This window comes from Oryzias latipes, chromosome 12 (assembly GCF_053564925.1).
Source record: "Oryzias latipes strain Hd-rR chromosome 12, Olatipes_Hd-rR_3.1".
NCBI lineage: Eukaryota > Metazoa > Chordata > Actinopteri > Beloniformes > Adrianichthyidae > Oryzias > Oryzias latipes.
This window is the reverse complement of record NC_136248.1, coordinates 25,131,634-25,253,529: the sequence shown is the minus strand read 5'-3', so window position 1 is coordinate 25,253,529 and position 121,896 is coordinate 25,131,634. Positions and strand designations below refer to the sequence as shown.

General features: G+C 39.5%; 1 protein-coding gene and 1 long non-coding RNA gene across 7 annotated transcripts; one reads left to right on the top strand and one right to left on the bottom strand.

Annotated features, from left to right (window-relative positions):
- The first annotated feature begins 3,486 nt into the window (after positions 1 to 3,486).
- On the top strand, positions 3,487 to 96,056 carry LOC110016045 (uncharacterized). 2 transcript variants are annotated; one of them, XR_013659521.1, is made up of 4 exons: positions 3,487 to 3,650; positions 72,305 to 72,447; positions 94,185 to 94,335; positions 94,822 to 95,118. It is a non-coding gene; the product is annotated as an uncharacterized LOC110016045 (long non-coding RNA). The 2 variants fall into 2 exon arrangements; XR_013659520.1 differs by having other exon boundaries at positions 3,508 to 3,650; positions 94,860 to 96,056.
- ntng2b (netrin g2b) lies at positions 18,773 to 99,565 on the bottom strand. Of its 5 annotated transcripts, XR_013659519.1 has the most exons (11): positions 40,191 to 40,394; positions 38,562 to 38,681; positions 37,396 to 37,500; positions 37,184 to 37,273; positions 36,703 to 36,798; positions 32,083 to 35,088; positions 30,802 to 30,900; positions 30,188 to 30,262; positions 27,097 to 27,264; positions 21,017 to 21,151; positions 19,703 to 20,056 (listed from the first exon to the last, which is right to left on the bottom strand). XR_013659519.1 is itself a non-coding variant. In XM_023960394.2 (10 exons), the coding sequence occupies exons 1-10, from the start codon at positions 38,722 to 38,724 to the stop codon at positions 19,833 to 19,835; spliced, it is 4,113 nt and encodes a 1,370-aa protein (XP_023816162.1). In that variant the 5' UTR covers positions 38,725 to 38,844; the 3' UTR covers positions 18,773 to 19,832. The 5 variants fall into 5 exon arrangements, 2 of the variants coding, with proteins under 2 accessions (XP_023816162.1, XP_011479845.1); XR_002874241.2 differs by lacking the exon at positions 30,188 to 30,262 and having other exon boundaries at positions 18,773 to 20,056; XR_002874243.2 differs by lacking the exon at positions 30,188 to 30,262 and having other exon boundaries at positions 18,773 to 20,056; positions 38,610 to 38,681.
- Between the last annotated feature and the right edge of the window lie 22,331 nt (positions 99,566 to 121,896).

The following is a 121,896-nucleotide window of genomic DNA, read 5'->3' as shown; positions in this document are numbered from 1 at the left end:
ACTGAGCCAAAATGTAGGCAGTGCATTATGAAGTGAAATATTTTTCCTAACTGTTGTTTTTCTATGGTATTTGTGCTTTAAAAAGTTTATTTTACAAAAGCACTTTAAATTGCTTTTGTGTGAAAGACAGGTCCCTGTGTTCCCAATGCATTTCACAAGTTTTAACAGTTATAAAGAAATGTATTAACAAATGTATGTTATTTTTCTGTAAAACTGTTTGATTTCTAATTGAAGCACCACTTGCATACTTGCAAATGCACCCACGTTATCACACTCCCACCTCCATGCCTCATTTTCAAATTTAACCAATATTCATAAAAGGATGATTACTACAACAGAGCTGAAACATTGCCAATCTTTAGTTGAAAGTTTGCATACATTTTCCATATTAGCTTCATACACTCTCCCCGTCACGTTGGCAGATTATATGGGCTGGATTATAAAATCTGCACATGCTGAGCCACATAGTTCCCAATGTTAAGGAGGGATTACATATTTATGAAAACGAAGCCAAAGACAAAAGGCTTCCCTAAATTGTTTACCTGATCCGAAACTTGAGAGTTAAAGAGCAGATGAACAGGATCTGCTGAGCCTTCTCTTGTGTTCACATCAAGGGTAAGACAGAAAAACAAATGACGCTGCTTCCTGTTGACTTCAAACTGCTGTGATCTGGCAGAGAAAACATAAGTCACGTGCTCCAACACAACCTCATCCTCGGTGGCAGCAGCACAGGGTATGATAGCATGGCAGACCTGGTCACAGATGGCACACTTAGGAGCCCCAGAGGCTGCCTGCTGGCATTACACACACATTACACAAGAAACTCTGTTTCCGCCTCGAACACACTGACCAAACACCTTCGCCAGGCTCCCCTGTGAAAGCATTGCTCTGCACTCTGGGTATTTTGGCAGTTTTTATTATTCTTTGTACAAAATTGATGAGTTGTTGGATAAGAAAATAGATGTGAAGTCTAAAAAAAGGATCCAAAACACTAACAGGCTGGAAATGGTGGAAATGTTTGTAGAGGACTCACAAACCTGCATTTTTAAAACAGTTTGTAATTTAAATGGAGAACTGAAAACTGTAGAACATCTAAAGATGTCGATAGCATGTTTGTGTGCCAGATAATTGCACTCTCTTGTGTCAGTTGTGAGCTCCTCTTCTTGGGTCTGTCGGGACCTACCCAGGAGGCGCACTCTGTCTTTCTCTTTCTATTCTGACCTTATTGACTCCATCTCTTTCTCTTTCTTGTGATAAAGTGCTTTTGGCAGATCTCATTAAAGCCAGACATTACATCTAAAAGAGGCTTAAAGCAAATCTCCCAAAGGACTGGCATCTCTTCATCAACATAGAAGTTCCTGAATCAATCAGAGATTTTTTAAGCCCCTTCTGTTTCTTGTCCTGAGAGCTGGAAGACTCCTCCAGTTCCAATGTGTGCAACTTAAAATCAGTAGCGGTTTTAGGCACGGGCAAGACGGGCAATTGTCCAGGGCGCAAATTTAAAAGGGGGGGTGCCATCCCTGTGCCTGGAAGAAAAAAAGATTCCGCCACTACCTGTCTGTCTTTATTTATATTTGTGCTCAAAAAGTTAAGTCTTACAGGTTTTGAAGGCTTAAAAGTTTAGCTTTAGTGTGTTCAGTAAATGTTTATCTTGTTCGGCCCACAACCTAAAGCGTGTTTTGGATTTAGGCCCCCTGCGCGACTGAGTTTGACACCCCTGTAATATGGGTAGATACAATTCATGCATTTTTTGTGTAAAATTGTCAAATTTTTCTGTATGCGGGGGGGTTACTCGCCCGGGGAGTGAGTTAGTGTAGAACCGCCACTGCTTAAAATGATATGAGCTCACCGAAGACAAGCAAACTAAAAGAGAGCCAAAGAAAGTCATTTTGATTGTCTTTTTAAAGACAAGATTTATCAAGATTTTTAAGATAAACATCTTACTGAAATGTTACAATGAACGTAGTCTGAAGGTAGAAATCTTTGCTTGGTCTATTTCCAAGGATGGATCTACAACAATTAATTATAAAAGTAATGTATAAAGATTAATGTAAGGGAATTGTGAGCAATTCTTTACTCATGACATGTCCAGTATTGCAACAGACTTACTGCCCAAAAATGTAATCATTCTAGGCAATGAGACAGTTAGGCATTTTAAGATGGGAAAAATAAAATCTATATTCTGTCTCTGGTTGGTCAATTTAGGCTTAAAAAATTCAATAATTAATATAGCTATAAATGAGCTATATTTCCTATTAGGCCAATAGAACCAATCACTGATTCGGATGAAAATTGTGTTTTTGGTGTTTTTAACATAATCTTGTAGCATTTTTCTCATGAAGGAGGACAAATATAAAGAAAACTAATCCTAAAATTGGATTTATGAGTATTTCTTTATTGAAATAGAAGTGAATCAGGAGCATCCACTTGCAGACAAATGGATCAATGAACAATACGTCCTAATTTTCCTCGTATGGCTCAAAACTGTTCGGCTGAATTGCTCGCCATTTTTATTGCACTGCTAATGTTAGATTGGAGCTTTAAACACACGGGTGATGGGAAGTAGGGTGGTCTTGCTCCATGCCAGCTGTCCTGCCCACCATTCAGAGATGAATATCTAACGACAGAGGTTATTTGTTTTTGGGTAAACATGGAATAATCATAATTAGAAGACCAATTGGGAATACTTTTTAAAATAGATCAAAAGATGAACGGAGTGGGGTTTTAGCTTTAGGACTTTAGTCACCCCTGGACTAAATTAGAAATTAATTGAGGTATATTTGTCACTTTGGATGTTTTGGTTTTACCTCTACAGGCATAAAAAAATGCTTTAAAAGTAACGCAACTCGTGCATTACATCACAATTATGAGAGAGTAATATTGTAAGGTCTGAACAATGTAAACAAGTAATCTGTTTTATTATGGTTTGGAAGTATCTTGCACAACACTGCTCTGCTGTCCCCTAAAACAACCTCATTTAGATTTGTTCCATGTTTGTTCTGGAGGGAATTCTGACTCCCTGATGTCAGGCAATCTCAGACTGTGATAAAACAAGAAGGTCACGAAGGGCTCACAACAACAGATAGCAGGATGACTTTCTAAATTTTCACCTGGTGAAACACAAAAGTGTGTCTCCTTTGCTTAATAGAAAGAGTCACTTATTTGAAAACTTATTGAGTTTTGAGTATTGAGTAATCATTTCCTTGTGGAAGTCCTTCATGCAAGCCCAACTCCACCCAATTCACTACCTATTTCTGCCATTGGTCATCATTTCCATGTCTACCAACAGCATCCAGACTCTGGTATCCCTTTAGCTTATGGTCTAAAGCTTGTTGGACCACATTCTAGAGCAGAGTTTGGCCAACCTTGGTCCTCAAGAGCCACAACCCTGCCTGTATTCCAGTTTTCCCTACTGCTGATTAGCTAAGATTGAACACACCTGATTTAGAAGGTTAGAATCAAAAGCCCAAGGAGACCTGGAAAAATAAGCAGGGTTGTGGCTTGTGACTGAGGCACTTCTCAGATCAAAATACTCCCCCCCCCCCCCAAAAAAAAAATGCTTTTTATTTTCTATATATAAAAAAATTCTACTTTTCATTTCTTTGGGATCTCACCTGGTTGAATTAGCCAGGAGTCTGCTGAAAAAGCTGGTGAGTGTTGCTTCTGTGTTAGTAATAGGCAATGCATGATTCTGTGTAAAATCTGGGTGATAAGTGCTTGTGCTGCTTTTAAAATGATTTCATGGTAAAGGATGAAAAATTGCTGTTATTTAGAGCAAAAGTGCTGTTTGAAATAATGCTTCGGCAGGTGTTCTTACATATCTGGACGAAGAAACCACCTCACAGCACACGGCTACTTTCATGGTTTCTTATTCTGCAAAGATCTTACCATTTTTATGGAAATATGCTTGGAAGCTGGAAAGTTTCACCTGTGACTACAAAAGATTTTTTAATTTCCCCTGTGTTTGCAAATTTATTTTGGGTATATCTGCAAGGAAAATTGATGGTTGTTCTGGTTAAAGTAACTGCAAAGAGAAGACCTGGTTCATCTATAAGATTGGATTTAGGCCTAGCGCTTAGAGGATGCCTGAATTTGAAAAGGCGCGTATGAACAAAAATATTTGTTCATCAATACATCAGAAAGCAGCCAGGAATTTGTCATACATTTTTTTTTGCAGCAACACATTAAAGGAAGAATGGAATTTATATTGCATAATATCAAAATATGTTTATAAACAAACTGTTCCAAGTTTTTCAGTTTTTACGCCCTTCCTGATGCACAGGGCATTGGGAGACCCAGACTTGGGTCTATTGTGGCTACCTAGTTAGGCAGTAGCAGCAAAGGGTGTTGCCCAAGGCCCCACACTGGATGAATGTAAAGTTTGAACCCCGACTTCCCATGTGCCAGTCCTGCATTTACCCAAAATTTTGTTACAAGTTGAGTTAAAAGCGTTCAGTATTTACGGTTTGCTCTCTTTTCCATCCTTGTGTCACTTTTGCTGCTTCTGGCCTCCAAGAAAACTGCTTTCAGGCTAAAGACTGTGTTTTTAAAACCATCAGACCATGATAAATTTAATATTTGATGTGTTTTTTTTTTTGTTTTTTTTTAAACCAGTTTTTGTTGTAATTTTAGACAAAGTACTTCAATGTGATATTATTATTATTATTATTATTATTATTATTAATCTTTTGGAAAAGCCATTGGTGTTAGATTACCTGCATCTGAGGATTGGTTGATGATCCGTCCCCTCGTTATTGACATTTTTTTTTCTACAAATAAGTGTCCAGCCTGCAGATGGGTGCAGCATGGACTGTCATTTCCAAAAAACACACCAGATTCATCAATGACGTGAATGTAAAAATATTCACGGCAACTGTTATTTTATCATAAAATCCATGATAAAGGTAAGACTCCTTTGGTGTACTTTATTTAAAAGTTATTATTTTTCTTTTTTTTTTTTTCAAATTTTGTTTTTTGGCCAGAATAAAAAGAATTCTAATGTCAGGGTCCACAGTGCAGCTAAAATAAATAGTGTCATTCTCTTTGATGCTTGACTGTATTGAAGATCTTTGACAAGGTCCTCATTATATATCACATTGTTGTGATTGAAAAAGTGTGTTTATTATTGGCGCTCTCTAAAAGGATTATTGACATTGTGTCCCGCTCTTTTTGTAACCACTAACTGCTTGTTACTAAGAGGTGAAGTGGCCTCTAGAGCCCACTGAACAGAAGCATTGCCTTAGTGGGAACATGAGCTCTCAGCTTGGTGAAGCTGAAAGTGTACGATCTGTTGAATTGCACAGCTGGTAGGAGTGTAAATCAACCTGATTCAGAACCGGTGGATGTCATCAATCTGTTTAACAGATTCAGAACTCAGTGGGGCTAATAAATGTGTTTATATTCAATGACGTTAGAGCTTTTTTATTTTTTTTTTTAAAGTGAGACTGGATTTGCTTTAAAGTTCACAAAAGCTAGAAAATATTTCAAACATAAAACATGGTTGTGGGTGACACATAAAACAGCAGCAGAAAGATTTGCCTTTATCTTGACATTCTGTGTGTCTTTTCCAGATGTTTTGCTATTAAAAGTAACAGAGTAAGAATATGAAAATTCTAAAACTGTAATGATTCAAAAATTAATGCAACTTTAAAAAAAATCTTAAAATAAATGTATGCTTTTGAGTCAGGGTTTCTCTAAAATTCCTGATTGTCTTAAAAGGACTGGCAGTTTGTTTCTATATTTGTTCTATATAAATTAAAAGAAAATAAAGTTGAAGTTTTAGTAAATTTTAATAGATCCGTTTTTCTTTTGTTATAAAGTTGAGTAATTTTTTTTTTTAAATGTAATGGCAAATGTTCAAACTCGGTTGAATTACAAAAAACATTCAAATTACCTAATTTTAATTACTTTAATTTATTTTATTTGTGATTAACAGATGTCAGCCATGCACCTGTTTTCACAACATGAATTTTTTTTGTTTTGTTTATATTCCCGTCAGAATTTTAGAGCTTCATCCTGATTATCCCTGAAATGTGCTTATGTTTGCAGCATCAATGATCTTTTGCTCTGTTCTGCATGACTTTGAAAACCATCACTTGATTTAAATTCTGTTTCGTGGCTATTCCAGTCTGTTTTGCCACATTGCTACTCCACCAGAAACGGCAGTGACTCAGTTCATGTAAATTCAGTTGCACTGATATGCAAACTAGTCATTATTCTTAAAACAAGACCAACTACCGTCCTATTTTCTTCTGTGCTTCTTGTTACATTTAAAAAGTTTGTCCTACTCTTAAACATCTTCATTTGGCTCTTGAAGGCATCTTGACATTCTAAAAAAGATCTGAAAAATTTACCAACAGAAGAGTGAGGCATAAAAGCCAATCCTTTTAATGACACAGCTTCTGTGCGACATTGTTTTTTAAAAATGCAACGATGTCTGAGTGAGAGTGGGAAGAAGGTTCCCTTTAAACCCTTGTAGGGTTTTGAAACCTTATGTGAATTAGACGTTTCTGAGTTCCACTTGCATCAAGCTTTACATTCATGCGATGCTTCATGAATAAATGTTTGAAAACACAGAAGAAACAAGCCAAGCTGTTGTCTACTGAGGAAACTGTCTGTCCGGTATTTCAGCACTTTGTCAAATACCCCCAATGTTTAGAGCCTGTGACGTACGCAGCAGATGGGGGTCCAACCAGATGATCCACGTAGAGCTTCTTGGGAGATATGAAATGCCTTGACAAAAAAGACGACTTGTCCTCTTGCATGGCGGCATGTATGAGATGTGTCTGGATGAGTATGAACCCGACTTTAAAGTGAGTTGTAAACCAGGCTGGATTCTACTGTTTCTGCATCTGTCTGTAATTTACTAAACTGGAGTTTAAGGTGAAGGGGTGGCTTCTTATTCCAGACTGGGGTGAAGAAAAACAGAAATTGACAAACGACATGTCTTCTTACTCCATTTTCAAAAAGAGGAAGGCTTTAAGATGTAATATACAGCTGAATGGGAAAGGACAAAGAACCAAAGACCAGGTTTTAAAACCTCCAACCCTCCATTCATTGTTTTCCAGTGTCAGATCAGATTATTTCCACTGTTAATGGACTTGTGGTGAAGTTGCACACAAAAACAAGTATGTGAAAACGATGTGCAAAATGAAAATGTTCAGGACATTTGGATTTTAACTGTTATGGGACTTCGTTTTTTCAGAGGAACTGATGAATTAAGGAAGCAGGATGGCAAAGCACAGATGGTGGATTATGATTTGCAGAAGAGTTGATGGGTGGTGGGGACAGCTGTTTAGAGCATGGATGTTGGTCCAGATGACATGTGGAGACATGAAATGTCTAGAAACTAGGGAGATGATCTTTTAACTTGATTCTCTCTTTAAAGAATATATTCAAATATTCAAGAAAATGTATAAAGAAACTCTTATTTCGGGATATGAAGATAAGAGGATTTAAGGATCAACAGGTGTTTGAATAATTCCAAATCCATGTGTGAACTTGACTGTGGTGAAATTATCAAAGCTCTTTTAATTAAAACCACTGAGTATTATATTGTAATGTGCAATAATGATTACTGAAATGTTTAAATCACAATCAATAAGCCATTGATTTTGTTTACTTGATCTGCAATGTGTAGCAATAATTACTAGTTTAATGTTATCATGTGTTCTAATGATAATCAATTATTACATATCGGTACCGTTACTGTTTACTGAAATCATGAATGACTGTTTTCTGAAGATCATCAATAATTTCTAGGCACTGGATTTTGTTACTTGAAGAGAATCTATCTGATCAGAACCGGATTTAAAACAATGGAAAACTATCAAATGAATGAACTCAGTAGGGGTGGGATTATATAAGCTTGCTTCTTCCCACTCCTTTTCAAGCAATAAATCAAACTCTACTTATACCTCAGTTAATGATCACTGTATTTAATTAAGCACAAATGATTTAAGTGAATTTTTTTTTTGTTTTCTGTCTTTTTAATCTATGCATTTCATCATTTCTGTAATGAGTTTGATAAATATGTGTAAATTCTTTATTGCTTTGACTGCAATGTTTGAAATAACTCTATAAAAATAAAAAAAAATAAAAAAATCAAGACCCACTTGGGTAAAAATCCTGATTTAGTATTTTTCATGGAGGACATAAAGGAAATTAAGTTTAAAATTGCATTTCTGAGTATTTCCTTATTCAAATTCATTGTGAATGAGGAGCAGATTTAAAAAAAAAAAAGTATCTGTAACATAGAGACCACAATTGCTCCACTCCATTCTGATGCATCCACTTTTAGATGACTAGATCCGTCTTTGGTTCATCGTCTGAGCTGCCATCTGGCTCAAAACTGTGTGGCTGGATGGCTCCAATATTGCTTGTTATTTTTGTTCAGGGTGTTTGATTTGCGGAGTTAAAATTAAAGAATTTTTAAGAACACTTAAAACTTAATTTAAGATTGTATGTACAAATAGGATGAAACAAACAGCCAGACTGGTGTTTCTTGCTCTACACATGCGATTTGATACCCATTGTGTCGAGTAATTCCCATCTTCAATCCTTCTCTCCATGAATTTGCACTTTCCCATTTTTCTCACACTAACGAGCATCAGTTTATTGGATATTTGAGATTAAAAGATTTAACATTAGGTCAAATATATGAGAAAAAAATTTAAGACTCATTTACCAGAATTTAAGACAACTTAAAAAAGGCCCATTTTAGTGCATTTAAGACTTTAAGGATAAGGACCCCCCCTGTTGTTAAGGGTGTGAGGGACTGTAAACTAGCAGGAAAGTGGTGGCAGTTCTACACTAACTTAATCCCTGGGCGAGACCCCCACCAAGTGAAAAATACACAGATTTGAGGATAAAAAGATGAAAATTCATCCATATAAATTACATTTGGTGGAGATTAGTGGACACATTTTGATTGTATAATTTCCTCACGATGGCTCGGGTGGTTCACAGGTGAGGCACTGGCTTACCTGTCCCTCCTGATCACACGTTCCTGCTGAGACGTGTTTCAATAAGGATCCACCGAACTGATCACAAACCCGCCCAGATTATATTCACTCACCCAAAGCCATTTTTGTCTGCAAATATGTAGAATCAAAACCATCCAGTTGGGCAGGAAAATGCCCATTCTGACAACACTAAATAAAGTAAGCCTACAATATTATATAGTAGATTCTCCCCCATCGTCCAACTTTTGCAGCGGGGCTGCTCCACACAAATGGTCCCGCCCACAGCATAATGAACCACTGTTGCTCTGCATAACCTGTCCTGGAAAACACCAATTTTTGACATTTGGCCAAGAACGGTCATAAGTCAGACCACTCTGATGAACTTTTAAACCTTTTTCAAAGCGTTTCTAGTGGGATTTTGAGTGAGATGTTAACATCAACACAAATTTAAAAAGGATGCAAAAGTAAACTTTTAGAGTACTACTGGTGCAATGTTTGGTTTGGGAGGACGTTACACTAAAGACAGGAAGCAGTTGCTCCTGGTCTTTGTGGATTTGGAGAAAGCTCTTGATAGGGTGCCAGCAGAGGAAATCTAGTAATGCATGAGGAAGCATGTGTTGGTACAGCAAGACATTTATATAGACTGTGAGACAGTTGTGAGATGTCTATTGGAGTGACAGATGGGTTCAGGGTGTGGGTGGGATTACATCTGGGATCTACTCTAAGCCCCTCTTTGTTTGTAATGGTGATGGACAGGTTGACATATACGTTTGGGCAGCAGCCTCTATGGGCTCTGGTGTTCACATACGACACTGATCTGTGGAGAGTAGGGAGCAGATGGAGGAGAACCTGGAGAGGTGGAGGTATACTCTGGAGAGGAAAAGACTGAAAGTCAACAGGGCAGGACAGGTGGATTGCTGAAAATGCAAGAAGGGAAAAGTGCACAAGTTTAAATCCCAGTGAACGTGCATCTGAATCTAGAGCAGAGAAGGTGGAGGTCTCAGTTCTTGTTGACACAATAGTTTAGTTTAGTTTATTTTTCCAAAATGTGTCACAAATAAAAGATCACCTCACAATACAGGATGTGGAAAAAAATGGACACCCCCGAAGCAGATGCTTATTATTAGGGGTCCAGCATTTTAGTCAAGCGTAAAAGAATAACAAAGTCATAAAAGCTGTAGTGATGTTTATTATAAAAATTGGAATGCTGACATGGAATGGAACAGTCTTTAGTGGGTTTTATCTTATAATTGGTTCTGTTCAAATATAATTGAAACAAAGTTTTCCAAAAAAAATGCATTTTTAGTCATTACAGTTCACCCTGTCACTAGGAATTCATTAGGCTTTTTCAGAAAATGTAGGTCTCAAACTCTCGACAGAAAACATATCCATTGGTGTAAAAGATGCAAAACAGAGGCAAAGCCAAATGAAATAAATCAACTTTTTAAAGTATTACTCCAGTCATCTTTATATTTATTTTCAAAGCGTTCCCAGTGCTCTTATAATTATGATGATGCTGATTTTAGCTAATGTAAAAAAACAACGGTATTTTCTAGGACATAGTTTCTGCAGAGCGGCAGTACTTCATTAGAAATGAGCCTCTGAGTTGTGGTTGGTGCGGAGTAAGCCCGCTATCATTTCTCATCATACCTTTTCTTTACACTCTTTTCTGCTATCTTACAGCTCCTCACAACACCACAAAAATCTTGATTAACCAAGATTTTAATAGTGAAATACTCAGAAATGCAATTTTAATCTTGATTTTCTTAACACATGTCCTCCATCATGAGATCAAGATAAGATAAGATAAAGATACTTTATTGATCCCAGCTTGGGAAATTCAGTTGTTGCAGCGTCCGCGTTGGGCTCAAGATACAAAAATGCACACAATAGATGACAGAGAACCAGAACAATCAATCGGAAAGAAACATCAGTGAATTAGAACAGTCGTATTGCATGCCACATCAGGAGAGAGAAAATAGACGGACCATAAATGACTTGATCTATTGCACATGGATGACAAGTTATAGAGTCCAATGGAGTGAGGTATGAAAGATCTCCTGAAGCGGTTGGTGTGACAGTGAAGCTGCATTAGCCTGTTGATGCTATAGGAAGATTTTAAAAGCACCAAAAACAGGATTTCCACCTTGAGCAGGCCTTTAAAGAGTTTAAAAAATGACAACACGCATCACATGATCAAAATAAGCCTTATACACATTTGTACTGTATTATGTATCTGCAGTGTGAGTATACGCCACACTCCAATCTGTATCAATCATTAATACCCACTCCATGTTTAACATGCAAAAAATGTTTGTTTTCTTTCAGTACTTCTCACTGGTTCTGGTAAATCACCTGTCCGTCCTGGGGGAGGATCCCTCCTTCATGTGGGCACCCCTGAGGTTTCTTCGTTTTTCCGGAATCCGGTTTTTTGGGAGTTTTTCCTTACCGCGAAGGGGGGTCTAAGGGCAGGGATGCCAGTATAGCTTAGTCAGTTTGTTAGTTCATTTTAGTATTTTACTATTGCACTCTTTGTATTCACGATCCTTTTGAGTTCATGTTTCTCTTCGAAGCCCATCGAGACGACTGTTGTTGTGATTTTGGGCTATACAAATAAAATTGAATTGAATTGAATTGGTGCACATACTCTGCTACTGTGTTCCAAAAAAAAAGTAAATGCATAAAAATCAAACTGTAAGCATGAGAACACTTAACATTTGCACAGCTGAATTGGTGAGAATCTTTATGTTGGGATAAAAAGACATACAAATTTAGATTGTGTGCAGTAGTGTAGTGCAGCATAAGAACAAATAACGGGGTGATAATTTAAATGAAATTATCTGTTTTGCTTTTATTTTGCCTTCAGCTGGGAGTGTGCCTACAGAAGAGGAAGCTGTTTCAGCTCTTTTTTCTGGGTGTTTTTGGACAGTAGAATAATATCCAAAATTCTCCAGTAAGGCTCAAAAATGCTTTTTGACAGGTCTAAACACTTTAAAAAGCTACAAATTTGATGGTTTGGTCACACTACAATAGACATTGAAACAAAAAAATGTCTGAGTAAAAAATGTAAAAACAGGTAAGTAGTTAAATTTAGAAAGTTGACGTAGGGCAACTTACAATCCAGTGTGTTAATTTGAGCCTGTATGTGTGGTCCCATAGAGAGAGTGCTTTGTTGAGTGTCGCATGTTCCCAGAGTGTTGCCATAATGGAGCCAGTTATTCTTTGGAGAGTTTAAACTTTTTCCCTGTTGATTTGGTGCATATGAACTGTAGTGAATCGACACATTCATTACTCTGGGTAAAAATGGAGTGCCTGCCGTCTTTGTTGTTGAGTTTTGCATAATTTTCTGTCTTGGATTTTGGCTGGAATGTTAAATCTTAAGGCCCGTACACACCGGGACGAATTTCGCGCGCGATTTTCGCCGACGTTTAACGCCTCGTGACTAAACAAAGGGCACCAATGAGAGTGTGCACACCGACACGTCAAAAAAAAAAACGCCTCGGGTTTGTTTTGTTTTGTTTTTGACGCGTCGCGTCGAAATCTATTCGACCAATGAGAACGGCGCTTTTGCACACGTGTCTGGAGCCTCTGAAGTTACAGTAAAACACAACTTGGGGGCGCTCAAACACAAAACTGCCTTGCTGAGCACACATACCAGCGAAGAAGAGAGACGCCGAGTTGCATCTACCGAGATGCGAAGAAATAATGACGGACAATCTAAAATATCCCCGAACCAAGCACCAGTTGGAGCAACTGGTGCTTGAAATATTCATGTTTTCTTTGTATGATTCTGACAAGCGCGTAAATACTCGCTCTCTTCTTCTGAGTGAAAAGCGACTTTAAGAAGCGTAAAGTTGCGCAGTGCCACCTTGTGTACAGGAGTATTTATGTTTTACAGTAAGCGCCATCTAATGTCAGGGAATGAAATTGCATGTTCGCTTGGCTCATCGTCAGCGAAAATCGCCTGTGCGAACACAAAAAACGTGGCGAAAAACGCCTGGCGAATATTCGTCCCGGTGTGTACGGGCCTTTAGACAATCGGAATGTAATTAGCTTATTTTTTTATGTATTGCAAATGCTAGCCACATTTGCACAAACTGGCTTTGATGCAGGCAATCACAAATGCTGCAGATATGCAAATTAGATCATTTGCTGCTGAGATTTCAGTCTGCTTACAATACTCTGCACATTCACATGTGTTAATGCATGAACTGCTTCACAGTAGTTATTCAAAAAGCTGCAGAAGCACCCAAATACTTCCAGTCAAAGAAAAAGGAGAAATGTCCTCATAATTTCCACCTGGACTGGATCAAGTAAACAAGGAAGAGCGTTTCTTTAGGAAAACCCAGCGATGCACAACTATCTCTGTTTGATACAAATAGGACATAGTGACAGATTGTTTGATAATGTAAGTCTGCAAATGTAGTAAAACTCCACCTGTGGAACCTATTGAGTCAATAATAACCGCCACAAGAAACATGAGGTGCTCTGCCAAGCTTCTTCCGGAGGGACTGTGTGAGGCTGGGGCCGGCTCTCGTCTACATGCATTTTCAATATGTAATGATATATCAGCAGGTTCCGTTAACACTCTGAGAAACAGACAGCCACGGCACAGAAATCCGTTTATACGCAGGAGAAGGGAAAACCTGACAAAATATGACTGGCAGAGGTCCCCTGGTGCAACACTGCCATATCTGAACGTGATGAAGGACGTTTGAAAATTTTAGGGCAAGTAGATATAGAAGCCGCGTGGACGCCTGTGAAACCCACAAATGATTCAAAAAGAATGCGGTTGCACAGCTGGGAAACAGTCCCAAGGCGACAAGGACAAATGGAAATATTTTACTAAAGTCTGGGTCTCATGCCGACACCTGCAGGTGGAAAAAGACAAACTTTAGTCCATGCAGCCCAGACCCAACATCAGCAGCAGCTGCTTTGTGCATCCTCTTTTAAAACCTGAGATGTTGAGCGCTCATATGATAGGTGCTTTGCAACTCATGGCTAAATTAAAATTGTACTTCAGATCCTCCTCCATGCAGGTCACTGTATGGAGTACTGTTCAGGTACTTCCAGTGTTGATGTTGAAGACAATAAGAACCAAAAAATAAAGCACTTTTAAATTCTCTTATGAATACAAAATGAATGGCTTTATTCTTATTTAATTAAAGATGGTACAGATTATCACGCACCTTCTCCCCAGATTGGATTACCGTCATGAAATGGTGCTGTCAGCTGTATTATAGTTTATTGAAGACTTTTATTTATTTTGCAATGCGAATACAAAATGATTTTTTTATGCAGAGAAGATATTTCTTTAAGTAAAGGTGGAACTAGACAGAAAATATCTGCTGAAATGCTTGTACTTCAAAAGCATGCAACCATGAAAGCTAAGCAGCAGAAATGCATATGTTAATGACAACAAAAGTAAAAATGTACCTTTGAACATAATTTATGAGTGGTAGACCTTTTTCCCTAGTTTTCCTTGGAAAATCATGGTGCGTCATCAGAATTTCTCAGAAGCATACATGTGTTAGTGCATATGTACTCTCGGTGTGATTCCAGATTTCCAAGTCTTTTTACTTTCTTATAACAGCCCCATTTCCCATTTCACAAAGTGATTTCCTCATTTGCTGTTTTTGTAAAGGAAGTCATTTAAAAAATGATTGGGAGTAAACCTCATAGTATAACACTATAACATATTTGTAAAACATTGCCACCCATTGTATTGCAGCTGCTGCATATTTGCAATAAATAGCATTTTGTTGGTAATTTGAAAAAAAACTACAAAGAAATAAACAGTCTTAGTTGCTAATACGTGTATTATAACGCGTTCTTACGTATAGTGTAATGACCTCAGGATCAGCTGTGGAAGCTTCAGCCACAACTTATGAATGAAATGCACCATATTTGTGCAGCTAGTCATGGCATCAAATGGATATATTTTTATTGCTATTGATTTTTAAACAATGCACTAGTTTTCTTTCTTTGTTACTGTTATTTTTTCTGGGCAGGCTGGCTGTAGCTCTTTCCAGCAGAACCTCACCCACTCACCTGTGGTTTTTCCATGGAGTGGTGCACAGGTCCCTGCATGCCGTGCGCTTGTTTGGTAGCATTTATAGCATCTTTAGTATTGGTGGGTTTGTGTCTTTTCTTTTAGCATTTTTGTTGCTTTATTCTTGCTGAGCAGAGTGCACTGAGAACTGTGGATTTTATTTTTGTGTGTATTTTGCTCTTCTCTAGTTTAGGTTCTTTAGGTTTTGTTTATCCCTCTTGCGCTGGGAAAGAAAATTTCCACACCATCCTTTCTAGTTGACAAGAGGGTGGTCTTCTGCTGTTGCCGCTCATCTTCTGAGGAACGGGTTTAGCATGACTTCTTGTCCAGAAAACTACTGCTCTGTCTTTTCTGGATTATTCCATCTACCCTTAGTGAGTAATGTTCTGTATGTTAGTTTTATTTTTTGTGTTACAAAGTGGTAAAGCCCATATCCTGGACCTTTTGAGAGAATGTGTTAAAGTTTGAGTCATATGAAAGAAAAGGACTGACACTCGTCATCAGTGGTTGGACTGAGGGGTTTCAATTCAATTGTGTTTATTTGGTAATTGTATCATACTGGTAATTGTATAAGAACACGAAATCAGTCATAAAATATACAGTCATATATATAAATATATATATGAGAAATAGAAAATGTCTTACTTCCTATTCCAATGAAATGAAGTAAATACAGTCGCCATTTTTCTCTTAATTATGGATGCTGCCATGTTGGAGCCGGACAACATCGGTAAGCAGTGACTGGTCCAAATTGGTCTGAGTCATTGTTTCTATGACAACCACTCTTGCCAATCAGACGTGAACTTGTTGAAATATAGTGCTTACTGTTGGAGGCTGTACGCTTTATCTTTGACTATGAAAGTCTTCCCTGTTACTTGCCTGGTTACTGTTTCAAACACGGCAGCTGTTTTTAGGCTTCTGATTAGTTTTCCCCATGTATATATGGATCAACCTGGTTTTAGATAAAGCTGCAAGATCCCAGTTAGATGCCCTGCTTCTCAAATAGATTTTAGTCTTGAGTTTTTTTCCCCCTTTAATTCCTCAATTAGTTTCGTTTTCTCAAAAGATTTAAAATTCTCTTCTGTGCCCTTTTTAAACTTTGACATTTCAGTCTTCCAATTGAATCCCACGTCTGACACCAACTTTCCAAACAGCCAGGAAATAAACTGGATATCACTGTCTGACAAAGTCCATCCATCTGTACCAATTAGATTATCGGACAATTATTTATATATATATATTTTTTTTCTTGGAGATTCAGTTTTCACATAATTTTACACACAGTATAGCTGCAACATAATACCAGCTCAGAAAGAATGGAGAGAGGCTCAATCCTGCTATTTCTTCATGGCTTAGTCTGGCTTTTATCTTGGGTTGGGATGTGATGCAGCTTTGTGTCTCTAGCTTTTTTGCTACGACTGACTCAGCAGTAAAGCATCTCTGTAAAATGATGCCTTGAAGGGCTTTTTTTTGCTGCAGACAACATGCCTGGAGGAGCTTACAAGAGGTGATGAGTGCAAGATTAGTCTGGCATTAGTGTTTTGGGCCCTTGTGTATCTCAATAGCGTATATTATGAGGAAAAATTGCTTTACATCAATACATGCTCAGAAAAAGATTGCATTCTTTGTTCACTGCAAAGCTTTGTGACTTCACATGTTTATATTTTCCCAACAAGACTAAAAATTTTAAAGACTCACTCTGATAAGGGTTGATTTTCGTATTTTTTAACACGTCTTGTGGCATTTTTCTGTTGATAAGGACATAAAGAATAGAAGGATTAAAATTGCAATTCTGAATATTTCTTTATTCAAATGGTTGTGAATCAGGAGCAGACGAAAAAAATGACTATTTGTTACAAAGAAAAAATGCTGGACAGGCCTCAAGCTCCCTCTGCTCTGCTCCTCTCTGATGCATACACTTGTAAACGACTAGATTCCTGTACGTCTTCGTATATCTCGTCCGAGCTGGCACCTGCCTAAGAACTGCATGGCTGGACAGTTCTAATATTTCTCCTCATTTTTATTTTTGCTGTTAGGTTTTGGGTTTGAGCTAGTGTGAGTGCCTGAAAACGTAAAGCTTTCACCAATGTGTGTGTGTGCGTGTGTGTGTGTAGGGGGGGGGGGGGTGCTCCATAACAACGGTCCCACCCACAACTAATAATTTCTAATGAACTCCTGCCGAGCCACAGAAACTGTCCTAGAAAACGATAGTTTTTTTTTTTTAATTTAGGCTAAAAATTTCATTATCATAATTAAGGCTACTTGGATTATTGGTTATTTAAGAATAAAATTGATCAGGATTATGTGTAGATAAAAAAATCTTTAGGAAGTTTTCAAGTCAGTCACACCCATTTCCGTGTAAAATAATAAAAAATAAATATACTTCGTCTGGATCCAAAGACCTCTTCAATTTCTGCTGAAATATTGTGTATTTATGACAACTATAAGCACGTTTTACAGACCCAATCATCTTTATTTCAAATTTAAATTGAAGTTGCACAAACTGTAGGGATGTGGCCCTGAGATTGACAAGTGATGATCAAATCCATTTCCTGCTTTCACAATGCACGTGTGATGCGATTGAGAACGCTTCATAAACGCAACTTCAACCAGTGGTGTTCACACCAGACAAGCAGGACGCAGCAGGGAGGGAGCTTCTTCTTTTGTTTTTTGGTTTTTACTGTTTACTAGCGAATGTCCACCACCAACAGTGGAATGAGGGTTGATGTGAAATGTTGAAGTGGTGCAAATCTTGCTCCAGGCTTTTCCTTTCACAGCTCTTTTCCGATTAACGAAAGACTATGTGTCTAATAATTCCAGCCGGGCAGCAAAGGTGCCATTATCAGTTTCTCCTTTGTGATCACACTTACAATGGTTGACACTTTCGTGTTTTGGAAAAGGAGACGACTCACACGTCACTACTAAATCAGAGTCCCTGACTGGTCACTGTTTAGCGTTGTCGCGTTTTAATAGCTAAAAATTTCAGGTTGAACTTCCAGCGTGCAATCAATGATCGATTTGATCGATTTGTATGGGCGATTTGTACGCAGAACCTGCGACCAGACTTAAAAACATTTGTAGTGATGCGTGAGTGCAAGAGTTTTGGACTCGGAAGCCCGAAATTCAGGTTGAACTTACTTTACGCAGACTTTTCATTGAAAGTGGTCGATTAAACGGGAGTCAACACCACAAGTGTGAACGCAGCTTTAGATCCAGAGCAGCTTCACTTAGGTGTGTGTTCCAACAGCCTGTTTGTCCTACAAATTTGCCTGATTTTTAGGAGGAGGTTCATTGGTGTCAAATCTAGTCAAGATGGAAATGATCAGAAGGGATTTTTATGTTGTCTCCTCCAAACTATGAAATGATTTGCATCGAAATTTGTCCCAATTACAATTTTTAGTCCTTTTTTTTTTTTTTTTTAATCCTTGGTTTTTCACGTGGAATGAGGGATTTTTTTCTGTTCTTTTCCATCTTTCACTCCAATTTTTATTATGCTATTATTAAAGGTGTTGCAGCTTATATTTATTGCTGTTGTAACTTTATCCAGTGATTTCTGTCGACTGTTTATTGTTGTTTTATTTTATTTTCTCAAAATCTTAAAACTAAATTAGATAGGCTTTTCAGAGCAATCTGTTAAAATGAGGAAAAAAACATTTTTGGAGTAAGAAAAAAAAGATATATAAGCATTCATAGCTTTTTTTTCCCCTCTTTAAAAATGCTTGAGACGTAGGTGAATGATAACAAACAAGCAAAAAGGCAAATAACAGTCATATTTACTGTAAGCTTTACACTTGGTGTAATAAAAATGCACATTTGAAATAGTTTTTTTTGTAGTTGTTTTTTATAATTTATTGTAACTTCAAACAAAAATAATTTCTACAAAAAATATTCAAATAAAGTCATATAATATTAATACGTGGTTCATAGTTCCCTCTTTTCTTTAGACTTCTGATTAATTGAAACCTGTTAAACTCTGCTTTCCTGAATACTGCGTGAAGTTTAAATCTCCTTAAGTGTGGCAACAATCACTCATTCCTACAAACAACCATAACAGTGACTAAATTACTTTTTTTTGTTAAGAATTCATAATCCCCTGGATAGTATATATGTATAGTCTCAGCAACTGCTAGTGGGCACATTTAAATACAATGATTTAAGGTATAATAAAAAAAAACAATGCAGCAGAAATAGAGTAAATTTCAAATCAAGTCTCATTTCTGAGAGAAAACAAAAATGAAACCTGCTTAATATGATGTAGGCTTCAGCAGCAGAATCAAACAAGCACCCCCTAACCCATCTGTCAATTCATCTTGTCTCGTCCTCACGCTGAGCCTGACCAGCACACGAGGGCCGTCAGTCTGACAGAGGTGACATCCCCAACCCAAACAAGAAAAAGGAAAGAAAACGTCCTCGTGGTTACAACAGCCATTCCCTTTGAAGTGAGACAGTAGTGAGTTTGAGTGTTTATACTTTTTGGTTTGATGCAGATTGCTCCTGCTGAGGAATAAAGGGAACAGTGGTTGGCATGACTTTTTTTTTTTTTTCCTTCCTCTTTGACTGCATCTCTTTTTCTCTGAGGTTGCTCCTGCTTGTCTTTCTCACACCTGAGCACACGCTCAGTGATATATAACAGTCCTGCGTGGTGCATGTTTGCAAAAGAGGATGGGGCTAGGTAGTGTTTTTTGTGGGTGCTTATAAGAGTGCTGTTGTGTGCGTTTACTGAGGTCCATGTCTTGATTGGCTTTCACAACTTTTGGGCCAATTGTTGCCTCGTACTCGTGTGCACACTCCATCGTCAGAACGGCGGTTATCGTGGCTCAGTGGGGTGCTAACGTGGCCAACATGTGAGTTAGCAGAGAGCAGAGCAGCAGTGTGACTGTGCAGATGTGCGGCGAAGAGGCGCCATTGCAGTCCTTCCCCGCCTCACAGCGGGACTGTTGGCACAGTACCCCTTTGAACTCTGGAGGACACATACACTTCTGGTTCTGGAAGCACGTTCCTCCATTCTGGCACAGGAGCATCTCTTCATCGCAAACGTTGGCTGCAAACAAAAGATGGAAGAGAAAGAAGGGGGGGGAAGTTGAGCAAAAGGATTTGTAGAGGTAAACAGGATTGCAGTGAGTAGTTTGAAACCAAGAGTGCTCAGCAAAGTGACAGCTTGACAGGTGATAGAAGGATGGGGAAAGATGTGTGGCAAACAAAAAGACAGGTAGGAGGAGATAAAAAGAGGGGATGTTAGAACAAAATGTAATGGGAAGCAGATGCAGCAGGAAGGGGAGGGTGGTAATTCAGGGCACAAAGAACAAAGAAGAAAAGATAGCAAGAGGAAACCAAGAGGTGAGATAAAATTCTCCACTCGGTCTCCTCTGGGACATGAACACATAACACCTGCCTTTTTTGTTTTTGCAGCCCTTTTCTCAGTTTTTCTTGAGCCTGCAATTTCTAAGGGTCAAGTCAAAATTGTATCAAACCCAGCAGAAAATACATAGAACGTGTCTTTTTTTTCTTTTCTTTTTTTTTTTAAAGCAGTGATGGGAAGAACAAGTGGCATCATTAGAAGAAGCTCTGAGGCAGCAGCACTTCTCAAGACTCTTGACCTCAAAAACAAAAAGATCCGACTTCTGTTGAGAAGAAAATCTTCTTTTTCTTACATTGTGGTAAAAAAATAAACTGCATCAAACAAAAAAACATGTATTTTTTTTATTTTTTATTTTTTTTAGGATTCAAAGTAACAATCAAATGTGACTTGTTATGAGACTCATAAAGGATGCATTTGGGGCTGAGGCCTCTGACTAGTACATAGCAGAGGTTGGGGTTTCTTCCTATGGTGTGACAGTCATTAATTAAGAGAGCAGCTGATGCTGCTAATGAGCTACATGATCTATTCCCCCAAACATTTTCAGCGGCACAAGTCAAACAGGCAGCGCACCTGGAAAAGGTCCTGACAGGCTGCAACGTAATCTTGACCTGAAACTGGTTAAATCTGTGACCTTAAACTCACGGTAACAGCCTTGTTTCCAGTAGTATCCTGGCAGGCAGTCTTCACATTTGGCCCCTGTGGCTCCCTCTTTGCACTGGCAGAAGCCCGTGTCGTTACACCGGTCATGAACAGCGCCCATTTGGTTGCAGTTGCACTCTGAAGGGAGCGGAAAAATAATAAAAGGCTTGATTATTTTTTCAGTGTACTTTTTAATTGTTATTTGAGGTTCTCCAAATCTGATGGGACCTCTGCTTAATGGTGGGTCTTTAGCTGCCTAGATTCTGAGGTGTCATTTAAAATGGAGACGGAAAAACACCCTGCTGTCTTGTCGGTGTGATGTTCCTGTCCTTTTTTTTTTTTTTTTTTTTTTTTATGTCACAACATTATCAGTTGTGAAAAGTGGACATGTGCCTCAAAAGCGTGGAAAGTGTTGGTAAAGCAAATGTTCCTCCCACTTGTTAGTTTATTAACATTTCAAGCAGAGCTGTCCTTCAATTTCTGATAGTTGAGTCTTTTTCAGAGACATGTTCATGATAATCCTGAAAGCCGTTCTGTGTTTCATGTCTGTTTTGCTGTGATTACATTTCCAGAGGTTTAATTGTCTGCAACTCTCCACCTCTGCATACAAACTATGGCTGGTTAATTAGAACTTTGCATAACATTTTTATACCAGTGCACAATTGGTGGAGCTTCTATTATATCCAGACATTTTGCACAGGGTTAGTCCCTTTTTTTTTGTCCATTTATGCATTTAATTTTAGATGTTGTCTCAAGCTTGTATGCATAATTTGGAGATAATGCAATAAATCTAATGCTTTCTGGGTTGCAAAGTATTGTAGATGTGGTTTTATTTTGCATTTTGGAATTGATTTTCCACTTTGTCTGCAGAGCATTCATGCAAAAGCCGTCTTAAGGTTTACTCGAGGTTACATTTGCAGTTCTTCAATACAATCAACCAGCATGTGTTTTCTGGTAACTGCAGCTGTCTTCCAGCCTGGAGGAGGCCTTTCCATCTACGTAGAGAAAGCAGGGTAACAGATGTCCTTTTTACAAAAGACAGTATGGCACGTCTCAGATGTTGGGTACAGAAATGCAGGTCTGTCTTATCTCATGCTATTTGAAAGTAGTGGCAGGGGAGAGCATTGAAAAATCTGAATGAGATTCACTGTTCTCTTTTTATGCTAAATATTTTAGCACTGAGCTAAAATCTAGAGCAAAGAACTCCTTAAACATTTCAAATTTAAGCTGGAAGTCAAAGCATTTTAAAAAAAAGAATTATAATAATAATGGAACACAGCGACTTTATTTATTTTGCCATTCATCCATTTTCTAAACCCGTTTTGTCCCTTTCAGGGCCATGGGGCCAACCAGAGCCTAATCCAGCCAATCATGGCTGGATTAGGGAGGCAGGGGACACCCTGGACAGGTCACCAGTCTATCACAGGGCCACAATCACACACCCATACACACTCGCATTTACACCTTGGGACAATTCAGACAATTCAGTAACCAATAAAATCTACGGAGCATGTTTTTGGATTTGCAATGATTTGAATAAAGAAATATTCATAAATGCAATTTGAAGATTAATGTTCTTAACATATGTCTTCCTCCATCATGAGAAAAATGCTGCAATAAAGTAAAAAATGAACACCATTTCATTGAAGTGGGTCTTTAATGACATTAATTAAATGGGTTCTAAAATGTGCCAATGGTGCTTTCACACCTTACCCCTCTTAGTTGTTCATGCCACACCTGAAACCACACAGTCTGCACTCATGTAGTTTCTGTTGGTTTGCCTCAGTTTCTCAACCATTCAAGTGATTCACTCTGACTCACTGTCTGTCACCAAGTCTGGCCTCTCCCCTTGGTTTTTTGAACTATGTGTTGGATACTTGCCCTGTTGGATGAGTGTTGTTTTGACCCCTGCTGCGTTTGTTGGATCAGGATTTGAACTTTAATTCTAAGTATTCACCCCTGAACTGTAGCTACCCGCACTTCACCGACATCTTTGGCTCTTCCCACCATCCATCATTAACCAAGTGTTCTGTTTTGACTCAGACACTGCTGTGCCTCCAGTGAAGCCTAGTAACCTGCCGCCTGCTGTTCCTGGAAGGAGTCCACCTGAATCACTAACAAACCTTTCACAGCTCTAACTTGACACCGACACTAATCTATCAAGCAAAAGAAATCTTCAATTGCAACTTCAGGGTGAAATAAGATATAAAAAGATGAGTTGAATAAAAATGTTCTCTCAAGTTGCCATTTATAAAAACAAGTGTTTGGCACAGAGGCTAGAAAAAATGAAACTATGCTTGTAAGTACATCTTTCCAATAACTTCCATATTTAAAAAAAAATTATAAAATATTAAGGCCATGTCACACAGCCACTACATAAATTTTGCGCATATTGCACAGATGGAAATCAGTCATACACGAATAAAGATGGAAAAAGTGATTTGTGAATCTTTATGTGAAATTTTCACCAATGTATCACAAAAGAACCAAGTTAAACCATGACTGCAGTAAGAATGAACCACGCAAAGAACAAGTAAATTAGAACATGAACTGCAGGATCATTGCACCGTTTATGTGCAATTCTTTAGTCATTTGTGCATAATTTTAACATATGTGTGCAGTATACATTGGTGGCACATGCCTGAAAAGCCAGTTAGACATATGTCCACATAGGTGGATAATTTGTGGAAGGCCACAAATTTGCGCATCTCGCAAAACTCATGCACAATTGCTTAAGATTTATGCGCTGCTTGATCATAAACACTGTGAAATACGCATAAACTACATAAATCTTAACCGGCCAAAAATTTTTGAACAGCTCAAAACTAAATTTAGGTAAAGAGCTGTTGGGCGAAACCCTAAACAGACATCTGCGCACATCCAGTGTCTAACGTTTATGAATTACGTATAGCTCGCATGTATCATGAAACGCAGAAATTTCATACTTGGAAATTGCGCAAAATGTGCCTAGCTTCGCCATTTCTCCAAACTTGAGACATGATTTTCACCTGTTGACCAAATACAAATGGGTGAAATGTTTAGATTTGTGTATTTTATCTTAAGATTAATTCATTTTATACTGGAGAAACGCTTGTGCCTTTGGGCGTCGGGGGGGCCCCTGTAGGGGGGCTTTCTCTGCGCCTGGCTGGGTGGGTGGGTGGTCCCCCCACCCCCGGGCTGCCTGGGTCCCGATGCCCTGGGGGCTCCTGGCCTGGGGGTCTCTCCTCCCCTCTCCTGGTTCTGGCTGGTCTGGCTGGGTAGGATCTGGTTCCCCTTAGGAACATGCGATTCACTTCGGCAGCATGCATGTATCTCCACCCCCACGTGCACACTGCCACACTGCTCCCTGTCTGCTTCATCCCTCCTCCTAACCTACAGTGTATTGATGGACAGATATTTTCCGCTCATCTTCGTTTCAGAATTTCACCTTTGATGTAACATTTATCTTTCCAGCAGATCTGGTATAATTGTTACAGCTTAAAATAATAACTTATACTTGTATCCCCCACTTTCTCACCTCTCTTCCTTTTACTCTCTTCCACCCCCTCCCCTCACATTCTGCCCCTCTCCCTCCCCACACACACTAAAAAAAACAAAAAAAAAAACAAAAAAAAAAACGCATTGTTAAAAATACCAATATATTATTATTGTGATAAATATTTTATGAATAATTTTACCTTCCATTAAACCTAAAGTGAGTGCTCACTTCATGTTTAAAACCTTAAATCTGCAAGTAAATAGCATCCCAATTCAGTTCACTAACAGTCAGGGGCAAATTAGTATTGAACAAAACCCACAAAGCTGCATTTTTGTTTGTCAGTAAAAATGAAATTTCATTCATGACTTGGTATAATTCTTGCACGTGTTTTTGCATCAAACAAGATCAGATTTTAAATTCAAATGCATTTTAAAATATTTATACATGAAAACTGGCACAAAGCTGGGAGACCCAGATTAAAGTAATTACAGCAGTGCTGTCAAAAATCCTGCTTGTGGGTCATTTCCATTAGTTTGTTGTTTCTGTGTGACCCACTGTGAGAGACTATGCGAGAATGCAAATCTGTGGAAACTGTTTCTCTTTTTTTTTCTAAAATATTTCTGCCCAAGAGATTCTTGATTGAGCCGATTCTTGTTGTCACACTCTGTGTGCCAGTGAGCTGGCAGATGAGCTCGCAGGGCCTTATTTGTGCTGACTCCAAGGCCTTGCCCTGTGTGTGCCCTGACCGTTGCAAGTTTACCCTCCAGCCCCCTGCAGTCCACCTACAGATGGATCCAATCAACACCAGATTTTATCTCCACAGCTATGCGGACAGAGTGACCTCTGATCAGAATGTATTCTCTGCAGCAAAAAAACAGATTAAAAGTGGAGTTTTAATAAATACTTTTTTTGGCTGTTTCTGTCAGAAAATCTATAAAAATGAACGCTTTTGTTTCTGAGCCTCAAACAATGGATTTGGTTGGTGTTAAAAGAGCCTGCCTTCTGCTTTAAGGTTGCTGGAGGACATTCTCATCACTGTGCAGTGTAGAACTTATTTGGATTTAAATAGATAATGTTGTTCATGCTGCTTCAGGGTAGCAGAACAACCCCTCTAAAAACTTTTTATGTTCCTCCACACATCACTGTGGTTGCAGAAGGCCAATTTGAGGCAGAAGAAACCTAATTTGAACCGGTTGACCTTGTAGAGCCGTCTCATCTTTGGTCAAATGTCCTGAGAAGAAACAGCTTACATACTGTACGTGACTGTACACAGACACTGATGAATCATCAGGTTCACCTGCAGATTGTAGTTTTATTTTATATTAAAAAAAGGCTATATATGTTTTTCCTTGCTATTGCTCTTTCTGTGGAGTCAAATTCCTTTATAGCACTAAACATAAACAAGCATGATCTCACGAAGTAGTAAAATCATCCAACATACAACAGCATTTACAGAGTCTGATCCTTTTCTGTACCACATTTCAACTTTGAGACCATTTTTTTAACATTTGTTTGATAGATTTGAATAAACTTTTTAGGTTGCAGTCTTTTGGATCAAAAGCACTTATGGCTTCACATCATATCATATTAAAGACAAGATAAAAGGTTTTTGTTTTAACATTATCAGCAGGTTTATTAAAATAGATTATTTAAAAAAATGCAGCCATAAACTGAAAAACAAACACCGGGACAAAGTAAATGTATCAATTCACGTTGACTCCATTTCACCTGCTGTTTTTTGAAAGTTTGAAAGAAGAAAGATGTTTAGATGCTAATTATTTACACAAACTTTTAAAGTGATCTATTAAGAAGTTGTTTTAACTCTAAATAAAAAAATCAAAATAAAAAAAGGGGAGATTTGTGAAAAAAAAAGGGAAAAAAAAGAGCTATGTAATTGTTTCACTGGTTCTGCTTCATATTTTCTTTTAAACAGATGTGAATTCCTCTTTTGGAAACAATATTTATTGTCCATGTTCAGTTACCAGTAAATTTAAGAAAAATCTAATTTTCAAATTGATCTTCCTTTACAAGATACAGTATAAATTATAATATGCTTTTTTTTATCTGTAAAACTACCGTAGAAAACCAATTGATCATTGTTTCAGGCATAAATATAACCATTTTAATAAAAGCCAATTCCACAAACGTTCAGCTTGGAATACTGTTTACCCCAAAAACTTGTTTTACAATGCAAATGTATAAAATAAATTGATTGCAAATCAAACTGACTTTATTTTCAAAATCTATGCAAAAGGACGACACAAAATAATCCTTTTTTTTATGTTTTGCTTCATTTGGCTCCTATAATCTTCCTAGTACTAGCCAACTTGCACAAATCTTTTAAATGTTGAATGCAGGACTGGGAATGAGTCTTAACAAAAGGATTTTCAGATAAAATGGAGAGGAGATGTCATTTTTTTGGAATTGTTTTTGTTTATGCGTCAAACTCTCTGATCTTCCTCTGATAACTTTAATTCAAAACGGAGTCAGTTTAAAAGTAACTACATCCTCTCATTGTCCACTTCTTAGCCAGCCGCACATCATATTCAAACTCCACCACAGCAGCCCCCCATCACACGCCCTCACTGTCTCCCAGCAGACTGACCGTTGCAGACGTTCTCATCATCCAGTTCGGCAGAGGCGTTGCGGAAGTATCCCAGCCTGCAGTGTTGGCAGTTCTGGCCTCTGGTGTTGTGCTTGCAGCTGACGCACGTGACGATGTTCAGGTAGTCGATGTAGCTGCAGCGGTTGGAGTGGCCGTAGCACTCACAGTCTGCAACAGAAGAGGCGGACTTGGGTTTAGCTGTGACGTGAGGGCAGTGATTTTATGTTGACCTAAACATTTAGAGGATGAAAAATAGACGGGAGGTTTATTGGATTTGTAGAATAATTGGATGACAGCAAGGAGAGATGAATAATCCGCACTGAGAGATATGTCTGCTTTAGTTTTAGATCTCAGTTTAAAGAATGGATGGGTGCCTGTGTGTTTTATGAGGCACCTCTATCACTCAATATTGGCTCAATAAAGACAGGCCAATCCCTCCCCATTACTACACTCACAGCTTTGCTGAGTCTGCTCTGCTGGGCTGCAATGATTACTGATGGGAATTCCACTGTCCTGAGTATGCGTTTGTGTGGGTGTGTGTGCACCTGTCTGAGGGTATGGACGTGCCATCAGAGGGCATGTTAATTGTGTCTGGGAATTTAATTATATCACAAGACGAGTAGATATAAGGGATTTAGAGGGGAGTGGTACGACAAGTGGGCGTTTCAAGTCTTTACCTGAAACTGTGACACAAGTCTGACCCCTTTTTAACCTGGTAGAGCACTGACTCCTGAGAGCTAAGGGCAGAATGTTCCTCATAATACTCCAATAAAATTCACTCAAAATTGATGATGTGTCTCTGTAGGCACTTTGAAGTCTCATTCCAACAACCTTTTTTATGTATTGCAAACTTGTTCCCAGTGGTCTTTTAATTATGATTTTTCTTTGGCCAAAATCAAAACCCTGTGTCGTTCTCTAGGTCATTGTTTCTGCAGAGCAGCAGGAGTTCATCAGGAATTCACCTGGGTTGAGGCCAAGACTGTTGGCATGGAGGGAAGCCTCTGGTAATATCCCATCATCACTTTAACACTTTCCCACTACCTTACAGCCCCTCACACCCAAGCTAACATTAGCGGTGCAGCAAAAATGGCGAGCGATATCGGAACTATGCAGCCAAACAGTTTTGAGCCAAATGTTAGGTCAGACAAGAAAAAGAAAAAAACCCTGTAAATTTATCTGTCTGCAGGTGGATGCATCAGAATGGAGCAGAGCTGAAAGACTTTGGCCTGACCATTTATGTTTCTGAGTCACAACTGAGAGCTTTTTTCTAATGGCACTCAGAAATGCAGTTTTAACCCTAAATCACTTTTTATGTGTTCTTCATCATGAGAAAAATGCTATGATAACATGTTAGAAACACAGATTTCATCTTAGTGGGACTTTAAACAGATGTTTGTTTGTTTTAAAAGTAGATTACGCATTTATGGACAAAATGAGTCAATTTGTATTGCTAAATTAGGTGCAAAAATGAAGATGAGATAAAAGGAAGGAAACGTAATACAGCCTGTCTTGTGTCATACCACATTGTTGCATGCAGCAAAACAAACTCATAAAACAAAAACTGTCTGTTTGATAAGAATATTTGAATTTTATTCTTAAAATTGTGCTTCATAAAGGTTTGGAGCAAATGTTGATAATCTTAAATAATACATTTATATGAAATAAAACATTCAGTTTCACAGTCTGTAGTGTCATTATGAAATTTTGTTGATCTATATTACAAACTATTAAAGTTATAATGAATGTAATGAAAAATGTTAGAAAAAAAATTTCAGTTTAGAAATCAAGCTTAACTTATATGGACAAATCTATACATTTTTTCCCCTTCATAAACGTGTTTTTCATTTTTTTGTGAAAGACCTATTTCAATGAAAATTGTGTTTTTGGTGTTTTTAACATGTTCTTGTAACATGATCTAATGGGTACTTTTTTTTTTAACTCTTTCAATTATAGCTTTGAAACCGTCAATTAGTCATAACCTCAATTAGTCTACAGGGAGCAGATGCTTCAGACCACAGCAACAAACTTAGGTTTTAGAGGGTGTAAAAGCTTACTTTGGCTTCTGCAAATTTCCAATCTTGTATTTATATTTTTTTAAAGTTGTGGTGCCAAATGCTTCCTAAGCTAAGACAAGAACCTGGATCGTATACCTTCAAACCTAACCTAAAGAGAGGAGGGGGAAAAATGAAGCAGTGAATGAGACCTCCGTTTAATTTTCCACCAAAGAGAGAAGCAAAAGCTTGGTATTGGGTCTTGCCGGATGTGCGCTGTGCACCGAGAGGTGGAGGGGCGTTGCTCTATTATTTTTGGCAGAGGCTTGTTCCTAATTAAGGTTTTATTAAGCTTTAAAAGTTGACTGCAGTAGTTTGCTGCAAGGAATCACTGTCCTCTAAAGAGGCGTTTACCAGGCATGTTTATGCAAATACACATTTAAATGCACATTAAAAAGTCGGAGTTTAGCTTTTTAATCAGCCATCACATTATTATTTTATTATTGTTTGGTTGATGATGCCAGCTGAAATATTCATGAGCTGGTTTAAAGGAAACTGGTGAGAGGAGCACCATAAAGTGCCTTTCTCAGCACTGAGGGAACCATGGCAGCAGTGGGGAGTGTGTGTGTGTGTGTGTGCATGAGGGTTTTGGAGGGGGGACTACCTAATTAAATATAAATGGCCAATTACTTCACAGACTAGAAAGGCAATAGTACATTGTTTCACAAATTAGCATTAAAAATCAAGCTGCTGCTTATTGGCATTCATCAGCAGTGAATTATTTTTGCTAAAAGATGCTTTTCTTGGGGGACAGAGGAACCGTTTTCTGTCAAGACGATATTCTTCCAAGTGTGTACTTTCTTAGTCCTGATTATAACAGAAAAATGTCAGCATGGGTGAGAAGATCTAAAGTGAACTTGAAAGTGCAGATTCTTACCTTAGTAGTGCAACACAACCATGCAGGGAAAGAGTGAGCAAAATAAAAAAAATGATGATAATGAAAGGAATTTCTCCACAGTTTATAATTAGTTGTATAAAAAATAATTCCGATAATAATTAAGCTAGAGACTGCTCCTGGTTCTGAAATGTAGATCTCTTACCTTTGAAATCATCGTATATGATTCCAAACAACTGTTTGGCTTGGGGCTCTCCTGAGATCAACAGTTGCAGAAGCCCTTAAGGGTTAAAGGATTCTTGGTTTAGATTTTTTTATTCACATCATTCACAGGCTTCAGCCTCCTACAGCTCTTTACAGTTTCACAGCTGGAGCCAACACTGCCTAAGGGTCACTGTCGGTGCTACAGAGGGGCTAATGAAAGGGGATCCCACTACGTTTTGTCTAAGAGCAGGAGCTTGCTTTGTTCTATGAAGCGGAAAAATCCAAGTGTTTCATAACTGATTGGACAAAAATATATGTGCCAAGTATTTCAGGCCAAATATTATTCTGCAGATCTCTGTCTCTGTATATATAAGTGGAGTCTGTGATTGGCAGTTGAGGGTATTTTTTCTTAGAGATTTCCTTAATTTAATTTTTAAAATCGTGTTCAAAAGAGTAAGTGGAATTGGAATATGATATGAGATTATTTTGACAAAATAAAACCAAAGAAAATTCTAAGAGACACAGAGACTACCAACTGTCAGCCTGAATCTTGGTATTTTTGAGCAACCAGTTACAAATCACTGGAAGATTGAATCGTTCGCTCTCAAGCTCTACCTTTCTTTTTGTCTTTTTCTGTCTCCTCTTCCTCTTTACCAGAAGTGTGCTTTGTGGTCCCGTGACCTCCTCTTTCGCGCCCTGATCTTTCATGGTGCGCTACAAACGAGCCGCAAGACAGAAATCAATTTGTATTTATGCAGCACGGGTTACCATTGGGTCTTTAACAACAGTGGAGACCACACAGACTACCAACAAGTTGACAGCTTGCACAGATCAGTGAAAAACCTTTTCTGTCCTGTGTCGTTTTTGTGGTATTACTGCACAACATATCTATAATTTGTGATCTATCAAGTTATGGGAATATCCATGCCTTATTGATTTGAAGATAATGTTAATCTTTATTTCAAGGATGTTGCAGCATGAAACTTGTATTCATGATCACGCTTCTGATCTCTAATTTTGTGTTTTAGCATAAATAACTATATTAAATAAAATACTTAAGATGGTATAAAGTTTAATATTAGCTTCTTTGCATGCTCCTTATGCAAGTGGGAAACTACCCTAATTATTATCAACATCAGAAACAATTGTATATCTAAATATAGTTTAACTCTCTACAAGTGAGAGTCAAAGTTTGATTTAACTGAGTAATTTTAATTTAAAACTTTTGATATAAAAAGTGGTGGCTGACCTTACTGTACTCTATGCCTTTACTGTTGTTACAAGCTTTACAAAATAACTTAAAAATGTACATTTTTATTTCATAAAAGCAGGAAAAAAGTAGAAGAATACAGGGACTTTCTTTGCCTAATTTGCACTCAAAAAAAATTAAAGACCAGATTATGACATGGGGAATCAAATACCAGCACAAATTAAATCAAAGTATCTACCAGTCCAGATTAGATTTCTTTGAACCAATCTAATTTACAACAATGGATCGAATTTACAAGTGCAAATTGAATTTTAAGTGCAACTCCTGAACTCTTAACTGAAAGCCTAATGGACAAGCTCATTTTTTCAAACCTTTTGTATTTCTAGTTCTATTGTACTCTGTGGGAGAGGGGTTTTGGGCCTTGACAACCAATTTTTAAAAAACATGGAAACTCATAACTGCCAGGTCAACCAAAATACCAATACAGTACAGTAATTTTGTACTTGAGGAAATGTGTTTTTAAGTTCAAAAATTGATTTGTGTTCAATAAACTGTCTTGTTAATCATTTTAATGTTGTATATAATTTAAGATTTAGCGCATACTGCATTAGAATAAAAATACATTTCTAAAAATGACAGTCACTGATTGCCACTAGTTCTTTCTTGTTTTAGTGTTGCTCTTTTACCTTCACTTTCCAGCTGGTGGTGAAACGATGGCCTATAGGTCCGATGCACGTGTTGATATCCATGAAGGTTATGTGGCCGATGCGAGTTATGAGCTCCTTGTGGTCTATGAGCCCCTTGCTGGTGGTGCTGGCTATGCGTTTCATGGGGTTCAGGGGTCTGATGTGAACTACCATGGTCATGTCTACCAGTCTCATGCAAGTTATGACTTGCATGCAAACTTCCATGATGGGTCTTATGTACGCTATGACTCCCATGGGGAGTCTCTTGTGCGCTATGACTCCCATGAAGAGTCTCATGTGTGCTATGACTCCCATGGGGAGTCTCTTGTGTGCTGTGACTCCCATGAGGCGTCTCATGTGAGCTATGACTCCCATGAGGAGTCTCATGTGCGCCATGACTTCCATGAGGCGTCTCATGTGCGCCATGACTTCCATGAGGCGTCTCATGTGCGCCATGACTTCCATGAGGCGTCTCATGTGCGCCATGACTTCCATGAGGCGTCTCATGTGCGCTATGACTGCCATGAGGAGTCTCATGTGTGCTATGACTGCCATGAGGAGTCTCATGTGTGCTATGACTGCCATGAGGAGTCTCATGTGCGCTATGACTGCCATGAGGAGTCTCATGTGCGCTATGACTGCCATGAGGAGTTTCATGTGCGCTATGACTGCCATGAGGCGGCTCATGTGCGCTATGACTGCCATGAGGCGGCTCATGTGCGCTATGACTGCCATGAGGCGGCTCATGTGCGCTATGACTGCCATGAGGAGTTTCATGTGCGCTATGACTGCCATGAGGAGTTTCATGTGCGCTATGACTGCCATGAGGCGGCTCATGTGCGCTATGACTGCCATGAGGCGGCTCATGTGCGCTATGACTGCCATGAGGAGTTTCATGTGCGCTATGACTGCCATGAGGAGTCTCATGTGCGCTATAACTCCCATGAGGCGGCTCATGTGCGCTATGACTACCATGAAGAGTCTCATGTTCGCTACGACTGCCATGAGGAGTCTCATGTGCGCTATGACTCCCATGAGGACTCTCATGTGCGCTATGACTCCCATGAGGCGGATCATGTGCGCTACGACTACCATGAAAAGTCTCATGTGAGCTACGACTCCCATGAGGAGTCTCATGTGAGCTAAGACTCCCATGAGGAGTTTCATGTGCGCTATGACTCCCATGAGGAGTCTCATGTGCGCTATGACTCCCATGAGGAGTCTCATGTGCACTATGACTCCCATGAGGAGTCTCATGTGCGCTATGACTCCCATGAGGAGTCTCATGTGCGCTATGACTCCCATGAGCAGGCTCATGTGCGCTATGACTGCCATGAGGAGGCTCATGTGCGCTATGACTTCCATGAGGTGTTTCATGTGCGCTATGACTTCTGTGAGGTGTTTCATGTGCGCTAATGCTCCCGTGAGGGGTCTCATGTGCGCTGTGACTCCCATGGGAAGTCTCATGTGCGCTAATGCTCCCGTGAGGGGTCTCTTGTGATCTATGACTCCCATGAGAAGTCTCTTGTGAGCTATGACTTCCAGGAGGAGTCTCTTGTGAGCTATGACTTCCATTAGGTGTTTCATGTGCGCTGTGACTCCCATGGGAAGTCTCATGTGCGCTAATGCTCCCGTGAGGGGTCTCATGTGCGCTGTGACTCCCATGAGGAGTCTCATGTGCGCTGTGACTCCCATGAGGAGTCTCATGTGCGCTGTGACTGCCATGAATAGTCTCATGTGCGCTGTGACTGCCATGAGGAGTCTCATGTGTGCTGTGACTGCCATGAGGAGTCTCATGTGTGCTGTGACTGCCATGAGGAGTCTCAAGTGTGTTGTGACTCCCATGAGGAGTCTCATGTGCGCTGTGACTGCCATGATGAGTCTCATGTGCGCTGTGACTGCCATAAGGAGTCTCGTGTGCGCTGTGACTGCCATAAGGAGTCTCGTGTGCGCTGTGACTGCCATGAGGAGGCTCATGTGAGCTGTGACTGCCATGAGGAGTCTCATGTGTGTTGTGACTCCCATGAGGAGTCTCATGTGCGCTGTGACTGCCATGAGGAGTCTCATGTGCGCTGTGACTGCCATGGGGAGTCTCATGTGTGCTGTGACCACCATGGGGAATCTCATGTGCGCTATGACCACCATGGGGAATCTCACGTTCGCTATGACCGCCATGGGGAGTCTCATGTTCGCTATGACTGCCATGGGGAGTCTCATGTTCGCTACGACTGCCATGGGGAGTCTCATGTTCGCTATGACTGCCATGGGGAGTCTCATGTTCGCTATGACTGCCATGGGGAGTCTCATGTTCGCTATGACTGCCATGGGGAGTCTCATGGGAGGTATGACTTCCATGAGGAGTCTCATGTGGGCCATGACTGCCATGAGGAGACCCATGTCCACCAGCTTCATGTGAGCTATGACTTCCACGAGGAGTCCCATGTCCAGCAATATCATGTGAGCTATGACTTCCATGAGGAGACCCATGACCGCTACTGGTATCATGTGAGCTATGACTTCCAAGAGGAGTCCCATGTCCACCAGTATCATGTGAGCTATGACTGCCATGAGGAGACCCATGCCCACTACTGGTATCATGTGAGCTATGACTTTCATGAGGAGTCTCATGTCCAACAGTGTCATGTGAGCTATGACTTTCATGAGGAGTCCCATATCCACCAGTATCATGTGAACCAGGACTTCCATGAGGAGACCCATGCCCACTACTGGTATCATGTGAGCTATGACTTTCATGAAGAGTCTCATGTCCACCAGCTTCATGTGGCCTAGGACTTCCATAAAAAGTCTCAAGTCCACTACTCGTTTTATGTGAGACATGACTCCCATGAGGAGAACCATGTCCGCCACTGGAATCATGTGAGCTAAGACTTCTATGAGACATTTCATGTCCACTACTGGTTTCATGTGAGTTAGGACCTCCATGGGAATTATGGGCATTAGCAGAGCTATGGGTCCCAGGTGGTTGTTCAACAAATGAATGGCGGTCTGAGGCATCAGAGTTGTCAGAAGCAAACACACAAAAAGAAGAAATAAATGTTATAAATGTTACACTAAGCTGTGCTAGCACTAGCTATAAACTAGGCACTGCTTATTATGGTCTCTATTTGCACATCTATTTCCTGTTGATGTTTCATGGCCATAAATTACAATGTTCTTTATATTTATTGATATCTGATGAGGCTTGATTGAGATATTGTGATTTTATTAGAAAACCTAACCTTTTTGACCATTTTCATCCACTTTATGGTTCAGTGTGAAGCCAGCCTCTAAATGTTATACAAGGGGCCTTCATTAGCTTTGCACATATCTCTCTCTTGTAGCTGGCCTGGATTTGTTATAACAATGTCACCTAATACATGGCAGAACATGCTTTTCTATTCACTCATAGTAAAGTGAAGTGATGTCAGACTGATGCTAATAAAGGCCTCAGTCTGTTTCTGTCAACAACATGGACCTCCAGTCTGTCACTGAATGGTGCATAAAGTCAATTGCTAAACTCTTCAATACCGGAGTTGTTGCCAGTGACATCAAATAACATCACTCTTAGAACTGCCATGATTCTTTGGATGTTAACCAATTAATGTAATTCCAACTAGTTCTGTCGCCAAAAAAAAAAAATCATTCATTAGCCGATGTATTGGCAGAAAGATGTTATTTATTTTTTTGCACCAGAATCAGCTGGTTTATATTTATTGTAAACCTGCTTTTCTCAGTTTTAGAATGCATTGGCATTACATTACTTGCCTAAACAGTTGACAGTACATTATTTCAAAGAATGTCAACACTGGAGCAAAAGCTCTGGTGTTTAAAAGAGCCTTTATGAGGTGGCATTTAATTAGGTTTCTCTAGTAGAAAAAAATCCAAAAATATAAGCACTACTTTCCCCTTTCACTTTGTTTGTTTGAACTTGTTTTAGTAAATGCATGGGACACATGATTGACCTTTTAAGTGAGAAGCAAAGAGCTATAGTTTCGAAAGGCTCAAACCGCAGAAGACTACAACTCACTGCTGCAAACGGAACCATAAAGATTTTAGAATTATGGCTCATTTTAGGAAGATCCCTTTGCTCTCGGCTTCCTCCTGCACAATGTTTAGATGATGTTCTTGTTTTGTGGTCATGACTGTCATGCTGTCTGTATTTCCCAGATTTGTTGTGGTCTGAAAAGCCATAACAACTGCACTTTAGTGAACCATAAAAAGATGAAGGAAACTCACAATTTATGATTCCTCTCTTTTGAAATTCTCAAAGCACATCTTAGCCCAGAAATTTTGATCTATGCTGCTAATACTTTCTGTAATGAATGTGTACAAATATAAATTTAAAAAACTGCAGTTTAATCATGGATGGAAACGTTTTCTTTCTAGAAAGAAATTTGTCCCAGGTCTCTTTTCCTTCCCCGTGTGTCTATATGTTGAGATAAGGTTGCCGTTTCATTTCATGGCCATGAGCATCGTGTGTGTTTCTCTACAAACATTGCAATCGCTGCTCAAAGGGAGAGGGAAAATACATAGTCACTGGTTTTCAAAGTTGTATGTTTCCTCTATTATCTATTATGTTGTCTTAAAGATCTATGGACTACCACTAAGCATTAAACATACCTCCTTTGTCGTAATGCTCTTCTTGTGTTTTCTCCCCATGTTGAACTGACAAGGTTGTGTGAGGGTTGTGTGAGTATCCCTCAAACATGTGGGAAGCTGTCATACCACAGTGTCAAAGTCAAAGCAAGAAAGCATACATGCATCTCTGTCATTTGTCTTTCTTAGGCTGTATTCAGACTGGACACATTTGGTTCGCTTAAAGTGAATCAGAGTTTGTTTCCCCCGATGATGCGGAACAAATTTCTCATGCTTTGGTCCTGTGTGTGACCAAAGGTGGCAAACATGCTTTTGTTTACCACCTTTGGTTCGTAACAGAATAGTCTGCTTGAAAGCAGTCTCAATACAGACTAAGGGCAAGGTTCAAGACTTGATCCGGATGAAATGACTTTCCCAGTCTGAATACACTCTGATTAACTAGTGCTCATTTTTATGACGTACGGTTATCTACTAGAAGCTACTACATTGCATATACACCAAATACCTGAATGTTCAGCCTTTGAATGTTCTTCTTTGTGTTGAGGTGCGGTTGTTCTGTGGCCAACAGTGTTATGCCCTTCAAACGTGTGGGAGTCTTTCAAACCACAAGTATTAGCAAAGCAAGCATGAATATAAAGACATCCTATTTATTTGAGTTTACTTGGAGCTAACTGCAAAAAAAAAAACTATTGCCCCTACAAATGGAAAAAAATATACCTTTCTTGTCAGCTTTGCTTCCTGTGTGCTCCTCCTCTTTGCTCGCTGTGGTTGTGGTTTTGTGGCCATGAGTCTCATGTGTGTGACCCTCAAGCATGTGGGAAACTGTCGAACCACAGTTAATAAATGAAACAAGCATATTCAGAAATTAATCCTTCCCTCTACAATGATAAGAAATGATAAATTAAATGCTAAAATATAGTTATTATGAACATTTACAGAAGCTGAATTGCTGTTGTAAATTATTTTAGCAAAGTAAGTCAGTTTAGATCTGATCTTCAGATCCTGGTCTGTAGATCAAGATTTTTAGAGTTTTGAATCTCTGCAAAATTTAGAGGTAAAACCTTCAACGCTTTGAGACTTTAGCCCAACCCTTTTGAAAAATTCTACATGTGTCAGTAATAACGATGAACCACAAGCAACTTGTTGCCTCATAGTGCAATTCTACCCCCTCCAAAAAATAAATGTGTGCAAATATAATTGATGAGGTTTAACATCAAATACAAAAGAGGTTTATACAAATACACCTCGTGTGTCCAAAGATTCATACCCCCCCCCCCCCCCCATTAAAATGACAGTCTGTTCAACGCAAGTAAGCATGAGCTCTCATCTGTTTGCTCTGCTGCTGGATTGGACAAGATAAAAACAAAATTTTCAGACTCAAGCTAAACGTAACTCGTGTTGTTTCTGAGAAATGTTTTTGTTTTCATATTTAATTTTCTTCATAAAACTTTTTAAAATGGGGCTCCATAGTTTCCTCTACTACAATCATGTAAAAGAAAATGTTTAAAGTACCAGTAATTAACTTTTAGTACAGTCAGTGTATAAGCAGTGACCCTTAACAGGATTTATGTGCAAAAATACCCCAAAAAAATCCACATGTATTTAAAGTAATAATTTTACAACATCAACAAATACATGTCCACAATTTTTATTCCCGTTAAAAAAAATGTTAAGTGTTAGCAAATCCTCATATATATGTGAAACAGTGATACACACCCCTTTTTAGACATTAAAACATTGCAAGAGAAATTTAAAGACATTTTTATTATTTTTGGGTGCAGTTTTTGAAAATTATATTTGTGTGTGTATGTGACTTGTGATGAATGTTAATGACAGCAAACTAACTACAGCTATCTTTGAGTGCAACAATAAATGAAGAATACCGGTTTGCATCGCTGATCGGTTTTCATGTCCCTCCTCCTCCTCCTCACCTTGTTCCCCATCCTGCGAGGAAGCTGTTGCTTTGTGGCCATCAGCTCCATGCTCCTCAGCACTGTGGGGGCCTGACGCACCAACGATATTATTAACAAACAAAAAGTGTGGCATTTTTGTTTGTGGCTTTGAGGGCAAAAACTGTTCTCATGTGCGCCTGCTCGTCCTGCTCAGTTGATTGCAGCAAGACAAGTTTCATCAATGTGTCCTTTTTGGATCTAAAATAATTAAATGTTAATGCAACACAATGTATTTTTTTTCTGTTTCTGGCAACCTGCAAGATATGTTGTCTCTGAATCCTGAATACTCGATAAAAATGAAATTCCTGTATTGTACAATTAAATTGATGATTTCCTAAACCGTTTGCATTCTAGATTGTGGAACTGAATGCCAAACACTTCATTTATGCTGTCTCAGCACAGCAAAGCTTGTCGTCCTACGTTAATGAGCTTATTTGTTTGTAATTACATTAGGTTTTTAGTCATTAGGAACGCAGTGCCAGCATGCCGCGTCCCGATAACTGTAGCAAATGATTAAAGCTGAACAATCTCAGATGGCGAGCAAGGATGTCTCTATACAAGCAGCTCCTGAGTTAAGCAGAGGAGTGGGGCCAATCAACCTCACATCTTCTTCATTGGAACATATATTGCCGACTTTAACGATGCAACTGGACGAAAACGTGATTACATTAATGCCAACTTTCATTTTGCAGATTTTTTCCAGCAGCGGAGAGAGGAAACGTGAAAGCGATAATCAAGTGTGACAGCGTACAGTACATGGACATTATGACTTAATAGGACTGATGGGGTACCGCTTTATTTTATAGAAGCGATTATCTTTTGTGAAATTTTAAGGACATTTATATTGAGATACTAATAGAAAATATTTTAAAGCATCCACACTTGACTTATTCCAATGCACCTTTAATCTGTTTATTTGTTTAGCCAGTCATGTTTGCTGTATTGATTGCATTGGTGTGAAAAGCACAATATAAAGACATTTCTATATGATCTAGCTGACCAGCATGGTACAAACAGTGAACATCTTTCAATACAAGTTCCATGTTACAATTATTAACAGTGACTTTGCTCGCTTTTTATGGTGACTTATTCCTCCGAGTTTAATATATATATTTTTTCGTGATGTGGTCAGAAATGCCTCTGTATGTGACAACTATTTAAAAATAAATCTTGTGACAGCTCTGATGTATCTTGACATTTTAGTTTTGCTGTGATTGTTGCAATGAAAAACCAAAACATACTATGAGCTCCCTATATTCAGATCCAAATGGCTTGTTCTTTTTCCTCTTTGTTTGGTAGATGTGAAACTGACAATTCTAGCACCGACCAAATAAGAAAGTGTGGTCTTTTTAAATCTCACAAAGATAAAATCAAGTGTGACAACATTTTTTTTTTCATCTGCGATTTTAAGATTAATTTTTTCAATATATCTGCCATCATCAAAAAAAAGCCACAAGAACATGATAAAAGCACAATTTTCATTGGAGTAGGCCTTTAAGATAAATCTACTTCACTATTACTATGAACTACAGGTAGTTATGGCCACTACAAAGGAGATACCTTTGCTTTCAGGTTTTCCTTCTGGGTGCAGCGGCTCCTCCTCCGCATACGCCTCCACATGTGCAGATGAAGTTATGGGTTTGTGGCTGTAAGACTCATGCACATGTTTCTCAGCCTTTCTGCGGTCTGACACAATGCCATTTACACAAAAAGCATAAACAGGAGGGTGGATTTTATTTGCCCTTTTCACAGGAGCCCTAGCAATAAATAAGCAGCGGGCTGTTTATTTTTATTTTTTTTTACTTTTTACTGGAACCTGCTGTCTCTTTTTCATTTCTAACCCATCAGCTTCAGTGACTGTCTAAAACGAATGTATGATGATGTCGCTGGTGCCAGAATTGGGATTTGTTGTGCAGAGATCAATATGTATAGATTTCAGTTTTATGGTGATGCTTTTCTCTGCAAGCTGTCAAGACCCGAAATAAAAGATTATGTTGTGCGTTTTGCTTAAGCAAAAGTAGAATGCACAACACAAATCTCTCATATCTTCAGCAAATACCTGTCATCTCAGATGCTTTTACATTTTGCTCCTGTCCCTGTCTGCTAGCAGGAGCTTCCAGGAGTCTCCCGCAAAGACTTGTGGGAAACTGAGATGCCACAGTCACAATTAACATAACAAGAACAGACATCTCTTGGGGTATTTTACAAGCTTTTCCTCAGCTGCCTGAACAATAAGAACTTTATAATTAGTCTGAAACGGCAAGTGTGTATAGATTGTTGATAGTGTGCCTTCTCCTCTTCTGTGATTCAATTTTTCTTTTTTCTCTGTCAGATAGGGGCTTTCCAAACCAAGTAAATCTTGCCCATGGGTTGACTAATGTACATTGAGAAATAGTGTTCAGTCTGCTGACAGTCTTCAACACAACAGAAATTCCAATTACGCTGCATTTTTAATTGCTTCCTTTCTTTGTCCTTTCTCTCTTCTGTGCATTCCCTTCTCCCACAGGCCTCCGTGCTATTCCCAGAATACCTCTCTTCAATATTTTAGTGCACAAGTGAGGAAGAAAAACGAGTTTACAGATCAAGCTTCCTTCTTAGTCTACCCCTTTACTGCTAAATAAGCACAATTCAATAAGCTGAAATTGTCCTTGCAAATCCGATTGAAAGTGCAGACAACCAATCACGTGAAGTGACCACACCGTGCACCTCATCAAGGGACTAATGATCACCAGATTGCTGGAGAATATACAAAGCCCTGTTTCCATCTGCGTTTCCCCTGGAGGTGGTTTATACAAGTGATGTACATCTTTTCTTCAGAGAGGGGCATCCTGGGAGTATCCCGCTCCCCTGCAGTGCATCCCCCTTCAGGCTATCTCCCGCCCAATTTCTTCACTTCACCCCTTTCCCATGGCCTGGCTCCGATGAGACAGGACAGCTGTTCTCACAACGGTTTCACACATGTGGCATCATGCCATCATAACATCTCGTCAGGGCAACCCCTGCCTATGCAAGTGTCCTCCTCTGGCCTCGCTAGGCCCCACACACAGAAACTGGTAGAGTCCTGGTGACAAAGCAGGATACTAAATCGCAGTTGTTTTAAAAAGCCGCTTCTGCACAGCAGTGAGCGTAAATGCACTTAATCTCAGTATCCCATGCTGCCTTGAGGGGGTGGAGCAGTTCTTTGTATTAATCTCAATCAGACCGACCCAAACAACCTGACATGAGATGCTGGCAGCTGGAGCACCCAGGGTTCCTGCGTACAGAGAGAAGGCTGCATGAGAGTTTGCAGGGCTTTGTACGGAATGACAGTGATGGAGTTCTTCCTCTGCCCCCTTGCTGGCAGGTTGACAACGCGCCAAAATGCAGCAGAATTTCACCTCAAAAGCCACGTGATGATTATATTTATATCTTGACACCTTATGCAATAATCCAGGAAACATAGTAAGTTGTGATCTGCCGCAGTAAGTTGAGGTTAAGTCTGACTTTGCCCCGATTCTGTCGGTTTTGTCTCCAGTGATACTCCTTAGATCCTCTGTATGTCTCCGAACAATGCGAAGTTATTGCCACAGACAAATCAGACTTTCACAAGTTCCAGAACTCCATAACGTTGCACTATTCTTCCTGAACATCTCCCGGTGACAGAAAGTGAATGCCTAAACCAATATAAAATCCCATAAAATCTTGTGGGATCGTGGGTCAGTGGATGAAGGGTGGACTCGTGTATGATTGCATCCATGTTATGATGATATACAACAGACTGATGTGGGGATTCCTCTGTGTTTGAATGGGATGCATATGAAGGCTCAGCTTCTACACGAGAGAAACTCGGGGGAACTTGATGCTTCTCTGGAGCAGAGGATGGCAAAGGAGGAAGAACCTCTGTTCTATCAGGAATGGTGTCAGGTTCCACCGTGGGTGTGAGTGGAGGCTCAGAGAAAGAGCTGGTGGGGAAGACATGGCGTGTTTGTGGGGCTGAGCTTTCTCCTGGTGGAGCTCTGCTGTCTGTTGCATCGGTTGCATGAGGACAGAGAATGTAAATGCAATGAGGAATGGGGGAGATGAGACGTTAGCATAAGAGATGCTGCCTCAGATTGTTTATCAGGAGAAAGCCTTTTTATTTTTCTTCCTCAAATGTGCACATAAAGACTCACAAGCATGCACATCGACAACAACACACAGAAAGTGAGAATGCACAATGAAAGTGTGATTTCTCACTGCTGAGATAGGCTCAACTCAAAAGCTGTTCTTTAACCCTGTCAGTGCCGGAGGCGCTGCTCTGTCTGCAGATCAAGGTGACAGTCAAGAGTTCAACAAATGATAACAAGTTCAAATGAACTCATTTGCTTTTGAATCTATATACTGCATAATCCCAAATAATATTTACAAATTCTAATTGAAGACATTTTGAATTTTTGCAGCAATTTTTAGATATTTGCTGCTTGATGGATATAGCTATGATTACATAGATGCATTGATACTTTCAATATTTATCTAAATGATTTCTTAATGTAGGACTTATTACATCATTCTTTAACATAGGTGTTGTTCTAATTCAGCAATATAGTTTCGCTAGTTTTTCTCATTTGACTCATCCCCAGCAAACACAGCTATGCTTGCATCATGTGGTGGTTTAACCCCCCAATGCAATCACCTACTGCTGAACATCCAGTTTTTACTGGCTTTGGTATGACCCCCACTGTGGCTTTGAACCCATGACCTCCACTTCTAGACTGTAAGGCATGGTTTAAACTAAAACATAACACTTTGTTACTTTGGCAGGAAAAATGCTTTAAAAATAAAGTTTGACAAAAGTTTGGCATGTTTTATATGCACGTGTGTAAATATATATATCTATATCTATTTATATATCTATAGATATAGATATCTATATCTATATATAGATATCTATATCTATATAGATCTATAGATGTAGCTATAGATATAGATATCAATAGCTATAGATATATAAAAAAAAGAAGAGTACAAAGGTCCTTTGTACTCTTCTTTTTTTCCCTGATTATGTAAGTAGATGTAGGATTACAGAAAGAGAATAGAAAATTTGTATTCACCAAATCTATTAACAAATGTAGAAAAAGTACAATCACTCATTCAAGTCACAAAAGGCATAATTTTACAGAATGTATTTTTTTTAGACTTAAAAAAAAGTATAATTCACGTTTAAATAAAAGTATTTATTCCAGTCAACTGTGCCTCTCCTCTGTCATAAAACGCTGGAACAATAAAAGCTGATCCATGCCATAATCCTCTAATATGCACCCGTCTGTGCAAATGGAATCACTAACTGTCCCATGACACACACTCCTTCGCACACACACTCTGCGTTAGCTGTTTGTCTATGTACTTTCATATTTTGGACATGTTCCACACATGTGCATTTGCATTTAATGAGGTGATTTGTCGGTTTTGTTAATGTGCCCCAGAAAAGTATAACAATAATAGTTAATGTCACCTGTCAGTCTTAGCATTCCCATCATTTATTACTAGTGAGGTGGACACTGATTTAGCTGAGGCTTAATGGAGCCATTGTAATTCAGGATGGGTTAACATGCAAGAACAACTAATAGACAGCATGGATGTTTTTAATATGTCCCACCATTTTCCAGGCATGATTCAATCTTTTTCTAAGCAAGGTCCGCCTCACTTTTGATTAAAAACAAGGGTTTGAGCAGAGAGCACATTAGCATTCTGTGTTTCTGCTTAAATTCAGTCTCCTCTGCCGCTATGAGGTGGGGCCTGAAGGGGGGTCATGCAGGGTTAGTTTTAGGATTTGATTTCTCCAACCTTTCCTTTGTCATTCTTGCTGACGCCTATCTGTCCCGCTGACCAATGGGCTGCAGCCTCAGTGGATCAGACCCGCTTGCCAATAGAGCGCTAATCCTCATCTGAGCATGCTCACTGACTTAACTGGGGCAGGGCTGGGACGAAGGATGCAGCTACTATATGTCCGATGCTAAAGTCCTTTACGTGTTTGTTGATGCGTTTGCTTTTAACACTTTAACAATTTCAAAAATCGATTTATGAAACTCATATTTCTGACTCACATTGATGAACACAATTAACACATCAATAATACAACTATATTTTATTTAAATAACATTAGTAACTGCTTCGAACACGTCTTAAAAACAAACCCGTGCGTCATTGTTTAGTATAAATATTATGTGTGTCAGAGAATACAAACAGTGGTGTTCACCCTGTGAGGAGAGATCTAAGACCTGGATCCCCATGAGGAGAAGGAGAGGATGAAGATGATTTATGGCTTACACTGAAGTGCACCATATGTCCACCATAAATCTTAACATACACACAGGCACACACATACATGTACAGCTGGGGTTTGCGCACATTAGGGTCAGGTTAAAGCCAAAATGTAGTTCTTTAGCTGTGAAATTCAAATAAAAGCAACGATTTGACTGCAGACTGGAAAAACTCTCCTCTTTGGTTTATTTAAACAAAACAGCTTTGAAATAGTTTTTAGTGACCAAATCAATGGAGATAACTTCAGGCTAAATTTTTCAATTTTTCCTAAATATATAAAATTCATACACATTTCAGTAATGGCATCAGTTTTGTAAATGGGGCAGGATGAAATATTAGCTGCAAATTAATACTTTTGATTAGAATATGAAGTTGAAAAACAGGGTAACAATTAGTGTGTATTTATTATGCGACTAAAGAAGTTTGTTCATCTAAACATTTCATTACATCTTAAGAAATTCTGTTTCCTTCACCTGGACAGAAATGTAATTGAAGCCCTATTGTCTTTCAAAAATGAAAAAAAAATATCTAAATGTTTTTGAAGACTATTATAAGACAAACCATCTGCTGTTGGACCTTCAGTCATGTACTTTAAATCACATCTTCAAGTTATTGAGGACATGTATTTTGTTTTCCACCAATGTCAGCCAAACAACAAAACTGCTGGGCTTAGGCATAAACAAAAGCAACTAATGGATTTCCTTATAGCGGATAAGTAAATAAAAACAAGTCTGACATCACAGTGGAGCCGAAATCCCAGCTCCACCCACATTTTAAGTGCTTTCCTAGTGTAACATTTGATGGCCCCTTCTTTACCAAGATGGCAGATTTAAATATAGCATGAGGGCACACGGTGCTGCAAGGACCACTTTACTGTACATGGAAGCAGCTGACAGAAAATGTTTGCATCTTTCCTAGATTTGCTTTAAGAATTAGTCAGAACAAATAAAGTCTGGAGGTCTACGATCTTGTTCTCGAAATGGGACAAACCACATCCAACATTAATGTTGGAAATAAAAATAGGCAGGGAAACGGTCAATGTATGTCTTCAGACCTCCAGTAAGTCGCAGGATGAATTATGCATGGTTCCTACACTGACGGAAACACCCGGCCTGTCGCAGCCTATAAGTACATTCACAGACGCATGCATTTGATTTGTCACACATGTAGTAAGCCTGTGCTCCAGCAGGTCTGCCTACGACCAGCCAGCCGGAGAAGGATCGACACAATATCACACTTTATACATGTAGATGTATAAATATGTCAAGTGAAGATTGAAGAGAAAAATTTCCTGAAAAGGAAAGAAAAAGTAACTTCTCCTGTTTTTAAATATTACATCATACTTTCAAAGGATTGTTGTTGCTTATGTAAGCACCATTGAGCAGCTTTTCAATATTAAATGACTGAGACAGACTGAAGCTGTTGTCTCTATGTTCATATAATATTTAGGAGGTCAAAGTATAAAAACAAAACAGTTTATTTTTTTCTGAATCTGTTCAAATTAAAGGAGAAGGTTTGTTTTGCATTTTTATGTCTCCAGTGGGGGTTAAAGAACTTTTCAATTTTTGTAATGCTTGTTTGCTAAAAATGAAAATATAAAGAAGCTTTTTGCAAGGGCAAGAAATGTTAGGGCCCCCCAGCAGTAAAAATAAATAAATCTTTGACTCAATCTCATTATCATTGACTGATCATGAGAACTTGACTGAGTGAGTGTGGCGTCACCCTTGGAGAATGGTTTTCTTCCCGCTGAAGTCGGTTCAGTCGCCATTTTTTCAGACGTCAGTAAGCAGGTATTGGTCTAAATTGGTACGATTCGTCGTTTCTATGGCAACTGCTTAAGCCAATCAGTTTATTGGAGGTCCACACCCATTCCACTTGAAAGCGGGCCTGGGAGAATCTGTCAAACATTTTGAGTGTCCGGTATGGGAGCAAACTTCAACCACCTACTTTTATCGAGGCATTTGGTTGGACAGTTTTTAAACATGAATAACTTGCACTACAAAAAAACATAATAACAAAAAATATGGATTAGCAAGAACATGATGAAAGTAGAACAATAATGGTCATTCTGACAAATATGACTGAGTAATGACCCATTTCTCAATAGAAGTATTTAGGATTTTGGCTTCTTGGAGCAATGTTTGGAACATTCCAGTTCTCATATACAGTCAACGGCCATGTTAAATGTTACATGAACAAAATAAAGGGTTAATTTCAAAATCTTACTATTTTAAACCTTTTGTTAATGTAACACTTTCTTTTAATTTCATCACTATAATCAAAGCCGGTTTAAAAGACCCCCTTGTTCATTTTTGTACAGGCACCTGGAGATTCTAGCAATTTTCTTCCTTGTAAAACTTCATGTTGTCAATTTGTTGGAATGGAACTGGCATATACTTGTATAGCGCTTTTCTACCTTCCTCGAATGCCCAAAGTCCCTTAAAATCACAGTTCAACCATTCAAACACACACATTTACACTATTGTGGGGTTCCATGTCTTGCCCAAGGACACTTCAACACATGGGCAGGCAATTAGCAGGCAACTTGCAATCTTCCGCCCAACCGCTGCACCACGGCTGCACCAAGGCAGAATGCAGCTTTTCTAACACCTTTAGGTTAAAAATCACTGTTTAGTTTTAGTTGTGCACAAAAAATGAAAAATATTCAGAGCTCATAACATTCACACATTTTTCACGAGACTTTTCCTTGTTCGCTTTGACTTTCAAGTGTTGTTCTGAACTCTTAACTTTGTGTGGATTACACACTCACACAAAGATGTTGTAGTTGTAGTGTAGGCTTTAGTGGTATAAGCTGTCTGTTAGCGGGGATTTTTACTTTCCAGCATTTGAAAAATGCTGAGCTAAACAGCTGCTGTCGTGCTTTTTAGATACCAGAGTGTTGTCAATCATCTTTTCCAGTTCAGTCCACAAAGAAGTTACATTTCTCTGAACACCACAGCATGTTTTTCATGGATTGTTGAGGAAAAGAGTCAGAATTTTGACAGATACGATAAGAGGAATATATTGCCTGAGGCAAGTTATTATTAAAATATTCATGGAAAGAAATGTTCATTGTTTTGGGTGACCTTTGTGGAGGGACATCTTTTTTAATTCTAAAAATAATTTCTTAAGAGATTTACTTTACTAAAGAAACTGCTGATTGCAGATGTGAGTGAGATTATCTGAAAACAAAGGAACATATTTTGTGTGTAGAAGCCTAAAAACAGACAGAAAGAATAAAGTAACACTAAAAGAAGGTTTAAAGTTTACCTACTCTGGTTAGGGTTAAACATAGCTTGTGCACTTTATGGTAGCACTTCAATTGCTGGTTTTCTCAAATTTTCACCCTTAAAATCCACTCAGATCATCTTTTGATCTATTATAATCCCTCTCTCGTCTTTTAATTAACATTATGCAATTTTTAGCCAAGATCAAAATACCCATGTTGTTTTCTAGGGCATAGTTTCTGCAGCATGTCAGTAGTTCATTTGAAAATTGCTTTTGAGGGGTGGGGCAATTGGCGCCCCCTTTCACCTATTTTGTTGTTGAAAGCTCTCTGTTTACACTCTCTTTCGCTAGCTTACACACCCCAACCTAACATCGATGGCGAGCTATTTTGGAGCTATCCAGCCATACAGTTTTGATCCTGATGCCAGCTCTGATGAGGAAAACGAAGACAAACGTGGATCTATTTGTCTGCTATGGGTTGCATTAGAATCGAGAGGTAAGGAGCTTGTGGCCCACTTGTCGTATTTTCTACATAACAAAACCGTTGTTTTTGCCTAACATTTAACATCATTCTCACCATCTCTGTCAGCTTCAGCAGCAGTAAATTTCCAACATGAGGCTGCTGTCAAGGCAATTTGAAACTCACCCAAAAAATTTTGATTAACAAACTGAAGCTGTGGGAGTCTTGATCCGACCACTTAAGCCTTAATCAGCCCATTAACTGCAGTCAAAGGCATTATTTTTCCAAATAACTATACAATTCTGTTTGATTGCCAGAAGCGGGCCTCTGCAGTGCAGTCCAATTGCTGGGTTTGTCCGCGCATCGGCTCTGCACTGCTGGGCCATGTAGAGAGAAGCCCAGTGCTGTCAGGGTTGATGTTGCCACTTTACCGATCGTTTCTGTCTAACAGCTCGGAGGCTGAGAGCCTCTCCACAGAGAGAATCCCTAATCAAATTCCCTTTTATTCCTGCCTCCTCCAGCTCTTCGCCCGGAATCACACTGCATTACAACACGCGAACATATGCCCGCATCCTTCTCTGCAGCTTCTACGTGTCTTTTCCTCCCTTCTTAGTTCCTTTTTTGTTGCTCAATACACTAAACACCACCACCTCCCGTCCCTTCTTTTCTCCATCCATCACCAGCGCAGTCGTTAGTCTAAATATAAAGAGGCAGAACTGTGGAAGAATTCCTCCTGTGCAGGTTAGTGTGATGTGCTGTGATAAAAGGACATGGCGACAGAGAAACTTATTAATAATGAAGCATAGAGGGCCTAAGCTGCCACACTGAGAGAGGGGTTGTGGGGAATAGAAATGATTGACTAGAGAGCCAGCAGAACATCACATGGGAAGAGGTGGAGTTTGGGAAAGCAAAAAAATTAAAAGGGATATTTTACAAAAACAATGTGAGAATAGACGCAAATTAGGGAGCGAAAGAAAAATAGCAAACTATTTTTTTTCTGCTTTGCATATTACTTACTGGAACCGGAGGGGGAGCCAGCAATTGTACCTGAAAGAGAATAAGAAAAGAAAGAGGAGATCAGAGCTTGTTTATTTATGCATTCAATTTGCCTAAAGACTTGACTCTGCCTCATTCCTCAGACTCAGGTGGCAGAGAGAGCTGTTGAGCAAAATAAGGGCTTATTGTGGCCCACCTCTCCGCATCTCTGAGTAATGATCGGATCTGCCCCGCCTGAACCATCTTTTCCTAATTTTCCTCATTCCCAAACCCTTGTTTTCAGAGTCCCTCATCACATTTATATCTTTTAAGGGAAACACACGTTTTGCTTTTCTTGCATATTTCTCTGCATAGCATTTTAAAGCTGGCCCCGCTGGGTGTGCATAATGCAATCTGCAGAGACCGAACTTCTTCGCCAGCCTTGACCATTTTGCAAGCAATCGAGCACAAGCTGAAAACATTTTAATTTTTAAATGCCACTAATGGGATTCAGGAGTTTTTAAAAGCTGGCGGTGGGCTCTGAAGGTGAACGGCAGTGCCATTAGAAAAGAAACAACAGCATAGCGGCAGGAAAAAAAAAAAAAAAAGGTTGGTTCCAGTGTGCGCAGGTACAGGTGCATGTTTGCGTTTCTGCGTGTCTTTCTCTCCCTGTGTAGCCATATTAGTGCAAAAGGAGAGAAGTAGGGAGGGGCTGCCCTAGATTATTATTTTATCACGGCTCGCTACTGTAGCTGGCTGCACTCTCCAAAAGGATTTCCTCCCCACACATTCCCCTGCTATTACAAAGCTCTGATCCGCTCAGCCTCTTTGTCATCATCTCTCAAGTTGTCCTTTCTTCTCAGCCTGCTCCCTCGGTCCCACTTTTCATTTAGGACCTCATGATAAAAGTGTCTGCATTTGTCAGTCTGTAAAAAAAATCAATTTGGTGTCTCTGCTTGTAAATATGCCACCATTTCATACTTAATTTTAAAGAGACCGACACCGCAGGAGAAAGATGATGCGATTCTATCTGTAACTGTGTCAGCACAATCATTTTAATCCTGGGGGCAGATATACGTACAGGTGTTGGGGCTTCCTCTGGGTGGAGGCACGTAGGAACCTGCTTTCCAGGACCGAGCTTTGAAGCCTTTCCTGCATCGCTGGCAGTCCTGCCCAGTCGTGTTGTGTTCACACTGGCACTGGAGGTTCCCATCAATCAGCAGGCACTGGGAGGCGTGGAGGTTACACTTGCACCTTCAAAAGAAAGGGATGATACCGTCAACACGTGCAGAATCAAATAGTGGCGTGTGATGAGTGTGTGTCAAAAAAGCAGCAGGATTTCAATATAATCACACCTTGGTTGTTTAGGTGGTGTTAATGAGGGCAGGTATTATGGAAGGGGACTATAAAGAGACAAGGTTATAAAAAGACAAGAGCAACTACTGATTACTATCCAGAGCAAACATTGAACAAATACTGTTTTTCTTAAGACAGTATCCAATAATGTAAAGAAAACTCATCTGTAGACAGAAAAAGTACTAAAATATCTCATTTAGTTTAGTGCTGGTTTTGTTTCTGCACTCAAATCCAGCACGTGTGTGTTTGCACACCAGAAAAATTAACCAGAAATGAGGCTTTGGGAGAAATCATCTGAAACAAACACTTCTGATATGCCCCTGGGACTAGTTTCTATCTCTGGCTTGTGTTACTCTCAGTCACGTTTCTGTTTTAGATATATTCCTTTTTTAGTCTAAGAAATGACTGACGGAACCAAAATGTCCCATGTTTGTTGTGATGTTTTCTCACAGATTCAACACATGCCAGTAAATTTGAGTTTTTGTCCCATTATGTTTTTCAAGCACAGGAACTTCAAGAAGAAGACTTAAGGAAAGTGGGAAGAAACGGAATCAAAAATAGGAAAATTTGAATAAATTGAAAGGTTGTGATTGTCTGATGGTTTGGTTTTACACAAAAGAACCGTCTGGGTTAATTATTATTGTTTAAGAGAAAGAATCATGGAGCTGATAAGTCATAATGTATTAAAGTAATAATGAGTAAAGCCTTAGTCACTGTCTGTGGGTGTGTTTATGGCACACCTGAAGGCACGCAGGTGGCCTGCATTTAATGTTAAGGTTATAGACCGCTCTGGGATGTTAAATGCACTTTTTTTTATGGGCATGGTGCGGGCAGCAGGTCGCAAGGGTGAAGTAGGAAAAACGCAGTCGAGTTGTATGTATTTTTAATTTTTTGTACCCCCCAAATCCTGAGCACTGTGCAGGGAGCCAGCTAGTGGTGCTCACAACATAAGTATGCACTCCTCGTGTGCAGCTTTACTGTAATATATTAGATACATATGATGTAGCCAAATGCCAACTTTTCTGAAATTTGGCAAACAGAAGAAACTGACTGAAAAACAGCCATTCTGGCTGTTCTAGATATATGATGATTTAACCGCACCACTAAACTTTAACGCAAACTTGAACCCTTCATGCCTGACATTATTTCCAATTAGCGGGTAGATATTTTTAAATGTTTTTACTGTTCAAGTTGATGCTAAATTTAATGGAATCCTGGATTAAATGGTATATAATGGCATGAAGGGGTTAACCTTCGTTTGCACCATAACTGTTGACAGGAGCCTTTCTTTTATTAACATTATTTTTAAAACAGTCTACATTATAAACAATCATATAAGTCATATAATTCTTTAAACGCCTGTAGGATTCCTATCATGAACATTTTCTTCCTATTTTTCTTTTTTTAAGTGTTTAACGGTAGGATAACTCGTCCACCCCACGTGCAAACTGTTCCACAGTTTAGCTTCACGTTCCGAGGCACAAAAGCTTTGTTTTGAAGTTCGCACACTCAGATTCAGAATGTAGCGGTGTAAAATGTATTGCCTTTTCCCTCTCAATAAAGACACCTGGAATGTTATGTAAATGAATCAAAAGTAGGGTTAAACAAAATGTAAAAAAAAGTTTCTTTTTTTTTTTTTTTTTGAAGCTACTAAATGTATGTAGAGGGGATTGGTTTGATCCCAGTTTTGCAGATGTTGACCACAGGGTTACTTGGTTTCTGTTTGTGGGGATTTTACTTGTCCTTCAAATTAAACCTCTTGAACCCTCTCATTTGCAAACAAAACATTAACAATTAGCCCCTATGAACATTTACCATCTGCGTTTGGACCTCGGTTCAGGGTGGGACCCAGGTGGGCAAATCTAGCAGTTAAGATTCTTCCAGAAAGGAAATGAGGATCTTAAGGACACTCGGCAAGTATGACTTTAAATTACAGCCTTTTCCAGATGAGCGACTGGACTCCAATCCAGTTTGTTCCGCTGGAGTGAACAACTATCCGTCTGCATCAAATATTCAAAGAATGGCCTCTGTATTCTGCCGAGATGAATACTTCAATCTTTCCTCCCCACACTCATCCATTGCGCACTCCCTGAACTTGTCCTGAGTGAGGTAGGAAGTTTGAATCAATAAAATATATCCTTAATTATTCTTAGTTTACGTAAAACTAAAAATAACCACAAGGGGGAATTGGAAACAGTCAATTGCTAGGTTTGGAGTTGTATCCCAAGATTTCAATCCAATAAATTCCGCTAGTTTTGCTTTGATCGGCAATCGTGCTGACAGGAGCCACGGAGGGTCCATCCATCGACGGGGCCTTGTTTTCTGCCTCCACTCTGAAGGACACAAGCTGTCCACTCAGCGGAGACTGAAATTGAACATCTCTTTTTGGTGCATGGGAGAACGTGTGTCAAATGAGACAGGTGTGTGTTTCGGCTTCACGCATTTATCTGAGAGCGCCAACGACAGCCAACAAATCAGAGAAGCAGACGCGCAGTGACTAATGCCTGCACTGAATGACTGACAGTGCTGAACATATCACCACTTCTCATCCCCTGCATCTTTGCTGATACATCTTATCTGTCTTGTGTAGAACGTGGAGGAGCTGGAGTTGTAGTATAAATCAATAGTCAGGAACAGAGTAATTTTCTAGCTACATTGCTGTGCAGTTTGTGTCATGCAGGCCAAATAGATTCCTGGTACTAATAGAAATGGCCCCTGTTTTGTCAGTCATCCAGACAGCTGGCATACTGTGGACGAGCATCAAAGGCTCATGAGTTTGAAGAATGAATTTTGTTTATAAAGAAAATCTCTGTGCATTGAAATCAGCAAAATGTTATAATAAACTTCAAGGACACCTAATACTCTTAACCCATTCCTCTGACCTCTACCTTGCATCCCACAAAGACCAAGAGCACTTCCAGCTCTGCACTCCTTCCGCATGAACGATGTGCCATTCCGACTTTCCGAGTGCCGTGTCTCTTTGCTTCCCCCCTTACTGTTGACAGCTCGTTCTGGGATTTGCCCCCCCCCCCTCTCCTGATCCCACCCCACACGAATAATACATGTGCACAATCATATGTTAATGTGCAAGATGTTTGCGCTGACTGCAAAGTCATCAAAGCAGGAGGAACAACAATGAGCTACGGAAACTTAAGTTAGGACAACTGGATCAATCACAGTCTTGATGGAGGTGGTAAAGAGACGGCGGGAGGTGGGCGGTAGAAATGGGAATTATTTACAGTTGGAGGAGAGGGATGCAAATTAGAAAGTACTCACAAGGTAGGATTTTAATTAGTGGTTTAATTACATGTGAGTGCTTCTGTTTATCAACCAGTAAATACAGTTTTGGTTTCTGTGAAAGCAGTGGTGCAGTGAAGTATTTTCTTTGAATTAAGGTTCTCAATTTCCTTTAACTTTTAAAAACACTTGCGCATACGGAGACACAATTCCACCAAAGTACAGAAAGGGGCATTTATAGTGGGTACTCAGCAGAGTAAACATGTGCAATGAAACATGGATTTCTAAAGCTAAAGCCCAAAACCATATTTAAGTGACCAAATTTAATTTTGATGTGAATTTGATGTTTTGTCAAATGGAATATTCTTAGATTTATTTTTATCAAGAGAATTTTAAATGTGTTTATTTAAAACGAGGGACAATGCATGAAGAACATTGATCACCTGTAAAGATGTTTTGTTTCAGGTTATAGCATATTTTGTGAATTCCCAGTAGTTCCAAGGAAAGTCAGAACAAGTAAAAGCAAAACGGATAAAATCGATGATGTGATGAGCACTTAAAAAAAAAAAAGAAATTGCATCCAAGTTTTTTTTTTTTTTTTTATAACCCTAAGGTTGCTCAAAAACAAAAACTGTGAGCTTAACCCTTGTGCTATCCTAGGCACTTTGACATTGGGAGTGAGGTCATCTAGACCCACTAGACAGTGCTCTGAACCTTTTTTCTTCAATGATTTATGATCTTCACCATGGATTACATGAAATCTTTCCACCTTTATCCACCTTTGTCATGGTAGGGAGAACACGTCAATGTAAGGGTGGGGTCATAGGATTTGATCATTGTTGACTGACTGAATCTGTCAACCATGTTCATCTAAGACTTACTCTTGACGCAAGACATTCACCTTGGTACCATGTATGAAATAAATGTGCTACTATCGTTAAGCAGCTACTCCGGCTGCAAAATGAAAAACCCAAAGCTAACAATATTAATTTAATAAAACGTTTTTTTTTTAAAGTTTCTTAGGGGAGGAAGGAGCCATTGAGTAAACCAAAGATGAACCTTTGACTTTAAAGGAAAAGGGTAAGGGTTAGGGCTAGCTCTGCACAATATTTTGCAACCAACTGTCTAATATTAAAAAGACAATGTTAACATTTTTTGTGTATTTATCATAATTATTACATGTAGTAAATACCAGTTTTCTGACACTATCAATGTATTTGTAGTGTATATCCACCACTCCCTAAAAGTTGGTGTCTTGGTTTTAATCTCCACTTTGCTAGTGTTTAATGGGTCCTACACAAAACCTAGAGAACAAAGAATGTTTAAATCGATTGCAATATCTTGCAGAGAACGAAGATTCAATAAAATAAAGTTGCTGATTTGTGGAAACATTTAACAGACATTTAAAAATTTTCCAATGACGAAGCTAAAGAAGACAGGCAGAGTTAAGAAACTTTAGAACAGAAAATACTCCTGTGTTAAAGAGAAATCTACGATGAGTCAACATTTTAGAAAAAAAAGTATGCTTTTGCCCTAAAAGATAATCTGAGATTTTGAGTTATGAGTGTTAAATTATTTGATAAAGACATTGAGATGTTGCCTTTATTACATTTTTAAAAATCAGAAACAACTTCTAAAAATCATCCTCTTTGTTTTCATTAAATCGTTATCCTTTGTAAACAGGACATTTTCAGACTGTCTTTTTTTAAAACTACAAACTGCACTTTATTTTGAAATACAGATTTTCCTGAAATCAGAAGCTAAAAAAACACTAAATGCCAACTTCAGCTTTGTTCAGACCGGTCTGTGAAAATATTGTCCGACATTAAACTGGTCTATGGCCTAAAAAGGTCAGGGACCACTGATTTAGGGAACTCTTCAGTTTTCTTAGATTTTGAAATCATGTTTTATGTGTAGCTTTTTGTGTTTATGTTGTTGGCTGAGTGATCTCGTCACACCTGATTTTAGTTTGTAATCACCACAGCTGTTTCAGGTTTGTGGATTTCACCCTCAGTCAACATAAATCCAAAGCCTTCAGATGCTCTAAAATTTAGGTCACTTATGTTTCCACCTCGTTTTTCCAGATTTATTGATTTCAGTTTCTATTGTTATTGTGATGACCTGCAGCTGTGTTTCTACACTGCAGTGTTGGGTTGTCAAAGTGGGAATGTGTGTTTCTGGAGAACTCCAGATGCACTGTTTGTGTGATGTATGAAAAATATAAAAATACAACCTTCGACAGCAAATCTATTGGTGGTCCAACCAAACATTTGAAATGATGAAAAATACCTGAATATAGTTTTTGACTTCATGAAAAACATTTTTGCCCACGGATTGCATCTCTTATAATGGCTTAAAGTGAGTGGCACTGACTTAGTTGTATATTACGAGAAAATAATATAAAGCAGAAATTACTAGGTTTCTGTAATACAAGGTAAAGCTATTAGTGCAAGTTAATAACTTAAATATCCTTTTAGTAAAAGCAAAATGTTCTCAGTTAAAAAGAGATAAGGTATCTCTGTCCAGACTTTAACTAAATGTGTGTTTATCTGAACATTTCCCCCATTTTCTCTGTCCAACGCCATGTTGGCCCAGAGTATTTAATAGTTTGGGTCTGCCTGTTTCAGAGAGCAGAAAAGCAGCAATTAAAAAGGATAAGTAAGGAGAAAGATAAACAAACATCAAGGGGGAGTCATGTGGTGGCCGAGCCTGAAAAAGCTGCTGGAAGCAGCAGTTAATGGGGCTTTATGTGTCTCTTTACTGTAGTCGACTTGTATTTCTTTATCCCTCATAGGGGACACAGCTATCGCTCTGTCTCACTCATTTCTTTTTTTCCCTCTTTCTTTTTGCTTTCAAATGCAGTCTTTTGCGACTGACTGTCAGCATTTCACTTTTGTCCTCCTCTGAGATTTTCCACTTCATCCTACTTCTCTTCCCCTGCATCTCTCTGTTTTGGTCTTTGCAGCCATGCCCTTTTAGCTCCTTTGGTTCTGCCGTTGCACCACTGTTGACTAAGGAGTGCACTGGGAAAACTAGGTTGTGGACATGTGCTTTGGAAGAGTTGGAAGATGACAAAATGGAGAGGATCTAAATAATGCATTAAGCGACCACACTGGTTAATGAAGAATTAAGACTGTTTTAAAGCTAAGAAAGTCTGTCTTTCACAACTGGAGGAGAAACGGGATGGAGGAGGGCTACATCCATGTGCTCTAACCTATGATGACAGACTGAAATGATGCAGCTGTGACTCAGTGGGAGGTCTCCCTCCACTATTCCATGTTCAATCAGCTTTCACGGAGGAGCAGCATCTCACGTTTACAACACCCCTGGCTGCACAATCTGATGGAGACACAAAAAGAGAGTCTAATGGGGGCAGAGTGTTGTGCTTTTTCAAGAAAGTCTTATCACCTAGGAGTGACTGACACGGCATTCATTTGGAAACTATGTTCCAAATCTGTCCCTATCTAAACTGTATTTTATCTTGTTAAAGGCATAAAAAACTAAGAAGAAAACTCAACGGTTTAAGCTACGTTGACACTGCCCTCTGCAACACACATTCAAGTGGTCACTTTCAATGAAAGTATGTGTTTTTGGGTTTTTGCTTTGAAAATCTCAAGTTTATACAAACATCCCTTTGGCGGTTCTACGGACCAGATCAAATTTTGATCATCAGGGACTTGGATTAGATTGTGACATATGGATGGCATCCTCTTCAATTCAGGTTCTTGTGTGCCTGGCTGAAATTATGACACCAATGATTATATAATTTGGAATAGAGCTGTAAAAGAAAAAGCCTGAAGCAAGATTCACGAGATTTGCACCGTTTCAACATTTGACTCCAAGCCTCTTCCAACTATTGGTGGCGGACATGCGCTAATAAACAGTAGTAAAGGCAAAAGAAGCCCCTCCCTGCTTGTCCAGTGTGAACACCACTGTTAAAAAATGCGCTGATGGAGTATTCTTGAATGTGCATCACATGGCCGTTGTGTATGTAGCTTTTTAGTCACCTAAGCATTGATGAAAGATGCCCATCAAAGCATTGAACCGGAATTAAAAAAAAAAAAATCAACTTGTCCTGTCCAACAGCTGGGCAAACAGATGAGAGCTGAAGGCCTCTTGTGTTAGGCATATTTTACAAGCTTAACAATAGGGGTTATGAATCTTCTGACAAAACAGAGGTATGTCTGAATAAACCCCATTGGAATTATTGTTTTAATTCAACTAAAACTTCTTTGGTTTCAAATGTGGTTATTTTTACAAATAATAGAAGTACAACGGTATAGTTTCAAATGCTTTTCTGAGGCCAAACTCTTAACTAACTTAGGGTGTTGCATAAAAATAACCTTTTTCCACGACAGAATCAGCAGATTGATTACGTAAGCATTTCAATATTTTTGAGCGTTGCATATCGGCTGTTTTTCTCTGCTTCACATTCTACTGAAATTACGTTAATTGCGTAAACGGTTGAAGAGTTGCTGCAGTCCAAATAATTATTTAACCCCTTTTAAAATTGAATCTAACTTTATATGGTTAAAGTTAGTTTAAGTTGCAGTAAAGCCTACAGCTCCATGTGTCTTTGATGGTATGGAACAGTTGCTTTCACCCTAGGACAGTCCTGTGGACTCAGTTCAAATGAGCAATTTTCTGTCTTTTGCTTTGTGCTAATGCAGCGCTCTGTGGAGTGAACCAAGAACCTGGAGAATTCAGCAGCACAAACTGCTGTTTATTACTGTTTTCACCAGTAATAAATAGCACAAAGACAAAAACATGCTAGTTCTATCACATGCTAAAAAAGAACCTCTGTTTTCACCACACTGCTTTAACCCACCAGATATTTTTCATGATTTCATTGATTTATGCTGTGGGCATTTATTTTTTCTCTAATTGCTCCACCATTGCAGTGTTAACATTATTTTCTCACTGAAACAAACCAGCCCAGGTTGGTAAACAAGCCCCAAGTCATTTTTGTAGTTTTGTTTCTGCAGTGGGTAACAAACAAAATGCATTGATACTAACGAGAGCTTCAGGTCAGACTCTAAACCTGCACATGTGGAAATGTTCTTTTGAATACCAGCACTATCACTTCTATTAAAAAAAAATGGCAATATTTGAAGCTGTAGTTATGATCAGTCAATGGCCTCAAAAAAGGTCTCACTGCCAGACAGTGGCTGACTTAGCAGTTTTGGGGGCCCCAGGCGAGCAATAACACTGCTTTTTTATTCATTAATTAATTAATTTATTTTAAATCTTTAGGGTAAAATAGAATCCTTACTGGTCCACTTTAGGGTAACGTCGATGTCAAGAATCCCATAGAAGTATGTGTTTCCCAAGAAACACATACTTGAATGAAGGAACTAAACAGTATAGGTTGGCATCACTAAAAAAATTAAAGATTAAACAATTAAAGAAGTTACAATCTTCTTACACTCCATTTGGTTTTCCTCTCATTTTCTTCTACTTGTCTCCTTCTTGACTTCTTTTACCTTCCTTTAGAGTTTTTTTTATCCTGTTCTAAATGACAGACAAACTACATAAACAACTACATTAACTATCAAACAGAAATAGAGGACATGAAGTAAAAATGTCTAGAATGTTAACAAAAATGTTATTATTAAAACATTAGCATACGCTGAGTGAACTAAAGGGACAATCCGCCCAACTTCACATAGAATTGAGTAATTTATTGTACAATTAAACTGGAAATTTGCTAAATACAGCAATTTTTGAGGATAAAAATGATTAAAATGATTAGGATTAAATGTATTAATTGCATTTTTGGAACAGGTTAGAGTGAACACATTTATTTTACTATCAGTAGGCTTTACATCTCATGACGTCAGGTGAGGATGATAACAGGTGATGCACTGCTTCCCCTGACTGCACATTCCTGCTTGTAACTTACTATTTCAACCAGGAACTAAAAGATCCCGAACTGATCCCAAACCCGCCCACATTATGTGTATCCACCTATTGCAAATTTTGCCCAAAAGTCAGAATACAAACCACCCTATTGGGATGCAAACCGCCGATGCTGCCTTTGCTTGCTTACTTGCAAGTCTCACAAAACACATTTACATGATTGGTCGGATGCCAGTTCGGTGATTCGTTGTGTTTTTTTTATGGCAGAGTTAAATAATGATGGATGTAAAATTTACTTTAGAAAATTTTATTAGTCGTTCAGTTTGGGTTCCCTAGAGTGTTGGGGGGGGGGGGGGGGGGGGGGCAGGCGACCGCCTGGCTCTGGCTAATGGGAAGTCCGGCCATGCTGCCAGAACATCTATGAAAGATTTTCAGAAGGTGTGAAGCACAAACTTAATTTCTCCAACATTCCTCTTTACAGGATGTTGACAGAAAACCAGTTCTATTAAAAACAGTCTCCTTTAAAGCTTTTCTCCATTTAAAAAATGCTTTCACCTTTACTTTTTACTTCAGGCAGATGGCTGACCTTTACCTTGCACTGATGTTCAGTCATCCACCAGGAAGCGGATTTACATGCAGAATATTCAGAATTTCTTTCTAACCCACCAGTTTAGAAGCCAATTTTTTCATTATATTAGGGTTTAAAACTGTCAAGTATTGCCTATTTTTTTTCCATTTGAACATAAAGTAAAGCAAATGAGGGATTTTCCAGGTTTATTTATAACTTTATTTAAAAGCGCATAAACCTTAGCCACTGTCTACTAGAGGTGGGCCTGAGTCCTCCAGCCTTTTATTTCCAGGACAGCTGGAAGCAACCAAGCTCAGAATGGAAGTTGCATGAACTTGAAATCAATGAGCTGCAGCATGCCTTATTGGTTTCTGCTGATGTCTTTATCACCATGTCCCCTCCTACTTCCTCCTCTGCCTCGCCTCGTAAATTTAGAGGAGCTAATTGGACATGACTGCGTTTATGTTCCAGCTTCATAAATTCCTTTCTCTGAAGGCAGAGGATCGATTTTCCTCTAGTGCAACCTTCCGTGGCGGCACGAGCCTCTTTACACATTCCCTCTCCTCTGCACCACCTCTTTACACCACCCCCACCCATCTTTACCATTCATTTTTCTCACATGCGCTTTCACTGTCTCTCAAGACAACACAGGCAATCTATATCTGACCTGCCAATGCAGTGAAAGATGCAAGAATTATATCAAACATGTTTTCATGCAGAATTTTTCTAATCCATAAAGTTTTTCATGTAATAATGAAAGTTTGATTTTTTTTTTTTAAATTATTTCAAAGCTCGTTATGTAACATAAAAACAAAGCAAAGCTTCAAATGCCTATAAAAACTTCAATGTTCTTTTCTTGTGTTTTTACTCAAACTGTTACTCATCCTTTTTTTTTCTGCTTAGCCTTTTTGAACATTTCTGTTGATTCAGACTTTTGTCATAAAGTTACTGGGCTTGAAAACATGCGTTATAGACTATTTCCAATTAAAAGTCTTTATAGATGCACGTTTATGAGCAAAACTTTCGTATTCACACGTGACTTTGCATGTTAAGACCATTTTTGGGCTCTGCGTACAAAGATCTTGGCCATTGTGCGTTGAATGCTAAACAAGTTGAACTTTAACCAATCAGGGACTCAGATTTGGTAGTAATTTGTTGTAGCGTCCTTTTAAAAGTGACTACCACTTGAAAATTGACCATGAAGGAGAGATTAATAATTGCAATTTGTGCGTGTGACACCAAGTCTTTCATTCATCGGACTAGAGCCGTGAAAGAAACAGCCTGGAACAAGATTTGCATCGTTTTGACATTTTGGACCAAGCCTCCCCAAACTCTGGGCACATATGTTAGCATTTGGTAGCGACAGTCCAGTGTGAACACCGTATGCCAAAAGAGCATTCAAGAATGCCCGTTTAGCATATTCTTAAATGCACATCACATGCCTGGTGTGTCCATGGCATTAAAAAATCCATGTCGAGGTACTAAAAGGCCATTTAATTATGGTCCAAATATTTTCCCAACTTTTTCTATGTTTACCGGAAAAAGATTGAGATTTGTTGGTAAAGCTGTGTGAACTAGAACTCACTAATAAAACAAATACAAAAGACTCTACTGTCAAGTATTTGAAAAAATAAACTGCATCCAATGCTCCAAATTCTGAATATCCTTTTTGAATACGTATCACTGCAATCAAAAAGTTACGTGCTAAGCATTTGGACTAAATAGAAAATTAGTAGGAGATGCGCTTACACTGCTCATAAGTAAATTATAAGTTGACTATCCCCGCAGGATGCTGCACTAACCCTTGAGGGTTGGTGGTCTTTTCACCGTCTAGATTTTCTATTTATCTTCTGAAAGAACTGGCAACAAGATCATGTAGGAAAGTCAGTCTTGGTACCAAATTTAGCTTGGAATCCGACCAATAAATCATTATGATATACCTTCCTATATGATATCACATATTAATTCACAATCTAAAAAAATCAGGAAAGTTTCCTTTGAATGAATGAGCTGCGCCTTTAACTGTTAGACATGTTGACTGTAAGATGACTGCAAAAGATAGGAATGATGCATCAAGCAAAAAGACATCCTTAATTATTCATAGCAGATGAATGACCTTGATTGTCTTTGCAATCTACACCCTGTGTGTATTTGTAAAGTTTAGAAGTGCAGAGGAAAGTTGTATAACCTCCCTGGTGTGCTTTTGGGATGATTCATTATTTCAGCACAGTTTATTTATCAAAACATTTTGTGATCTGGTGCTTTACTTTGTTATATATTAAGGGCCATAGAGAAAGAGGGAGCGGGACAAAACGATGGCGTAAATAATTCACACAGCATACAGTAAATGGCTGTAGCGTGCATGCAGGCCGTTGCGTGATCTGATTGGTCGCGTTGGTCCCGTAAAGAGCAGCAGAAAAAACTCTGCTCCGCTTTGACGTGCCTGCTCTCTGAAGTATGCACTGTATGCACAGGAAAAAATGGCTAAATAATGGAGTCCGGGCACATCCTGTTCTGTTCTCCAGACCTCAGAGGAGCGTTCTCATGAGTGCAGCTGAAAGTGACAGAGCTGTATACCAGAGCAGTTCAGGTGTGGATTACAGGCCCAGCTGTGCGCTGTTTTTGTTGGCCTTTAAGTACTAGCAGGGACATTAATAAGCAGCTTTTTAGAGAGGTTTTCTCAACTTTGCTGGAGCTTTTTTTCATCTTTTTTGGGACAAAATGTGTGCAAAGTGACAACCCTAGCCCAGCTTCTAAAAAGATGGATCTTTTTGATCTTGATGGATGTGGGCAATTATTTTTCTGCAACTTTTAATCAAATATAACACTAAAATAAAAAACATATAGGATGTGACAAATAAGTACTGTCCATTGGAATTAATCAACATGACATAGTCCACAGCAGAAAACCGTCATATAGATTTTTTCAAAGAAAACGTCTCCTTATAGTGACTTGATAATCATTCCATTTGTTAATTAAACCACACCTCAAATGGTATGACTGCTAGAATTCTTTAAATGTGCTTGGACCAAAGACTATGACCCACTTTATGCCTCTTTTTTTTCTTGCAGATCTAAGAGGACATGTCACTTTTCAAACATAAGTTGAAGAGTCTTTGGGGCTGAAAGTAGGATTCATTCTTGGGGCATGCGTGGTGGTAGCTTCAAAGCCACTTAGATCTTTTCCTCTTGCCATGTTGATACAAAAATAGAATCAGTTGGAGCTGCTCAGCACTTCCATGCACGCCACTGAGCACAATCAGACTGAATGACATCTTTACTTCATCACACATTGTAGCTTATTGTTCCACCACAGTATCTTTTTTTTTCATAAAAAGATTTGATCAAAACTAATAGAAAATAATCCCTTTATTCCTGAAAAGGGCACACACTTTCACCTAATGTAATATTTAATATTTATGCACATGCAAATTCATCTCCACCTCAATCTTCACCTCTGGCTTTACTGCACCTGCTCACATTTGATTCTGCTCAAAATCTGTAAAAATACTTCCTTGGATGTTGCTGAGGTTTGGATCCATAAATCCGTGTTCAAACTGGAAATCTCATGTGAAAATTAGCACAAATTTGTCATAAATGTTTTGATATGTCACTAGACAAAATCTGATTAGGTCTAAAAAATATTTAAAAAATGCAAGTTTTTGGCTGGATTTCAGTTGTTCAGACTGTTTTCTAGCAACAGGATCAGTAGTTTGTTCCTAAACCTCTTCTTAACCCTATAATCTCAATCTGAGTGTTGAGAAAAGATGCTGTTTTTTAATTATTAAACATGCTTGTATGAGTGTATTTTAAAGATATATATAAGGCTACACTACTGATTAATTGTAGCTCGTTAAGTTACTCATCTGTTCATTTAATATCCAAGTCCTTTTTATATTAGCTTCCTCTCTTATTTGGATATCAAAGCTGTCTTTAAGTTCAAAGACTGCATCTGCTAAAGTGCACATATGGAGTTGGGTTGCATTACATCAAACTATATCAAATAGAGGCTTTTATCCAAAGCCAAAAAGGTTTCACAGATTTATAAGTTAGTAAGTTTAGTTTTGCTAAATGAAAAACTAGGTCAAGGTGAAGTCAATATGTTTGACGGACAGTCATTAGGCATGGAAAAAAAATTAAAAATATGCTCAGTTGTTTAAAGTGCACATTTTAGGACTTTCATATTTGATACATTTCTGTGACCCCTATCTCATTAGCATGATTCAAACTTTCCTTTAAAACTAATTGTAAGCCTTTGCTTTCCTATGGGGTCCAGATGACCCGATCCCATAGATCTCAAGTTATTGTTGGTATCCGTTTGAATGGAAAACTGATAACTTCAAAAATGTTTAAAAAACAACTTCACATCAGATAATTGTCTACATGCAAAATGAATCAGATTTATACATTATTACATAGCAGGATTCTTTTTTTTTTTTGGTTTTTTTTTTTTTTAGCAAAAACCCCACAACCAACAAAAGAAAAAGTGGATGATGCTTTTTTTTGTTGCTTTTTCCCCCCCTAAACACTCTTTTTTTAAAATAAGTTTTTCATCTTAAACTAACATTGTGTGAGCAAAGCCTACCACAGAGTTTCATAATTGACACTATATCTCATAAAAGAAATTGCAATTTTTTTGTGTATTTCATAAAAGGGTTTAAAAATCCCAAATACCAATTTTTTCTGTCACATTTTTTTATGTTGTTGGCTTTACAGGGTTACAAATAAAAATTCAATTCAATTCAATTAATTTCTTTTTAAATTTTTTGTTAGCGTTGCTAAAATTGTTATAAAGATTTTTTGAAGAGCTATTTAGAAATGACATTCTTCTCTTGGTTGTTAAATGGAAAGAAAAATATGACCTCTTTTTTCTGGTTTTATTTTTCATATGAGTTATTTTTAAAATTTGATATTAGTTTCATTTTCTTGCATTATTAAGTTTAACAAAATGTAGCAATTTTCCTTGATTTTCTTATGATCCACTTGCATTAAATATACAACAGAACTTGGTCCTGCAGAGTTAAAAGGTGAATCTGAGACCTTCTGGATTTATATATTTTTTTTAATGTGGCTATGTTTAGAGTTCAGGAACTACCACATAAGCAATTCCACCCCATGATACTAATGAAGAGATGCTGTACTTTGAATAAATATGCTGAAATGGGTCACCTGTGAATAGCCTCGTCCTTCAAGGTCACTGACCGCTGCGTAGGGCGACACATATTAATTTATCCAAGATATATTTTTAGTTTTATTTGGCATTTGCAGGATGGTAATTTGAATCACAGCATGCCTTTATTATTGTGTTTGCATTGCATAAAAACTGGCAAATATGTACTCTTTTAGGCACGTCCAGACTTGCTTTTTTTCCCTCCCATCCATGACCGTCCCGAGATCTGTGTAACTATGTAGAATGTTAGAGGGTAAGCTCCCTGCAGAGTCCTTACTGCGGCTGGGTGTGTTTTAATGAACACCGCAGCACCAAGTAACACCTGGGGTGACAGGAAATTGGGTGTAATGTGAGATTCAGGGACTAGCACACATCCCCATTATTGGAGGGAATGCAGGGAAAGTCATTGGAGAAGGTAGACAATAGATTTAATTAAAAAGTAATGAAGAGGCGGATATTTGGGGATGCTGTGGGATTTGTTGGGGGGTCCTTCCTGTTATCTGGTGCCCCCCCAGTGTGTTTCAGCTTCCAGGGGTTATAAGAAACTTTATTTAACTTAATTTAATCATCTGGATGAATAAAATATTTTTTTAAAGTTACTAATATGAAAAAAATTAACACTGAAATGTAATTTTTTTTGTTTAAAATAAATTTTAATTTTCTCTTTCCTTTTTTTGCTTTACAGTTGTGTTTACATATTCCAAAAATGACACAATTTGCAAAAGAAAACTTCACTATACTAGTGCGGATTTTTTTTTTTTTTACCAGCCATGTGTATTAAAGTTTAATTCCACTGAGAAAGAGGAGGGGAGGATGCCTGAGGAAGAAGAGTTGATTTGGGATCATCTAGAGGACAAGGGTTAATATAATTATCCTACTGGAACCTTGAGACTTAAAAAACATCATTAGTCATAGCAACAGAAGAGCTACCTGAGCCACGGGCCACGAGAGAGGCAAGGAGAAGGATGAAGAGAAGGTGGGGACAAGGGGAGGGAGGAAGTTTCAAAACCCATTAGTCCACTTAGCGAGACAATATGTGCAAGCACTGAAACGTAAGAGCCTTGTTTAAAAAACCATCCAATCTGTGTTTTACAGCATTCTCAATGCCTGCCCAGGAATCAGAATGCTTATTTTCTAGAGATCTTCTCAGAAATACATTTGTCATAAATACAAAACAATGCAACCTCACAATACTTTTCCAAAAAAAGGAACCCAACATAATGTTGCAGTTTTTTAAAATAATCTCAAGCTTGTGCAAATTTATAAAGTTGACAGAGCTGATGTCTTCATCTGATGCATGTTATATTCAAGATTGTGGCAGAGGAATGTACAAATGACTTACGCCTACAGTAAATTTCCTATCAAGACGGATCATTAGATCCATCAACTGTAATCTTTACTGTCATAAATCTATTAGACTATCATTTTCTTTTATTTAACTTTTATTTGTTTAGTTTTGGAAGCTTATTACTGCAATGCTACCTTTCAAAAACAGGATTTCCCTAGAGTACATTTTCATGTTTTTAGACTATTTTATATCAGATCAATGCTACATTAGTGTATTTTTTGCAAAGTTTCTTGCTAATTTTTTTTAACCTTGTTATGCTCCTGATTTAAGTAAATGTGGCATCTTTCATCATTGAATGAATTGAAAAAGCTTCAATTTACTCAGTAAAAAAGTAATATGATTTTCTTTTTGTATTCTTGATTTCTCTGTTCTTGGAAATGTTTTTTTATTACCAGGTGGCATTCCAGTTTTCGTACTCCAAAAAAAAAAAAAAGACTTACCCAGCTGCATGTATTACAAATTGTCAAATGCTCCAAACTTATTTTAGACCTGCAAGCATCTTAAAGAATGCAGCAGCACCAAAGTTCATTGTTTATTTACCACACTTTGAAATAAGACTTTTGAAGAAAACTTCTGAATTTCTGGAAAAAACTTTGGAACATTTGTAAAAATCCAAAAGTGGCTTTTTAACTTGTAATCCTTTGTGAATTTCTACCAAGCGCATTTATACTTGTACTCCGTTGAAGTTGTTGTGCACTGTTTCTCACACTTTCAGCAAGCAAAAGTAAGCTGATCACACTAACAAATGATTTTGTGAAGTTGGTCACATCAGAAATAAAATATTAAATTCTTTTCATTGTTTTTTTTTTCCAATGGAAACTACAATATATACATGTAACACTTTTTCCTAAAAATGGCAGACTTGAAACCAGCTAATGGCTACTGTTCACACCAGACACGTTGCGTCCTAAGCTTCAATGTTAAGTTAATGTACAGACGCGATCTGTGGATCCTGCAAGACCCTGAGCGGCATGGTTTGCTAGCTCCATGGACTCTTTGACAGGCTGGCAACCTGTCCAGGGTGTAACCCGCCTTCGCCCAACATTAAGCGAGACCGTCTCCGGCAACTCAGAGTGCGGAGTGAGCAAGCAAAGGAGGATCATCGAGTGAGCGAACGCCACTGCTCAGGGTCCGACAGTTGGACCCTGAGCAGCGATGCTCGCTATGCTGGCCTGTGGGTGGTTGGCTGCCCAGCAGACAAAGAGCGGGTGCCATTGTAGCAACCTCGATCTCTTCAGCTCCATGGGCTTATAATGTTTATCTCATTTTCATCAAGGCAGTAATCATAAGATCCCCAGTTTGTTTTTTTTCCCTCTTGGGCTAATGCTCAAACTGGGCCACAGACATATTAAAGTAACATTTAAAACGGCCATAACCCAGGCGCAGCTCCCTCTGCATGAGTAAGGCACGGGGAGAGACTCTGAAGGATCTGCTGAACCGACACGGCAACATGCTTGCTGGCACCTCTGTAGATCTCTCCAAAAAGTATAAACCTAAGATACTGCATCAACATGAGAGAGACATTTATGTCGGTTATGTTAAACACACAAAACATTAACATAAGCATCATCCATGTTTTTCATGATGTGCCATAAATGAAGTTTAGAAAAACATTGGTGGTTCTTCTGCAGCATGTTTAGGCGTCAAGCAGTAAATTTGTCCTGTCAAAAGCGAGGCAACAGGCGCGAATCGCGTCCGGCGTACATGCAGCATAACACTGGATTTCATAGAAGTACATCCCTTTTTTATATATAATGGAAGCTAAGGGGACATAGAGAAACTCAGAAGCCAGTTTATAGTTCAGACACTCCCTCATTGGCCTCACTTTTAACTTCATCTATAAAAGCTGTGCAGTTATGTCTGTCTTTAAAATTGACTTTCCATCTATACATTTCCTAAAGTCGGCTGTAGACCTGATTGGATCATGTGGGTTGCTGAAACATGCCTAGCTACTGTTGGGTAAAGGTAGGGCAGGAAAAAAAAACACCACACACATTCACAGTCACACCAATTTAGGGTCACCAATTAAAAAATTTTTAGTCCAGTTGGACTATGGGAGGAAACCAGAGAAAACTCCGACATGCTCTAGGAGGACATATAAACTCCATACAGAAAGAACCAGGACCTTCTCACTTTGGGGTAAGAATGCTAACCAATACACCACTGTGCAACCCAAATGTTGACTGTAGAGATGTAGATGCAACTTTTTAGATGAACACCAACAATGTGGGCATAATGGGAAAGAAATTGCCAAACTGCAAGTTATCATCTATTACAAGAATATACATGTATTCTTGTGAGTTTATCAGAGATGAACCATTTGGCAAATATAACATTATATATCTGACATCCACCGTTGATTTGTTTAGATGCGTTAAAAAAGATCCATCCCCTTCTGGCTTCTGTTGGGAAAACACTGCGGTGAAACGGAGAGTGTCTGACATCAAAAAGTGACTGATGACAGTTTGAGCCGGTGTGTTTCTCATTAACCAGCACACAAGGATTTTGCCTCTCCCTCACACTCAGACTCAAGTTGATGAGTTGTTTATCGGAAGCCATCAACATGCTTGTGATGACAGAGACGCTCCCACAGCAAATACGGCAGCATGTTTTTGATCACGCCATCCCTTTAATAATGCTATGCTAATTAATGTAGCTGACTGAGAAGCAGCCATCTTTCCAAGGACATATTCCCTCCACCTTCCAATTCCCAGCACACTTTTGAGCTTTAAAGCTGCTGTATCAAGAGGGTTTCTTCTCACGAGATTTATTCCTTATTTTATTTGTGTTTTTAAAAGGGTATTTGTGGGTGAGAGAAGAAAAAAACTGTTAAAAAATGGGGGGAAATGGGGGAAAAATATTCATCTGTAAAACAAAAGAATGAAAGGAAATCAGGCAAAATTGCTGACTTTAACTATTCTTTCAGAGGGGAAATAAACTCTGATTATCAAATCACTTACAACCATTGTGTCATAAATCATTGCATATAAGAGGGACGATGACACATTCCTCATTCCGTTTCCTCCGATTTCTGCATGCCTTTCTTTTCCGGAGAGTGCTCATGAATGATTTAAAAAGCGATCTGTTTTCTGAGCCTCAGCTGCCCCGGAGGAAGATAACATAGATGGGAGGAGTCTAAGCGAGGTGGGAGAGTCCACGCAAAGTTTTCCTGTCTTTGAGCACACATGTGGCTCGTATGTTTCATTCATGCTGTGGAAAATAAAGGCAGCAGTGCTCATAGAATAGAATAGACAGAGTTTTCAAATGCATGATCTGTGAACGGGAGAATAATATTTACAGAGCATCACACCTCACATCATTCATCACAAAATCACACACCCCAGCTAGTCCCCTGAAACTAGAAGTTAATCCATCATCTGCCTGGATCGCCCCTCTCTCCCGTTATCCAGGCTTACACCTCCAATCCACTCACCTTCCCTCTACGAAGGACAGGAAAGAAAACTTTACTGTAGTTCAAGAATAGTCTGACAGTCTGAAAGTCACCCTAAGAAGCTAATCAGGGAAGTAAAAGAGGCTGGAGGCTCCAAAGAGAGAGCAAATAGGAAGCATGTGCTCTTCAGTGGAGAGGATGGAGTAGCCAGAGGCCGCAGATATTCCTTCCTATCTGCCCTGGTATCGTCATTCATGATTCCACTACAACAATAAGCCTTTGTAAGAGAAGGATTAGCCTCTGAGAGCTGTTCAGGGCCTAATTAGTCTTTCCCTCAGGAAGCAGTGGTAACCCACAAGTACAAGATCAGGGTTACATAAGGTCACACATTTGCAAACTTGATTTAGTATGTTTGATTTATTTTTCGTTTTTTACATTTTTAATATAGAATCTTAGACAGATTTTCTTGGTAGAAGCTGTTGTTTAAAAAATAAATCAAATGTTATTTTTTTATTTTAGACGTTCTAAGCTAAATGTTTCACTGTAATGCTTTCTATTAACTATAAACACGAAGATAAAAGTCAGAGGTCAAGATAAAAAAAAGGTTTGAGGTAGAGGACTTGTTGCAAAGTCCTCCACCGCCACCCACCAAAATGACCTAATTCCAACATAGCACATTTCTTTGAGGTTTTTGTTAGTCTCCATCAGGAAATTTAAGATGTTAAACAGGCCACATGGGGGCGATATAGCAGGATAGCAGACTTCTTATTTTGGTATTAGCGTGTAAGAATTTTTGAACCTCTGAGGGAGAAACGACTTCTTTAAATATTTACCATATTTAAAAAAAAAAAATTGTCTGTCGTCCATTTGTATTTTGTTCTGGCTTTATCCTGAAGAGTCATAGGTGTTGCTGGAGCCTATCCCAGCAACTTCAGAGCAAAGGCATTGGACAGTTCACCAGTTCACTGTAAGGTTTTGGTGTTTTTTGACTAGGCAGCAGTGGATGCAGTTTATTTTTAAGTAGTAGCAAAAGTAAGTTTATGCCCCAGTCCGTGGGGTTAAAACAATGACAGCTTGTTTTAGTATTACAAAAAAAGGGATTGAAAAATAAAAATTTAACATAAAATGGAAGATCAGCTAATAAACTATGTGTTCTTGTAAACTAGTTTTTTTTTCACTTTGACTGAAAAAAGTAAAAAAAAAAAGTTCACACTGAGATAATATAAACGTAACCCTTTAACGCCTTAGTATTCACCGGCACATGGACATGGCACATGCTATTTGAATTACTGTAGATCTTTGACCGTTTTTGCAAGGAAGTTAATTCCAGCCGATTCTGCAGAATCTGTTAATTGTGTAATCAATTCACTATCTGTAAAGTGTTGCATATCAGTGCAAAAGCTGCTTGAACAAATTTTATTATACATATTTAATTTAATCTCACTTTTAAAAAGTAAGCCAATTAGAAGAAAGCCAGCACAAAGTAAGAAGTTCTGTCCACAAAGCTGCTCGTTTGAATAATAAATAACTTAAAAAAAATCAAAGGATGCATAAACCCCCCCCAGAAATAATCAGTTTGAAAAAAAAATTGACTTTTTTACATTTGTAAATACAACATAAGATGGCATGTAAAAGGAACCACTCATTGATATATGTGACAAAAGATTACATGACAAACACTGCACTATAAGAAGACTCCCTCAAATTATCAGAAAAAAAAGCTATATGAAGTAAAGATGACTAAGAGCCAGCATTAACACTGCACCACACTGGTTTTGGTAATGCCTTTTTCTTCTTCCACAGAGCAGCCCAAGATGTGAGTTATATTTGAGGGTAAACCTGGCAGGTCCACTCATGCATGGATCTCATGGGTCATGCTGCTTCTGCAGAATCAAATGGACAGGATGGAGGCCTCATTGACCCACACATTGATGTTGCCTATGTGGGTAAGTACAAGCTTTCTAAGGATTGCAGCATTATCTTTGCTGAAGTTTTCCCTGCAATCCTGCTGAGGGATCCGAGGGCTGCTTTTTTGACATTTCTTAGCACATGTGAATCACATTTGTTGGCCACTCTATATGCCAAAAAGGACATTTGGGAAAGGAAAAGGCAGGACTGTAGGTTCTGGCAGTCCATGAGAAGCTTAATTTCAATCAATTTTTCAATTTTTAGAAAAATATATTACATTTTTTGTGACACTGAGATGTTAATTCTGTCTGTAAATATTAATTCAAATTATTTATAACTTCTTAAGCTGACCATAATGCTTCTGAACAAACCCTGAATCCGATCCCATAGATCTCAAGTTATTGTTGGTATCTGTTTGAATGGAAAACTCTGTGAACTTCTAAAATGTTTAAAAACAACTTCACATCAGATCATTGTCTACATGCAAAATGAATCACATTTAGACATTATTACATAGCAGGATTCCTTTTTTTTTTTTTTTTTTTAGGAAAAACCCCACAACCAACAAAAGAACAAGTGGATGATGCTTTTTTTAAAGGCTTCTGCTTCAAATCATATTTTTATTTTTTATTATCTGATTTTTAGATAAGTTTTATAACTAAAGATCCATTTAACATGCAAGAAAGGGGTTGTGTTTGGAAAGAACCTTTTGAAATAAGTCATTCTATCTCAGCTGGTTCAAAGTCACGAAATTAGTTGCTAATGATTTAATTAAAAAAGATTTTTTCATCTTGAGTGCAGAAAGAGATGCATATGTAAACGCTCTTGTTTTAAGAGACAGTTGTCAGCTTTGTTCAGGCAGATCTGAAAACGCATCTGAGCGTGGGCGTAGTCTGGCTGTAGTAGTTTGTCAGTGAATCCTGGTGCAATGTGAACTGAAAGAAGTGAGCATCATCATAAAGATGGAAAATGTTTGTGGGCACATATTATGTGAAGTCGTGTAAATGCAAAGATTTATTGATATATGATCAGAGAAGCACACATCAAAAATGCATATGGTTTTGTGAGGAGGTTGATCAAAGTTTTGGATTGTGACCAGCTGATAGCTTTTGTTCTTTTCACCTTTAAGTCACAAAAGCAAAACCAGTTTGGTCTCCAAAAATAAATGAAAGTTAAAAGCAAACCAAACCAAATGTTAGCATCTGAATTCCCTAACCAGCACTACCAAGTCTTGGTCTACTTCAATGCCTTTATAAAATAATAAAAAAGAAAACATGTGGTTCCTTGGTTCGTATTGGCTTGGCTAAAAGCCATTTTTTGACTTTGCAGTCAATATGAGATCTTAAGCTAGGGACAATTAACCATCAATCAAAAGACCACTGTCCAGTAATAAGGTAAAAAATGTAAAAAAAAATTCAAGGTTTATAAGGATTTTTATATTGATTCACTTACTGAAAAAAAGTTTTTTTTTATAAGCTAAACTTTTGTTCTATTTTTCCCCCCCATTGTATGGAATTTTAGGGTTTCAGTTAACAACTAAAATAGTCTCAAAATGCAAATAAAAAAGCAACAAAGTTTGGGTTGGTGTAAATCCATGATAGATTATTAGCGCCAGAAAAAAAAAAGGGATTTAACGTCGTCCAGAGAAAAAACTTGTAAATTTACAACTTTAAATCTTGTAAATTAACAAAAATAATTTTTAAAGTTTTCTCTATTTTTTTGAATCATAAAATTACATGTTTTAAAGTCGTAAAGTTACAACATTTAAAGTAATACGTCTAAAACATTAAAACACACATTTACAAGAAAAAAAGCCATAAATTTAATCCATGACTTTTACAACTTTTTTTCTCATAAATCTATGACTTTAAAGTCGTAATAAAAAATGCTTGTAGGTTAGCCCTGATACTTCATCGCATGAATGAGTGTTGATTTTTTTTTTTTTTTTTTTTTTTTTTTTTTTTTTTTTTTTTTAAACTTGTCCTGTCCAACAGCTGGGCAGACAGATGAGAGCTGAGGGCCTCTTGTGTTGGACAGATTTTACTTTAACAAGAGGGGTTATTAATCTTCAGACAAACCAAAGGTATGTCTGGATAAACCCCTTTTGTAATTGAGGCCAAACTTTATTAATTTCAATCATGTCTGAAAATCTTTGGTGTTGGACCGGACGGAAAAGGAAAGAGGGGAAGAAGAGAGAGGGACGATAGAGAGAGGGGGGGTAGGGGGTGATAATAGGAGGGGAAGGGGGATAAGACCATGAAGCAGCATAAAGCAACAAGTTTACTGGTTGTTAATCATTATGGTAACGTTCAAATGTAGTACAATAAGGGCGGAGCCTGTCCACACACACACTCAAATGTTATAAACACACCTGCTAGCTGCAAAAAATGTCCACCTGTCGACATATATACAAAACAGATAGTGTTCACACGCATACTTATGCCTTAAAACCAACTAGTGTGAAATATTTCAGTCATTCAGTCATGCAAACTGTAAGTGCAAAGGTGAGCTAACGCCTGTGCTCAGGTGAGTGTTTATGTTCTTCTAAAATGGATGGTGGAACGTGGAAAGAAGGAGGGAGAGTGCCCAGCCATCCCCACCCCAAGACCCCCACCGCAGCAGCAGCGGCAGCCGGAATCCCCCCAACGCCACACGGGAACCGGCAGGGAACAACCGCCGCCCGGGCGACCAAGCCCGCCACCCAGGCCAGGGCCAGCAGGACCGCCGCAAGGCCCCCAGAGCCAGAGAGCAGGGAAGCACGGAGGGAGAGAGAGCGCCGCCCCAGCCCAACCAGGAGAGCAGCCCCCCCGCCGCGCCGGGAGAACCCAACGCAGGGCCCCACCGGAGACGGACGCCCACAGCCCCAGACGAGCACCCCACCACCACCCAGGAGTTCCGGGCATCCCCCCGCCCCAACCCCAGGTACGAGCCAGGACCCCCCAAGGGAGACCCGCTCCGCGCTCCAGGCAGCCATCCGCCCGGCCCGCGGCTGGTCCAGGGAGGAGCGGGGCAGGGGCCCGCCGCCCCCGCCCAAGAGGGGGGGAACCCCGGGGAAAAAAAGAGGGCCCACAAGGGGTGTTGTAAATATGGCCCGACCAGGCTCGGCCACAGTTGGAAATATGGCGGGGCCCAGCGCCCAGGAGCAAGGACCAGAACCCACCCCCCAGGGACACGAACACTCCCGGCTCAGATGTAATGTGAACCCCCCCGCCGCGCGGAGAGAGCACCGCCGGGCCCAGGAAGCCGGCACCCCGGGGACACGGCCGCCGTTGCAAAGGGGCCCGTACCCCCCACCAGGGAAGAGGCAGGGGACAGATGGTCCTAGGTCCCACCTTCCTTGCAAAATGTGTGTGCGTGTATGTGTGTTTGAGAGGGTGTGTGTGTGCATGTGTGTGTGTTTATGTTGGAATGTATATATTGAGGGGGGAGGGGTGTGTGTGCTAAGGGGGGTGCAGTTAAAATTGGCGGGTAGGGCACTGAGGGGACATCTCCTGATTACTCACAGTGACGTCCCCTCACCCTCCCCACCAAGGGACCCTAAATGTCTAAGGTGTGGTTAAAATTGGCGGGTAGGGTGCCAGGAGGACATCCGCTGCTTGCTGGCAGTGATGTCCAAGCACCCCCCCTACCAAGGGCCCTACATGTCTAAGGTGCAAATAAAACCGAAAGAGGGGGGGCCCACTCCATACGGCAACCATGGGAGGGGGGCCACTGCCTAGTAAACCCCCCCCCCAAGGCTCATCGCAGGCTAAGCCCCCCACCCCCTCACCCTATTATGAGGTTATATGAGGAAGGGGGTAAGTTGGGGACAGCTGGTAGACTGTCCCCCGGTGGTCAGACAGCTGCCCCCCCCCCCCCCCCCCAGCAAGGGGGGGGCGTTTTTTTTTTAAACGCCTCGTAGTGGTTCATGGGTAAAACATGTCTAGCTCTTAATACTTCGTTTTTTCATTTGGTTCAAAGTGAAACTTTTGTATCTGTGGAAAACTAAACGCTCAAGGTAATTTGCTTTTTTAAGTTTTATTATTAAAAGTTTGCAAATACAAATGTCATCATTTAACTCACCGTCTGTTCTTGATTATTTTTGTGCTGCAACCCTATGCTAATAACTACAAGAATAAGTTATGATTAGCAGGGGTTTCTAAAAAAAAAAACTGTCCGCTTTAGGATAAAAAATCATTTGAACATAAATAACAAATGGTAATTTAGTTACTTTCCTTCTTGCTAGAGAAACAAAGCTAATTTTGATGCATTGTTTGGATAACAAAGTTACAACCCTGTTGATGCAGAGTTACTTCCTTTGTAACTTCAGCTGTCTCAATAGTTAAAGTCTGCTTTGCATGTCCCTTTGTAGAGTCTCTGCTGGGTGTAACGGAAAGTTTTCAGTGCCAGTCGGTCAGGAGCACTAACACTTCTGAGCACATTAGCTCCAGTAGCGGAAGGGGGGGTGTTGAAGAGAGAATCACAGACACGCGATGGGTAAATGAGTCAAGCAGCCATGAAACAACGCAAAACATTCAGAGCGGCATTGACTTTCAGATTGTTTCCACAACGCCAAACCAGCTCTTAACTATCTTTTTCCTTATTAGAAAATATGGTTTTTATAAGAAACTGAACGCATTATGTGTTATCAGGGGCTAAGTATAGAAGTTATTCACTGTTTTTAGAAGTTTTCAATATCACAATTTTAGTGATATTATGAGTGCTCATGTGCAGAATTATTTCAAAATCTTTCGTAAAAACCAGAACAGCCTTTTAATATAACAAGATAACTGAGACAGAATGTGCAGAACTCTTTTTAACATTATTTGTCATGTCAATCAAAAGTTTAGCTTTTACATGTGGATCATCTTTTCTTTATTTTCTGGCAAACAAAGACTTGAAGATGCACTCAAACTGCTTTTCCCCCCACTTCCTGTTATTTGCTTTAAATGTTTGATAATATTTTTTTTATTAAACAGATTAAAACCTGCTTTTGCAGCATGCTTTAATGGTCAGCATTGTTTTTTTTTTTTCCTTAATGGAAAAAGCATAGACGTAATGTGGCCCGCCAGTTGCTGACTCGTGTGTCTTTGATTCAGCTAACTGACAGAGTGGAAGAGAAGCTAGGATCAGCTGGCTCCTCTCAAATACCATCATCCTCCATAAGTCAATTTAAATCAAAATGTATCAGTCGACTATGAGAGAAACTGATGCTGCAGCGATTATGAACCATGAGTGAAAAAATAAAAACAACGCAGACTTTGTCTACCTCCTCATCCTGCTCTGGCTCCTTCTCTCCCTCTTGGCCTTAATCCACTTAGTTGGCTCTTCCTGAGCTTGAAGCCTTTCCTTTATTCCATTATAAAGACCCACCGTACGACCTGCTGCTTATTTCATTAAAATGGCCCAGCCCACGACCTACCGTCTAATCCATAAGGCAGTCTACAGTCCGGCAGGGCGGCTGACAGATGGGACAGAGGAAACGGGCTTGGAGAAATGGAGGTTCAATGAATGAGGGGAACATTTGAGATGCTTTCTTATGAGTGAGGCTTCCCGGTGAATGCGATTTTGCTGATGTAAATGATGATAGAGCTGAGGCTGGAGATAGCTTTCACGTGGTCCATTGGTGATATGGAAACACTCACATCAGAAGTCAAGCCTCTTGAAGGAGGCTTAGAAGTTTGCATCAGTCACTGCTCCATCTCTTTTAGTTGGTGTTGCTACACATATAGTACAATAAGTTTTCATTGACAACTTTTAAAGACCCGCACTGATGAAAATTGCAATTTTTTGTTTGTTTTGAGCATTTTCTTGTTGCATTTTTCTCATGATGAAGCATATATATAGAGAAAACTAATTTTAAAATTGCACTTCCAAATGTGTCTTTATTCCAATCATTGTTAATCAGGAGCAGATGCAAAAATGCCACTGGAAAAAGCTTGCAGTGTGATGTACAAGTCACTACGGCAAGTTACAAGCTCCCTGCTCCACTTCATTCAGATGCATCCACTAGTAGGCGGTTAGATCCACGTGGATCTTGGTTGTCCTCGTCTGAGCTGGTATCTGGCTCAAAACTGTACGGCTGGATATCTATAATATTGCTCGCCATTTTTGTTGTACTAGTTATGTTGGATTTTGAGGGGCTGTAGGCTAGCGGGAGAGCACAAAAAAAGATGGATAATGGGAAACAGTTGCAGGCTTACTCTGTGCCAGGAGTCCCACCCACAACTCCGAGGAGAAATTCTAATGGATTACTGCCGCTCTGCAGAAACTATGCCCAAGAAAACAATCCTTTTTTTTATTTTTTATGTTGGCTACTGGGAACGCTTTTACAAAAGATCGGAAGATGATCAGAGTGAGACTTGGATATGTCTGTGCTTCTCTTCTCCTTTCTCCTTCCAAATCTTGGTTCCACCTCTGGCTGACCTCTCCTCTAAACGTCCTGTCACACTGTGCTCTAGATCCAGTTTGCGGGGCGTTTTTGTTGCATCCACAAATCTAAATTTACACCCTCAAGCTCAGCTCTGCTCTGCCAGCATTTGCACTCAGTGGTTTATCAGGTTACGTATTTATTGATAAAACAGCACTATTTATCCCAGAGGACCAGCCTTTTAGCATACCTGCAGCAGCATCATTTGGTAGGAGACTCGTCCCACAAGGATTGCATCTGCATTGGCTGCGGGGGGAAAAAAAACAAGGCTCTGTTTGGCTATCCCTGTGCAGCCTCACTTCAGATCATTATAAACAGTCAACTAATAATAATTACTTTTAACTGGGTTCAGCCAGAGTCTCAGCCGGAGGCACGAGGACACACAATACGACCAGGAAGTAACTGCAGCCCGGTTTCCATCGACAACGGCAGCGTATCTCATTACCACGACGACCTGCGGTACACTGCCACTCAGTCTTGATCACACAAAACCCATTTCAGTGTGCCGTTCCTGCTGGAGCACCAGTAGAGCGGAATATTCATTATTCAAATTTTAAGCATTGGAAATCCCAATATGTTACCAAGGCCAGACGAGGGGAGATGAAATAGCTTAGCCTTTTGTCCAGGGAACACTGACTAATCGTCTCACTCTCCAGAATCAATTTTCCAGCCGTAAGCATCAGACGCTGCTGATTGTACTGTACTGCTCAGGACCACCCCCCCCATCCCTATCACTTTATACCCCTGCTGGCTGCCCAGAATAACTTATTGATTAGTGGTAATATTACGGGAGGTGTGGGTGGCCGGGGCAGGAGACGGACTTGCCTCCGTCATCTCCACCCTGCTAAATTTGGGTTCTCTGTTACCAGATCCAGCTCTAACCAAAACTAGGTGCCACCAGAACTGAGGAAGAGATTTTTTTTAAACTTTACACATAAGACAAAAGTTGTTAGAGTTAATACCCAAAGAAAGTAGATGTTTAAAGCAAAGTGAAGTATCAGTAATTTGACTAAACCACTGGAAAAGAAACAAACACTGTTATTTCCAATTGCTAGGGGTGTAACGAGTCATTTTAATGTTAATTTTATTTATAGTTGATATTGGTCATTTTGAATAATTATTTTAACGGATCTAAATTTTATCCACAGCCTAAAATTCAACCAGTGTGACTAGAATATGAATACCTTGTGTTTTTTGAAAAATAATCAAGTAAGTAAAATATGTGTACAAACAAACAAGAATTAATGGAAAATCCATTCACATTTTAGTTTCATGAAGTTCAGCCTATTGTCGTTTTTCCACATCAAAAAAAACACAAACGGAACATTATTAAAAATGTTCAACCACCCTGTATACGTAGTCAGATGACTTTACGAAGTTCAAAGTGTTTCTAAACATTAGACTGTAATGATGGCATGATCATTTTTCGGTGCCATCACTTGTGTGTTGTCCGCTGTGATGCACTTAATCGTTTTAAAGTCATATCATCAATAACTGTTACACCCCTACAATTTGCATAGTTTTTATTCTTTTTGCTGAGTTTGATCGAAGTTTTTGCCAACTCTTGATATTCAACTGATCTCTCTCTCTGATTCAATGCTGAGGTTGAAAAGTGGCAGTGATCAATACCTGCAGGCCTGCTCTCCACGCTGCCAGAAGGCTGCTTGTGCGTGTTTGTATGTGTGCTGTGTCAGCATCCACTCAGGACTTCATCAAACAACCCCCACATCTTTTTTTTTCATGCGCACACACACACACACATATCGGTCAACGCCTGGCTCAAACAGATGCTCCCCCCCTTCGTCCAGCTAACACTCGCAAATTCATGCATTCTTCCTCCCGCTGCACGCCATTCCAACAAGGATGTTAAATACCATTCAAATGTCAGCCCGCCGTATTGATTGGAATAATAACTCTGAAAGGAAGGGGAGATGGCTCGTTGATGCTAAGCAGGTGTATGATGGCGTGAGCATCGTTCACTGTCACAAAATTGCTATGTAAGCCCCCCCCCCCCCCCCCCCCCCCCCCCCCCCCCGCTCCCCACAGAACCTGGATGAGGGGGCGGCGAGGGAGGTTATGTTGGACCACCGAGGCTGTGTGTTTCTGTCATTAATCATTGTCATCACAGGGCCGGTGACGGGCTGGGCCGGATTCATGCTCGGGGTCAGTTTGAAAGCCCTCAAATCACATAGGCTGGGTATGGGAGGTGGGCAGTCATGTTTGAATTCAGCAGAGACAGAATATTCAACTACAAGCACAAAACATGTAGATTCCAGTCGAGGATTGTCACTTTTGCTCAAATATGAATTCTTTTTTAGTATTTGAAAGTTTAGACCTCATGAAGCTTTCATTACAGCAAAATACAATTGCAGGTCCTTTATCAGTATAAATGAATCAGGAAGTGGAGGAAAGTTGGTAAAGAACATTTGTCTCCTGATCTGATTGTGTTTTACCAGAAAAATCACAAAATAAAGACAACTACTGAGTCTGTCTGTTTTAAGAAAAAATATGGATTTTAAGGTTGATATCAATGTTGTGCCAAGACTATTGTACCTCCCTTATGTTAATAGTTTTCATTCAGGAAAAAAAAGCAGAATATATAAATATATGGTTCAAATCAGGGGTCTGCAAGCTGAGGCTCCATTTATCTCTAAATTGCGGCTCTTTGGCTTTGAATTAAAATGAAAACAATTTTCATATATAATTGATTTGTTAGTTATGTTTTGTCATTTAATTTTAGATTTATAAACCGAGTTGATCTTAAATGATTAAAAATTACCTAAAATCAAGAGACACTGAGAGAATTACCTTTCTTCCAAAATGCATACGTCAGATAAGCAAAATAATTGTAAAAGGTTAGATCCACTGTTTGAGTGGTTATTTAATAGAATATGTTAAAACTCTATTCTCATCTTGTCCCTAGTTGCTGCTCAAAGGCAAAGTTCTTATAGTTTAATTGCAAATAAATCTACTACAGTGGGAATATTTTAACTGACACAATGTATTTTATTTTAGAAGAAACTTGTGTTTGAGTCTGTCGAAAGCAATATAATCAAAATATAACACTTTCATAATTCAATTATTGTAAATAATTATAAGCTACATTTTATGAATGAATGGCTTAATGGCCACAGAATTATAAATAACGTGTTCTTTTCTAAACCGTGAAGTGGCTCTTACTGGGTTTTAATCTGGGGATTTTTTGGTGTTAAAGGTTGCAGACCCCTGGAACAAATGAATATATGTTTGTTGATTTGACTGAAGAAATCACATTTTAATTCAACAGTCTACTCTGTCGTTGCATGTTTTGCCCTTTTTTTCAGCAGTTTCATTGAACTTGTCATTGTTTTGCTTGCTGCTTTTCTAAATGTGAAGTTCATCAGCGCCTGCCTCCTCACCTGGCTGGTACTTCGATGTTAGAGATGGCATAGAAGTACTTGAGAAGGTTTTCTCTCTGGACGTAGGTGCCTCCGAGGGCAGGCCTGAGCAGTCTCAGCCTCAAGTTGGTGAAGGTGAAGAAGTCCCGCAGTCCCTTCATACTTTCCATGCGGGTGTACAGGTTCTCCATGTTCTGCAGCCGAGGCCCTGCGAACACAGAGAAGCGGGCCCGCACCTCGAACTTTACGTTCTTGTCATTCTTGGAGCCGACCCAGCGAGAGTACTGCTCGGTGCAGATGACCCGTGTGATGTTGGCGGGCGAGAGGTCGCGCACTCGTTTGGGGGGCATGTTGAAAGCGTCCAAGCAGTCGTCGGCATAGAACTGATAGGGCTGCCAGGAGCGGCCATGGTCCATGGATTTATCCAGCACCATGATAGTGGGACGGCCATATTCAAAGGTGATCTGAATGTCATCTGTGAGCTCCAGGCTTTTGTTCCAGGACATGCTGATGTTCGCCAGCAGGGGCTCTGGGTGGCGTCTCCAGGTGACTGTCTGCCAGTAGGTGATCATACCATTGCGCTCGCTGTCCTGCATCAACTGAGGCGGGTGGGCAAGGTCAGGGCTAGATGCATCACACTCATCGCTGCACAAGTATGGGTTCTCCTGCAGGACACAAAAAGTCAAAAAGGTCAGCAAGATAGGAGTTTCAGGAGGCTGCAACATAACTTTAATCAAAAATGAACAATGCCACATTTCTACAATGCAAAGAAAGAGTTGTTGTGCTCATTCATTTGTTTTGATTAGTCTTTGTCAGATCACATTTGACTATGATGCACAGAAAAAAGTCTTATTTTAATTTTTTATTATTTGAAGTTGGTCTCGCAGCAGACAAAGTAATGAGTAAAGCAGGAGAAAAGAATTGGTGCTCCCATTTCCTCTCTAATTTATTCTCTGTCATTAGTTCTACTCAAATACTGCTTGATTCCAAAGATATTATTACAGGGATGTTTAAAGCTCAATTAAAAAGAAATTTCTCCCCATAACCACACTGAGTCTGAATGGCGAGCAGCTCGCATAAGCGCTACAGTGACATTAAAAGTAAACTTGCAAATCAGTACAACAGGAAGGTCAGGAGCGTCGTGCATCATCACTGTCTTTGCATGGACAGCAGAGTGCGGCTGCACTTTTAACTCCAGAGAATTGATCCTCCTCTCCGAGTGATGCCAATGCTTTCAAGCTGCTTCCCTGCTACACAACTTAGAGTCAACAGGATTATTCACATGGATCCCAGAGCTCCACAGGCTCCTTCCCATCTGATCTAAGTAATGCCTCTTAGTCTGATTGGAGACTTTTTCATGCTATCTAGAAGAAAAAAATCACCCAATCAGGTTAGCAGGTTAAAACACAAACACACACACACACACAAGCTGGATTACATTTACAATCAAGTTTTTGTTTAAATACAAAACTCATGACTTCTGGGCTACTTGTCTGACATTCCCATCACAGCAGAAGGGAAAATATTTGCACAAAGAATTCCCAGAGATCCTCAGTCATCTCTCTCGGTGCTTAATTTGCTAAATTCAGCTCTGGCACAGTTTGGATTGCAGCAGATGCACAAAACAGATTATTTATTATAATAAGTGCTGTCCTAAAGCAGTACAGTAATTAAACAAAAAAGTTATAATTTTATATTTTAAGTAAATACTTTAAGCACTAAAAGTATTTAAACTCATCAATTACATTTTTCGATTATACATCATATTCCGCACAATAAGTTGATCCGGAGTATAAGTCGCAGACGCCAAAAAATGCACAACCAAGAAGAAAAAGTCATACATAAGTTGCACTTTTGGGAGACATTTATTAAACAAAATATGGAAACAAGAGCAGACTTTTCATTTTGAAAGGCAAATCATAGTACCGGGATACAGTGTTCCCTTGCTTATTCACGTTTTAATATATGCAGTGTCACGTATTCGCAGATTTTTTTGTTTTAGTACTCCTCCGGTATATCACAAAAATTCCGTCCAAAGGAGGTGCTGCAGGAATTTCTGAAGAGATGAAGAGCACTCTGGCCAGTCGAGCAGGAGCTTGTTCCACCGATTCCTGAATCTCTGCCAACTGAAGTTTGTGCCCCTGCATGGAATAATGGCATCAGCTGATTCGGACATGTCCAGAAAATATCCTGCACGAGTTCCTGGTTTTAAGGCACAGAGAGACGCTGGTTTTGTCCGAATTTCTTCCCTACTCACTAAATAGTGCATTATTTAGTGCGTCTGCCATTTTGTAGTGCTGTCCAAATCTACAATTCCAAAATCAAGTGCCCTGGAATTTTCCAGAAGTCTCTGCGAAAAACTTGTGTGCATCGATGCTCACTGGATTGGCGAATGTCGACCACAATGCATTGCGTCTGAACAATTTTTATCTTCAGAAGACATTGGACTCATACATAGTCATCGCAAAACGCTCATACTAGTTAGATTTTAATTGTGTGAAATTGATGATGTCATATCCGCTGTTTAAAACGTAAAAAAAGTAGTGAGCATATTGTCAGAATTGCTTTTAAAATTCATGGCACTACATAGTGCCACACTATATAGTTTTTCAGTAGTTAAGGGGTTAGGGGTGGGAATTCGGACAGTGCCAGAGTGACACTCCTTATGTGCATTATAAAGTACGCTACGGTACAGTCTATTGCTCTAAATTAAAAAAGAAAATCCTACATGTTGCGCAACACTCCAAGTTTCTTAATAAATGTTTTACATTTATTCTTCAGGTGGGTTTTTGATGAAGAAGGATCGGTAACGGACATTCTTCTGTCGAGGGGGGATTCTCTGTATTTGCAGATTCTGCGTATTCGCGGGTGTCTCTACTGTAGATAACAATTATAGACTGAATATATACTCGCTTCACTACCTTAACACATTGATGCTTAATTTAGCTTCATGAAACAAGAGGAATCTAGTATAGTAGCACAACACATGAACAATTATGAAGATAAGCATAGCATAAAGGACATGCTAACAAGTCAACTAAACTCTTTCTATCACTTCAAATCACAAAATTTATTGAATTCTTCCTCCTCTGTGACACTCTATGACTATCGGTAGCAAATAGTGATACAAACTCCTAACGTGCCCTTCAGCGTTTGTTGGTATTTATTTTTAATTAAAATTTCATATAAGTCGCACTTGAGCAGAAGTCGCACCCCCAGCCAAACTGTGCAAAAACTTGGTAACAAGCTTTTATGCTCAGAACCTTTAATATCCTTTCTACCCAATTTGTTTTTATTTTATTTTATTTTATCCGGTTTTCTTTTAAGCCTAATTTATACCTTTATCCACATCAACTTAATTAGTCATTTTATTGAATTTATTATTAGTTATTTAAGTTGTAGATTTGTGTGTTGAAAAAAATGATCTTGGTTAAGAATGAACTTAATCTAGTTTTATTCCTGATTTCATTTTTTTTTACTTATTGAGACTTCAACAAAACAATTTACTTTAGTTTTTTACTTAATCATTTTTAAAATGATGTGTTTGAGTATAAGCAAAGTAATTTCTTTTTTTTTATTCTTGCACCTCTGTCATTTTTTTCCCTATTTTATTTCTTATTTTCTTTATTTATGAAGTAAAAACAACTTCCACAGGATGAGAACAAAACCAAAGAAATTCTCGCTCCAGTTAAAACGTATTGATCTAGAGGTGTTTGTTAATATTCAAATATTAAGGAAATTGAAGAGTTGCGAAATCCTCAAGCGAGGTGCAAAAACCTGCACCCCGCAGCAAGAACGAGAGGGAGTTTGTTGTAATTAAGCCTTTTGTTTTTGATTATTTATTTGTTGTCAGACTTATAAGGATTAAGCTGAAGAGCCAACTGCAAAGTCAGCAGTCTCAGAAAATGAAGAGGAAGTCACATTTATCAAGTGTCTAGTGCTGCAGTAAGCCAGAACCTTTTTTACAAGCAGCTTCCTTCAGAAGATCCTTTAAGTAGAATCAGCGAAAGACGAGGTTTCAAATTTGACTTAACGTCCGATTTCTACCCAAAATAGTGTATTTGGTGCTTTTTAACTTGTTCTTGTCGCATTTTTCTCATAATGGAGAACATATATAAAGAAAATTGAGCTCAAAATTGCATTTCTGAGTATTTCTTTATTCAAATTGTTATGAATCAGGAACAGACGAAAAATTGCAGTTGGAAAAATCTTGTAGCCAGGACGTAGAAGTTATTACGGCAAGCCGCAAGCTCCCTGCTCCACTCCATTCTGATGCATCCACTTGCAGGTAAATAGATCCATGTACGTCTTTATTTTCCTCGTCTGGAATCTGGATAAATCTGTATGGAAGGATTGCTCCGATATTGCTCGCCATTTTTGTTGACCGGAAATGACAGGTTAGGGATGTGAGGGTCTGTGAGCTAGTAGGAGAGCATAAACAAAGGGATGATGAGAAATGAGAGCAGGCTTACTCTGCACCAACAATCGTACACACAACTCTGAGGCAAATTTCTGATAAACTACTTTCGCTCTGCAGAAACTATGTCCTAGAAAGCGACAGTTTTTCTTTATGTTGGCTAAGAAGGCAATAATCATAATGAAAAGACCACTAGGAATGCTTTCAAAATACATTAAAAAAATGTAGGGTGTATGGTTCTTTTTTGTAAAATATGTTTTAATTTTAAAAATGGTATGTAAATGAACGTTTTATTACCTGGTAAACGTTTTAGTATTTTGCTTATAAAAGGATTTATCTTGTAGTCTTTGAGCTAAATTGGATTTAATTGATTTCACCAAAGTTCTATAGCTTGACTGTCAAACTCTGGGCTCTTAAAGCTTGAAAGGATGGATATGTAAAGTTTGTATTTTTATCATTGATGGTAAATACTGGTAGATGGCAGCTGGGCACTTCAATGATGCAAAGACCTGCTAATGAGCTGACCAGAGTTTCTGTTTGCAACGTGAGTTTTGCATAGAAATGAGCATCCTGGCATGCGAAGAATACAGATGAAGAAGTGACTTGTGAAGTTACTTATGGATATTTTTTTGAAACTTTTTTTTCTGCAACTAATGTGAATTTAAGCCTTCTGCAGTCGCCGTTCATTCCCGCGAAGGCTGACTGGTCAATACTCAGAAGATTTGGGTCGAGTATCACATGAAACAGCAGTTTCTTCCATGTGATGTAAGCTTTAACCTGAAGGCGAAGCTGCATAATATTGATGTACTGCGCAAGCATAGATCATATGTCAGAGCTTCTTTGCAGAAGCTCACAATTTCCCCATTCAGCAACAGCAAAACGAAGCATCCGCTCTGCCTTCTCAATGAAGTTACTGGACTGTTACGCGGCAGAAAGTGAGCAGTCACTCGCAGCAGCTCTGGTGATGTAACACCAAAAGTTACAATCCTGAAAGGCAGATACTATCAATCATCTGATTTACGGTGACAAGCGAGAGTGGGGAAACTCCAGTCATAAGCGAACGCTCAAACGGTTCTGAGGGAAGATAGGAATGAAAAAAATAAATAAATAAAGCAATATAGATGATCACTTTGCATGCAGAGACACAGCTGTGGAACTATCTTGATGCTGCAATTGCAAATAATCTCTCTCTGAAGTACATTGGAGGATTGTTTACTATCTGATAACCCTATTATCCCCGTTGCAGTGGCTCACAAAGAGATCGCTGTCAGCGCAAACACACTTAAGATGTTAATCGACATTGTTCATAAACAACCGCAAACGGACGAGGTAATTGGACTCGGATAAAGAGGTGCTGCAATGGACGTCACAGTATGAGAGGGTGCCCTGTGGAGGCCCAGCTGCTTTTCTGTGCACACTTTGACCAACTTCTGACCTTAGTCCAGACACCAACAGAAAGAAAGATTAGTAGATCGTTGTGCCGGGCTTGACTCTTGACCTACAAATCCTATTGAAAATGGCTGTACTGTCATACTACCAAGGTACAGTGCAAATTCTATATAGGTTAGCCCTTGCATACTCTACAAAAGAAAAAAGCAGTTGTTGTGTGGCTTCATGTACAAGTGTGTCCACAAAGTGGGAGAACCAGCTACACACTGCTGCTCATCGGCTGCTGACCTCTTCGAGCCCATAGGATTACCTACAGTAGAGGTAATATGTACAGTAATAGAGCTGGAAGATTTTATCCCCCATGAGAGCCTTACGCGAGGTTATGCTTAAGCCGTTTGTGTACCCTGCCCTCCTTTCTCCACTCTACCTCCACGCTTACCTGGCCCGGGTTAACTGTGCCAGGACAGACACATCCACAAACGTCTGCAGAGATGCTCTCCCTCACTACCATGCACACACAGATCCCAGCCAAATACTGCGGCAGGTGGCCCGAACTACTAAACCCTTCCAACAATTATCTCCACTGGGCTCCTGTCTCTACGACAACAGCTGCCACAGCACGCCAATGATAAGTGACTTCCTTGTTTTCAGCGGCGGGTCAAAACAAAGAGACCTTAACAGTCATTAAAAACATCTCAACTTCTGCAATTTGGCTCAGTCGCCTGCTTTAGATGCTGATTCATGTTTCTGCGTGCGCAGCATCTGCAACTGGAAAACCAAGAATGAAATGATGATGATTATGCAGAGGTTTATCAGTCTCAATATGCTTCAAAATAATAACTATATTGGTTTTTCACTATAGCTGTGATATAACTTTATGAAAGTTTGCAGTTTTGAGAGAAGTACAGAGGGAATTGTTTTTTTTTTAACATCTTACTGCAGGAAAAAACGGCAGAGGCTTTTGCTAATGTGCACTGGATAATTTCTGATGTAAACCACTGGATTCTGCAGGGTGAACATGGATGAGATAAGATGCGCTTTAACATGTTATACATTCTGTAAAAAATTTTGTGTCAATCCGTCTGGGCATTTGATTTGATAAAGCCTGATGCAGGAAGGGCACATTGATTGGAATTGCTTCTTCCGCCTTAACAATCTTCTGAAAATACCGATCCGACGGGGCAAAACAAAGTTTGAAACTCTGCTTCCACCCACTCCACCCTTCAAAAAAAAACCCTGTCCCAATCCTCAGAAAATTTGAGCTTTAATAAAATCAAAAATGAAAATCAGTTATGATGGATAGGGTATAAAGTAATTCATAAAAAAAAAATTGACAAGGGTTGCACAAAAGTTCCTTTTGGGCGTAAAGTTAGACTTTTCATCAAAGGAGGCTATGTGGAATTGCTCCTTTCTGACATCAGCCCCCAGGGCTCATTTGAAGAACTGCAAAAATTGGTACGAACCTGGTTTGGGTCCCAACTTGGAATGAAAAACTATTGTCCCGGTGATAATCAATGATGATCGGGGATTTGCTTTCTTTATTTAGCTAAATTTTGATTCTTGGAATGAGCTTTCACAAAAGCTAACCATATTCGTGCTAAAAGTTATAAAACTAATAAAATATGGAAGTGTCGGAAAAATCTGGCAAGAGTTATCAAAAAAACAACTTTTAATCTTTACATCCATGTAGTTGAGGATAAACCATAGTTTCTCATACAATGCTTACTTTTTTGAGTCTTGGTTTCCCATGGATTTTCTTTCCTTTAGAATTTTGCATTCTGGGCATGTCCCACAGGGCGGAGGCCCCGGGAAAGACCTAGGTCACGCTGGAGAAACTACGTATCTCGGCTCGCCTGGGAACATCTCGGGGTCCCCCTTGGGGAGATGGAGGAAGTGGCCTGGGCGAGGGAAGTCTGGGCATCTTTGCTTAGACTGCTCCCCCCGCAAGCCGGTCCCAAATAAGAGGAGGAAGATGGTTGGATGAAATTTTGGAGGTTTTTTTCTGCATCTGATTGGCTGTAAATCAATCACATCTGTGGTGTGTCTACTGTACAGAATGCATTCAGTTTTTTACATTTACATAAATCTGGGATTACGTTTAGATCCTTGGTTTCATTCTATAATTCTAGATTTATTTTTCTAAGGTTTGAACTTTGAGAGTTTAAACAAGAAAGAAAAGTGTGAAAATGTTTCTTTCTGAGAACATTGTATAAAGAGCGTAAATTAGCAGTTTTATAGCCTTAAAACACCTATAATCTTAGTTCACTGATTTTACAAATTGCAGGTTATTTTCATAACAAACCCCTGAGATAAATGAGGGACCACTGTAATTAAAGAGTGTCTGTTTTTGCAAACTTCAACTATACCCAACGGCAAAATGAAGTCAAGAATATTGTACTCTGAATGTATACACTAAACTGGATTTGTACATTTTTGGCTGCAAGCACACATAGATTATGCACGGTTAACATTTAAAATACAACTTTTAAAAATGTGTTTTAAAAACACACTTTAAGAAATATTTTACTTGTGTTCGTAAAAAAAGGGAATAATTCTTTATACCATATTCTGAAGAAAAAAACAAATAGTTAACATGGATTTAGTGGTTAAAGGTACTCTGAACATGCAAAATATCTTATTGTATTAGTAACTTTGTACTTTTTTTTTAAATACCTGCTTTTCTTTATTCTTTTATGCAAACATTTGCTTTACATCTTTTTTTCTTGTCACAAATGAGCCTATAAGATTAGTTAGAAACTTTCAGATAAAACGATGGCTGCTCCTCGACCTCACACTGCTTTCCCTTGTGTTTTCTATATTTTCTTCTTGCTTCCTTGTCCAACCTTTGTTGTTCCCCAGAATACTTCCATGTTCCAGCGAAGCCTCCTTTTACGCCTAATTTTTCCTTCCACATACAGAAGTTTCTTTATTATATTGCCTGCATGGGAAATAAAGGAAGGGGACAGACACTCTGAGAACACAATTTATTTTGTTTTGGAGAAACATCAAATGGAACAACCTTCCCATTAAAAAGGCCACAGAGGGGAAGAGGAAGAGATATTGCTTTTTCACTTATACCGTTAATCTTTTATTTTGTCAGAAAGGTTTCCATCATGCCGGAAATTTAATCTTTTTTTTTTTTTTTTTTTTTTTTACAATGGGTGAAGTGGCTTTAAATATGTGAGTGTAGTGTGTGTGGCCTGATGCTGTTTTCAGAAATTTTAAGAGCGGGGAAAAATAGAGAAAAGGAGCCTGGGGCAAAAGGTTTAAACATGACAGAAAATCCAAAACAGATTGTTTGATCAGAGCTTGTCTGAGAGTTAGAAAAGGACAACTGACGCAGATCTAACAGCCTCGGAGAAATAACTCGGATTCTTTCTTTTTCGTCCCAAAAAACTGCAGGTTCTGTCCTCCTCCAGACTGCTGCCAGCAATAGCTTAAAAGTGTGAGGGTGGAAAGTTGGTAAATTAGTTTAGAAATGGCTCTTAATACCAAAAAATACAAAATAAATAAATAAATAAATAAAAATATTCCCAGAAATTTGTGGCAAGGCAAGTTTATTTGTATATCACAATTCGTACAGAAAGTGATTTAAAGTGTCAAGAATTGTTAAAATGAAAATAAACCCTTTGGTTAACTGCAAAGAACATAGGCTTTGTGTGCAGAGTGGCATTCTTTCTTTCTGCAGGAAAAGTTGAGCAAAAAATTAGACATTTGCAAAAGAGCTTTTTTGGGAGCCAAACTGTGATTTTTAAAAATCTTATACTAAGTTTACACCGGGTATTTGACATGCGTTCAACCCATGGTGTTCACACTGGATGAGCAGGAAGGGGCTTCTTCTTTTTCTTTTGTTAATGTTAACTAACCCATGCCCACCACCTAAAGTTGGAAGTTGCTTGGCTACCAAATCCAAGTCCCTGATTGGTCAAAGTTCAACCTGGTTTAGCCTTCAACACGTTTAATAGCCACATTTTTTGTACGTATTGCCCGAAAAGGGTTGTAGAAACTTCTGTAGCGATGTGCGGCTGTGAGAGTTTTGAACTCCCGAAACGAGCATATACACGCCTTTTCGTAGACTTTTCATTGGAAGTGGGTGCTTGGATGCGCGTTGCCGAGGGTGGTGTGAACGTACCTTCAGTTAATCAGGTATCAGCACCAGCTTTGACCTTATTTACTGGAACTACTGGAGTATAGGCAGGGACATACAAGTGCACATTTATAACTTTATATATCCTGTCAAACATGAGAAGAAAAAAACAAAAGAGGGAATTTACCAACAGAACAGGGACTATGAAGCTCAGACTTCCCAAAATCTGAACATCGTTTAGAATGTGTTTCTTGAATGGAGGGTCCAGAGTTTGCATAAAGGCTCGCAGACACTGGAGGAAAGAACCTTGATTTAGACCTTACTACTGAAAAATAAACAAAGAAATACATTAAAAAGTAATTTAGCAGAAAATACTACAGTCATCTTTCCTCTTATTGCTTTCTGGAAATCAGGTGATTCTTTTTCAGGTGAGTCATTTCAAGCTGGGGTGCTCAAACTGTTTTACTCCTGGCATAAGTGAATCCCTCAAATGAAATTACAAACAATAGACCAAGGCTTTGCTTTAATCACACAAAGTGTTTTTCTGTTTCCTATAAAATGCCTTGCTGTGTTCAAAAACAGGAGCCTCTGCATGCAAATGTGTTTTATGTGTGCGTTTGTGTGGGTGGGTGTTGTTTATGTCTGTAAGGGCGCTGGATAAGAATTTTTTTTTTTAATGTTTACTGTGGGCAAGGGTGATTCTGCTGGAGGAGGAGAGGACAGAAACGGAGACGTCCTGCTGCTTTAAAGCAGCAGCTGAGCTCGTTCTGCTGGAGTCACGGTGGCCGGACCTCCATGGACAGGCCGCATTGTGAACTTATCGTGTATTCAGGCACAGCGTTTATGCTTCATGGAGGGAAACATCAGATGGAGGCACTGCTTTTTCCAAAGTGCCTTCCATGTGGTGAAATCAGGGAAAAGCTATTATCTTTTATTGATGTATGTTATTGAATATAAACCAATTACAAGGAAAGTGTAGCTGAGGTAGGAAGGGGAGGACTTTTGGGGATAAAACAGCCAGAAGGGCCTCTTATAATGTTCTTCTCTCTGGGTTTTATGGAGTGGACAACCAATTTTCTTAGGCAAAGCAGAATATTAAAAAACAAACAAACATATAACTTCTAGTAAATTTTTGCATTTCAGCAACTAAACTAAAAATATTTGGTTAACGAACACTTGCATATACTGAAAAAAATTTTGAGTTTGGAATTTAAAGGAAATAAAAATAATTAATTTTGTCTTTTATGAACGTAGAAACACTGAACGTGTGGAAAATGATAACACAAATACAAATCTAAAACAAAAGAGGGGAGGATAAAATTTAATACATAAAAACTTCATCCACTTTTAAAGATAAAACCAGATTCCTTTGGCTGTAATTCCTTCAGTCTCCCCCAAGGGGCGGCGCTACAGGGGAACGGGGGGGGGGGGGGGTCGTTTTATAAGATTTTTTTACGATGAAATCAACTCTTTGCTCCTTGAATGAAACTAAAGCATACTAATGCTGTGCAAGAAAGCTTTTTTTAAGCTTTTGGAGAGATTGAAAAAAAAATGTTCTGCCGTGGTTCGATGATGCTACGCACCTTAACTTATAACAACTTTAGATAAAAAAAAGTTTTGGTCCAGCAAAGACTGAGAAACAAAGTTTCAAAATTCTTTAAACAAAGCACACACAAAAAAACAACTTTCTTGAATGTACACATTTTTATCATTAAGCATTGATTGCATAGTGGATCATAAGGGCCAAAAGAGTATTACTGCCTTCCTACTAAGTAGGTGCTATTATTGTTTTATGGGATGTAATGGTCATGCAACATGCACAATCAGTGATTTATTGGAAAAATTGTCCACTTCTGCCTGTGTGAGCTCTGCAGCCAGATTCACCTGAGTAAACCATACAAATCTGCTCTCCTGTTCTGGCGCCACATAAACAGTTTTAGTTCACTTTCAACTGCATCCTAATGAGGGAGCAAGCCACACCATTACATCATTGCACACTCTTCCTCCCTTCTTTTCATCATCGCTGTTGGTCCACGTTCTCATCTGTTTCCTGTCTTCTAGCTGAACTCTTAACCAACTCACACTTTTGTTTTTAGGACAGTGGCCAGGGCTGCATGTTTCCCAGGTGGGGGCATAAAGCAGCATCCCACTGCCGAACTCTATTATCCAGTCTTCCTCAATGGTCCACTGCTGGACAGAGCAAGCATGCAGAGTCTGGCATAGCCACCACCAAACGGAGAGCATGAGGTATGGCCATAGGCCCAGTCTGAAACGCACTGATCCACACTACCAGCTGCCATCTTCCTCCCCTTCCTGTGCACTTCCCTTCCACTACAGCACAGCTCCTCTTTTCTCTCATGTCTATTTTTAGAGCTGGCTGATTCCACTTTCTAAAACTAGCAAATGTGTTAGGGAACAGGAAGGCTGCTTTTTTATTTTTCTGTTTCTTATATTTATATATTTTTTTTTATCTTCGACTGCACAGTCAGCCAGTTCATGCACACGTTTAAAGCAGCGAGCACCACTGTGAACTGTACATTCCAGCACACTGATACCCACGTTTGCATTCGGCTGCTCTCTGTTCTTTTCCCTAAGGGAGGCGCTTGACTGAAGGTTTTGGTTCAAAACAAAAAAACAAAATAAAAAATAAAGGCGCACAGGAATGCAACATTTATAAATGGGTACTGTGTGTACTACTGCGGGACTGTGGTCTGACTACTTCTTTCTGCTTAGCTAAGCTTGGATCTTCCTCATCTCTCCCTCATCATTAGCTACCCCACTCGACTACGAACTGCCTCAAACCGCTCATTCCATCACCCTCAACGCAAAGCTGCACTTGATTCCATGCACAGAAACTACAAAAAAACTACAGAGGCTCCTCACACGCCACAGAAGAGACAGTAGCATCTTCGTCAAAGTGCTGGAAGCCCATCCCGTTACGGCAGCCAACATGCCAGCCTGTTTGACTCTGTGGAAACAAAAATGCTGCATTCCCAGGAAACAGGGGAGATAAATAGAGAAGAAAAAAAATGCATCCCCGTAGAGATGAAGGGAACAAAAGCTACAGTAAGCCAGTGGAAGTACAGAAAGCTGAAGTACAGTGAGCTTCAAGAAGCCTGAAACCTGATTTCTATCAGTGTAACAACATACTGTAACACTCACTCTGTAGAAGGTAGCATCTTATGCAGTCTATGTCAAGAACCAGATGAGGAAGCGGATTTCTCAATCAAGAACCATTAGCTCTGCACACTGGATGAAGCATTAATAAATGTATTTATTGTACAGTCCTTTTTTTTAATTTTAACTTGTGCAAGCGCTGAATGTTTGAATGCAAATGCACGCCAATTAGAAAAGACACTAGCTTAGAGCTGCCAAATCTCAGGACAAGTAAAAGAAGAAGAGGAGGAGGAGGAGGAGAGGAAAAAATGCTTGTCTAAAAATAAATGATCTGTAAATCAAGGAGTTGATCTAATGGGCATAATCTCCTGCAAAGGTGTAGATGGTAACCAGATCTTTGCATGTTGGTGTGAATTCTTTGATGCTTAAATAGTCGGGTTTACCGGTAAAGATGGATCCGTTTAATTGTAACCTTTAGATCATTTTGGTTAGTTTGATGCATAGTTTTTAAGTTCTTCCATCGAGGTCACACCTGGTAACAAACTCAGTTAGTCGGAACACCAACCTACTGACTTAAAGTCCATGTTTTGAGCTGATTATTGTCAAACTAAATTTTGTTTCTTTCCTAGTCTTGTTGCGTGCTTTTGCCGTGTTCAGTTTTTTCTGCTTTCTATTACTTTTTTTTCAAATGGTTTCCACGGCAACTCCATAACATGACATCACAAACATTTAGAAAGAATAGAGCAGTCTTTTATTGTTTTCCCAGACCATATCTGAAGTAAAAAGTAGAAACACTGCATTTGGTTAGTTAAAAAAAAAGCTACTTTTGCGCAACTTTAAAAAAAATAAAAAATCTTGGACTCAGGGGTATGACGCTTTACGTGCGCAATTCTGTCATTATTGCCACCTGGCTTCAAACCAGATCAAACTTTATGTAACTGTTCTGACATAAACTGCTGTGCTTTAAAATGCAAGTTAGACAAACAGAACAGAAGTGCAAATACAGCTTTTGTTTACAGTTACATTTTACCAAGTTTTTATTTATTTATTTTATTTTAAAAAAGGTCCATTATGTACCCCTCTAAGGCGTCATTCTTTCCTTCCTGACTGAATTTTCCTCTCTAAGCTCTGAGCAAGTGCACTGTGGGGAGGACGGACTGACTGGTCATTTGCGGCTGTGGGGATTTAACTAGAGAGGAACTAGATCTTTCCACAATAATGATACTCGTCCCATGTAAAAGTGCTGACTAAGACCAGACTCCTTCCTGTCCCGCCCTCCCTCTTCCTTTTTCCCTTCTTTTCTCCTGTCTCATCAACCGTGCAGAACTCTCTGGTTCCTTGAGATGGAGCGTCGCTGGCCAACCTTTATAAGGAGGCCCATTAAGGAGTCCATCAATATTTCATCATCGCTCACTCAGAAACATAGTTGGAGAAGTTTTCAGACCGAAGCCATTAGGGGGCAGACGTCAATACGTGACGGCATAGAAACAGTCAGACAAGGATGGACAAAACTTGTCTGTCATGAGTCAAGTCCTAAGCATTTAACTTTCCTCTGCGGCCTGAGTAGAATCCTATAATTCAGATTTTATAACCTGTTTTTTTTTTTTTTTTTTAATTATTGTGCCTTCCTTAGCTGGGACAAGCCTGCAGGGGAGAGTGTTAAAAACTACTTCAGCAGAAAATTGAACAAGTTTTCCTGCAGATAAACCTTTTGTGTCCTTGGGAAAAAAAGAGATGCTCCAACATTTTATCTCAGGAAGTGTGAGGTTCTCTGGAAGCCCTTTCAAATGTAAACAACACCTCCAGACATCTGAAAGCAAGGTCGATTTATGTCAAGTCACTGCATTTATGTCATCCCTGCACGCCTTTGACCCCACTATCTGTGGTTCCTCCTTTATCAATCTTGTTGCATGGATTTTTGTGCATGGACTATAAGTCAAATATATTTTTTGCTTGTGCGTCTTTACCTGTTTTACACAAACATGTCCACAAAAAATAACGTGCAATTAAAAATAAAGTATGCAGGTGCTCTCAAAGAACTTACCAGAGTACAGAACCTCTCAGGTGGATTTCCACACGTGATTCCTGGCGGGTCTACTTTGATCCGCATGTAGTCTTTCATGGGCGCGGGACTCGGTTGGCACGCGTAATGTTCCCACACCGAGCCGTCATCCGTGCTCACCAGGGACTTGCACAGGTCGTACTGGCCAAGGGAGGACGCCAAGCAGCGCAACAGCAACAGGATCACGGCTTGGAGGAGCATGGCAGGCCGGGAATGGGGTGTATGGAGCGGGGTCCGGCACGGGGTGAGGGGGCCACGGAGGTCAGAGGAGGAGTGACGCGCATGGATCGGTGATCAGAAGAAAAAAGTGAGTATCCCTGCTACCTCCTTGAATTGAGGGGGAGGCAGAGGTAAACAGACTCCCCACTTGGTTGTTATTAATTCCCCAGATGAAAGGAGAATCCCGTAAAGTGAAGCTCGCCCTCAGTCTTCAAACAAATGTCGAGGGTCCCCGGAGAACCGACAGAGGGATACTTTCTTGTTCTTATGGCTGAATTCCTGAGACAGTCGGGCGGTGGTTGGAAAAGCGAGCACTGTTGCAGGGATTAATCTTGGAGCACACTTGGACCATGCTGATGCAGGGAGTTGGGAGGGAGATGGTAGCGCGGATCCATGCCTCAGAGAGCGGACAGCTGCAGGGGGCCAACAGTGATGGAGGGTGAGGATGAAGAAAAAAATGCTTTGTCTTCAGATAGATCCATTGATCGCTTCAGATTCACTCCTCCTTGTGGTCCTGAATCGACACAAAGATGGAAGAAAGTTGAAAAAGCGGAAGAAAGTTAGTTTAGCAAAACTTCACCGCATCCATGATGCATTTGAATAATAATAGGGTAACTGGCCGCTTTAAAGTGAGGGGAAAATCCCCACCATCCATAACACGCAGAGCCTTAATGGCATTGAATTGAATTGGAGCAGACTTTAAAGCGCTACGCTGTGAGACAACCTTGTGCGTAAAAACACGTGCTGCTGCTGTTGGGTGCCGCCTGTGCGTGCAGGAGTTATAGTTGCTCCACTGCTGCAGAGCGGGCTACAGATGTTCGAATTACACTGCAAGAAAAGTCGGTCTCTAATATTCTTCTATTAAAAGTCTATTAAATTCTCTGTGTTTTGTTTTATTAGTCTTTAAAAACCCATTCAATAATTATTTCACTTTATGTACAAAATCAAAAAGCAAAACACATAAAGTCATCTAAATAACTAAAATTGAAATCAAATCATGGATGCGCAATTCTTTTTCCAGCGTGGTTTTAGAGATTATTATACCACTTTCAATCCACAGTGACTGACTCCAGCTCCGTGGACAAACTGTCCCGCGCGGACCCGGCACACTTAGTTCACAACTGAAGTGTTCAGCGCTGTTTTCCGGCACTGACAGGGTTGCAGGGGTGTGTCACTTTCTACTGTGGTGCACCAGACCGTGCAGCTCCACTCTCACTCTGCAAACTGTCATTTACAGCCGCGCGGCGAATCCTGACAGGCGGCACTTTCTAGTGCCCGCGCGCCCCCATCGGAATTAATGGAGCCGAATGTGGAGATGCATTATCAGATAAAGACAGCACTTACTTCTTGGACGCATCGGTCAGGCCGATTGGACCGCGCACGTCCCCGTGCGTGGATACAACAATCCCCCTCCGACCATCCGGTATGGAGCATGCGTCCCCCTCTCGTGATCCTCACTGTACTCCCCTCATCAGCTTGGCCCGGCGTTTATGTTGCTGTCCAGTGGGTTACTTTTAATTTATTTTTGAAATCTGTGGACGGCCGCACGCGGTGGATCTGTGTCCTGGATCTGGTGGGGAGAGCAGGGCTGAAATCCAGCGTCAAGGAGTATCAAAAGTATAAAATATGGAGTTTTGGAAAGGCTTGTGCCCGCCCTTCGTCTTCCCCCTCTCCTACTCCTCCTCTTCCGACTTTACAAGCTCGGGTTTACCCTGGATGCTCAAGGGCAGAAAGAGAGAGGGGGGAGGCTTTATGGAAAGTATTTTCCTCCCTCCTCCCTCTGTCTATCTCTCTATCTCTTTGCCTTTCTCCCTCCTCCTCTCCCTCTCTCAGTTAATGCCGAGGCTAAATCCTTTTACAATCGCTTTCAATCACTATCTGCGCTTTCATCTGCTCCTGCCCCGCTGCCCTGCCCGGATCGGCTCGGCGCGGTGCAACTTTCTTCCCCTGCTGGCTCCCGCTCCTAAACTGCGTCCCCGTCGGGTCCGATCTGCAGCTGTTTAAAGGACCAGCGGGCAAAACGGGGATCCGCTCACTCCTCCTCCACCTGTGCTGGACATGCAGCTCTTTGGTAGAGGATGGAGTCGGAGAAGGAGAGTTCTCTAACCAGTTAATTATGCACCAAATTGCTGATAAATCTAATTAAAAAAAATTGGGTTAAGTTTGTAAAACTCCACAATTCATTCATTTATGGAGCGCTGTCCAAGGTGCTGAATCAAGAGAAATGTTAAAAAGCAGACTTTTAATTAAAAAACAACAACTTTTCTTTAAAGTATACACTAAATAACCCACCGATTTATATGTGCAGCAGCTCTCAAAACTCTCCATCAAGCTTTTTTGCTATCGTGCATCACATGTCAGCAACACCATGACATTGTTTGAACAATTTTGGAATTAAAATGTGTAGAGGTCAATTTTTCCAACTCGTGATTGTGACTGTATCTCAGAATTTCACCCAGGTAAATGTAAACAATTTTTACATTTTACACTTTTTCCATATCCCTGCAAAAATTGCCTTTTTAATTTCACATGGGAGCAGATCTGGGCACAAAAAGAAATTTATGAGCCATTAAGATTGTTTGCAAACACCTATATTACTCCACTAACTAATATTGTACATCTATAAATCCAATTGTAACTTTCTTTTAGGTCCTATTCTTGCTAAAGTTTCCAAGGCTTTTTGGGGAATTGTCACAGACTCCCTCACAGAGCTCCATAAGGTTTAACCCCACACCTGTGACATTCCTCAAACATAGGAGGTGAAGTCTGTGCATAAACTAGTATTTTTTTATTTTTTGCTGTCCTCTCTGCATCAAAGCTGTGACTTGTGACAGAGGGTGTGTGTGATCACTGCAAATGACCACACGGTGCATCAGAGCACAGATTTTCATTTGAAAACATGATGATGTGAGTTTGGTGGGGATGTGGAAGTGCTCATTTGTGCTTCGGAATAAAAGTACAGGGAAAAGCTGTTAAATTATGAATTATTTATTATGATGCATTGCTTCAGTTACTTACTAACTCTACCTCTCTTCCCTAAAAAGAGAAAAATGAAGGATACATGATTTGGATAAGAATATCATTTTTAACAAATGTTGCAGGTCACAAAAGAATTTCAAAAACAAATAAAAGGAATAAAGTTTGGCCTCGATTACAAAAGGGGTTTACTCAGACATACCTCTGGTTTGTCAGAAGATTCATAACCCCTGTTAGAAAAGAATTAAAAAAAAAACTTAAAAAAAAACGAATGTTGCAGGTAATGTCAGATTTAAATGAAATAAAATTAAATAAACCAAAAGTTATATATTTAAAAAAAAAGTACACTAAAGGAGACCAGAATATTAGCTATTTAAAAAATAGTGTTTTTTTTTAAGTTTCACAACTAAAAAAAACTAAAATAACTCCATGTCAGAGAATAGTAAATCGTTTTAAATTCAATCGTTTTAAATTCAGGAAATTCCACTTTAAGAAATCAAAAAGTCCAAATTTATCAATTGCTGAAAACAAATCTACAAAAAACAAATAAGCATAACAACCATTAGTATGACAAAAAAAAGCTGTAATGAGGAAACTGCGTGATGAAAGGAAAATGACATATTTGCATGTAGGATAGAAACAAAACAATCAGTAAAAGAAAGTAGACAGAGTCTGACAGGTAAGGTGCCTTAAAGTAAAAGATAAAATCTAATTTTGTTTTTAATTTTTATTTTCATTAATTACTTTTTAGTGAGATAGTTTATTGATGCCCCTCAATAAGATGCTGCTAAAAACAGAAAAATATCCTCTTACTGTTTGTATTCATTCTGCATTTTTTCAATTTGAAATAAGTTATATAAACTTTATTTGTAAAAATAATGACATTGTAACTCACGACAGGGCAGTACTGCCTCTGCTCATGTCTCTGAACAAAAATAAGCAAATGCTGACACAAAAGCTTTTATAATAATTGTGACATCTGATAAAGATTATTACAATTGTCATTTCTGCTTGAAAGTTATCCTTAAAAATCTGATTCAGTATGCACAATTAGCATATTTTTTGTAACATGTCATACAACTTTCACAACACTGCTTTTGAAAGACTTTAAAAGACACAATGGTTGTATCCAACAGCACTGAGACAGGAAGTAACCTAAATAGAGGAAGTGATGTAGGCACTATAGATTTTCAATAGAAAGAAGAAAAGGAAGCTCGCAGCACAAATTCCAAAAATCCTGAATGAAAATAATCAAAGACGTCCCATTAGCAGACTGAGATGTGTAAAAACCCGCGGGTGTCACACTTTTTCTAAATCATTCATCAAAACTTTATTAAAAAAGTACTTTAGAACACAATCACAGCTGAGACAATTAGCTGCATATCAAACTGTTTAAATGCTATTAAATATTTATGACATTTGTATGTCCATAATAATTAAAAATCACAAAGTAAAAATGATAAATAATTGAATTTGAAAGAGTCTCATACTTACTGTCTAAAAAACTTTAGCCTTTTGTGGTCTTTAAGCACTCCAATTCATCCATTTAAACATATTTATGTGTGTTTCTCAGTCTCAACAGCTCGTTGATGGAATCACTTGGATGTTTTTGTCCGAATCTGTTGTTCAACTGGTGCTGTACCTATAGAAAGACTTTCTAGTGACCCTTTAATCCATGGACAATGTGTTACAATCTGCTGAATTATAGCCATGCTTTCACCTTTAGTTTTACAGAGTTTTCTTAAACGTCAGTATTGTTCCCTCCAATAACAATTCTACTTCACTGGTGCTCCCCAGTTCATTTTCTTGGTCAAAATTTTGCTTCTTTGCTTATTGTGCATTAAACCAGTCAATTTACACATGAAGAGGTCTCCAAGGAAACATCAAGCAATCTTCAGTCACCTAACTATTTAACTTTGCCAGATCAGAAAGCTGATTTGTCAATTAAACAATTCAATAAACTCCTCAATCCTTAACATTCACCAAAAGGCCAGAAGCATTTTTCAAACCTCTTAAAGTGCATGAAACTTTGGAAATCACCTAAATAACACATGTCACTGTGCTGCGAACAGAGAAGCAGATGTAAGCAGTTTAGACAAAGTCATAACACTATGGAGATGACATCATTCCCATCTATGGTCACATTTAAAGGAAAGAGAGGCAGGAAGAGGAAACATAGGGAAAAACTGATGAAAAACTTGAGAAAAAATTATGAGCTGCAGATGAAACACTGGCAGTATAGAAAAGGATCGATAGCTCGTCCTTGTAGGCTTTTTTCTAAATCATCAAGATGGGATTTAACCCCCTTTTGACCTGATGAGATGTTTTAGAGAAGAGGACCCCTGCTTCCCAAACACCCACCCCCAAGGGATCAATAAAATGTTGGAAATGTAGCTATCAACATAGACTAACACAATTCTTTTGCTGAAAAAAAAGACCCCTCTGAACTTGTCAAGCAGCTTCTGAGTCAGCAATGAAGCAGAAGCTACACAGCATTCGTCGGAGGCTGGGAAAAGTTGCTCAGCAAATGTCACCTTAAATTTTAGACCCCCAAATGTCTTCAGATGTTTCCAGGACAAATTTCAAAACACTTACTGCTTTCACATTTTATCCAAAGCAGAGGTCTGGACGGATTCAGTGGGTCATCTGACCTCAAAACGTGACTTTGGCGTGATTAAGCTCCAGACGTTTATTCTCCAAAAATGGATGCGGATTACACGTGTAGGCCGGGAAGCTGATTGCGTTTGGGGCAAGCCTCTGTGTCTCTGTTTGTCTGACAAATATTATCAACCAGAAAACACATTTTTACATCTGATTTTGTTTTTGTTTTTTACACTCTTAGCAAACTCGCTTGACCGTGCATCAATAATCTGATAGAAATGTCAACCCTCAACATGATGAACGAGTAATATTGTATTTTGGAATTCAATTATGTATACTTAAATAAGAGCATCAATAACAATAGAGCAGCCTGTCCGGGCTAATAGAACTGTACACATTACGGTATGTTGCACGGCAGCATATCGTCACATTCATTTACTCCAACAATGTCAGTGATTTCAACATGGCAGCGTGTAAATATGATCCCTTTGCAAAACTCACATCATTCAGTCTTTTGTTAGCTTCAGCATTAATCTTTAAAAGCATTCACTGGTAATCTGAGGAGCTGTCCAAACAGTATGGTATCGCAAGGTGATGAAAGTCTATCCTCCTTAGTTCTGTTTTAACTTTTTCCATACCTTCCTTTTCTTTCTTTCTTTCTTTCTTTATCTCCATCCTGCCGTTTTGGCAGCGAATCGGTCTGACAGAGTGGACTAGCTGGCAGACCTTGACAAAAAAAAAAAGATATACCCTTCACTGTGGCAGCCTGCAGAGTCTGGACATGTTTCAGGACAGGCCTCATCTTTCCCCCTGTTTGCCGAAAAGATGACGCTAAAGGCAGCCTGTGTGCGTGTCACAGTGGCGCATAAATCAGTTTGGAACTCTGGAAGGCCCCCAAACAAGTAGTGCATGATCAGAAATAATTTATCCATCCATTGAATTCATGCTGCATAACTTTGTCCAGATGGCTGGGCAGTAATCTCTTTCTTCAGCTCTTGTACACATCTGTTGGTGCACACATGTTGATGTCTGCGCTGTTTTACTACAGTAATCTTTGCAAACGTTAAAGCCTTCATTCTAAATTTGATTGTTGCCTTCTAGTTGTTTATCCTATCCGCAGATTTTACCTCAACAAAATAAAAGTACTGCATCGTGGTAGTTTTGTTGAGTAAAATGTTTTTACTTTTTAAAAAAGATCGGCCCTTCACAGTGGGCCACGCTGAGTTTTACTTTTTAAAACCCTGCTGAACAAATTGCCTCCTGCTGACGGTTAGGTCAAAGGTTTAGACTAAACCAAATACCTAAAAAGAAAAGAGGATCACATTGGTAGTAGTTGAACTGGTACGGACGTATTTGTAATAAAAGCTTAGACTGACATTTGTTTCTTTCCCTGGAGCCCCACATGTGCCTTCGGACTGCAAAACATGTGTCAGTGTGAATGTGTAATGTTCTTTAAACAACCAGATGGGTCCTCCAAAGAGTGAATGGAGACATGCACATAAGCGCATACACCAATCACGGTCTCCTGGCAACTCCTAGTTAGTGGCCCTACCTTGGAAATGATGCTCTTTTCAATTAAATTGGGTTTTCATCCACAAGGGAAAGCAGCGGCCCTGAAACCGAGCTACTCATTTTCACAAAACACATCTTAACCTTTCTCCTTATACTTGTATCACCACAAAGTGCACTTTTTTCACTTTACCCTCCACTGTACAGTAGTTGGACTGTTTCCCTCCTATCATAAACATTAATAGTTCTAAATTAATCTCTTTAATGGTTTCTGTTCAAAGACGACTGTCAGGCTGCAAAAGTGGTGGAAAAAAAATGAAAGATGTGCTGCAGAGAGCAGGAATTGCACTCCGGGGGCTAACATTTTGAAGTTACAAATAAGTCACTTTGTAATGAGGGACAACAACGCTTCGTGTGTTTGCAAATCTGGGCATAAAAGCCAGCACTGTTTGCATTCATTGTGTGTATAAAAGCTCAGTGGGGTCCTCGGATGCGAATCCATGTAGAAGAGGCAGTGGGTTTGTGCGTGTTCAGGTGCTGCACAGACGTGGCCTCCTTTCTTCCCCTCAGCTGCTGCATGACTGAGCCTCCTCTCTGTCCCTGTGTGATGTGATCGATGAGATGCTCTGGAGGTGCCTTACACACACGTGCATGCATGCATGCACACTCCTTTTTCTGTTCTTCGGTGCTAGATGCGTCCAGAAGGTTAGACTCGCAGAGCCAACTTGTCCATCAGCGTCTCGCTTAAGGGATCAATCAGCCATTCACACCTCCATCCTCTTCTTTCCGCTTATCTATCACTTCAGCACCAAGGAAAGTTGCACTTACTGTTAACAGGGATGTGCATTCCTGATAAATTGCATCCACGGCGACTGACACACACTCTAACACAGTCAAACACTTAACACCACTCACCCACTCATTCATGCGTTTGGCAGATTAGTGTGTTCACTGTTCACAGACTGACTCATTCACCTCATGCAGCATCCTGTGTTCTGTGTTTAAAGCCTATTTTTTTACACATAGAAAATATAGAACCACCTGCTCGTGTCAGTCATTTATATATTGATCTTTATGTTTGTACAGTATCCAGTCAGGTTTTTAAAAAGTCAATATGTTGTTTGCCTTGTTCTTGATGTCCTTTATCTTTGTTTTGCCAGAGTTGCAGGAGGACGAGTAACTGTCTTGAGGATTCACAGACAGTGTTTTTAGTGCAAAAACAACAGAACACCTGATCATAAGCACTTAACAAAAGACAGTAATTTACAGGAGAGTTTTCTGCTGTGTTTTTCCCTGAAGAAAAATCAGATGTTTTTATTTAGCCTTTGTGTAAGCAAGATAATGTGATGAAAATGAGCAAGTTCAGGCTTATGAAACTCTCAAACCAAAAACATTTAACCCTGTGTGCATTTTCACAGAATTTTGAATGAAAAAGTTAGGATTGCATTACTAATAAATTAAATATAATACATATTTAGTGTGTTTATAAAAGACTACACATGTACAGAACAATGCCCTCTAATAGAAGCTCTTCCTGATGTACACCACCATCTTTGTTGTTTCATGCTGGACAGGGGCTTTGATGCTCAAGAGTTCCCCCCTCCTTCCACAAACTGAACACTCAGAATACACTGGAATCACAGAGAAACCCTTCATGCATTGTGAGAAGCTTTCTTGTCACAACATCAGTGTCCTATATCTCCTCCAGCATCCCCGTCTAAGGACATGGCAGGGAATCTGATTCCACAGGGTTTTCCAAAATGCTGACCCTCCAATCCGGCCCCAGTATGCTTAGTAAAAAAGATTCTTTAAAGATTCAGTTTAGGCCATAGGTCCATGGACAGTGAGAATATTTTTTATCATTTTTGTTTTAAAACAACTCAAGTATTGTTTTTCTTATTAAATGTTAAAGATTTTGCAACTGCATAATGACTTTTCAGCATAACTTTAATTAGGCTATTTGTTATTTTGCATCTCATGTAAAAAACTTCTTTTGAAGAAAAAAACTGTCTAGTCCCTTTCCCTTTCACATTGTTCCTTTTTTAAAAAAAAGATAAACATTCGTTAAAAAAGAGAAGTAGAGGAAGAAGAGAAATTGCAAGTTTCCTCTTTTGTATTAGAGGTGTGTTATTGACTAAAAACCTAGACATTTTAAATCTTTTCACATAAAGATACTCACCTGTTTTCTTAAATGTGGATAATACTATAAAGGTGTTAAGTTTTCCTAAAAAAGTAGAAAAGTAGAAACAAAGAACTTCTCGATTTCTGATGACATTTTAAAGATTTGGCAGTGCTCAAGTTTCATGAACCTTAAAACCACTTAAAATTATCTTAATGGTATTTGCCGTTATTCTGTCACAGGGGCAGAAGAAGTCTGTCAGGTTATAAACAGCATGATGTCATCCATGAGGAGGAGGTCACAGCCGCTTGTCGAGTTGATCTGGCTAAAATGACTATAGTCTCCTTTTAAAACATGGTCGCTCCTCTTTGGATGGTCTACAACCTTCATGTACTTACAAGTAATATTAATTCTGAACTTGCATATTTCTGATTTTCTTTAATTTATATTAGTCGAGATCAGATTGACTAATCCAGTTTTAACATCTTGAACTTGTATTGTATCTGCGCCTTTAATGAGGGAATTTATTGATTTCTGTTAATAGTCTCTCGAGCATGAAAATATATCATTTTTAAACTTCAGTGTAAATGCATGTAAAACCCAACCAAATTATTTGAATTATGTGCCACGTCAGAGGCAGGTTTGCAGAAAGATCAAGATCTGGTCTACTACCAGCCAGCAGCTCAACCCACTTAAACCCTTTGACTCATCATTAAATCAGCTGTAAAAGAGGGAATATGATTTATCCTGGTGCACGGCAAACAGGGCACAGTCTCTACTTCCGACTATCTTGTTGACATTGAGGGGGATAAATGCAGCTGGATCATTACCAGCTTTTTGTCTCATTGATTTGCTCATACAACCTTGCTCTCCTCTGACACGAAGCTCCTCCACCAAACTGACCCCCACTGTCACCTGTGGTTGCGACTTATTATTATTTCTGCTTGTAAAGCCACACTCAGGAAACTGCTATGTCCGATAGCTCACAATATGTCACGTTAAAAAAGTGAAAGTGCTTGAGCAAATACTGTTTCTGTTTCTATAATAGAAATAGTTTTGCAAGAGATTTACCAAAACACAGGAAGTAAATGTAATGAGATAAATGGCCAAAAGAGGTGGTCCAGTGACCTGTTGGCTGCAAGCTGAGCCAATAGAAATATGTATACATCAAAATAACTTTGAATTTGGTACCAAATTCAAAAATCCCACAAATACCTGGCTTTTCTGAAAATAAATAAACAATTGTTGGAACACAGTCTGTAAGGTCATTGTAAAGCTGAGATTCAAAGTAATTTGCTACTAATCAAAAAAGGTGGATTCCATTTACCTCTATTTTGTAGTTTAGAAGTCAGATATTAAGAATTATGAATAAGTAATGGTTTTGTTTGTGAAACACTGACTTATGTATGACTTTGATCATGAAATGTGGTCACAGAAGTCGAAAAAATAGATCAAAAGCAAGTTGTTGGCTTGTTTCTGTCGTGTAGTTGAGCCATTTTGCATAGGCCTGGATGGAGCCTGTTTTTTTTGTGGAGCACGCCCCCAGTGGCCACTTTGTGAACTACACCTTTCTACTTATGTAGTTTGAATGACCTTTGATCCAAAACATGGAGCCAGGCTCTATTTATGAGATAAATCCTGTTAAAATATTCACATAAATCCTTGCTCATTCTTACATAGCATATGGTAGACACTTTTATCTTAAGTGTTTTTTATTTTAATGTAATTTATTTCAAATTATTATTATTATTTTTAATAATTGGTGTTAAGAGAGTTAAATGTTGCTGTTACGGCTGTGGCCGTATTTGGTTTTGTTTTGTTTGTTTGTTCTGTGTTTTGTGTGAGGCGCGCACCCCGAGTTGACGGGTGCGTGTTCTGCGGGGCGTGCACCCCGAGTTGACGGGTGCGTGTTCTGCGGGGCGCGCACCCCGAGTTGACGGGTGCGTGTTCTGCGGGGCGCGCACCCCGAGTTTGACGGGTGCGTGTTCTGCGGGGCGCGCACCCCGAGTTGACGGGTGCGTGTTCTGCGGGGCGCGCACCCCGAGTTGACGGGTGCGTGTTCTGCGGGGCGCGCACCCCGAGTTGACGGGTGCGTGTTCTGCGGGGCGCGCACCCCGAGTTGACGGGTGCGTGTTCTGCAGGGCGCGCACCCCGAGTTGACGGGTGCGTGTCTTGCGGGGCGCGCACCCCGAGTTGACGGTCGCATGCCCAGAAGGGTATGCATCCTGAGTTGACGGTCGCTTGCCCAGAAGGGTATGCGTCCTGAGTTTGGCGTAACGGGATATTTGAAACCATTTGAGTTAACATAATTTGTGATTTGTTCTATGTGCAGATTTAATTGTTTGGATACTTTTGGTTAACAGTTTTTCTTTCTCTTTTTTCGGCCATAACATTGGCATTTGAAGTCTGTGACCTGTCGGCTTTGGGAACAAGAGCATTTTTAAAGAGCAGTTGTTGTCTGAGCATGAAATGCTCCAACCCTCGGGCAGACCTTGGCTGGAAGCATCAGTTGGAGGTGGTGTAGGCGACAGTGTAGGAGTGGAGGCTGCTGAGGATGTTGCCAATGCTACTAACCCCGCTCGGGCGGAGGCAGGTGCGGAGGTTCCTGCTGCCGTAGCCGGTTAAGGGGGGGCCAGACCCAACTGTATTGTTCCTGAATGGGGTTGCCACGGAGGAGCTCTACTGCCCATCCAGTGTGAGTAAACACCTTGCTCTTGATTAAGTCTCTGAAGTTGTATGGCACTTTTTGAGTGCCTTGAGGCCTGTGTGGCCTGGCCGAAAATATTTGACGTCTGTGCTTTAAGCACATTTTCAACATTTTGTGGAAAACAAAAACTGTTAACCGAACTTTAAGTTAATTTTGTTCGGTGCAACACATTTGTTTTGTTTGTTTAATTTTGAGTTAGTTCTGTGTGCCTGTGTGACTAGTTTTTGATGACTGGTCTTGACGGGTGCGTGTTCTGCGGGGCGCGCACCCCGAGTTGACGGGTGCGTGTTCTGCGGGGCGTGCACCCCGAGTTGACGGGTGCGTGTTCTGCGGGGCGCGCACCCCGAGTTGACGGGTGCGTGTCCTGCGGGGCGCGCACCCCGAGTTGACGGGTGCGTGTCTTGCGGGGCGCGCACCCCGAGTTGACGGGTGCGTGTCTTGCGGGGCGCGCACCCCGAGTTGACGGGTGCGTGTCTTGCGGGGCGCGCACCCCGAGTTGACGGGTGCGTGTCTTGCGGGGCGCGCACCCCGAGTTGACGGGTGCGTGTCCTGCGGGGCGCGCACCCCGAGTTGACGGGTGCGTGTTCTGCGGGGCGCGCACCCCGAGTTGACGGGTGCGTGTTCTGCGGGGCGCGCACCCCGAGTTGACGGGTGCGTGTTCTGCGGGGCGCGCACCCCGAGTTGACGGGTGCGTGTTCTGCAGGGCGCGCACCCCGAGTTGACGGGTGCGTGTCTTGCGGGGCGCGCACCCCGAGTTGACGGTCGCATGCCCAGAAGGGTATGCATCCTGAGTTGACGGTCGCTTGCCCAGAAGGGTATGCGTCCTGAGTTTGGCGTAACGGGATATTTGAAACCATTTGAGTTAACATAATTTGTGATTTGTTCTATGTGCAGATTTAATTGTTTGGATACTTTTGGTTAACAGTTTTTCTTTCTCTTTTTTCGGCCATAACATTGGCATTTGAAGTCTGTGACCTGTCGGCTTTGGGAACAAGAGCATTTTTAAAGAGCAGTTGTTGTCTGAGCATGAAATGCTCCAACCCTCGGGCAGACCTTGGCTGGAAGCATCAGTTGGAGGTGGTGTAGGCGACAGTGTAGGAGTGGAGGCTGCTGCGGATGTTGCCAATGCTACTAACCCCGCTCGGGCGGAGGCAGGTGCGGAGGTTCCGGCTGCCGTAGCCGGTTAAGGGGGGGCCAGACCCAACTGTATTGTTCCTGAATGGGGTTGCCACGGAGGAGCTCTACTGCCCATCCAGTGTGAGTAAACACCTTGCTCTTGATTAAGTCTCTGAAGTTGTATGGCACTTTTTGAGTGCCTTGAGGCCTGTGTGGCCTGGCCGAAAATATTTGACGTCTGTGCTTTAAGCACATTTTCAACATTTTGTGGAAAACAAAAACTGTTAACCGAACTTTAAGTTAATTTTGTTCGGTGCAACACATTTGTTTTGTTTGTTTAATTTTGAGTTAGTTCTGTGTGCCTGTGTGACTAGTTTTTGATGACTGGTCTTGACGGGTGCGTGTTCTGCGGGGCGCGCACCCCGAGTTGACGGGTGCGTGTTCTGCGGGGCGTGCACCCCGAGTTGACGGGTGCGTGTTCTGCGGGGCGCGCACCCCGAGTTGACGGGTGCGTGTTCTGCGGGGCGCGCACCCCGAGTTTGACGGGTGCGTGTCTTGCGGGGCGCGCACCCCGAGTTGACGGGTGCGTGTTCTGCGGGGCGCGCACCCCGAGTTGACGGGTGCGTGTTCTGCGGGGCGCGCACCCCGAGTTGACGGGTGCGTGTTCTGCAGGGCGCGCACCCCGAGTTGACGGGTGCGTGTCTTGCGGGGCGCGCACCCCGAGTTGACGGTCGCATGCCCAGAAGGGTATGCATCCTGAGTTGACGGTCGCTTGCCCAGAAGGGTATGCGTCCTGAGTTTTTGTGACGCATTGTGTGGCCATCTTAAGTTTGTGTTGTGCGTTAGCTTTGTGTGGTGCATTGTGTGTGGGGTCCTGAGTTTGTGTGCTTCGTCTTAAGGCCATCTTGAGTTTATGTGGTGTGCTGTGAGAGCCAGCACTTCTTTTTTTGTGTGCTCCACTTAGGGTAAAAACTTCTTTCAGGAAAGAAGTTTTATCTTGGGTAGGGGGGTGTTACGGCTGTGGCCGTATTTGGTTTTGTTTTGTTTGTTTGTTCTGTGTTTTGTGTATTATTTCTGTATCAGAGTGGGACTTCTGTGTTTTTTGTGGATCTTTGTTTGTATGTCTGTGATTATTTTCAGGTGTGGTGGAAAGGGTGTGGCCTCCCATTGGACCAGCTGGTGGAGGCAGCCTTTAAAGCCACCATTTGGACATCCAGTCGGTGGGAAGGGAGCCTTGCTGCAACAGTCTCCACTGCAGCTTGGCCCTCTTCTCCATTTTGTTTATGTCTTCGCCACTTGTTTTAGTTTGTGTTGCACTTTGTAGTTCTTTGTAGTTTGTAGTTTTGTCTGTGCCCACTCTGTTTAGTCCTTTGGTTTATGATTTTGTTTAAGTGAAGCTGTAGGGGTGAACCGCCATTTTGTTTAGTACATGTTTTCTCCTGGTTTTGTTAGGTTAGGGAGGTTAGCGTTCTGTGTTTGATTTCCCTTTTCTTTTGTTGCAGGTAAGATTACATGTTGCAGTTAGTTGGGGTTTTGTTTGTTGTTTTGGCCTGGGTTCACCCTGAAGCCTTTTAGCTTCACTTTTAGTTATTGTTGGATTGTTTATTTGTAAATAAATTGGGTTATTTTATGGAGACATTCGTTTGGTGTTTTTTGTTACAGTCAACTTCAGTAGCCAAACCTTTACTTTTTATGTTATGCCCCCCCCTAGCACCCCTAGACACAAAGGGGGCATAACAGTTGCCCTGGGCAAGATGCCTGTCTAGCATAGGATTTGAACCTTTGACCAACCCAATGAGTTAAACATGTATGACTTTATAAAACTCCTTCTTTACATGACAAAATATATATGTTTGAACAGTTAGAAATGTCTAAACTGTAAACGCTAATGGCAGACAGTTTTAAAGCAGATAGCAGGCAATCCTGAACCGCCCTCCATGACATAATTAGCATGAGCTGCACTATTTCTAGGTGACATTTTTTTTGCATAATTGAGACATTGTCACAGCTGATTGGGAGTCCATTTTCATGGCTGAAAACCACCAAGCGCAGAGCAGAACAATGACCACTGTAACCTTTCGCTGCAAAAGTGTTTTGTTTCCATCAGTCAATCAAGGATGGTCTTTGTTTATTTCTGTCCTTCCTCGGGGGTAAATAAGACCCTGCTCTGCTAGAGAGGAGTCTGGGTAATGAGGCTTGTGTCTTTGGAAGCTCCACATCTAAGAGGTCATGGGTCAGCCTCAGATACAGGGGAAATGGATATGAGGCTGGAGGATTCTATTTATATTGCAGTCTATGTCTGTATATGTTTTCCCATTAGACCATGTTATCCATGATTATGTTCATCAGTTCTGTGTCACACTGAGCAACAATTTCAACAACTAAAAGTGCCAAAAAATAACTAGCAAGAAATTAAAACAAAACCTAAAATTGGAAGTTTTATTTAAGATGTATTTTTGCTAAATTCAAACAATAAAGGATGTGTGTTGAACAAAATATTGTGTTTCTATGACAGATGTAGTTTTTGTGTTGCACAAAAACTAAATCATTACATTAAACACATATTTTACCTGGTTTGTTGATGAATATTTTCTGCAAAATAGTTTAAAAATGTTAAAATCCTCTCTTAAAATCAAAGTTTTATCTGCGTTTGTGACCTTTCACTTGTGCCTTCATTCAAGGTTCTGGCATAACATTTGAATCAAACTGAGGTCCAGAGATGTAGTCCACCAAAGTTGAGTCAGCATTGCTTTCTGTTCTAATTACTGAGTTATGCAAGGCTTGGTTTAGTCAGTAAGACTGCCTCTTATGCATCACTGATTTCCAAGCATCTGTTCTTCATTGCTAATAAGCCTCCATCCTGTCACACCTTCTCTTTTATCCAATCACTCCTGAGCTGTCAAGTTTACCTGACAAGTCTTTCCACATTCTCAGTTGTCATTGCAGATCACAGGTAAACCAACTTTCTTTCTGCTCATGGATCTTGCATCAAGTCTTTGTAAGCCTCATGCACCAGCATAGACCACTGGATGTGCAGGTTGACTCCATCTTTTTCTTCATCTCTCCTTGTTTAAATATTTGTCGTTGCTTTTTGTCTCTGTATCCTGTTGCATGGCCAAGTTTAGCCAAAACAGATCATTTGAAATAGGTTGCTTTCATTTGATTCCCAGTTAGAAATAATGATCCTCATTGGCTTTTTTTTTATTTCTTTAGTTTATTTAATTTTCATCCAACCATGTTGTTGATATAAAGATATGGCTTTTCCCTGACAACACATCCATAGAAACCATAGTGAGCTCAAATATGTTTGATCCGTAGCTCCTGAATGTAGTTATAGATTTTCTCTTTGGAATAATCTGCTGTTTTGGGGTCTGATGTGCACAGACATTCACTTTTGAGGAAAATGAGTAAACTTGTAATTTGTTTTTAAATAGATATTAATGGAAATGTCTGTGAGGGTGACCCCTGAGGACAAGTGAAGGCCGCACATTGGGTGGTGATCCTAAAAACTGTTTTGAACAGTCAGCGTTGTCACACCATTTTTTGTCATCTTGAAAAAAAAAAATTAAATAATTGTTGAGTGAATTTACATAAATAAAATTAAACTTGCAGGAAGTCCTTCCTATAAATGAAGCAAGAATCTTTTGGATTTCCAGACTAAAACACAAAATGTGGTGTGGCATGTGTACATGCCTTCAACTTGTGATCTAAGGAGTCCTGCCAAATAAACTCTACTTGGAGCTGCTTTGCTCCTAAATCATGTCCAATGGGACTTGAATTTGTACAGTGGGGGGAGCTAAAATTATTTCCTATTTTTCCATGCTGTGACCGTGCTCCATGTTTCAGGCCTTTGTCAAGCTTGCTTAACCTGCAGTTTCTTGCCACTTCTACGCATGTAGTAAAAAGAAAATTCTATTTATTTTACCAACCAACTTTTTGGCTTATTTAAAACATTTCAGAGGCTGACACCATTTACTCTCAAAAATCTGGTCAGAACCTGGTCAACACCTAATATTGCTTGCTTGGAAAGTCTGCTTCATTTTCCAGGTCCAAAAGCTTTAAGGGCCTCAAAATAATTCAGTTTTACCAAATGAATTGTGGTGAAGTTCAGTGACATTAAATGATTTAAGATCTGAATATTTTGACGATGAAAGTCATAACAAATTGCAGTGCAAATCAGAGGAAGCAAGAATCAAGAAAAAATAAGAATATTTTTGGCAAACGTGGTGCAGATAAGAAGTTTAGGCTCTTCTCCAAATATGGTGTTTACAGGACTGAGGACAGATGTTGCCAGTCAGTCAGTCAATTCTGCCAATGAGCAGCTGTTGTATCCGTGTTTCCTCTTAAGAGTGCAGTTTGAAAGTAGATCAGACCAAATGAAGTTGTATCCACGACAGTATCGTGGATTGGTTTGCAGGCACCTTTAAACTTCTAGAACTAACTACCGTATTTTCACGACCATATAGGGCGAACCGGGTCATTGGGCGCGGTTTCAGTTATGGGGCATTTATCAGTCTTTGACACATACAAAAGGCGCACCGGGTTTAAAGGCCACGTTCGGACCCTCAGAGCCTCCAGAGGGGGTAATGAGGAACCAGTCTCTGTTCTTTTAGAGTATGGAGTGATATTTCTGCCACTACGTTGCACACAAAACTTTCTAAGTTGCAAATGAAAATATTAAATATTTGCTTTTAAATTATTTTTCATGTTACTTTCAATTTTTTTTGGCTTTCAAATTTTGTTTTGCATTCAGAAACTTTTTTTTTGCTTTCAAAAACATTTTTTGCGTTTGCAAAACTCGTGTTTTCGCAAGTGTTGTGTCAAATCTCGCTTTTTTTGCATCTTTGATTTTTCTGACTACTCTAAGCGCGTAAAAACATTGCCAAGTTAACCATGCGACTCATCCTCCTTGGAGGGTTGTGTCGCTGTGGCGACCCATGATGGGAGAAGCCGAAAGTGAAAGAAGAAGAGTCTAAGCGCGACTTAACGTAATATAACTGCCACCACCCAAAAAATTTAACTTGTGAAAACATGTGTTTTGTACGGCAAACGCAAAAAAAGTTTTTGAAAGCAAAAAAAAAAACGTTTTTGAATCCAAAAAAAACTTTGAAAGCAAAAAAAAAAATTTGACAGCAAAATAAAAAATTATGTAAAAGCAAATATTTAATATTTTCATTTGCAAAATTTTTGTGTCTAAAGTAGTGGCAGAAATATCACTCCATACACTCACAGACTCACTTGCGCTCAACACCTGACCCCCCTCCTTGTTGTCCTCGCAGATGCGTCTGCTTTCCTCCTTTCTACACAGAAACACTCAGTGTGTGTTTAAAAAAATGCAGCAGGAGCAAATCTGAGATACTTTTTATTTATTTTTTATATAAACAGCATCTAAAAATCCATCAATCCACACAGCTGATAGCTGCAGTTTAAACAGGGCTTCAGCCATTTTGCAAACAATGTTTTGGGGACCCAGGATTTAGCCCCGCCCATGGCTACTAAGACTCATGGGAAGTGTTGATTCACGCACCATGAGTTAGGGAGCTGTCAGGAGAAGTAGGGATCACGTTGTTACAGTTATAGAGCATTATCATAACGAATGTGGGGAACTGTCCCTCTGCTCACCTACGTCATGATGAACCTGTTAGGGTACGGGCCAAACGTAAAGGACTGAAATCATACTATTGCAGCCAGTCCTAAGCAGCAACAGTCTCATCCCTTTATTTAGAATTAAGCTTCGATAGGTTCATGCTGATCTCACCCTTCCTCATGTTGCCTTTATCTATGTTCCCCAACAACACATTAGGCGCAACAGAAGGGCGCCCCCTTCTGTTTGGAATAAAATTAAGACTTTTAAGTGCGCCTTATATTCGTGAAAATACAGTAATCAAAGATGAAGATTAGCTGTCGCAATACATGACTGTAACTATAGATTGTCCTTTCAAAATGTTTTGATGAGCTAATGTTTTTGTGTCATCTTGTTTAATGTTGTTTGGTAACAAAATACAATGTGAATGCAAGTTTAGATTGCTTGTATGTGTGTATGTGTTTTCCTCAAACAGACTTTCAGCCTGTTATGTCCATTGACTTTTTTCAAATGTAGTTTTTCTTTCCTGCATCAAACAGCTTTAAACCCACATCAGCTGCAGCTCATCAGGACCCAGTGCCACCAGTTAGTGCCCATGATAGAAAGTCTGCTAATTATCTCCTTATCCTGCTTTCTACAGTGGCTGCACACTGCAGGGGGTTTTGGCATATGACTTCAGCGTACACCAAAGGTTTCCTGGACTTAAAAGCATTTTCTGCTCCCACTCCCTGATACAGTATCTCCCCTTATTAGACCCAGAAGAAAGGCATTGATTCTTGTTCAATTATTTTTCTTTCTCCACCAACAAACGGATGATTTCCTTCAAGCTTTTGGGTTTGTCTGCCGGGGTCATGGCTCGTCAGACTGTGTAAGGTTTCTCTGTGCAGGAATGAGCATGTGTGTCCAAGAGTAAAGCTTTCTTGATGAGGCAAACATAATTTCTTATACAGTTACACTTTTTTGCATTCAGTATCTGCATATGCCGATCTTTCTTAATCAGTGGAGCATTTTCCCACAGTATGCAAATGCAGAGTGCAGAGACAGAGGTGGTGGGTGTTTGTGAAGGTTGTGTCTCGTGTCCACTAAGGGTGCGAATGAAGCAGGCAGTAGGTGGAGGTCTAACAGGAGATTAGCCTCCCGTTTGAGTGATTCCAGGATTGCAGTAAAGGCAGCGCCTGCTCCACCTCTGCAGCTCCCAACTTTCCCATTAATGTAAACACGATCAATATGTTTGCCGTGAGACCTGCAGCTTAAAGGAGGAGAGAGTGAACTCGCACAACCGTGAGGCCAGAATGTTACCTCACTTTCTTCCGCTAGAAGATGTTCCATCTTTTTGACCTGGTCCATTCTGCTTACTTTAAAATCCAAAAATTGAAGCTCAAATGTTTCTTCTATCCTCTGCTTCATGTAAACTATAAGGAAATTATTGCCAGCAATAGAATTCACATCCTAATGTCTATGAAAGCGCACTTACAGTATTTCTTTTACATTTAAAGACCCACTAAGATCATATTTTGATCTATTTTCAAAGCATTCCCATTGATCTTTTGATTATGATTATGTTGTTTTAGCAAAAAAAAATCATAAAACCTGCACTGTTTTCTAGGAAATAGTTTGTTCAGAGACACAGGCACTTGTCCTTTTAAATTTGCCTCTGAGTTGTGGGCGAGACTGTTGTCACGGAGCAACCCCCCCCCCCTGCTCTCCTGGTTGCCGAGAGCCTAAAGCAGGGAAATTGCAGCATATCTTTCTGTCACAAATGAGCTCTTCTTCAAATCAAAATTTCTGTTTGCTCCACATTTACAACGATTTCAATAAATAAATACTCAGAAAATACAATTTGAACCTTATTTTCTTTAAATATGTCCTCCATTACCCTGCAACATACCCTGCAACAAACTGGCGACTTGTTCAGGGTGCCCCCCCTGCCTTCGCCCACAAGTGGCCGGGATAGGCTCCGGCAGCCCCGTGACCCCGAAAGGGATAAAACGGTTAAGAAAATGAATGAATGAATGAATGTCCTCCATTATCAATAAAAGAGCACAAGAACATGTTAAAAACACCCAAAACACAATTATATTTAGAGTGAGTCTTTAAGGATCAGTCACACCGCGAAACATTATGACTTTTGATTTGGTTCAAAGAATTGTCAAATTAAATGGTTTGAAATGATCCCCTAACTAATGAATTTCACAAAGAACACAAGAAAAATAATAAAACAAACAAAACTACTAAATATCCTCATAATCCAATCTGTCTTAGATCAGTCCAATAAAGTCAAATTGTCACAACTACTTTTTAAATATTGGCTTATAAGTAACTGGATGAAATATACGTTTTTTCTGTGAATTCTCACTGAGCATGCATTTGGGTGACTTTAGGGAGGAAAACTATTTCCCTGTTTTGGCTGATTAAAGGAGACCATCTGCTGAGACCATGGGGGATCAGTGAGGACAAGCAAGAAATACACAAATACAAAAACACTAAAAACATCTGCAACATTGACATATATATTCATAGATGAGAACAAAAGAGAGGAAAGGTGTACATGAGCAAAACCGCCCAGAGCTACTCAAGTAAACCCAGCTGTCTTGGACCAAGGCAGCATAATTAAAAGCTCAGGGTCACCTGATGGAGATTTTAAAAAATCCCCATTATCAAAAATAAAATTTTGTATTATTAGTGAATCATTTAATGTGATTTTTTTTATTACAAAAGAAATAAAGATTGGCTAATTCAACCACAATAAATAGTGGAAGTTTTCCCAAAAAGTAGAGCTGTACTCTGTTTTTTTTAACTGAGGAGCAGCAGCAGGAGTCAAATATAAATGCTAAAGGTGAAACTTCAGTGAGAATCTACAAAACTGTAATAAAAAAATGGAGAAAAATGACAGGAGAGCCTGAACTATGAAACACTCCAGTGACAGACAGAAACAATTACTTTCAGGTTAGCAAGTATTGCAAACAAAAAGAGTTCTTAAAATCCAGCAACAAAAATGTGAGAAATGTTTTGGAAATGACAACCATAGTGAGTTCTGTAGATACTTTCATGCTTGCTGTCTGTTTGAATCACCCAGTGAAGTCTCTCACTGAGCAGTTCACTCATTAAAATGGTCCTCCAAGGCTCTACGTTTCCACACTAGTTTAAAATACTGCTCCCATCAAAAACCTAAATGTGATTACAGATCTGTTCTGCACACACTTTTTCAAATCTCTGCTCAACCATCCTCCATTTCTTTCAGTGATGTGACTTTATATTTAAGGTCCTGTTAAAGTTTTGAATTAATATCATATGCATATCATATGGCCAATTTTTGCTCAGTCTGCCACCTGCTATAGGGTCAAATGCTGTTTGATAGCAATCTCATTTTTTTTCTACATAAGCTTTTGCATTAAAGTTAAATATGTTGTTTGAGTTTCCCCAGAAAAGTTAATACTGCTTGCACCATGATTTTTTTCTGCAAAAAAGAAAAGCTTAAATCACCCTTTAACTTGTCTCTATTGAACTAATGGACCACAGAAAATGAAGAGCTTGTCGATTAATGTCTCCAACTCTAACAGAAGGAAAAATCACCATTTCTGCTACATATTTCATAGCTTTAACCAGGACCCATTGTAAAGCTACATACATTTTCTTAATAGACATGGCAACACCTGTGCAGATCAGCTGACCCAAACCTAAATAAGTAAAGCTTTTTGACATTGCTGTGATTTATATTCCTGCTGGTGGGTATCCTCTTTATTTCTGACCCAATTTTCTTTTTTTAAATGGCCTGTCCAGAAAAGGATAAGTGTCCAGGGTTATAAATAGCAACATGTAAGAGAACTACTCTGCATTAAGCTGACCTAAAAACACTCTGGTAGTATTTACACATTGTCATATATATATATATATATATATATATATATATATATATATATATATATATATATATATATATATACAGTAGTAACCTTTTGAGAAACCTGTTGAGTTACAACAACAGATCTAGATTTGGATGAAATAAGGGGCTTATTTCATCTAATGTGGGATGTCTTTGGCCAAAGAAAACCAGAATTTATCTGTCTGTAAAAAGATTATTTGCCCTGTGTTGTATTGAAAAAAAGTTTTACAATATATGATCTTACTCAAAACTACGAATTAGAGCCACCATAAAATTGAAACAAAATACATTTCTACAAAATACAAAATACATTTCTGAGTAACATGGTAAAACAATGAGAAAAAGTCATAATTTTATGAGAATAAACCTTCAAATTCACATTAACAAGAAAATCATGTTTTTGGTGTTTTTTTAGCATGTTCTTGTGACATTTTTTTCATGATGGAGGATATATATATATATATATATATATATATATATATATATATATATATATATATATAAATACATGGAGAGAGAGAGAGAGAGAGAGAGAATTGAGCTTTAAATTACATTTCCGTGTGTTTCTTTATTCAAATTGTTGTGAATCAGCTGCAGAAAAAATAGCTGCAAAGAGTGTAAAAAAATAGATGATGGGAAGTGGAAGTAGGTTTACACCAACGGTCCAAAAATTCAGAGTCAAATTTCTAAGAAACTATTGTTGCTCTGCAGAAGCCTTGTCCTAGAAAGACAAGTTGGTTTGTTTTTTGCTTCAAAACAGCATAATCACAATTAAAAAACAATGCACAACACAACAGGGTAAAAGATGATCGGAGAGGGACTTTTAGGTTCGACTTTTAAAAGAACTTAGTGTGTAGCTTAAAAAGGAAGAACTGCCAGCTGCTCTGTGTCAGTACATTTGACATGTTCAGCAAATCAAAGCTACTTGGATGACATTTCTGAAAAGTATCTTTTCATGGTTATATACTGACATTTTGAATGCTCTGGGTAAGGTTGGAGTTTTTTAAAACTCATTTTTAAAACAGTTTCTTACATCATTAGTAGGAACATGTTTAGGAACCTCTTCAGTGAAGCTTCAAATCTAAATGTTTTACTCAATCTACGTCTCAGAAACACTGCCTCTCCCTCTGTCACAGACACCCATAGGCACACATTCCTCTTCACTGAGCCAGCATCACTCCTCTGTGCAAGGGGTTTCTCTCCAGAGTCACTAGATCACTGTCAGATTAGCCCCCTATTTCCCTGCAGGCAGTTGTGGTTCCCCCTAGTGTGTCTCAGTGTGTTTTGAGTGTGTGTAGCTCTGTGCGTGTGACATGCTTGTGAGCACAGAACACGGTGATTAACACTGGATGTGTGTAGCTCCCAGTGCTGGCACTCTAACAGAGAAGTGCTGAGCCGTGTAAGCACCTGCTTTATCTCTCCCCGCCCCCAAGTCAGACGAGGGAATAAAGACATTTAATGCACCTCAGCACCCTCTCTTTAAAACTGTCAGTATAATATATTTATATGTGAACATATAGAATCAGATGTTTCTCGGAGCTACGATTAATTTGATTGACAAATTTCTTTCTCAGAGACTCTGATTCCGAGTCCCAACATAACCGCAGCAGTTGCGGCAGAGCAAAACTCTCAAACCAGCTTTAATGTTCTCAGACTGAGATCAGTGTTAGCTCTCTTCTGACTCCTACTTCTCTTGTTCTTGAAGCCAAACCACAGAGTTAAGAGATCTTTGTTTCTGAATCTGTGGGTGCCAGGACAAAAGCTTAAACTTTAGAGAAATGAATCAGTCTCTGTGATTGTACCAACCAGATTTCAGAACAATTCAGCTCAACAAGTTGATCATTCTTGATACTTTTACACATTAATTAAACAATCCCATACAATGTAAGAAGACATTTTGGAGAAAACATTTATA

Excerpts from the sequence above, each read along its gene's own strand:
- ntng2b (XM_023960394.2), bottom strand. The coding sequence starts at position 38,724 with ATGCCACACTTTTTGTTTGTTAATAATATCGTTGGTGCGTCAGGCCCC. Across the intron at positions 35,089-36,702 it reads AGAGCATTACGACAAAGGAG|ACCGCCATTCATTTGTTGAA; the intron begins GTATGTTTAATG and ends CTGATGCCTCAG. Across the intron at positions 30,263-30,801 it reads AGAAAAAGACAAAAAGAAAG|GGCTTCTGCAACTGTTGATC; the intron begins GTAGAGCTTGAG and ends TTAACCCTTAAG.